Source organism: Falco cherrug, chromosome 5 (assembly GCF_023634085.1).
Source record: "Falco cherrug isolate bFalChe1 chromosome 5, bFalChe1.pri, whole genome shotgun sequence".
Taxonomy (NCBI): domain Eukaryota; kingdom Metazoa; phylum Chordata; class Aves; order Falconiformes; family Falconidae; genus Falco; species Falco cherrug.
In genome coordinates, this window is record NC_073701.1 from 42,339,864 (window position 1) to 42,484,042 (window position 144,179).

Below are 144,179 nucleotides of genomic sequence, written 5' to 3' on the forward strand. Positions count from 1 at the left end.
TAAGCTTCATATTTTTATATTTTTCTTCCATTTTATGCAAAATAATGTTTTGACTTCCAAGAAACTTGTAGAACAAAGGAAGAACAAGAGTATAACAAAATATCAAAGTTCCCATAATTACTATGAAAAAGTATGCGGCCAACTACATGGGGAGAACAAAAAAACTCAAACCTCCTTTGCATAATTCTGCTCCTTCTTCCCAAGTTACAATAAAGTACTGTTATTATTAAGTATCAAGAACCCACAGAAGTCCTCAATCTCAGGGTGCGTTTAGAGAAAAAGCTCTTTAAAAACCTCAGGTTGTTCATCCTTTTCTTTTGCTAACTTTTAACTTTCTAACATATAAAAGGCACTTGTAGGCTAGAAGCTATAGTTGTAACAAACTAGTCCAAACTCTACAGACATAAAATAACACTTATTTGCATCAAATTCACAACACTGTTTTTCTTCCTCCCCTTGACTTGTTCTCCTACAGCTCCTTCACCTGTTAGTACTTGTCTTGTATATCTCAGTCACGCACATACTTTCATTTATTTCTTTCTTCATCTTATTTTAGACTTTTTCTTCTTTTAATTTTCAGGTTTTTTCTCCCTCTTTATTTAACTTACAGTGTGATAAACTCTAGCAGAGCAGCAAGGCTCAAATAGCATTCTAACAAAAGTAGCAGGAACAAAACCTAAATGGGTTATTAAACCCCTGAGTGCAAAGAGGTGATACACACTAGGTAGATGGGAGTGGATTGGAGTTGATAATCACAGAGGTCACCATTAGAATGAGCACCTGCAATGTAGTATGCAATAAGGATGAAGAGAGAAGGATGCTGTCATATTTTACAGACAGAAAGCTAAATGCATAAGGCAATCCATAGTACTAAGAGGAGATACCTGCAGCTTCTGCAATAGGTACAGAAGCTCTGCTGTTTTTCTCACATTTCATGTCTGACTAACCTGATGCATTTTCTCTGTATCTACCTGGCAGCCCAGGTTTCTATACATACTAGAGGACTGTCTAAAGTAGAAGTTGCCAAAGGGTCAAATACTACATAATTTGAGTTATCCAGTGGAGTTTTTCCCCCAAGATGAGTCTTCCTCAACTATTTTGCCTCCAACTTCTGCGATTCATGCTTTGTTTTTCCCTGGCCCACACCTAGCACTATAGTTACCTTGGTTACACTTTGATTAACATGGTTACATGTTTTTTTCCAGTTGTTTTTTTTTCCCCCCCAGAAATCAATCTAAATCTTCATAACTTCTTACTCCTTACAGTTTGCGGGAGGTTACACTGAAACCCCACTTTTTTCTTATCAGCCTAAACAGTACTGTAGGGTACATCAACACCACAGTCCCCGGATCCTGCCTCAGGGAGTGACTCTAAACAGCTGCAGCCTTTTACCTTACCTAGTTTTCTCTTTGTCTAATTTACAGCTCACACTGGAAGGAGAACTCTCCTCTTAAGACCTGGACCAAATCAACCATCCTCCCCAATGCCCCCAGGAATGGTGTAGCTGTTCTACTTTTGTAAGTAAAAATTCTGGGGGCAGCTGAAAGGGGAGAAACTGGGGAGCAGAAAAGCTCACCTAATGAGAACAGAAGTGTCAGCTTACAAGACATAATTTACCCAATTGCTCTCAAACTTCTGCAATTAAATTCCATTCAGCTACAAAAAAAACCCACCAAACTATACAACATAAGCAATGTTTATGCACTCCCCACCCCTGACAGAAGGATGCTGCCAGTTCTCATGCTTCATTAACAAGCTTATCTGCAAAATATTGCTAAGCTATACTGCCTCAGCAATCCTTGGCTCTGCATTTGCCAAGATGCTGTTAATAAATTAATCACTAGAGTGGAATTGGTACAGGAGTCATAAATTTGATCTGATTCCTCCTCATTTTCAATATTGATTTTTCCCTGGGAAACAAAAATAAAAACTAAAAAATTTGATATTTCTGGAGGTCTGGTGGAGTTTTTAGCGTTAGCAGCTCACGACACTGGGCAAGTTGGGTGGGGTTTTTTAGTGGGTTGACCATTAATATTAGGAGATTTTTCAGAGGTAACACTCAGTTATAGCGTATTTATGTCCCTTTGCAAGACCAATATCCAATAGGATGTGTAGTGTCCCTCCTTTAGGAGAAAGAGTTTCTTCTGACACTTGCTCTTAGCCATACTTCCAGGGCATGACTAAGCAAGCAACAATCAGCAGGCTCTCTCCGTGACAATACTCCTCCAGGAAGTAATTGAAAGGTAAATTGGAAATATAACTTGTGTTGCTACTGAGCTATAAATGCATGCAAAGAATCATTCTTACTTCAATGCTTTAGTAGCTGACAAATTTCTTTTATGAGCAAGCACTGGCAAGAAGGATTGAGCAAGGAATCTGACAAAAGACAGCTGCTTAATCTGCCAGAAAAATGAATCTAGTTTAATCCACGTTATTTGTTTTACAAGCAGCAAACTGTTACGCTGCAAAAGCCCAAGAGGCTAAACTGATCTCTCAGCAGTTGCCTACTAGATATAGAAAATCTTCATCCATGAAATCTAGATAATTTGTCAATTTAAATGTTTTCCATGCTGACCACTGTAATATTAAACTTTAAATATTTTTTTGGAAAAAATTATTTTTAAAATGTCCATGTTACAATATATGTTGCATTCCCTGCCCCCGCTGCCCCCCCCCCCCCCCCCGCTCGCAATTTGCTCTTTGAATTTGCCTGTGGGAGACAGTCTGTGTTGTTTGGTTGATGTGCTCAACTCACAGCATAGTTTGCATACAGGTGGTACAAAGGCCAATTAAAAGCACCTAATAAAAAAATAAGAAAAGCCCAAAATATTAAGCATGTCCACAGCAGCTGAGAGGTTAGTTTTTCAGGAAGCTTTCAGGACCCTGAAAAATAGGACATTTAAGGAAAGGCCACAGGCAGTTTTATACGACTGGGATTAGCAAATTAAATGAAGGAAGTTATCTTGTGATTTCTCACTCTATTCCATAGCGCTGACCAGTTATGTATCAGATGATTTTTAGGGTGATACTAAGAAACGATTTCTTCTTATATCATACAGTCTGCAGTAAACCCTAGGCTTCTGAGGCACAATTCTTTGAGAAAATGAAGGACATGTTGCCTTCCCCTTAATATTTGCTTCTCTTGTAACTTGCAGCTGGAGTGTGTAATTGTGAGAGCAAGGAGAGTCACACTGATGGCAAAGAGGACAGGTCTCTGTGAGGAAGACATTACTTCTGTGCCTCTCCCAGATGGCTGCTGGTGCAGTGTGCTTAGAGTCCCAGACCAAATTTCAAGCCCTGCTCCTCTGGGAGAAACCTGATTGCAGTACTACTGCCTGCCTGCTTTGCAGGGCTCAGAAAAAGAAGATAATGATTGACATTAGGAAGAATAAGCTGACCTACTAATGCACCTTACAGGACTCTAAATTACCTGGAACCACAGAGGGGAAAAAAGGACTTGGATACTTTTGTGAACAACTCAATAACAGTCTCTGCTCAATACACAGCATCGATCAAAAGAGCAAACAGAATGTTAGGATGCAAACGGAGCGATGTTGAAAACGATATTGAAAGTGAACACCATCATATAAATCAATGAGAGAGCTTCCTCTGAACCACTGTTCTGCACTGATCACTTCATCAAAAAAGGATGTGGCAGGAGGTTTACAGACAGACAACAAAAATGAAGACAGGCTTGGGAAAACATCGATTATGTGGAGAATGAAGTGATTGGGACAGCTCAGCTTTGAGAGGCACTGTTTAGGGTGCCATGAATAATACATTAACTAAACTGAAATTTGGGAGAGCTGGGACTTTTCTGCCTAGTTCCAGTAGAAAATATGAATTTGTCAAAACAGAAGTATTTTGCAGGGATGTCCAATTTTAAAAAAAAATATTTCAAAGGAATCACAGCCAAGTTTTCTACCTGTCAAGGACTTTTCTCCCATCAGAAATATGCATTATTTCCTCCAAGAAGGCTATCCGGGACCCCAAGCTTTCTGTGTCAGATCTGTCATGAGCCTCCTCAGAAACAGGACAACCAATTATTTAGGTTCAAAACTCCAGGGCAAAGCCACCTGAGGGATAACCAGGAATTTGAACCTCAAATTTCCAGTGCTCTGGGAGCTTTGGATACAATAGCACTGTGCTTGTAGAAAGGCAGGAAATCTTAAATCCTCCCAAGCTGAGTCTCTCAGGTTTGCAGAAGTATGGCTTAAGCACATACCATCCTTTGTTGTTCATTTAGCATACCTCTTTTAATAAAGGAAATTGGTAGGCACACAGAGACTGGAATCCAAGGTGAACCAAAGCACGTAGGCACTGCATCTTTCCCAGGAAGCCTTATAAAATAGCAGTGAATCTACACCAATAGTCCTCCAAAGCCCAAAGAGCAACTTAGTGGTAGACCTCTCAGTTTAGGTCTGCTCCTGTGACTTAGATGCTGGACTGGAAGTGCATGACATTTGTAGACTCCAAATAGTTCAGGCATTCCCAGTGAGAAAAGGCTTGGATGATCTCATTCACGTTTCCCATTAACACTATCCATAAGAACAGATAGTTGGAGAATATTGTTGGAGAACGGCTACAGATACCTTGATGATAGCTTTTTCTGCATTCATTTGCATTTACCTTCCTCAAAATGGTCAGTTGCTGAGTAGCAAGGTTGGATGTTTAATGTTATGCAAAGTGATAGCCACCATCTTGAACTGTCATTTCTGAAATGCTGTTGAGCAATGACAAAGTCATGGTGCTAGTTTTTGGCAGAAGGCCTCCACTTTGCCCCTCCACATTCAAAGGTCTTCCTGCTGGTCATCTCCTGCCTGGAGGACAATGTTGCCCCACAAGCTGGACATTGCCTCACCCTCTAGACACAATCACTGATAAAAAAGGAGGACAGCAACTGCACAGACTTGGGGGATATTAACGCATCTTCCTGATCTGTGAGGGCTGGGAGCAGGCCATCAAGGTGTCTGTCCTCTCAGACGTACGCTGCAGGTGTGTGAGTAAGCCTGTCATTCTCTCACCCTTCCCTGGGCCTTTGCTGTGGCCAGCAGACACTGCAACGTTGTCTGTAAGAAACCTGAAAATGGATGGGCAGGAACAGAATTCACACTTCACTGAGGGTGATGGTTATAGGGCCACTGCTGTGCAATCATCATCTATGTGGGGCAGGTGAAAGGACACAGCAGTATACCCATATGAGGTCCACTGTCCTGATGGCAAAGGTTTGTAGGAAAAAACTTCCTTTGAGAATGCTTGGGAACACACCTTTTCCCCAGAGCACTCTAATATGCACAATTAAAGCTTTCTGCCCCTAATCTGGGGAACTCCGTACTTTATCCTTAAATCCAAGAAATGTTTACAATTTCCCAGTTCTCTGACAACAGCCCGTGGAAAGTTGCCCTTGCAGGATTCGTGGGAACACAGGAATAGTGGCATCATAAAATTCCTAAGAACTGAGATAGAAAACTGCTCTGATTTCAGAAATGACAAGGGGGCAGGGGAGGACATGACTTCCACAAAATGAAATATTGAATTATAACTTTTTTTGATATGACAGAATTTTTAACACATATGTATAAATATAAATAAAAATACCAATTGTCTATCTTCAATGTAGTTACTTGTTATAGAAAAAGGGAACATCATTTACTGTACAGCAAAGTCAAGAAGTTGAAACTTGATATTAAAAAAGAATACATTTAGTAAGTCACAAAAATAGCTGTGGAACTCACTGTTTCAATTATATCAGGCAGGAGGAAAATATGTTTGGAAAGAAAATAAAAAAAACTCACTTCAAGCTGTAAGATTGCTACTAAACAAAGAAACTTTCCAATGCATGTACTGCTCATTATTCCCATGCTTTAGAAATGCCTGCAGTTTCCCTGAAGCACCCTCTCTTAGTCATTCATCGAAATGGGTTCTTGAGATAGCTGGATTGGTAATCTGCCTGAAGAAATCAGAGTTTATTATCCTGTAGAGTTTCAGTCAGCACAGATATCCCATGCATGCAGGGACTACAAATTGCAGGCAACTTGTGGATTCTAAGAAAAAGGAGGGACAGGTTATGAATTTACATTACAAGGACGTTACTAAACCAAGCCATGTAACATGGGAAATAGTAGTTTTAGCAACAGTAAAATAATGTACAGTAAAAAAAAAAAATAAAAAAAATCCAAAAAACTTATTTTCATTACATTAGCTCTTCACTACTGTTTGCCTGGAGTTTACATGGGTATTAAGAGATCCGTTTTCTCTAGAGCAGCTCTGATAAGAGTCATATATCAAATTGTTGAGAGATTAATTATATGATTTTATAACCAAAAATCTATTTCCATTATGTATCCTAATAAAAAGTGGTTGCTAGTCTATTAGAGTAGATCTTACGAACTGTTGTTCCTTGCCTTTTAAGTAAAGTTTGTGTGTTCCATCCTAGGGATTTTAAAATAATGGCTTTTAAAACAGCTTTTTCCAGCAAACCAAATGTTGGATCAGTCACGCTGAAATAAGGGGAGGAGAGTCTGCTGTGAATCTCTGAGGTGTGTCACTTTAAAATAGTGCAGTGCACTCTAGGGCAAATAAAATAATACTAAATCAGGAGAGTTCAACTGTTGTGGCTATTTATTCTCCAGCAACCTCAGTTCAAGCCATGCTGATAGTTTTTCTAATGCCTTAAATCAAACAGCAGGTATCTGTGGCCTCAAGGTAAGAAATGCTAAACGTCTGCTGGTTTCCAGACTTGAAACATTGCAGCTGCCTTAACTGAAGGAAATGTTACCGTTAGTGTACCAGGAATCTCAGTGCTACTGTCATGTGGCATTTTCATTAAGGAATACATGATTGTCACTTCACAAAACATTGAACAACTCCCTCTCCCAAAAATCCAATTTAAAGTAATTTGCAAAATATTTTGCAAATTTATCATATTTTTCCATTCCTTACACTGGCCACAGAAATACAGCCACAAACTATTCACTTTTATTCCTTAACAGCCTCAAGACTTCCCTTGACAGCTGGCAGTGACATGAGAAGTCATATCAGTGTCTACTTCAGCAGTTCATTCATCCAAGCTATCCTGGCACTATTCCTGCTGACATGCGCTTTGGCCTATGAGAAAACCTACAGATGTAAACATAATGGAATAAACCATATAATCCCACAAAACAAATATTTATTTTCTGAATGTTAATGGTTTGGTACTTCAGAGCATAAGCTATTCAAGACTTCTGTCTTCCCTTCACCATCAGGTGCTTCTTACGCCAACACAACAAAAGTTTCAGCTGGCACCGGCCAACTGAAAGAGCTTGAACGAGGCATGTTTTATCTAATTTGCAAGTGATTGTCACATTTCCACAATTTATTGTTCCTCCCACAATTCTGTACTATATTTGTCCAGTTTGCAAATTTCACTTCAAAAGTCTTGCTGTTTGCATCCTCATTCATCTCCAAGAGCAATATCAATTTAGCAGGCTGCAATGCATACTGCAACAAAAAAAACTTGGAAGCCACTTTGCTGTGATCAGTCAAAATACACTGTCAGAAAAAATTTAGAATATGAATAATTGTGTTGAAGTCAATAGAATTACCATGGGTCATGTCAGAGTATGTTGTGCTTGGTGCATACTCCTGTAAGGCAGCATAATCTTCCAAGTCTGCTCTGCAGATTCTCCAGGGGGTGGTGGGGGAGAAGGAGTTGTGAAGGTGTAAGAAGCACATTCTATCCTTATAGTGGAAATTCTTTAATAAGCTTTCATCATGCATGAATGACAACAAGGATACCAACCTTTGAAAACATTGCTTTTGTCCAGAGGGAGCAAAACATGTTATAACGCCCCCAAAAGTGTCTTTTGTATATGTGTTCTCAAACCAAGGGTCTTGGATGTTCACCTCTGCTTCTCAAATGGTTCTGTAAATTTTAATATATAGTTCTGCCTAACTGCCTTTTTCTTAGGAAATGAAAAGAAGAAAGAAGCAGCAGGACTTCCCTTGTATTTTAAGCATAATAGTTGTACTCTCAGGCACCTGAAATAACACACACCACACTAGTATGTTTCTACCATCATTTTCACCTGTAAAAAAACTCAGAATTGAAAAGTAAAGACGTTTGAAGTTATCTAAAAGGTTCTGGAAAGGTTAAAGGAAACTCTCAATTTGGGAACACCTCTTTTCAAAGGCTTTCCCTGGGAAGATATGGTGAGGACTATCCAGATCAGGTGGTAACAGAAAATGCCTTCTGGAAAGCCTGTAGCGTAAGAGAGAAATAACGTTACATCATCACTATGTTTTAAGACAAAGAAATACCTATTCAGCGACTTTTAATATAGGTTGTTGTACCTCTCCCCTGAGCTGGCGGTTAGGAAGCATAACAAGCCTGTTGAGCCCTTTGTTCTTAATTCGAAGCCGCCGCAGAGCACTGCAGAGAGGCTTTGGCTCTGGAGAGCTGGAATCGAGCTCATGCCAATGAAGGTTGGCTCCTGGGCGTCGTTGGAGCCCATTCCTGTGAGTGCACTGACCCCTAGTGCCCGCACAGCGAGCTCCGTTAGCCACACGCTGATTTTAAAAAGATCTGTATACATATACACACACACACATACATATATACTTGAAGTATTGCTATACAAGGGAGATGTTATCAAAAATGTCTTCATTAGGAGGAAACTGTCAAAATCCTTCTTTTTTCCCAAGCAATCTCTACAATTCCCATGGAAGTTTTGTTCAGTATTTATTTTAAAACAACCAATTTTTTTCTCATTTGGGTGTTGACTTGAGATGGAATTTGTTACCTTAATTAATAAAACGGCTTATTTAAAATATAAGTGCTACTAAGATTCTGGGAGTTATTAATTTAAATTTAGCCATATAAATTGGTTCAGTAGGATCTCATGTTGGAAGCTTTGCAAACTTTTAGTAAAATACAAGTGGTACCACTGTTAATTAGTTTACTATCTAATATGATTCAAGTACACTAGATGTCTGATGTGCTTTCAGAAGCACCATCTGGAAAAGCATTAGCATATTTTAACATGTATAAGGTGAAAGCAACACATTATTTCTTTCCCCTGCACCTTTCAATTCAGCAGCAGACTGTGTACACGCATACATAATACCACGGCAAGTTCAACTTTTGATCAGTAGCCCCCTGCCTCTGATCTCTGGCTCATTATCTTAGGACTTATTTGCAAGTACTGTTAGTTTAAACAAGTGTGGGAAATCTGTCATGCACTGAGTATGTGAAAACACAGAAATGCAGTCTTTAGGGCCTCACTGCATGAAATGTTGAATTCAAAATGTTGAATTTCCTTTGATTCCTCTTTGGGGCCCCAGTGACAGAGGCAGCGACAGGAAGAAGGGAACTAAGTAGTGTAATAGGGGATGCATCTGTGATCTGGAAAAGATGCACATATTTTTATTATTTTAGTGGATCTTAGTGCCTTTGAAGCTGTGAAAAGGAAATCTTAAATAAGGATTTGATCACACAGAGCACCAACCCCTTTCCGTTCCTCTGATTTCTGTCAAGCGTAGTCAGAACCTCACAGGAACTATTAATATCTTGTCGAGCCATGGATTTATTGTACAACGATGAGGTATTCCTTAGTATCTGTGACTTGCTGAGTTGAGCAGGTGATGACTAATGGAACAATATTTGTAACTTCTCTACAGGAAACTCCAGTGAAGAGGGAAGAGATAATGTCCTGAGGCTGTGCTTCCCCAGCAATCCAGGATCAGCCAAGTATTGCCGTCCTGGCCATGTTCTTCTCCTGCATTTCTTTGTCTTTCCCTTGAGCTGGGCCTGACACTTTAGCCTGGTCCTCTGCTGGGAGCATTGGCATGTTAAGGTGCTAGAAAATGTTTTTTCTTTTGGCTTTGGCTTGTGGGTTGGCTTTTCAGGGTGGGGAGGTGGATTAAATTGCACCAGGAGGTGCTAGTCCTTTATGACCCCAGCTGGAAAGGTCAGATTCTATAAAGCACCTCATAAGATGCTGTTTTCTTGAGATCACACTAAAAAGAAAAGGAGGATGGTACAGCTAACCGTACAATATGTCAGATGCTGGGAGCCACAGCTTGTACAGGACCAAATGGGCCTCTGACCACAGCCCAGCAGACCCTGCAGATCCCATTCATGGAAAAGTTGCCCCATTTTGGTCATTTGAGCTCTTACAGGATTTTTCCCAAAGCAGCCCACTCTATTCCTCATTTATACTCTCCAGCAAAAAGGGTGTTCACCTGAGAACTTCTTCTTGCTGCAACGTTACATAAAGGCTTGGCCAGGCAGAAGGCAGTATATAACTGGACACAGTATCCCTCTGAATTCAGATTTTAAATTGACTCAGGCAGACCACACATAAAATGTTGCTGCAAGGCATCCCATGCTACAATTTGAAACTCCAATATCTAATTAGAGGGGGGTTGAACATTTTCAATACTTGTAGTCCTTGATTTTGAAAAGATGTTTCTTGTCTGATTTTTTACATTTTAGAACTCTCAGCTACACCAGATACTCTAGGTTCTTCTATTCATCTCTCAGTGAAGGAAAGAGATGCCTGAATGCATATGTGTTTATAATCACTACAACATTTTTAAGTTTAAATTATAAAAACTAAATTTCAAAACAGAATTAAAAATACACCATTACCACCCAAGGTTTATGTAAGAAATTATGAAGGAGGATAGAGAAACGTGTGACAATTTCTCATAGAATGATAAAACCCATTTCAGCTAGAAGGCACCATGGATGGTCTCTCATCTATCCTCATTTTCTAAACAGTCACAGTGAAGGCAATGCTCCCAGGAAGCAAAACACTTTTCTATTCAGTTACGGGTGCCACCATGGTAATTCCTGGATCCCAGTGTTACAGAAAGAAGTTTGAATGGCTGCCCTCCAAAACTGATTCTGTTCTAAGAACAACCAAAGGTCAGGTAAATGCAAAAATGGAAAAACATCTGAGACAAAGACATATATTCATGTATATGTAACAAATTAGTAAGAGGTTTGTTCCTTCAGGAAGCAATATTAAAGTGTCCTTCTCATCAGCCTTCCTCTCAGCCTTTATCCAATCTTTCATACTGTAGTTTCAAATGTGTGTAAAGATATATTTCAGTTAATTCTGAGAGATTCATTATCCAGTTAATTTCGTTCATAACACAGTCCTGCTGCCCTGCTAAAATGGCAAAATCTCAAGATCAAACTCAGACTGAGGCCCCAAACATCTGGCAAACAGCTAAACCATCTAAGAACTGGGCTTTCTCACCAAAACAGCTACTTTCTAGAATGCATTACTATAGCTGTTTACGTTGAAAATCCTTTGAAACTGCTAAGTACAACTAACAGTATTTATTCATATCAGGAATTGTGCCTTAAAACATCTGTCAAATAAAATAGGGGAAGATTCTGCTTAGTGATTTTTTTCCTCTCTATGGACATCTATTACTATCAGTCTTGGGGTGTACAGCCATAGTCTATAACAATCATGTCAACAGCCAAATTTTTGTAACAGATTAAACTTAATGAATATATTGAAGACCTGAATACGTGACCACACAGAGCATACTTTTGGATTTTTTAATTAGTTTTAAAATGGTAGAGTCTACTTCTTACATCTTATATTTCAAATTTGCAATTTTATCATCTTTGGCTCTTCCAACTGATAATTTCCTTGTTTCAATTTAGACTTTTCTTGTAAATTGAAGTACTCAGTTAATCTCTTTTTCTCTAAGCATGGTTCTTCTAGTCACTTCCATGTCTTCTTGATTCTTTTGACAAAAGATATACAAAATATTTTGTGCAAAATTTATTAGAGTAAAACTATATGGTCTTTCAAAAACATTTTATGTAGTAAACTTTCAACATGAGACACGAGTTAGAAGTTCTAATCCCTGCTTTCAAGACAGCTGTAAAATGCATTGATGGTCCTTAGGGTACCTTGTGACTGTTTTGTAGCCTTTATGACCTCAGCTGATCAGCATTCGGCTGGCACAGATGCCTCACCAGCAGTCCAACAGAGACAGATGACAGTCATATAGTCTCTACTGTGCTTTGTCCAGTGCTACAAGTCAAAACCCACCTCTTGTAGCCACTCACTTTAAAGGCAGTGACATATTTTTCTTTCTTATCAGTACTGTTTTAAAAAATGAGAAATCGGGTTATTTAAACAGGCAAAATTTCGTGTCTGCAAACAAACTATTAATGGCTCTTTCAAACTACACAGCATAGCTCAAGTATCTTGCTGGTTTTGGCTGAGGAAGTTTTAAAAGCACTTTTACATTTTCTCAGTGGGGAGAGATGTCACTGTTTCTAAAAAGACTGAACTGTAAAATTTTCTATCAAACAATTACCTGAATGGTTGCTTTAAAGTTACAGAATGTTCTTGAACATGTATTTCTTCTCCTCCAAGTTGCTGCATTATAAGATATGGAAGTATATTTGCTTGTAGGAAAAAATATATCCATTGTTTCTCAATTTCAGATACAATTTAGCACAATTTCCTTTAACCTCTTGGTTTATATTCTTTTCTAGTTTTTGTTAGTGAATTGGACCCTGTCTAGTGGAACTTAAGCACCTGATGCCTAAGTACCTAAAGCCTCAGAGCTCAGCTGAAGAAACACTTTGGGGAAACATCTCTATCCTGTTCTCTGAATGTATCTAATTATAAATAAAGACCTATCTTAAAAGATATATTCATGTATTTGTTACTGCTTTCCTTGTCTATGGTCTAAATATATCTAAAAGCTTGCCAGAAAGGGCTTATCAAAACTATTTTAATACCAACATTTTAAATGTAGAAAGAAGAAGAAAAAAATGTGGCCCAATTCTGTTGAACAATTTAGGCTGGTAGCAGCAATTAGCCAAAAACGCATGGCTTCACATGTTTGTATGATTTGAAATAGAGATAATTTTTCCATTCCCATTCTTTATGAGCACATCATCGTACTTAAATCCGTCTTACATAAAAACATGAAATTTACATAAAATAAACAATAATATTCATTTTTATTACAAGAAGCAGGTCATATTTTTGCCCAGCAATTCTTAATGTCTGATGTACTGATTACTCTGGTGTCTTGTTATACTAAGAAGATAACTCTTACTCCTAAAGTGGAATTATATTGTTACTTACTCAGTAAAAAACTAACACAGATTTATTTCAGTCATGCCACTTGGTCAGGAATGAAAGAGAAACATAATAAAGGAGGTAAATATTTATTACTTTGTATTTATTTGAACTTAATTATGTTGGATAAAGTTCAACATTCAAAACAAAAAAAAATCTTTTTAAACTCTCTTTTCTAGGACGCTTAAGGAGGGGTTACTTATTCTAAAATTAGTTGTAGAAAAGTTTGATGTATGACCACATTTTGTCATCTAGACACCTAAGACAGCCAGTGGAGAGCGTGAAGCAGCTCTGAGAAAGTGACTCATCTCACCTTTCTTTGCCATTATCTTATGATGCAGTAAATAGCCCATAAGAATGTCAGTCTCTCTCCATTTACAACAGAGAGCCTAGATGAGAAATTTAAACTATGTTCCTAAACTTAGGATGGTTACACTTAGACTCCATAAATCTTGATCATGAAGAAGAATTCTATGAAAGACCTAAGTTGTGTATCTCAGGAAAGTACACACAGAGTTAATAGACCATTTTGACCTTTGCCATCTATAACTGATGCAGGCAGTCACCGCAGGTGTGACACTATATATGTATAATTCCGGGGGAAAACAGCAACATATTTTTATGCTCTTTGTAATATGCTATCTTTTATTGTCACTACATTAAAAAAGCAGGGAGGAGGGACAAACTATTTAATAGTTTCTCCCTGTAACAGTAATTTTAAAAGTGGTAAACACTGTGCAAGAAGATGAAAAGTACTCACTTTTCTGCAGGTCTTGCTTGGCAGCTTCCAAGGATTTTAGCTGCTTTTCTTGAGGTGAAGACACAGTTCTTGTTGACTGGTGTTTGTGAGGGCACTGACTCCTGTAATAATCTCCTAAACACACCCCAAGAGGGGAAAAAAACCCCAATGATTAATGGCAGCACTGATGTTTAGGAAAGAATGACTAATCTCGTATTTACCAGATCTATAGCATATTTCCTTTATTGCCCTTTCCTCTTCAATATCTGCAGCAGTCTTAGGCATCCCATCAGAAACATCTGTGGGAAATATTTTTAAATTATTACCAGAAAACTAAACAAAGACTTGCAACAATTCTTAATAATCAAATACTATAATTAGGTTCATATTGGTTCACCATTTGTCTTTTTTTTGACTGCAACCTCTGCTTCCGGACAGAAGGAGGATTCCTTAATATTGTAGTCTTATCCTGAAAGTAGCTTTCTTTGAAAAGCTGGACCTTTAGAACCTTAGCTCTGCTTCTTCTTTGAAACAAAACTCCAACAGTGACATACATGGGAACAAAGGAGGTGGTGCCTTCTCCCTGCTTGTTGAACTGACAAAGGCAGTTGCTAGCCAGTATAGAATGTTACATTTCAATGGTTGCCAACCGTTCCTCCAGCTGGTGACATCAGGTGCTATGTGACCTGTCCAGCTTGAATACCTTTCTTTATCTCCACTGCTTCAGTGTAAAGTATGGAAAATTGGACTGTTTCAAAGTCTCCCACCCTAGCGTTTCTTTAGCATAAAATGGAACAAACCATTTGGCTGGGCATAAATAATACCCATATTCTTGCCATAGAAACTGTGCTATTGGAAAAACATCTTTGATACCACAAAGAGAAATCGTACTCTTTGCCTACTTTCTAATCAAAATCCTTGCGCCCAGTTGTTGCATGCGGGTCCAAGATTGGAGCGAGGTTCTGCTTGTATTCTCGGGAACAGAACTAAGACTCAAAATGGATTCAAGAGCCAAGGATCTTTATTTGCCAGACAACAAGTCTGCAAATGCAAAGGAGAAAGAGTAAGAGATAGAGAGAAAGGAAGGATGGAAGGACGGAAGGATGGCTGGACAGAAAGAAAGAAAGAAAAAAAAAAAAAGAAAGAATGAATGAATACAATAGTTCACAGCAATAGCTACCACCCCAGAGCTGTGGCATCCTGATGGTCCAATTTGTTTCCAAGTCTGGTGGGGGAACGGTCTGTCCGATGTTGGTTGGTTTCATTCTTTTATAGGGTTGTCACAAGCTGTTCTGCTTAACCACACCTTCTACCTGGCGATGGTGTGCGTGCCCAATACTGTCAGGTGGTCCTCAGAGGTCTCCAGGCCCCTCGATCCCCCTGACCCTGGGTCTGGGCACCTGCACAGGGGTTTGGGTAAATTTCTCAGGATTAGCTCCCCCTGTTGCTCCGTGGTGCCAGTCAGTAGGTTTCCTGCCTTAACAACGTTGAGATAAACATTTGCTGTGGTGATGGTGTGAGTATCCTGCCATAGCAATGAGACAAACACCTGCCATGGCGATGGTGGTTCTCACCAATGCAGTCTCTTACACCTTTGTGTTTCTCATGGTACTGCTTTCTTTGGATTGAGACATTTGCCGCTTTCTGTTAGTAAAATGTTAGCTGTTAACTGCTTATACTGTTGATGTTCATAGCTTTTTCTCACTTCCATGCAATCCACTGCCACAGCTAAAGCAGAAAGAAGAGTGTACACTTGTGCCCCAAATTAACACCTCTGTACCCATTCAGGTCCCAGGACACCTCTTATGAAAAAATAGCTAGGGGGGGAAATGAAATTTCAGTCCTGGAAAATGGTAAGATATACTGACATCCCCAGGACATGGGGTCAAATTTACAACACTGAGTAACATCAGTGACTTGGAGATGAACACGTCAGAGACCTGCAACCTCATAAGAGCAGGATGCCATCACTTAAAGAGTAATAAGGTTACAGATGAAGCCAAAGAGAAGGGAGGAAGGTAGAAGGAATAATTCAAGAAAGAGGACTACTGGTCCATTGCACACCAGAAGTGCATGTGACTGGTGGTTCCTTAGGGAAAAAAACCAAAACCAAAAAAAGCGTCACCACCACTGGACTGGATGGAGTAATCACCAGAGTACACTTATACTGTACACTATTAGTCTGCCAGTGTGAAAAGTGACAGATGTGTACATGAAAAGCAGGTGCCATTTACTCCATGGGCACAAATGGTGCAAGGCTGGCTCAGCTGTGGTTACATACAAGCTGGGTAAGAAGTACAAAGAGATTGAAACAACTGGAAGTCTTCTAGTTTCTCTAGGAGTCTCTGAATATGTTTGTAACTCAAATATCAGTGGATGACTCAAATGGATTGCAAGGACTAATTGCAAAGGAAAACAACCCATGCCTGACCACTAGTACCTTGGCACTGGAATAAAGTGATTTCTATAGGAATGACTTCACCTAAGTATACCCTGAAACTGCTCACTGGGATCAAGATGGGGAGTACTGGCAAGAGCTGTGAACTGAAAGGAGAATCCAGGAAAGCAGATGATGACCATAAATAATGAACTGTCTATGGGCAGGAGCAGCCATAGGAAGAAACTGTTAACACTGCCAAGATCTGTCCAAACAGGATCTCTTTATAGTGTTCTGGCTAGTGCATAAATGAGGTACAGGAGAAGGTACCATCAGGAAGAACTTATTTTGCATGAAGAGGAAAGAATGGTAGAGACAACCTGTGATGAACTGATCACAGCCCCCATTCCCTGTCTCCCTGCACCACTGAGGGGGAGGAGATAAGAGGAAAATCAGGAGTGAAGTTGAACCCAGCAAGAAGGGAGGGATGGGGAAAGGTGTTTTAAATGGTTAGGGTTTATTTCCCATCACCCTACCTGGATTTGGCTTGTTATCATTTAAGTTAATTTCCCCGAGTCAGGTCTGTTTTGCCAGTGACATTAATGGGTGAGTGATCTCTCCCTGTCTGTCTCTTGACCCACCAGGCTTTTGTTGCCTTTCTCTCCCCTGCACAGCTGAAGAGGGAAGTGATAAGAGTGTAAATAAGATAAGATAAGGGAAGTGATAAGATAAGAAGTGATAAAAGTGAAAATAGCTTTGGTGGGCACCTGGCGTCCAACCAGGGTGAAGCCACCACCGATTCAAAGCCTGTAGAATGAGGCAGAGAGGCTTGGTAAAAACATGATGCTGCTGTCCTGGACCGTGGGGACAGGATATCCACACCCCAAACTTGGGCGTGTGACACCTCCAAAGCAGAGCAGGCAGCCTGAGGAAAGCCTGCCAGGCCAGGGGAATGGCATTGCCAATGGATAACTTTATTGACAATGTGGATGAGGGGATCGAGTGCACCCCCAGTAAGTTTGCAGATGACACTAAGTTGGTGGGAAGAGCTGATCTGCTTGAGGGTAAGAAGGCTCTGCAGAGGGGTTCGGACAGGCTGGACTGATGGGCTGAGGCCGAGTGTATGAGGTTCGACAAGGAGAAGTGCCAGGTCCCACATGCTGGTCACACCAACCCCACGCAGTGCTACAGGCTTGGGGCAGACTGGCTGGAAAGCTGACTGATGGACAAGGACCTGGGGGTGCTGGCTGACAGCTGGGTGAACGTGAGCCAGCAGTGTGCCCAGGTGGCCAAGAAGGCCAACAGCATCCCGGCTTGTAACAGACACAGTGTGGCCAGCAGGACCAGGGAAGTGATTGTCCCCCCTGTACAGGGCACTGGTGAGGCCACACCTCGAATACTGTGTTCAGGTTTTGGGCCTCTCACTACCAGAAAGACATAGATGTGCTGGAGCGTGTCCAAAGACTGGCCACTAAGCTGGTGGAGGGTCTAGAGCGTAAGTCTGATGAGGAGTGGCTGAGGGAACTGGGGTTGTTTCGCCTGGAGGCTGAGGGGGACCTTCTCACTCTCTACAACTACCTGAAAGGAAGTTGTAGTGAGGTGGGAGAAGGTCTTTTCTTCCAGGTAACAAGGGACAGGACAAGAGGGAATGACTTGTGCCAGGGGACGTTTAGATTGGGTATCAGGAAAAATTTCTTCACTGAAAGGATGGTTAAGCATTGGAGCAGGCTCCCCAGGGAGGTGGTGGAATCACCATCTCTGCAGGTGTTTAAAAACCGCGTAGATGCAGTGCCGAGGGATGCGGTTTAGCAGTGGACTTGGCAGTCCTGGGTTAATGGTTGGACCTGATAATCTCAAAGGGCTTTTCCAACCCAAACGAGTCTATGGTTCCATGATTACGGCTAAGGGCCGCCAACGCGGCCGGGTCACCACGCACTGGCCTCAGCCCGGGGTGAGGCGGCCCTGCCACGGCGGGAGCCACCCCTCTGGAAAGCTGAGCTGCCCCCGGCGCGGCCGGGCTGGGCGTTGGAGCGCGGCAGCACCCCCGCCTCGCTGGCGGCTGATGACGAGATTCTTCGGCCGCGGCGCCCCGGCTCCCCGCCGCCCCCCCTCCCCTCCCTGCCGCCCCCCCTCCCCTCCCTGCCGCCCCCCCCGGCGCACGGGTGCGCCGCAGGCCTCCCGCCAGGCGGGCGGCGATGACTCCATTTCCCGTCGCGCCCCGCGGTGGCCGGGCGGCGCAGGCGCAGTTCCGGCGGGGCGCGGGGCGCTGAGCCGGCGGCGGGAGCGCGGCCGGGGCCATGAGCCGCCGAGGCGCGGTGCAGCGCAAGGTGCCGTGTCTGTTCGTGACCGAAGTGAAGGAGGAGCCGTCGGCCAAGCGGGAACGCCAGGTTGCAGGGCAGCAGGGAGCCGGCGGGAGACAGACGGGGCCGTGGGGCCGGGGCCGGGCTCAGGCCTAGGCCCGGGATAGAGCTGCCGCACAGTGGGACGGAGGGGAGCGAGGGGGACAGGCAGCAGCACCGAACGTATCGTACCTGCCCGGCCCGGCATGGCGGCGGGGCGGGGGACACCCCAGTGGCGAGAGGTTTCGCCTCAGGCCTTGAGTGAAATGCGCAGTAGAGATTTCCGTAGGACTGTCCTCGCCCCGTCTTAAATGCAGGAAAGAAAGGTAGTCTGGGTGCCGTTCCGGTTCTGTCCCGCTCTTTTCCTGCCATCTGCATCCAGGGGTTCACTCAGGTGTTTACTTTTTCTAAGCGTTGGGAAGAGGCCAAGAGGTCATGGCGAGGAGTGAGGCTGGTCCAACATGACCGCACTGGGAACTTGTGTAAAACCATCCAGCTGTCCCCCTCTGTGAGCCTTGTGGGGAAAAAAGAAGCTTCTCTTTTTTTTCTTCTACTTTTTTCTTTCTGTGATCAAAGAAGTGTTAGGCCTATGACAGAAGAATTCATTTGCAGCTGTAAGACCTGGACTACGTAGTAAGGTGAAAGAGAGCTCAATCAAAGTTATTTCTTCTGAAGATATAAAAGGCAGTGTTATGACAGATTGAGGTGGCATTTTCCTGTCTAGCTCTAGACCTCTAGCTAGATGAATTTCTGTTGCCATTGTAATACAGGAAGGCACAACTCCAAATATTGCAGTGTTGGACTGGAATGCATCTAGTTTATATGCTCTTTTTAAAGGGGAAGGCAAAGTAATTCCTAAACGCTAATTAAGAATGGAAAAGAGGGAGGGAATTAGCAAGCAGGTTGCCTTAGTTCTTTTGTTGTAGAGCATTTTCCAAACTGTCATGTATTGAAGAAACAAGGGTGTATTTGGATTGGATTAGAAATCAGCACTATAATGTGTAGTACTTGACAAGAATCCATATGAGAACAAGGCAGTAACATTGCCATGATGAGGGTTTAAAATACCTGTCTTCTTTTCAGCCATTTAAAGTTTTGGCAACTGAAACTCTAACTGGAAAGGCGTTAGAGGCAGATATATACAATGCAATTCCTACTGAAAAGGTGGACGGAACCTGCTGTTATGTAACTACCTATAAAGGTAATAAGGAAGATCCATATGCAGATTTCTCATGCTGCCTAGAAGCCTTGTTTTACTTAGTTTTCACTTTTATTGTATGATCTATTGGATTAAAGCCGTTGTGAATTGAACGGTTACTAAACATCTCTACCACAAAGTGATAGTAACTGTAAACATAGGAGGTGTTTGTAAAGTAGTTAATAGAGTTTACTCTCTGAAATACCTGAAGTATGGTTTAAGTGAACATGCCAGTCAAGGAACTATTCCAGTTTTTAAGATTTTTTTTATTAGTAAATTTTCCTTCTACATTAGAATTTGTATGATAAAAGGTGTCTAATCTCCTGGGGAAGAATTAAAAGAAGTGTGGAGGTTGGGAGGAAGTGGGAAGATTGTGGTTCATTGGATTGCTGGGCTTCTTGCCTTTACCTGAAATTGGAAGGAATCTCTGTATTACACTAGGCGTGAATCTAGATACGGATTTTTAGATTCCTATCTAGTAATTAATGTATGAATTTTATATAGTGTCTTTGGATCTAAAATTTCTCCCGTGGCAAATGGGAACCCATCTCTTGCCTTTTGTGTTGTTGATTTCAGTACTCTGCAGGGTGTGTTTATCTCAGTAAACTTTTTATCCTTCTGGAAACTCTAGGGCAACCATATCTATGGGCGAGGCTGGATCGAAAACCCAACAAACAAGCTGAAAAAAGATTTAAACGATTCTTGTATTCATTGGAAGATTGCAAAGGTTAGTGAAATTTCTTTCCTTTTATTTTTTGGCAACATGTTATCCAGTTGGAAAAACGGCTCTAGTCTAACAGAGGAAATGTCAGTGATCCTGCTCCAGTTTTTTAATGTCACTCTTAATTTTACTGCAAGAGATTTTTTGAACTTAAATTGATGTGGGAAGGGGATACTAAAAGGATTACAGTTGGTAAGACAGGGGTTGGCATGGCATTTCTGGAGGGTGGCAGTACTAATGAGAACATTTACACTGCGCCTGGGAGCACAGGGGGTTCAGGAGTATATTTGAAATGCTTGTACACCAACACATGCAGTATGAGAAGCAAACTGGAACTGGAAGCGTTGGTCAGTTCCCAGAGCTATGATCTCATTGGTGTTAGTGACATTTGGGGAAATGAGTCCAGTGACTGGATGGAAGGCTACAGGCTGTTCAGGAGGGATAGGTGGGGCAGCAAGGTGGAGGTGTCACGCTCTACATAAGGGAGAGGTTTGATTGTACAGCCCTTACAGTTAGCGATGATGTGGTTGAGGATTAGGCAGATGGAAAACAAAGGAGGTGTTGTAGTGGGTGTCTACTACTGATTACCCAGCCAGGATGTAAGCACTGATGAGTTAGTGTATAGGCAATTAGGATAAATTTCTGCATCAGCAGCCATTGTCTTCATGGGAGATTTGAACTTCCCAGGCATCAACTGGGAATATAATATTGCTGTGATGAGCAGGTCTTGAAAATTCAAGTTTGTAGGAGGTAATTTTGTCACAGGTACTCAGTAAGCCAACTAGGAAAGATGCCTTTCTACACTTCCTATTTGTGAATAGAGAAGGGCTTCTGGGGAATGTGATGATAGGTAGCCACATTGGCCACAGAGATTGTGAAATGGTTGAGTTTTAGATTTTTGGTGTAGTAAGAAACAAGGACAGCAGAGCTGCTACCCTGGACTTAAGAGAGTGAACTTTAAACTATTTAGGGAGCTATTTAGCAGAGTACCCTGGGGATCTGCTTTTGAGGGCTTAGGAGTCCATGAGTGCTGGTCAGTCTTTAAGCACCGCCTTTTAGAAGCACAGGAGCAGGCAGTTCCACTGTGTTGTTAAGTCAGGCAAGCAGGGCAGAAGACCAGCTTGGCTGAACTCCTTGTGGAGCTCTAGGAAAAAAGAATTTATTTGTTCTCTGGAAGCGAGGTCAGGCTTTACAGGAAGATTAAAGCGGCATGGTTCATATATGCAGGGAGAAAACATGAAAGGCCAAAGCTCAATTAGACTTGAAAGTGGCCAGTGTTGTTTCAAATCACAAGGGCTTTTTAAAGTCTGTTAATAGCAGGAAGCAGTCTAAAGAAAACATTGGACTGGTACTTGTTGAAGATGATCATTTAATGAAGATGAAGAAAAAGTGGAGGCATGTTTTGCCTCAGTCTTTAATAATGCTGATAGACCTTGGGCTGCCCAGTCCCATGAATTGGAGGCCCATGGGTGTGGGAACAGGGACTTTCCATTTGTGGACATAGAAATTGTAAAGGACCAGCTGTACCAGCTGAATGTTCACACGTCCATGGGGCCTGATGGGATTCATCCTGGAGTACTTAAAGAGCTAGCGGATGTTATGGCAGGACCCCTCTCAATCATCTGCCAAAGGTTTTGGGATTTGGGAGTTCCCTGCAGTCTGGAAGCTAGCCACTGTTACTTCAATCTGCAAAAAGGGCATGAAGGTAGACCCAGGGAACTACAGATCTGCTAGTCTTACCACAGTTCCTGGAAAAATTATGGAGAAGATGATACTGTTTACTATTCAATAGTGTTTGAAGAATAGCGCAGCCATCAGGCACAGTCAATGTGGGTTCACAAAGGGAAAATCCTGTTTAACTAGTTTAGTATCCTACAATAAGGTCACTGGCTGGGTGGATGTAGATTTTCTGGACTTGAGTAAGGCTTTTGATACTGTCCTTCACAGCATACTTCTGCACAAGTGTTCCCGCTGTGAGATGAGCATGTTCACAGTGCACTGGATGAAGAGCTGGCCGAAGGGCAGAGTTCAGAGGATTATAGTGAATGGTGCTACATCTGGCGGGTGGCCGGTCACCAGCAGTGTTCCTCAGGGTTCAATTCTAGGGCCAGTTCTGTTCAACAATCTGGATGCAGAGGAGTTGAATGCATCATCAGCAAGCACCAAACTGGGAGGTGCTGTTGACTGTCTTGAGGGACAAGATGCCCTGCAGAGGGATCTAGATAGATTGGAGCATTGGGCTATGATTGATGGGATGAAATTTAACAAGTCCCAGTGCTGGATTCTGCACCTGGGCAGAGTAATGCCAGGTGCTAATACAAGTTGGGAGAGGAGAGGCTGGAGAGCAGCCCTGCAGAAAGGGTTCTGGGGGTGCTGGTTGACAGCACACTCAGCATGAGCCACCAGCGTGCCCTGGCAGCCCACAGCGCAAACCACATCGTGGGGTGCATCAAACACAGCGTGACCAGCCGGCCAAAAGGGGTGATTGTCCCACTGTGCCCAGCACTGGTGTGACCTCACCTGCAGTACCGTGTGCAGTTCTGGGGCCACAGTTTCAGAGGAAAGTGAAAGTCCTTAAATGTGTTCAGAGGAGGGCAACAAAGCTGGGGAAAGGGCTGGAGCAGCTAATAAGGACTTTGGGCTTGTCTAGCTTGGGGGAAAAGGAGGCAGAGGGGTGACCTCACTGCTCTCTGCAGCTTCCTGAGGAGGGGAGGTGGAGAGGGATTGCTGATCTGTTCGCCTTGGTATCCAGTGATAGGACTTGCGGAAATTATTCAAGTCTATGCCACGGAGGTTCAGACTGGATATTAGGAAGTATTTCTTTACAGAAGGGGTAGTGAAAGGATGGAACAGGCTTCCTAGAGAGATGTTTGATGCCCCAAGCCTGTCAGTGTTTAAGAGACATTTGGACAATGCCCTTAACAACAGGCTTTAACTTGGTCAGCTCTGAACTAGTCAGGCAGTTAGACTAGGTGATCATTGCAGGTCACTACCAGTTGAAATAGTCTAGTCTATTCTACTTCTCTTGCTCTATTTAAATATAATGTTGGCTATTTAGGTAGCTATTTTTTTAAATCTTAGTTTTTGAACTTTTAAACTACTTAAAGGCTACCGTGCTTCTTTAAACCTTCGTAATTGTAGACTGCCTGACTGTGCCAGATATTGGTGCTTGTACAAACTAGGACTGCTGTCTGTAAACCAAGGTTTAGATTAGTGGCGTTTTAATACTTGCATTGAAAGTTGATCAAAATTGGCTAACAGTTTACTAAAACTTAAATGTCATGTTTATATGTCTAGAATTTGTTTGGAATGTTGAAGAGGATTTCAAGCCTGTTCCAGATACTTGGATTCCAGCAAAGGACATAGAGTTCTCTAATGGCAGTCCTTTGCCCGATGAAAATGGACATATGCCAGGTACCTATGATGCAGCACAGGTAAAATGGGGGTGTGTGTGTGAAGTCCATTTTTCAAGTGAATTAGATTTAGTTCCAGAGATGAAAGTAGTAGTTAACATATTCAGAAAACAATTGGGATGTTATTCATTCACTATACAGAAAGGCTTTGTTTTCTGACACATTAAAAATAATTAGTTTACTGTACAGACTCACAGGGCTTCGGTGGAAGGCACAGTTGCCACGTTACATTCCTCTGCCATTTCTCTGAGATATGACACAGTTTTTTCATGTTACTCGTCTTTGTAATTGACTGTGGGGTTTTTTTCTTAATGCATGTACAGTTCTAGTACACATTTGATAATTTCAGATGTTTACTTCAGCAAAATGCTATGTTTTCCCATAGGTTGGGTACCTGTGGAGAAGAATAGTAAGCAGTATTGCTGGCACTCATCTGTTGTAAATTATGATGCTGAAATAGCGCTGGTATTGAAACACCATGCTGACCCAGGCCTTCTGGAAATCAGTCCGGTGCCATTATCAGAAATTGTAGAACAAACATTGGAGCTTATTGGCACTAATATTAATGCAAATCCATATGGTAAGTTTGTATGGTATGTTTTTAAATACTGTTTTATTTAGTGATATTTTTTACTGAAAATTACGCATTTTATTTGTATAAGTTTTTAAAAAAGTTCTAAGGTAGCAATGTAACCTTTTTAGAACAGACAGCAAGGGCTAGCTCAAGGAAAACTCACACAAAAATACCTCAGAAAATTGAGTTGTCATGAGAGTATTTATGTCTATTAAACCTCTTTCCACTTGTGTATTCTTTAGGACTTACTATAAAACCACTTTGCTTTAGTATTTCAAAAAAATATTCTGACCGGAAAAGTTTTCTTAAATATTACTATTAAAATGCTTTTTTAATTGTTGGTGCCTTTTCTGATTTTCTTTGATTGCTCTTCTAATACTGTTTAGTCCATTAAAGGGGAATTTTATTTTTTTTTTTTTAGTCCCTAGAGTTAGTAATGAGTTGCAATTTTTAAATTACGAAATACTAATATTTTTTAAGGAAATGTAATTTAAGCTAAATTTTGGTTGTGAGTTCTCTCTTTAAAAGCCTTATAACAGAACCCAATTAGGTACGAGCACAAGAGAGTTCTAATTTCTGAGGTTTGCTGTTAGGATAACTTGCAAGGATGGATAGGAAAAATACTATGTGGTCTAAGCATTTTCTCAGAATGTAAAGGAACTGCAACAGAAAATTTTAATAGATGTATTCTTAGATGAAGATTTATGTTGAACAGTCAGTGAAGAGGTAATGCATTTGTTAACAGCCTGGTTTAAGTATTCATCTGTATTCATAAGAAAATATGCCAGATTTTCATGAACCAAGATGTTTGTGCCATTGATTGTGATCTGAAGCATGAAGAATGTAGCTAGTAGCTTTATGGTCACTGAAGAGACAAAGGACCACACAAGGACCTTGTCACCACAAGGACAAAGCAGGGAGCTGTACAAATCTCTTATCATACTTATTTTATATAAATAAAAAGTTACATGAGGTGGAGACAGCTACATTTGATACTTAAAAGTATATTTAACTGTTCTCTTAAAAGGGAGGACAATGTTACAGTATCTAAGTTACCTTTACAGAGGGCTTTTAGGATAGGTGTAGTAACAGAAGTGAGGAAAATCTTTATCACATGGAACTAGCAGGAAGATTTTTGTTTCTTTTAATATAGGATTAGGAAGCAAGAAGCAACCTATACATCTTCTTGTACCCCATGGAGCATTTGAAATAAAGAACCCACCTACTTTGAAACAAAATGACATACTGTCTTGGTTTGAAGGCTGCAGCGAGGGTAAAGTTGAAGGAATTGTGTGGCACTGCCATGATGGGTGTTTAATCAAGGTAAATATGTAGATGGACCTGTGGAGAGCACTATAATAATTTATAATATGTGAAGTCTTGTGAGGTATTCACTTTTTGTCTTGTTTGTCAAATTCCTTAGTAGTAAATGTTCTAGCAAATCAGGTGACAGTAGAATTCGTCAAGCCAGTGAGTTGCATCAATGACAACATATTAAAACTTTTTCATTATCTGCATTATGCTAATAACAGAATAATTGAGAACATAATATTTTCTTGCTTCTCTGTATAGGAATCATTCAACATTTTAAAGCCTAATTCTTGTATTTAAAAAAGTAATTTCCTGTAATGTTGACTTACAGAACAAGTATTTTTAGTAAGAATGATTTTTCATGAATTAGCAAGTTCATGTTACTTCTGAAGCTGTGGAGGACACCGTGGTTCTGGTTTGCCTTTTGTGCTTTGTTGTAACTCATATTATTCAGATAACCAATTACTTGTTGTAAGTGCCCTAATGCAGAGGATCCTAGAATTAAAGCACATCCGCCTACGTCCCTCAGGCTGGGAACTGTTGGGCTACTATCTCAAAATCTCTAAACTGATCTTACTTCTTTTTATTTTAGCTCCATCGTCATCATCTTGGTTTACGCTGGCCGCTTGCAGAGACATACCTGAATTCTCAGCCTGTTGTAATTTCTTTTAATACAACTAAGTATGACTCTGACTTTGAACCTAAGAGTTTGTTTCACCATTTCTCAAACTTGGATGGTCAAAGATTTGACAGACTGAAAGATATCAAGTTTGATGCTTGAAATGATTTTTCTCTTTTAATTGTTGTATGTGCTGCATTCCTCTTGTGTCTACCACAGAACTCTTTACAACTAATCTTCTATCTTGGGCAACAGCCTAGGTACTGTACAACTTTACATTTTTCCAATGACTTACTTTACATAACAAGAGATCTGACATCCAGAGTAGAGATCTAGCTTTCCACATGTTTCAGTTATGAAAAATCCGTAACTTTTGAACTCATTTCTGGAAACTGTTATAATTAAGTGTAAGAAGTATGTTGTCTAACACTGGCTGGTCCTTAGCTGATGAATGCAATCAACTGTTAAAGTTCCACAGGTTGCCCTCTATAGTTAATACAACACTGTAATATATATGATTCAGATTTAAGATCTAGTTGGTAACAGTAAAGGACATACTGAAGGTGGGACCAGATTAGTCCTGAACTTTTATGATTTTTAAGTTGTAACAATTTCTTTTTGGGGAAAACTTCACTGTATTATTTGACTGATAAGCTATGGCATTATGCTATTACTTGAAAACCCAATTAAGCTATATCCTGCAGGTACTTCCCCTATTTTGGGACAAAAAGAGTAAATAATAGAAAAGTATACTAGTTCTATTTTGGAGATCCTTCGTAATTAGAGAGAGACATGACTTGGGTTAATAATACCCATTTTCAGACTGCAGCTCAATTAGGAAACTTCATTGGGGCATATTAAGTAAGATGCCATATAAATAATAAAGGTGAGAGTGCATGATTGTTTTGAGTTGGCTTTATTTTATGTGGACTACAAAAGTATACATCCAGCAATACAAAATATACAAAATGAAAAATCACTTATCTACAAAAATACCATTAGTTTGGCTGAAACGCTGTAACTTTATTTTCAATTATTTATTCTTGGATTTTCTAAACGTGAGGTAAGAATAAACAGGCATGTAAGAACAGACATCCAGCATACTGACCCTGAGTCCACAGTTAAGAAGTATGATGGCACAAGGCAGCAAGAACAAATTACATACTCTTATTGATCTGGAACTTAGCACGTTCTAAGAGTTTCTCAGCTTTTACGGTAAGGCCAAGGCTTTAACTCCACCTGACACCTGCGTATTGCCAAAATTACTGTTCTGAATCAAAATGTAATATTGCAAATAAGTTGGGAGAGGTAAAACTCGTATTTTGACTGATGTATATGAATACTGACCATAATCTGTTGACTAATCCAGTGCTGCATTCTTAGGTATGTGCCCAACTATTGTAACTTTAATAGACTTTTGTTTGTCTGTTTTTTATCTTGGAACAATATATCAGTACTATGGAACTGCCCTGGAATTTTATTTTCTGTGTCAATAATGAGGATACTAAACACTAGTCTAATCAACAGAAACTTTGCCTGGACTGTCCACTTGAATGCCAAACTCTTCAGAAAGCTGCTTTAATCTCTCTTCTAAGATAATATTTTTTTTTACTTCTTCATTGTAGTTATATTTCAGGTCCTCTATTTCTTCAAAAAAGGAAGGGTCACAGTTTTCTAGTTCTCTTCTCAGCTTTTTTGTTTCTTCCTATTAAAAAGAATGAAGGAGTACCATCTTTATCCATAATTTAGGAAATACACGTCAATGGCTTTTTTTGCCTTTTTCCTAAGAGAATAAGCTGTACCTACAAACAGCACATTTACTAACAACAAAATTGGCGTCATAAACATCATGTGTAGAAATTGACTTTGTCATTAAATGTTAGTTTAAATATTAAACAGCCTTTTAGCTAGCCATAATTTTGCTCATTATCTTGCCAAGAATGATCCTTGAAACTCACCTTTAGTTGTTGTTTTTCCAGCTCTGAGGCTTTCAGCTGTGTCTGGAGGTCAGCTACTTCTGTCCTTAACTTGCCAATTTTATCCTTCTCTCCAATTTCGTTATGTCCTGCAAAAATAACGATAACTTATTAAAAAAATTGAAGGTAATGAAAATCAATTACATGAATAACCCTGTTACAGTAATTCTGCATCTCCTGAAAGCTGAAACAGTTTAAGTATTGGGATGAACAACCATCAAAAATTCAAGTCATCTGGGCTTTTCTTTAGTTTTTGTACAAATTAGGTGGTGGTGTCTAGTTCCTGTGACAGAATGCAATACTTCACTAGCCAGTCTGTTAGCACACTTCTGAGAAATACACGTACAGTTTCTCGGAATTAAATACAGGCAAATTGGAAATAATGTAGTATTAAGGATCTTGTTAGTTTTATTCATAATTTCAAGAGGGTTAATTCCCCCCGCCCAAGTCATATGGCAGTGTGCTGCTCTGCTTTTCCTATGGGACAGATGCCTGTTAGGTCTTAAATCATTCACAGAGCTGGTATCTGGAAATAGATGCTCATTCTCTGGCAGCTTGGAACCCAAGGCAACAGGGGTAGGCAAGAGGTTCTCAAGGAATGACTGACATCTTACAAGCAGTCTTTTGAGGTTTATAATGCAAATGGTGGCATGAACTACATTATCCTCTCAGAATGGGAAAACTGTTACAAAGATTACACTGTCTTGTTCAAGGTAATTATGGAGATTTTTAGTAACACTTCTCTATGAAAAGCTTGTGTAAGTACTCAAAAATCCAAGACCTGAGTCTGCTCCAGTTTACACTACTCTGGTATTAATACAGTTCAAATAACTAGATTTATTATTGTTTTGCACATACATGTTAAATAAAAATAGGGCCAAAATACAGGAAGGTCTTTATTTTAGGTATTGAAAATGATTACCGGCTGCAGGACTTTCACTTGTATATGTGTGTAGGAGGTGCTTATAATCTTCCACCTGGTGAGCTAGTTCTGCTTTTTCTTTCTCTAACTGACTAGTAGTTAGTCTGTAAAAATAAAAGTTTTAGAACAATTTTTAGAAAATATTAAAAAAATATTAGAAAATAAAATTTCCTGATCATTCTTGTTTCATGTATACTGGCTAAGGTTATTTATTTAGCTATTTAAAAGTACGTTACCTTAAAAGTTGAAGCTCCCTGACGAAGCTTTGCTCCGTCCTTTCACCTTCGGGAAGGTGTTTGAGAAGCTCAATCTTGAAAGAAAAATCAAGAAAGTTTTACTATTGAAAACAGTATCCATGGATAATGCAGTTATGATGGAGTTCTCTCTGATACTGGATTAAAAAGATGAATGAAAATAATATTAAGGATGTAACCAAGTACTAGGTTATCACAGAAAAAAAAAACCCGAAGTGTTCCATCTACTGACAGTTTCCACAGAGCTAATTATCCACAGCCTTTTAAAAGTTAGCATAGATCATTGCTACATATTTTATGAAGGGTGAAGAAAAAACGTATTCAAAAGATTTAGAAAGAAAGTTAAGACACATAGCTACATTAGCATAATTTATACATCTGCTTAAGGACATGATATGCGTAAGTCCTTCAGAGTGCTTTAAAAAAGTACTACTGATGTGTTTATTTGCATATCTAGCTGTCCAGGCTCCTTTTTAAACATAATACAAAAAGCCTGTGATTTTGCAATGAAAACCCAAGTGAGTGTATGTTGACAAGAAAATGACCTGCAGTTGTAAGTTAGAATAGGTCCCTGACCAGAGAGGGAGTTAGCTTCTAGAAGTGCCCTTCAGTAGAAGATGCAGGAGCAAAAAATCAGTGTTTTAAATATGAGGCTATATACAGTTTTTTAATGCAGTGACAATTCATGAATTCTCGTAAGGCTACTCTTGGTGATAGGCTTTATTACTATCTAAAATGCTAGGGATTTGGGGTTTTTTCCACAATCAATCTGTGTTTCTTTGAAACATAGTTAACCTTGACAACGTTTTTTCATCACTATTTGAGACATTAAAGAAACTGGGAACTGTGTCACTCCAGAGTAATATCACATAATGAAAGAATTTTATCTGTGTGTTAATTTTTCTCCTAGTATACATTTTACGTTAATAATGCTGACTTTAGAAAGGGGAAAACAGAAAAAAATAACAAAATAGTCATCTATAGGACTCAATTCCAAGTTTATTTATTGAACATATTTGCTTGCTTACATAATACATATGACTTGCTGTGTTGAAAGTTGTGTATTTGATACCTCACACTGAGAAAAGCTGGTACAAGATGCCTGGGGAAGAAAAGCATGCACTTACTAATAAATGAGAAGATGTAAGATAAGCTAGGTGGATAGTCCCAGGGCTACACCTCTGGAGTACTTAAAGGCCAAAATTTGATACATCTTTTCAGAGGTACCTGAGTTTAAAATTCATCAGCTCCTCCATGTGTGAAATAATTTTGTAAGACTTACTAGGGACTGCATGTAAGAGGACATACTGGAAACAGGCATGAAGATGTCCTTTAGGATGGCAAAGTCAATTGCCCCAAAAGATGTGGAAAGAAGATAGAAGTCCCAGTAGCAAACTCACTCTGGAACAAGCTGGAAAGACTTTAAGACCATTTGAAGCATCTGTACCTACAGGCTTTCATGTGATCAATGAAACTATAATTAAAAAACCCTACAGAAAATACAGTAGAAAAAAATTAATTTTCCCCTAAGACTGCAAGTCAAGAATATATATTGATAATATGTGGCAAACCTCATTAACTGGCCAAAATATGTAAATGTACAGTTATGGTGACTCAGACTGAAAAAAACAACTGTAAAAGCATGTCTTCGAGAAAAAAATGGACTTTCCCAACACAGACATTAGAAATAATATTAAGCAATATATTCTCAGAGTCATCTGGCTATATTTTACTTACCTGTTCTTTTACATCTTCCAAGTTTTTATCAGCATCGTGTTCATGTTCTGTTGCTTCCTGAAGCAGCTGTTTAAGGTCAGGAATGCTTTGGGGTTTCTTACCAATCTCCATTTCCATTTCCTTCACCTTAGTTTCATGCATCCTGGTAGTATTTTTATTCAGAAAAAGATAAGAGCAAAAGCTAATACTTTTGCAGAAAGAGAGATTAAAATATCTTTAGGAGATTAAATGCTATAAAATACACCCTAAAATATGTTTGGGGCATTGGCCTTGAAATAATCACTGGTCTTATTTATAAGTGAACTGAAAGAAGCATAATGAAAAATACATTTTTAATCTTGGAATAAAGGCTTATCCAAATGTTAAAGTTTTGTGGATCTTTGTGCCTACACTTCGTTGAAGGGGGACTGGATTCTTTTTATGTAGTTAGACTAGTAGTTAATCTGTAAAAATAAAAGTTTTAGAACAATTTTTAGGAAATATTAAAAAAAAGTCTGAGGTTTTATTTAAAAATCTAGAAACGGTGATTCCCACACTTCATTTTATATATTGGGAAAGATAATTATGCTGGTCTCCAAGTTTTTCTCCCTTCTTCTACAGAATCAACTGGCTGACTGCAACTAACCTTCAGAACACACATGAAGGATCTTTAGCTACACCTACATGTCCTAAGGAGTATAGAAATCCCAGTGGGTCTTCTAACACAACCTTTGCACATTTACATAGTTAAACGTAGATTCAAATGCATCCAAGCTGGAAAATGCAAGTTGCTGGCTTCCAGTCTTTTTTTTCAGATTGTCATCCATGTGGTAAGATAGTAAAATACTTTCTGTGTTCAGGAAAAATGCCGACATTCTACAGAGCACAAGTCCAATACATTTAAGCAGCAAGGCACACAAAATACTTCCTTTACCAGAATTACCCAGAAGTCTACAGCAGATCTGAAGAAGGGAGATAAGTAACTAGCTACTGTATAGAAGTGGCTAACAAGCCCAGTACTTAGGGACACTAGATCTCTGCTGGATTCATTTCAGAGACCTGTATACTGATTCTACATACTAATACAGAATAAGAAAATACAATATGGATAATATAAAACTATCTTCAAAAGAGGAAAGAAAAATTACAAAAATGAAAGTAAAATTTGATTGCTAATATTTAAAGAGGAATTAACACTTGTGTTTATCTTCCTTACTTTGCTCACAATTCCTACCTTGTTACAACGGATTTCCAGCTTTTGCTATCAGCTCTGCCAAACTGGCTCTCAGCCAAATTTAACCTCTTAATGGTTTCCTCCAGCTGTACAGTTAACTTCTCATTTAATATCTCCAAGTTATTCTTCGCTATTCGTAGCTTCTCTCCACTGTCAGCTTCCTATTGTTCAATAAAAACAAAGGTTTATGGAATACTTAACCTCATGTGCAGCACAGGATTATCCATCATGATGGTGACGGGTCAGCACTGATTTAGAGGAAAATGGTGCATCCAAGATCACTAGCACTACAACTTCCAAGTTCTTTCTTGGGCTGATTCTTGGAGGTCTCTTCTCCACATAAAACTAAAAATTCTATCACAGCAGTATCAGTACTTAGAAAAGTGTCCATTCCACATCAACCATTCAGAAATAAAAACAAACAAGCCAGTAACTAATGGAAATAAAGGGATGCATTACAATAATCATACCTTTTTCAGTTCTTTACGCAGCCTCTCATTTTCAGTAATGACTTTTTCCATTCCTTTGGCTTTAGATTCATAATGCATACTCAGCTCGCCCCTCAAATGAAGCTTCATTTTTTCCATTTCAGACTAAATATCAAACAGTTTGTTAAAACACATGTACATTGCTTAGTTGAAAATTTCAGATTTCCATTTTTAAAGCACAGCCTAGTTACAGCTACCCAGCACAATGAACATAATGTTTCATCACATATTTAAGGATATCCTTAAGGACAGAATACCTTTACATAAATCATGCATTATGTTATACCAAAATGAAGTTTTGCTTTTCTGTTCTACAGGTTTTGTATTTGGTATTTTTAAAACACTGTTGTGCCAATCAATGTTTCCAACAGGCTTGCTGCTCCATTTCCCTACTAACTTGCATATAAACTGCTATCTAAATATAGGTACTGGAGACAAATCAGTACCTTTAGCCTCTCATTTTCCTGTTCAAGATCAAGTAATTTCTCATTAGAAACCACAGCAGGAGCTTTTTTCAAATCTTCATTTTCTCTTTGGACTCTCTCTACAACCTTTTTCATCAAACCAATTGTTTTTTCCAGTTCTGGAACTGTCTTTCCACTTCTACCAGCCTATACAGAGGGAAGAAAAAAAAGCAGAAAGTAGTACACAGTTCATCTTGACACTCTGAGATACTCCAAATCTTACTTTAATGCTCATTTTTCCACTGCAATTTATATTTATAAAAAAAGAAAGCTGCAGTTAGTCTCAAAATCTGCTCTACTTTACGAACTAAACAGAAACATTAAGGAAATAAATCAAACTACAACAACTTCTAAAGCAATTTGGTTAGCCAACAGACTGTAGAATTGCTTGAATGGTAATACTGTCTGAGTGGGAAAAAAAAATAGCTGGGAGCTTGAGGGAGGAAATGAAGGCCCATTTTTAGCAATCATATTTCTACTGGATTGAAGTGACAGTAGAACTGCATCTTAAAGCATGATTAAATCTTCTCCCTTTCCCAAGGCATATATTCTCCTTGCAGATTGATAAATAAATAAACATGGGAAAAAACCCTCATCATTTCTCCATTTTTCTTCTTTCACCATGTTTGTGGTGAGGTAGAGAAGCTGTTAAAGGGTCTTTAAAAGCATTATTTTCTCATATATTTGTAGCGATGGTTTTCCTCATCAATAATAATTTAAAGATGCTGTTTCTAGCTCTGGGCCCACGAAGTACCTCCTTTTCTTTCCACAGAGGTAAGAGGCACAGTACAGTGGAAAATGGGGAAGATTTTACTCCCTGGAGCCCTACATAAACCTATATAGCAACCAAGTTTTGGAAGTTAAAACTGACTTAATTCCTTCTTCTCTAAAGTAACTGGAGGGATTAGGACATTTGTGTTGGTACACAGCAGAGTTAAAGAAAAACCTCTGTCAGATCTTGGTACCTGAGAAGGGAGGGAGATTCTGAATTTGCTGTCGCCTCAGAACACTTGCATGAAACAGTTTTATAAACTGAATTTCCTTATCCAAAACTACCACTACATAATAGATAGGTAGAAACACAAGCAGTCCATGCAAGGTACAAGTAAAAGAGTGGGAAATAGACAATCTTTTCCAGGCACCCAGCCACAGAACTCATTCTCCTTGTATGCTGAAACAGCTATGAAGGCACTGAGGAGATTTTATTATATCAGCTTCCTTTAAAAGGTCACACAAATAGTTTGACAGGTTAGTGTCAAGGGAGATAGTGGGCACTGCTGAAGCCTTTTTTCCCCTGTAACTTCAGATATATTGTTCTATTAAAATAGCTGACAGCAGCTAGGGTAAAATTTAACTGTGATATCTTGCACAGTACAACAAAAAACACTAACACTAACAGAAACTTACACTACCACCTGCATCAAATCAATATTCTATCTTTTAAATCATAAAGCTGTAATTGTATAATGCATTTATGTAAATACATGAATATAATTGTCAACAGTAGGGCTGTAACTCCTATTGTTTTGTACAAATATGTTTCTGAAGATAATTTTAATCCAAATGACAAAAAAAGACCATGACAGCACACATCTTAATAATGTAGCTCTAGTCTTTCTAGTGGTCCTATTAATTGAATCTCACTAATTTATTACAGCACTTTGGCAACACAATAAACAAGTAAGAACAATTCCTGTTTGCCTTTGGTTGACTAAAAATAATTTAGCTTTACTAAAACATTGCTTTTTATTGGTATTGTGTTTTCATGTAGTTATGATGAAAACTGCTGTTAACAATACTCACCCCTCTTACACTGCCCAGCTTTTGTTCAACAGCTTCTTTCTCTTTTTTGAGAAGTTCACACATTTCTTTTAGGTCACCTACTTGGTCCTATAAAAACAAAGTAATTAGCAACTTATTTAAATTTGAAATTGAGGTGAACAGTAACAAAATTACAGTTGGTTTACTTTGAAAAATGTAAACAGAAAGCAATTTTCCATCATTTCTACCAGCCATTCAACCTTCTCATCTTCCATAAAACCATGAAAAACTGACAGTATGTACAGAAAAGATCTCCCATTTCTTTTTAAGCAATCCCCTAACCTGTGTCAGGGTAAAGAAGGCTAAAGGTAAAAAGGTGTTACCTTTAGTCTTGGCAAATCTTTATTGGCCTGCTCTAGCTGGAATCTTAGCTCAATGTTTTCAGATGACAGTCTTAAGTTTTCCTTGAAAACTTCTTGTTCTCTTCGATATTGATCATCTGATCCTATTCCTGATGTCTTAAGAAAATGGAGGGGGAAAAAATTATTATTAAGTCGAAATGCACTGATCATTGTACCAGTGATAAACTGATAAAGAGCAACAGAGAATTAGTATTTTTCACAGATATAAAACAGATGACAGTTATATCAACAGTTTTGATCTAATCTGTTCTGATTTTAATTCCTTCTCCTACACTTTCTAAACTTGCTTAAACTGTAGGGGAAGTTTAAAAATTGGTATAAATCAGTAAAAATTCTGTCAAACCAAAATTAACTTTCAAACTACTGGGTAGAAATAAATTCTAAAGTCTAAAAGACAAAAAAGCTGCTGAGTGTAGTAAGCTGTGACATTCTACCTGGGAACACCATCTAATTGTAATAAATACATTAGAATATATCCTTAAATAGTACATATAGCATAAGGAATTTCACTTAAGGCAAACAGATCACAGAGCAAGTCAGGAAGAGTAGTATATAACTCTAATTCTTAAGTCTGTTAGTTCCTACAATCTTAAGTCTCCATCCGTGGAGGCTATTCATTTCTGCTACATAAAGACTGCTTTGCATGCCTTATATAGCCAGTTTGAATCATAAGTATATGGTAAATTACTGTGCCTGACTAGTAAACAGTAAAACCTTTTGATAATATAATAAGCAGCAGTTTTGACTTAGATAATTATGGAATTAACTGTATGATCCATTAATTAATCACTAATAATGATAGGAATAAAGTATTCGCTTCAATAAAGTGTATTTTTTTCCTACTGTAAGTAATAACACATCATAAGTCTCTTAACTAATGCATGTATCACTGGGATTATTTGTAAACTTTTTGGATCAAAACTTTAGAGTCAATAGCAGCTTACTTCTGAGCTGACATGTATGCCTATCATGAAAGTATAAGGTTTGCTTTATGGACCACTTGGGAACTACTTCAATATCCCTCCAGACCACGCATAGGAAAGCACTACATTATCAAAATCAAACTATTCTATTTCTACATCGTGTATACAGAAGAAACGTTAAAGGACTGCTACAGTATCAAACCTCAGGCATTTCACAAAATTCTGGGGTTGTTTCAACCCCCTCTGTACAACTTCGGTAAGTTTCATATTTATCTTCTGCAGTGGGTTGATTCATTTCATTATTCACATTTATTTTTTCTGTTTCATAGCCATTAGCTTGATTAGAAGGTTGCCCTGAATCAGACTGATTGCAGCTCATTCTGTCAGTGTCATGCTCTTCTACACCTTCTTCTTCATCAACATTTGATTGCTTGAGTATTTCTTGCTTCCTCTCCTCTTCTTCAAACTCCTCATTAAGTTTTCCATTTTCAGTTTGGGTTGTATTTTCTTCTTTTTCACTGCAGTTCTCTTCATCAGCTTCAGCTATACTTTTGTTCTTCAGTCCTTCCCTAGAAATATCTGTATCTTTGCATTTCTCACTATCTTCAGGATGCTGCTCAGGAGACACTTCTGTGCTTGCATCCGCAGTAGCATCATGGCCTTCTTTATGCATGATGGATGTTTGCACGTCTGCTTCCTCATCTATGCCACTGCCATCAGTAATGCTATGATTAGTCTGATGTTTGATTTCATCCCTATTTGAAATAAATTTCTTTTGAAGGGAATTCAAAAATTTTTGTTTACCGATACTGATAGGAACAGACTTGGTCAGTTCAGTTTGGTCACATGTACTCTGATTCAAGTTGAAGACAGAATCAAGCATGAAAGAAAAGCAGAAGACAGTAAAACAGAACAGGAAATAAAGAAACCTGGAATGTACTGTTAAATGTATTTCTTGAATGATCAAGATAACCTAATAATGCAATATAATGAACCTTGTAAAAATCAAAACACAACAAAACCACCTAATGTAACTGAAACGCAGCTCAGTATTTTCCCAAACACTCTGTATCTCAAATTTTGAATCAATAGGGAATACAGAAGTAGTCTCTCAGCTGCAGACTTACATATTTAAAAATACATATCCCTTATTTCTCCACATACGCTTGGATGATGAATATTTCAGCTTCTACCTGTAGAACACAGAAACTACGTTTTGGGTTTGTTGTGTTTTTTAAAAAACAGTAAAAACTGAGCATTTCATATATTTTTATAGAAAACTAAAATTTGAAATAAAACCACTAAATGACACAGAATACCAAATGGCTAATAAATATTTTTGTTCAGTAGGTAGAATTCCTCTAGGTAATAAGGTCACATTATTAACTTACCAATGGTCTAGAATATGTGTGTCTCGAACATTGTTTCTGCAATGCATGAAGCTTTTCCTGGAGGTACTGATTTTTGAAATGTAATTCTTCTACAGCATAATCTCGTGGCATTGCTTGCTGTGTTCTACATCAAAAATTTAATCAAGCCAAAACAAACAAATGGCTATTAATGCAGAAAAACATCCCTTAAGGTAAAAAAATCCATGAACACCTGGATTACTAGACTGGGTTTTCTAGGATTACTGGGCTAGTTATTCTAAATCAGTGTTAGCCATATACACTTCCAACTAATCCCTGTGAATTGAAAGCACTTACTTTGGCAAAAGGAATGTTCTTTTGAGACATGTACAGCTTCTATTTTCAGGTACACTACGCACTGTGTTAGTGGATACACTGATTAAGAATACAATCTCTAACCGCAACTTCGCAGTTCCAGTAACTTTCACCAACTCTAACCTGTAATTATAATTTTACATAATAGAAGCCAGATGTTTTTCATATTATTTAGCTTTTTAGAACCATGAACCAATGCTGAACATTCTCTGAACATACACAATTGCTCCCAAGTAACTAAGTTTTCTCATCACAGACTCAAAGAAGGTTTTTTGAAATTCCCGTTTTTTTCCTTATTGAACCAATTGGTCTGACAGACACCATCTACCTCTTTCCACAATTTTTTTCTCATTTAGATATTTTATTTTTTACAGATTCTTTCAAAATGCCTCTCACCTCATGTAAGCAACTTCATTTTCTAATTCTAGATTCCGTTTTCTTAGTTCTTCCAGTTCCTTTTCAGTCTCTGAGGCTCTTACACCAACAACACGGTCAACAGTGACACCAGTAGTTTTCAGTTTCTTCTGTAGAACAATTTTCTCTTTTTCAGTCCTGCAACATTCAGTAAATTTACATTTAAAGCTTTATTTGCTAACTTGCTTTCTTTAGGAGAAAATATTTCTTGCTGTAAAGAATCTACATTTGCAATTTATTTGCTCACTGAACCACACCCCCTTTTCTGCTTCATAAGGTTACCTTATAGACAGTACAGCTTTACCTAAAAGAACTCAAACCCCAAACCTGGGGGGGGGGGGGGGGGGGGCGGGGGGCGGGGAAGAACAATATCAGTATTATGCATGTCATAAACCACTTGCTGGTCTTGCCTGTGTTTTATGTGAAATTCATGCAAGACTTGCTAAGAATAAATGCCATTCTGAAGCAGTTTCAAACCACAATTTAACAACAGCTACAATCACTGTAATAGTTCCCTCTCTCTTCTGCATCAGTAAAACCCTGCCATTACTGTACTGAAGTCAACATAACACTTGCAGAGGTTTTGCACGTTTTTTTTTAAAAAAGGCTTCCATCTCACAATCCTAGTACCATCAGTACTGCAGTAGCACTATGTATAACAGTAGCACAGTGTCCAATCCTAGCAATCTGATTAAAATAAAGTGGTGAGAAACAGCCTGTCTTCAGAAAACTTTTTTGTTTCACGGGAATAACAGAACGCTGTATCCAACTATTATAATAAAGGACTTAAAATTATTTTTATTCAGAGGCAGTTTCTTGTAATAAAGGTTGTTGGCTTCTATAAGGGAAATGACACTAGAGGAGTAGCCTGTTGCTTGAAAATTAACTAATCCTGTTAAATGTCAATAGCAATGTAAAATTCTAGGTATCAGTCTTATAAACATAACAAACTTATAACTATTATGTGGCAAACATATTTGGATTTCCCTTATGTCATTATTTTGTAGCTAAATCTATTAAAACCAACTCACTTGGTATAAATTTCCTTCAGTGTGTTCAACTGTTTGGCTAAAGCATCTGCTTCTTTTTCCTTTTCCCTTAGTTTGTTCCGCAATCCTTCCATTCTGATTTGCCATTTTTTACCTTCTTCCCATCTAATTATTTCCTCTTTGGAGGTCTGTGAAACAGATAAAACAAATTATGTGTTTATTTTGAATTTTTTTCTTAAGCAAAATAAGAAAACACATTAGAAAACCAAGAATGACATATTCTTCATTTATCAATTTAAAACATGAAGCCATAGCTGGCATATATTATTTACCATACGGTAAACAGCTGGCCCAGCTGGATAGGTTAAGTACGCTGTACTGACTGGTGTATAAAACTGATGCAGTTTAATGCTATTACCAAATTCTTCCTTAGCATTTAATATCCATTTTACAAAAAAGGAGGGAAACATTTTATGAAAATAGAGGTGCTAGTACATTGTATCCTTTTACTGTGAATTACACATTAGTAAAGAACAGAGATTAAAGAAAAAAAAGTTTTTCTATGCCAATTTAAAGCAGATCTTTCTTCTGCAGCTCACCAGGTGTTTATTAGCCCCTGCTGCACAGATGCACAATCGGTCATTTTAGTTTATTTTTTCCTATGATAAACAGAAGTTACAATTCAGTAACTGTAAATTATACAGCAGTTAAAACCATACCTATATGACCACAAATGGTTACTGAAAAATCACAGTCAATAATTCCTGTAAGCAATTTTGTTGTTTTTTTTTTTTTTAAAAAGAACTTTTTCCTTCTCCAGTTAGCCCCTGTACTTTCTTTTCTGTCTTCATTCTAAACAGTTACTGCAATTAAGGGACAGACACAAAGCAAGATCTTGGAAAAAACAAGTCAAGTTTGAGAAAAAGGTCTAGACACTATGCAACAGGCATTTAAAAAGTCTCAAATTAATTGGAAGTATAAATGCAGTCCTAGAATAATATTTAGAATCACAAATAACTTGAATGACATTTTACAAGCATGATATAATATTCCAGTATACCTTATGATTACCGTGACAAACCACTGATTAGTTACTGAAGTAGTAAAGTAACAAGCAAAAACCCAAATGAAACAACTGGTGAAATGAACACACTTCCAATTACTCAGAATGTCTTGCATGTGAAGAACAATCATTTGCACAGACATCATGCTTTTTATAATTCACACTTCTGCTCCCAAGTACTTCGTGGTTTTATCATTGCATTGATTTTGCAAATGCACATTTGACAGTCCTTATGTAATCAATTTCACTGCTACCTATAACATCTTAGTTTTCTAAGATTTGTAATGAACCTTTAACTCTACAAAAGGGGCAGGAAAACATTACTGTACCAGTACTAAGCAACACAAGCAGTAACAAAGAGCATGGGAAATATCAAGAAGTTACAGTCATGAAAGTGCTTTTCTTCTGATCAAGTTTGGTTGGTTGGTGGGGTGTTTTTTTCAGAAGCAATAGGGAGCATTAAACTGCCTAGACCTAGACTGATGATGTCTTTCAAAGCTATGATCTATATATCACATACCTTGTCTTCTCTTACACTTTTTTTTTCTGTTTCTTCACACTTCTCAAGTTCATTTTCCAACTTTTTATTTTTTTTCTGAAGTGCATCTATCAGATTCTCTTCATCAGCTTTGCTCTGAAAAATTACAAACTTTTACAAATTTAAAGTTCACCATTACCTGAATATTTTTCTCCACTCAAAATATAAGGACTCTAATTCCAGTTGCTAGAATTAGTTTACAACCTAAGTGATCTTTTAAAAATTATCTTTCAATTATTAAAAGTTTTGGAATGTAACTTTGCATTCTAAACTGAATAATCAGCAGGTAGCCGAATTAAAAAAAAAATATTAACCAATTCACTGTAAATCCTCTAATTTTCTTCTTAAAGGGGAAATGAGGACAGCCAGGAAGATCACAAAATTCCATTTTTCAAAGAAGCCTTGAAAATGGTAATTCAACTCCTCATATTCTTTCAAACATATTTCAAGGAGTAAGTTACTCTCAGTTTCTTCCTTTTATTTGAAGCATGCTTCCAACGGTAAAATTTCATAGCTCTGATGTAACGCACCTGATGAGCAAACCCAAATTTTTTAAACAAGTTTAAGTCCCGATACCTGCCAAAAGTACTTAATCTTTCCCCCAAAACCAGCACATCTATGCAGAAACTTGACCAAGACTGAACATTTTGAAAAATCACTTTTACCTGAATGATACTGCTTAGCTTCCTAATCCGTTTCTTCAGTTCTTCATTTTCTTTTTCCGTTTCATTTTTTTCTCTCAACATTTTAGCGAAAGCTTTTTTTTTCCCCTGAAGTTCTTGGTTCAACTCATCTCTTTCATGAGACAAAGAACTTTCCCTGGTTTTACTTATTTTAAGGTTATCTGTAAGTTTTGTAATCTGATTATTTAATTCCTCTATCTGTGTCTAAAAGAAAACAAACAAAACAGCAAACCTCATCAGGATTATCAACAATACAACACTGCAGTACAATGATATTACCTAGTACTCACTGTAAGCTCCTTGGTTTGTCTGTCAACAATCTCCTGGACATTCATATCTGCTTCTCTTTGTGATGCAGCAGAAATAATTTGCTGTTCAGCATGAGCAGTCATTTCTGCTCGGAGTTCCAGAAGTGCTTTACTCAAAGCCTAAAAATAATAAATTCAAGTTATTTTAAGTGAAGAAGCTGCAAACAGGAACATTACAAACCAAGAAAAAAGCAACTGTACTATATTATATTATGCAATTATATTCTACCTCCTGCTGTACTATACATAGAATTCTTAAGCATTAAGCAACATTAAACATTTATGTGACACAGGGATTAATTTTTGTTGACTAACTTTCTGCTGCTTCTCTTTTATGGCTAATTGGCTCTTCAGCTGTTCCAACAGGTTTTTCATTGTTGCTGTGGGTGCTCTACTATTTGCTTCTTTTTGGACTTCTAGTTCAGCTTCTACATTTGCTAATGCCTTTTCCTTCCGAGATAACATGTTCCTTAACTCGTTTACTTCATCTTTTAGTTGATCCACATCAACTGTGTGCTTTTCCTGAAGCCTAATGAAAAAATAAGCATTAATAGGGTGTACTGAAATAATTAAGTTAGCAAACTCCAAATAAATAACAAAGGGCATGGTGTTGTATTTTTTATTATGGTTAAAGCAAATGACACACGGATTTGGAAACGGCAAAAGACTGACTCAACAAAGGCAGCCTCCATTTAGTAAGAAAATTCCTCAAAATCATCAGCAAAATGAGGTTAGAGCATTGTTCATTCTAATTCCTGGCCTTTAAAGAAAACATCATACTTTTTCTCCTTTTAAACAGGGGTTAAATTTTCATGAGTTTAAACTTGTTAGGCAGAAAGTCCAAAGAGATGTACTGGGGGGAAAAAAAATCCAAACACAAACCAGCACATATTACAGTAGCTTAAAGATAACTCTCATACCAAGACTCCCTGAATACTTTCTTTTTCACTGAATGGCACAAAGCTAACAACTGAAAGGTGTCTTTCCAATCCACAGTTTTTTCAATATTATCCCTGATGAAGAGCTACAAATTAAAAATAATTTACAATTACCAACCATAGTAACTTTGAGTTAGTTTTTTTCAGCCAAATCTTAAATTCAGTAAAAACATGTTCAATTTGATAGACTAGTCCTGTAGCAACAATACACCATCGACTTGATCCAATCCAAGTGTCTTATGTGCGACTTATGTTAACAGTCTAAAAACTTACTGGGCTCTGATAGTCTCAAACTCCTTGATTTTCATTAAAGTAATTTGTTTTTGTTTCTCCAAATCAGATGACGTTTTCTTTAATTTTCCAACAAGTGAAGCAAGAGAATTATCCTGTTCTGCTACAGTTTGCTCCATTTCAGCTAAGCAGAGAAAACGTTTGCTGTCTGAAACTGATAAAGAAGTCTTTTTCCCTAACTCCTGTAAAACAGAAAAAAAAGCATGTGATAAAACATTTTAAGCTTTAAATCAAAGGTAAACATTACCGATGCGTTTTAAACTCAGTCCTGAATATAACCAAACATTAATATCCAACACGTTTATTTACTGAGATATGATCTTAGTCCACAGAGAAAGAGATCACCCTGGTTTGAAAAGAGCTTTGTGCATCTAATGATTCACAGAATAATCAGTTACATACAGGTTCCACCTTATCATAAAGTATCAAGAGAAAATTTGTACTGAAATGGGTTAGTTTAACGTAACCACAGACTGAATGGAAAGAACAGAAAACAAAATATATTTCTCTCTCCTAAAAGTCTCCATAAATTAGGATGATGATCTGAAAAATACTTATATATACTGAAGTGGTGACTTTGGTTTTTTACGCTTAACTTTTAAACCATCTCTTGCAAATTCTCTCAATAGTAATACAACAATAACTGTATCAACTAGCCATTTATTTTTCCTGTCATCATTTATCACATACTTTTGACTGCAAAACTGTTCTTTTGAGCAACAATTTTTATAATTTGGGAACAACTTCACTAACCCCACAAATACACATAACTCACCAAAGCAGTCTGTCTGAATTTATTAAGGGAATTGTCCGTATGCACATTTAACTTCTGGTGTAGAACTCTAAGGTCTTCCTCGTGCTTCTTTGCTGTTTCCTCCTGTTCCTGTTAGTTCAAAATAAAAATATAACTCTACTGATGCACACTATTCCAGAAAGTCATGAAACTACAGTACCTTCATGTTGATTGCTCACTCACTGCCTAAGTATTGCTCCACAAACTTTCTTCTAATTCTGGCAGTTTGTAAAATTATTTTCTTCTTGCAATGATCAGTGATTATTTTTTTCCATTTTAACACCACAGGGAAAAAAATCTACTATTGCAGTTTTAAGTTATGTAGGAAGTAGTACAGTGCAACAGGACAAGAGCTGGAAAGCATAACAGTTGTGTTGGTCCCCACCACCTATGACTATCAATACAACAGCGATATCCGTGCTATGTACTTTTCACATCTCTTTACTTCAGACTACAGTGTGATCCTGTGGACTGAATGTCTACTAACAGACAGAGCACAGTACGCTCATTTTTAGACTGCATCTTCTGGTTTAGTTCAAACCAAAAAGACTTAAGATTTCTCCCAGAAGAAATAGCTACACCTATTAACCAAAGCACACCGAGTGAAGACGACAGGAAGTCTCCTTTGGAAATGTGCTCCTGATCCAAACACACTAAAACTGATGCATCTTTAGTCTTGAGTACCTCTTAGACACAAGGCTTAAAACATGCTTTAAGAGCATAAAGAATAAAGGATATAAATTATGCTTAAATAATATAAAGTACGCTTACATACACTGTTTATGCTTTAAAATATGCTTTAAGCAGCATATTTTCCATAAATGCATGCCCTTATTGTACCTTCCAAATTCATTGCAAGATGTAGTCCAGAGTTCATTGTTGCAAGTACTGGAAAATCTTATATAAAACACACTGAGACCACTTCGCACAGCAAAATTTTAACTTTCTTCCTGTCACAATATTTTAATTCCTAGACAGACATGATGTACGTTAACTTGACTGAGTGAGCCTCAGATTTTAAGAAGTTAAAAAATTCTACATTAATTTCTACATAAAAAATTACTAATTATCTCTGTTCCCTTAGGTAAGAAACTTTTTAATATTTAACTAGCAATAAGATAAGGAATCAACTAATACAACTTAAAAATGGAAGAATTTTTGTGCAAAAAGTTTAACTACCTCTCTTGCTTTAGCAAGCAAATGTTGGTACTTTTTTAACACTTCCTCCTTTTGATTTAATCTTGCTTGCATATTTGCAATGGTTTGATGAGCAATTTTTATGGCATGATGGTACTCTGGATCATCTTCTTGTTTGCCTATTTTAGCCATTATCTTCTCTGTTTCTGATGCTGTAGGTAATCGAAGTCTTAGTTCATTTATAACTTTTTCTCTTGATAAAACGTTTTGTTCAGCTTTCCACACAGCAGTTTCCTTTTCTTTTAATTTCTACAACAAAAGGCAAATGTTGCATTTCCAGAAAGATTTGTCTAAATGGACTTACAAACACAAAACATTTTGCACTCAGTTCTGGCTGTATGGGATTACTATTAGATTTAAAAAGTCCCAGAATATTATTACTGAGTCTTTATGTATTATTTGCTTGGAACAAGACACTTGAGGAATTCATTTTGTGCTACCGAATTAGGAAGCTGGCAATTTTCAAATTTCTTAAGAACCAGAAAGTATTTTCTGTAACAGCATTTCCATTTAGCAAACCAAAATAAAAGGATTTTGCTAGGCTAATTGTTAAATTCAATGTAAAACTTGCTGAATTTAACTAGCTATAGTCAATTTAATTTTATATAGCAAGGGCATCTTACCCTACTAAATGAACAATCTAAAATACTCAAAAATCTTCCCCAATAATTTGTTCCAATGGAAAAAACCAGTTCATTTTAGTCATGCTGTGATTATATTATTTACATTTTCTCCATGTTAAATACTTCTAAGGGTTTAGACACATCTGAGTGACATTTATTAAAAGGCATTTATTCTATTGAAAAAACACTAAAGGGCTAAAAATTAAAATTTTGCCCCTTTATATGATAATTTATTCATTTAATTACCTCTTCCAGTGATTTGCAGGTTGCCCTAGTTTCCAGGATTGTTCGAATATGCTCCTGAATCTTTCTCAAAGCCAACTCAAGTTGTTGTGGTAGTGGCAAAGTAGGATCTGGAACTGACCCTGTAGCCTCTTCTAACTGCACAGAAAGATTCGTATTCATGTAATCTGACAGCTCTGAAAAACAGGGTTATGAGTCTATTTTTAATTAACGCAGTGCATGTACCTTTACAGCTGTACCAAGTATTTCATTTTGTTGATGGTCATACAGGTCTAATTGGCGCTGCAGTTCTACTTCCCTCTGATCCCAAGCCATCTGCCTTTCTTCATGAAACTGTAACAAAGGTTTGATAAAGATTTATTGAAGGCAATGGGAATTTTATAACCAACTTAAACAGAAAAAAAAAAAGAGATACCAAACTGTAAAATACTCAAATGTGCTATAAAAAAGAATTATGTAACCAAGATACAAACACCTATATTAAAAATTTTCTAGGAAGAATATTCTTTTTTAAAAATCACTTAATGACATAAGGAATAGGCTGTTTTTCTAATAGCACACAGAAGTACATACCTTGTTTTGCTGTACAATTTCTTCTTCTAGATTACTGATTGTATGTTCATATTCAGAAATTACATTACGCAAATACTTCACCTCTTCCTTATGTTTGACTAACTCTCGATTAAGTTTAAGTTCCTGCAGACGGAGTTCCTCCATCTTCATATGCCTTTCAATTACCTAATAATGAGTGACACACAGTATTACAATTTATGAAGCCCACAGGCCGCCTACATGCAGCTACACTCTGAGGCAGTGTGGCACTTAAACCAACAGGAAGAAAGACATTCCACCTTTTTAAGCTTCTTCAGTTCTCTTGAGTGAGGAGGCATGGCGAGAGTATGAAACTGCAAGAGGAATGACTGAGAAGTGCAGCAGACAACTGGAGAGGCTCCCCCTACACTGACTGAAGTGCACTGCAAACCATTTTCAAGTGCCCTACCTAAGCTATACCCTATATATCTGTCCAGACAAACAAAAAAAGCATGCATGAAGTGTTCATATTTTTAAAACAGCCTAAGATTTTCTAAACCATTAAAAATTTATGTCTTCAAAAATGCATATGTAGTAAGAATAACAGAAATATTTATGACAAAATGCTCTAAAAAAAAATTGAAAATTGGTTTAAAACAAAAACATGCCCAGAGCGCTACAACCATTGCTTACAGGCAGACATCTTTAGTTATGACAGATATAACCATATTAGATAATAAACAGTAATCTGGAAGAGAAGTGAGAAAGCCATATTCAAATTTCAAGGGAACATTGTTTACAATAGCAAAATATGACTGAGTAGAGTTACATGAGTATAATAACATTTCTGACCATGCTACCTAAATTATTGCCCCTGCATTTACTTAAAAAAGACACGGATTTGTAGTGAAGATTTCAATGCAAGCTCATGGAGCTTCAGAATGCTACTCTCTTTGTTTAGTTTAATTTCATTCATAATAAATTCATAATTTATTTCAATTTAATATAACTGAATTCATAGTTAACCTCTTCTTCCTATGCCACTTAATTGGGCACAAAAGCAAATTAGAAAATCTGACTAAGCTGATTTACAGTGCAAATAGCTAATGATGTATTACTTTTCTTAAACAGAAACCCACAAAATGACAGCTGTCTGTTGTGGTTTAACCCCAGCCAGCAACCAAGTACCACGCAGCTGTTTGCTCACTCCCCTGGTGGTATGGGAGGGAGAATCAGAAAAAGTTAAACCCCGTGGACTGAAGTAAGAACAGCTCAATAATTGAAATAATAACAACATAAATGACAATAACAACAATAATTGTAATGAAGAGAACAGTTTGAGAGATGAGTAAAACCCAAGGGAAAAAAAAACCCCAAGTGATGCACAATACAGTTGCTCACCACTGGCTGACTGATGCCCATCCAGTCCCCAGGCAGCAATCAGCAGCACCCAGCCAACTCCCCCCCAGTATATGTACACAGCATGACATTCCATGGTATGGAATATCCCTTTGGCTAGTTTGGGTCAGCTGTCCTGGCTATGCTCCCTCACAGCTTCTTGTAGGAAGCAGCCTGGGAGAGCATGTGAAACTTGAAAAGTCCTTGACTTAGCACTACTTAGCAACAGCTAAAACGTCAGCGTGTTATCAACATTATTCTCCTACTAAATCCAAAGCACAGCACTGCACCAGCTACTAAGGAAGAAATTAACTCTATCCCAGCTGAAACCAGGACACTATCATATTCAAACAAAGTGTATTTTGAAATCAGTAAGTTCTACATTAAAACAGACATTTAGGGAACAGGCTGAACTGAAATGTAATTTAAATGTGTATCAGATGAACAAAGTTATTCAAAGTTGTGAAACAGCAAACCTTTTGAGCTCCTCTTGTATCCTTCAATGCATGCAATAATTCTTCTAAACTTTTCAGTTTTAACTCCACCTCTAATGCTCTGTTTTCTGCATTTCGACGCTCCTGCTGGGCATGCTGAACTTCTTCCAGAATCTTCAGTTTGTCGTTCTGTAGCTGAATCATTGTTTTAGAGAATTTTTCTTGCTGTGCTAAAGGCAGAGCACCGCTAAACTGTCGCCGCAAAGACTGAACTGTCTGTTGCAGATGTTTGGCTCGATTTCTTCCTTCCAGTCGGGCAAAATATAAGGCTTGCTCTCTGTCATCAAGTTTCTGGTCTAAACGTAGATTATGGATCTCCACCTTCTGTAGTTTCAATTTAAGCGTTTCCAATTTGCCTAAAGCAACAGATTCGCTACCTTGAAGGGCTATGATCTGTTGATGCAGTTTTGCAATAACTACTTTTTCATCTGACTGTGCCTAAGAACAAAATTTAGAGAACAAATTTATTTTTCATCTTGAATATGTTAATGGAGTGTATATGTAAATATGAACATTTTATTTTATTCCATAGATAAGAGCAACAATTAGCCTCTAAGAGCTTTTAATTTTTCCACTATTATTTCTATAGCCACATTTTAGAATTACACTTTTTCAGATACGGATCTTAAAAATTGTATCTTACTAAAATACCAAGAAATGAAGAAATGTACACCTAAACTTAGAAAATATGGTAACATAAAACCCGACAGAAGTGTTGTATTTAGGGTCTCAAACTACTCAACAACATGAAAAAAAATCCAAATAAATTATTTCAGCTAATAACAAAGAAATATATTAAACCTACCAAAAATCTTCAAGATTACAAATTATCGCTTGTCTTGTAAAAAACGACCAAACTTTCCTGATAATATATTTAAATATTGACCGTGAGCTATTAATCATTTAGGAATAAATATTACCTAAGTATCAGGACCTGTAATAGCTGTACAGCTAGAAATGGAAAAAAATTAAGAAGGGAATAATGGAATACAGAACTCCTGAAAGAATATGTATGTTACATAGACCAGCTTGTTAAGAACCTTCTGAAATGCTTTTCCAGTTTCCTAATTCACTGTAAAATTACTTCATTTCCTTTCACTTCAAGGAAAAAAAAAATCCAAATTGCAGTGTTAATAAAGGTTTAATTTTACCTGATAGTCTAAAATTTGCATTCTAAGAAATTCTACTTCTTGATCTCTATATTGCTGGCGTGCCTCCAGAGCTTCAACTTGCATCTTTGCCACGTCAGACAGTTCTCTTAACCTTGCGGAGAAAACAAAAACAGTATTGTGTCACTTGAAACCACTGAATAAGCTATTAAGTTTTTCTACACAGAAGATGCTAAGAAAAGATGCTTAGTATGTTTCTCCATATCAAAACATTTGAAGACTTTGTTCTTTACAGCATACTCTTCAGAGTCCTTGATATAAAAATTCTTCTGTACTGCCTCTCAGCTTTTTCACAGGACATTTTCCTGTAAATCATACACAAGTTTGTTAGCAGTAACCTACTCCAGGAAAACAATGCCATGGTTTTTACCTCAACTGCACACCTTTGCCCTCTATTTTTCTGCCACTTCAGGACAGAAAAAGTTTCATTTTCAATTCCCATCTCTGCATCCCCAAGCCTAATCACCAATTTTCAGTATCAAAAATCCCTGCAAATATGCCCACAGAATTAATACTTCATGATACATTACTAGTGTATTACATAAGCCTATATAGCCTAAATTTTTGCATGCTTCTGAACATACTGCATTCAAAATTTGTTACTTCACTACTTACTTTGATACTTCAGTCTTGAGCTCCATCTCACGCTTCTCTAGGTCCATGATTTGTCGTCTATCTGCATCACTTACTGCCTTACTTACACTCTTTGACAGTTCATCTCTTAATTCCTGTTCCACTTTCTGTGCCTCAAGGTTGATTTTGGTGAGCTTAAAAAAAAAGCAAACCCAGAAACAAACAAAATGGTATCCTAAGCACACAACTGCTCCCAACCCTGCAAATAAAAAGAAGTGCCAAAAGTATCTTTTCTTTTCTAGTCATTAAAAAACCACTACTCAGCTGTGTTCAGAAAACATTTTTTTTCCTCTCTGCTTAAACATCTTTTTGTTTGCAGCATTGCATACACAAAGGAACAGATACGAAGGTCAGCACATAACACAATTCTTAATTATACGTGATTTTTAAGTGAATTTTCTTAAAACCATTACTGCAATAAATTGTTCAAACCAAGAAAATAAAAAAAGAGTAAGATTGTAAACTCTTCAGGAAATAAACAGTCTTACTGATATATTTATATACTGGATAGTATCGCAGGATTGGTAACACAAATAGAGGTTATAAGCGTCAAGACTCAGGACAGCATAGTTCTTTAAGTGATACCATTTCAAGCAGCCTGATCTTTCAAGTTGATTATTAAATACCATGTAGCCAATGTTTCAATTCAAACCAAAGAGCATCAAAAAAAGATCGATATCTGGAAAACATTAGGCAACACAGAGAAGACTCAGGAATTAATTTAGTAAATACAGTTGTGGCAAATTAATCTGATAGCACTCCTAATAAAACAACTGACTTCCTAAAGAAAAAAAAAAAGCATGGTGTATGTTGTTATCTGCACTTCACGTATTTGAGACAGTACTATCTGGAAAACTAAGTCATGTTGAAGTAGATTTGTAAGTTTAGAAGATGTCTAGTAGACTTCTTCTAGTTACTAGTTCTTAAACAGGTATCACTTACAACTTTCATTAATTACCTTAGCAAGGCAACAAATGTGTACAACTGCCTATAAATAGATTTGGGCTGCAATTTATAATAAAGTCTCCTACTATTAAATCATTAATTTATATAAAAAACTACAAATATGAATACTGGGGTCAAAAAATCTAAAAAGATTAAGACTGATATGACAGGAATACTAAGCATAATCAGCTTCAATAGCACGTGACTTCTATCCCTTCATTATAGATAACGTTTGGCATGTATGAATAGCCAGCCAGTAACAGTCATGACACAATTGTTTGCAAAAGGGATGCAAAGGTCTAACATTTGTTGAATCATTGGTAAATTAAGGAAAAATTACCATAAAAGGGATCATATGAATTAGATACATGACATAACAGGTCAAGAACAGACTTTTTTCTAGCAGTCTGCTGAAAAAACAGCAAACTATTTGTCAAGATGCTCATCGTGTATTTTACAGAGATTAACTAATGTTTGAAATGAACTACTGACAAATTACATTTTTTACAAATGTCCTGTGCATGCAAAATTGCAGCTCTTAAAGAACAGTATTTTGTATAGAAGCTTATTTGCCAGTTGTGATACAAAATAATTAATACTTTTTGAAAAGCTCAAAAATATGCTTTTAAGATGTATCAAATTATGTTAAATCTCAACAGACTTACCTCAGCAAATTTTGTTTCTAATTCAAAATTACGTTCTTCTATTTGCTTTACGGTATTCCTTAAATGTTCATACATTCGTTGCAAATGTTCTGCTCTCTGTCTTTCATTTAGTTCCTTCATTTCCAACATTGTTATTTTCTTAGAAATGGACAAAATCTCATTGTTGGTTATTGCTTTTGTGGCCTTGTCCATGGCATTATCATCCTCTACATTAAAAAATATTTGGATTAGGGAATACACAACCTGATTCAACTACGAAAATTATTTGCACCATGAAAGAGAACACAAATTTTGCTTTATCTCTGTTCAGGTAAATTTATCAAAACACCTGTATTACTTTTTTAAACTGGAGGCATGGTTATCTTGCCTTATTACATGTTTGAAAAGTATCTGATTTTGATAAAATATTATCATCAGTTCTGAATGGGTATATCTGCAACCATGATTATTGAGACTGATACTATTTTCAATGTAGTCTTTCACTTTATCCTTAATTTAGATGGTAAATAAATTTTCAGGAAATTTAATTTAAAATCTGTAAAAGAAACAGATGTGGATGTGTTCTTCTTGAATAACAGGAATGTAAACTGTACACGAAACCCCAACTTCAAGAAAAAATACTTTTGTTACAGAGCATGAAACCAGGAAAAAAAAATAATTTTCCTGACAACCTAAGTAGTACTTTGACTGACTGACACTCGAGTTAGAACATACTGTATCTTATTAAAAATAAATAAATAAATAAATAAATAAATAAAATAATAATAAGGTAATGTTCCTTTAGAAGTTCCAGCTTTTAAACCCTTGACCCAGTAACCCAAGAAAAGTCAATGTGGCACAGTTTCCAGAGGGAATGACCAAACTTTGTTTTGGTCAAGCAGATAAGTAAAATGAAACAAACAAAAAAAACACTCAAAAAACCCCAACCCAACCAAAAAACACCAAACAAAAAACCACCCCACTCCAAACCAAAACCCCTCAAAAAATTAAGATCACTTACGAAAAATACAAAATAGTTTTGACCTTTTTTGTTGCTGTTTTAAGATACATCAATTTTAAAATGTTTTAAAATATTACTTTTACACAGGACATACCATTTGATTTTTAATGTTGCAATATAACTTTCATACTTGCCTAGTTTAGTCATCTGTTCCCAAGCCTGTTCTACAGTGTGAAGTTTCTCTTTTGTGATCTCCAGTTCCTTGTTCAATAAATTTATCTGTGCTTTCAAGGATTCATTCTCATGCTGTATGACAAAAAAGTTGCAACATAACAGCAAAATATTTATCTGTAGCAGTTGTTTAATATATATAAAATATTTTAAATTAACAGATTTTACCTATGCACAATCCATAATCTACATATATGGTAACAGAAGAGCATTAAAGTTCTCACCCAGGTGTAAAAATGCTAGGTCTTTGCTCTCTATGTTGTATCTTACTGTCAGCTAGTATTACTGTGACTATTTATTACCATTGACTGTCATTCCTAAAGTGTGTAGAATTAGATGAAGAAGTTTATGTTTGTCATATTAAACACTTTATTAACAGTAGGAAAGAAAGAAGTACTCTTGGAGGATATTTCATCCCGTACAGGATACTTCATCTTGCACATAAATATACATGCTGCTTCTAGTTCTTTCAGGCATCTAATATGATGCCTAAACATTTTATAAATCTTCCTTCACTCCTCCAAATAGAAACACAAATTTCCACATTAATCAGTAAAATAAATTGAATACTTAATATTAATTTTCAATTTCTAGTTTTGTAAACACACTTTTAGTTTGCTATTGATAAATGATTCTCTAGCTCTATGAAATTGCTGAAATAGGCAATGCAAGTTTTCATACACACATTTCACAAACAGAGAAGGAATCATTCATTCTTCAGCTAACACAAATGCACCTACCTGTTCCATGCAGACAAATTTAATACTTAGTAAGTTTACCCACCACATGTATTTAATCCTTCTCAACCACAGAAACCCAAGAGATAAGAACATGACATAAACTTTGACTACTCATTAAACTACTACTTTCTTGGACTGTTATTTCTGACATGAATGAGAAGTGGGAGGTAGTAACATATATTTGAAGCCAGCTTCACAGTTCTTGAAAAGAAACTCATTTCTACTTGAGAATAAAGTATTCAAAAATTTCTACTTGAGAATAAAGTATTCAAAGGAATAGTTACATATTTGCAGTCCCTATGACGTTTTGCAAACACACGGTGAACTATCTTTGGCTATGTACTTTTTTATGGAAGTACAATGTCAAAGGTTTACTGCCTTTTGGAACTGAATATCTAGTTCTTGTAAATCTGGAATTAGTAAGAGCACTTACACTGAGAGAAAGCTTTGAAAGTGTTTACACTCATTCTACTTTCCTTATGACCTCCAAAACTGAAGATGATAGTAAATATTCCTTCTGCCAGCCATGTTTTGGAAATCAAAGAATTAAAAGTACTTTGTGCGGGAACCAATGAAAAAAATTAACAACCCAAACCACCAAAACAATTAAACAAAATGCTTTTAGGTATGCCCATTGAAATAGCATCAGTAAGACTGGCTCCAGCATCTCATACCCACTATGGAAACTGTTATAAACAGCAGTTCTAGTGCTGGGACTTCTGTTCTATTAAGTGAGAACAACCCCCAATCTAGACAAATGTATAATGAGGGTTTTTTTTGCTTTAGGGTTCAAACATAATGCAAACATTACCTCCATGTGTTCCATGTTTGTTGTCCGTTGGACGAGCAAGTTATCTTTTTGTAACACATCTCTGTATTTAGCAGTTAATGCATTATACTGTTTATTAGCCAGTTCTAGTTCAGACAATGGCACACTACTATCCAACACTTTTTGCAGAGCTGCAATCTTAAAGCTTGCTGTTTCCTATGAAAATAATCAACACAATGGGTTACTAAGATCTGCTACATCTTTAAGTAGAAAAATTAAAATTACTCCATGGAAAACCAATACCACTTAATATAATGCTTTAGAACGCGATACTGGTTTATTTTAGTAAATTACTGTCCATCTTTACAAAATGCTTGCAATAAAATTTCAATTTCTCTGGTATTTCAACTCTCTGGGTAATTTTATAAATAGCTACCGCTTAATCGTAAGATGCTGTCAAAAAAATATTTTATAAGGATGAGTTAATACAGGCCCTAGCAACCTGCATGGCCAAAAAGTAAGATTTGGTTTCATATAATATTGTCAACAAAGAAAAAACTTGCTGAAGCAACTTCAGAAGGGGAAAACTGACTGGTTTCATATTATGATGCTTATTTAAATACAAAGAATGTTTTTGACAAAATTTGTAACAGCATTTAACAAGCATTGGGATAATACATTCAAGAAACCAGTACTGCTTCCATTTAAGAAAAGTATACTCACTGCCAAATTGTAAAAATAAAAATGCGTACTATTACTACTATAAACTTTACCTTGAATCGTTGCAAGTTTCCAATCTTCCCTACAACTGCAGTCTCCATATGTGTTATTTCATCCTTTAATTTCTCATTTTCTTTCCTAAGATGCCGTTCCATTTCAAGTAAAGTGGTATACTGCCTTGTTAGTGACCTTTCATTAACACGTAAAACAGTTATTTTCCTACTGTTTTCTGCAAGTACTTTTTTTGTTTCATCAGGATCCAGCTGAAGTGCACTGAGTAAATTCTGTAAAATAATTTAACAAGAACCTTGTACAGAAATAAGGTAAAATTCAACTACACAGACAAGTTTTCTTGTACATTTTTTAATCTAGGTGTAAAAATTCCATTAAACTGTCCAAAATATTTTTTTGTAATAAAAAATACACACACACTCAACATATGCATAAGAATACAATATTCTATTATAAGAAAAGAACAAAGTTAAATCTTCAAAATCATTAGTTTCTGAGGAATAGAAGCTAAATACAGCTGACTGACGTTTTCAAAATTTAGAACAAAAATAATTCTTTGCATTCACCGGCACCAGTCTTCCTCCCTTTTACTAGAATCAAAACAAATGTATTGGAACAATTTTCAAAACCAAACAGAATCCCTCTGGTTCCTAACAAACACTAATGATGTCCTACTTTGAGGACCAAAACAGTATTTGTGAAGTAACCATAGGACCCCTCCTACAGAAACATGTGATTGTGTATATGTGTGCACACACACGTCTGCATGGCATGTGTAAAACTGAGAAGGGGCAGGGTAGGGAGAGGTGGGGAGGGAAATACAGCAACTCAGGTCACAGAAAGCATGTGAGCTTTAACTTCGCTGTTGCACACACCAGCCTGCCAAAGAGAAAGAGAGTAGAAATTGGAGCTGTAAATCCCCACGTTCCCATGAACATAATGAAGAAAAGTGAGCAGGTAGCTATCAAAATATCCAGAGTCCTGGAGACCTGAAGCCATGAAAAAGATCTGCTTCTGTGGCAACTAGCAAAGATTTGGTTTTTCTGATTGACAAGTCTATTTTTCTTAAGGTTTTAAGAGCAAGCAACACGTTTTAATTGAAAATCCACAGTGAATTAATTTCAGAGAAAAGTTTAATCTAAAACTGTTCACTTAATTCTTACTGAAATTACATACTAACAAAAAATAATATTAAATAACAGTACATATTTCTTATTTTTGGATAGGATATGTTTCTGGAAACAAAAGCTATTGGTAAACAGTAATTTCTTACAAGATCTCAACAATACTTTGATAGCACCACTAATATCATATAACCCTTATCATATTTTAAATATATTTAAAAAACAAATCCCAGAAATATCTTAATCCTGCTACATACACCTAGTGCCCTGGCATGTACAGGACAACCAGATGATCAGGCCCAGTCAGCATGGGTTTATGAAAAGCAGGTCCTGCTTGACTAACCTGATCTTCTATGACAAGGTGATCCACTTAGTGGATGAGTGAAAGCCTATGGATATTGTCTACCTAGACAATAAAAATAAATAAATAAGAATAAATAAATTAAGCCTTTGACACAGTTTCCCACAGATTTCTCCTGGAGAAACTGGCAGCTCCTGGCTTGGACAGAGGTACTGAATAAAAAGCTGGCTGGATGGCCAAGCTCAAAGAGTTGTGGTGAATGGAGTTAAATCCAGTTGACAGTCGGTCACAAGTGGTGTTCCCCGGGGTTCAGTATTGAGGCCACTTCTGCTTTACGTCTTTATCAATGATCTGGATGAGGGGATTGAGTGCATCCTCAGTAAGTCTGCAGAAGCCACCATGCTGGGCAGGAGTGCTGATCTACTTGAGGGCAGGAAGGCTCTGCAGAGGGATGTGGATGAGCTGGACTGATGGGCGAGGTCAACTGTATGCAGTTTACCAGGGAGAAGTGCTGGGTCCTGCATTTGGGTCACACCAACGCCACACAATGCTACATGCTTGGGGCAGACTGGCTGGAAAGCTGCCTGGGGGAAAGGACCTGGGGGTGCTGGCTGACAGCTGGGTGAACGTGAGCCAGCAGTGTGCCCAGGTGGCCAAGAAGGCCAACAGCATCCCGGCTTGTATCAGACACAGTGTGGCCAGCAGGACCAGGGAAGTGATTGCCTGCCTGTGCCTGAGCACACTGGTGAGGCCACATCTCCAGTACTGCGTTTGGTTTTGTGTCCCTCACTAAAAGAAAGACATAGATGTGCTGGAGCGTGTCCAAAGACTGGCCACTAAGCTGGTGGAGGGTCTAGAGCACAAGTCTCATCACGAGTAGCTGAAGGAACTGGCATTGTTTAGCCTGGAGAAAAGAAGGTTTAGGGGAGACCATGCCGCCCTCAACAACTACCTGAAAGAATGTAGTGAGGTGAGTATTGGTCTCCTCCCAAGTAACAAGTGACCAGACAAGAGAAAATGGCCTCAAGTTGTGCCGGGGGAGGTTTAGATTGGAGATTAGGAAAAATTTCTTCACTGAAAGGGTTGTCAAGCATTGGAACAGGCCGGCCAGAGACATGGTTGAGTCACCATTCCTAGAGATATTTAAAAGACATGTAGACATGGCATTTAGGGACATGGTTTAGTAGTGGACTTGGCAGTGCTAGATTAACGGTTGGACTAGATAATCTTAAGGGTCTTTTCCAACCTAAATGATTCCATGCTACAATCTACTCCTGTGACTTGAAATGAAGAATAAGACACTGAACAAATTAAGTAAGATATCTCTCTCTCTCATACAGTAGAAACACCTGAAAAACAATTTCAGTTTCACTTTTCTGGAAATATATCTAGACTTAATTGCCTCAGGATACAATTATTTTGCAAATCAATCACAGTTATGAATAAGATTATAAGCAGGACTACGTACCACTACAGTTACCCCTCAGCAGAAGTAAAGGGTTATAAGTCAACTGTCTAAACTTAGGCATGCAGTGTCATTTTCAGCACCTTGTGATATCCTTACCCTGTGTCTGCTTCTCTAAAATGACACATGTCCCATAAACCTTCTGTCATATTTGGCAGCTTTTGGTACCAGCCCAAAGACACCTGAAGCCATCTGAAATCGCGCTATGTCTGTGATCAGACACCTGCATCAATTCCAGGAACTTTTAAGTATCACCTTCTTAAGAAGTTATTTTTCACTTTTCTTAATAGAATATTGAATTCAAGTCTTGGTGGAAGTAAATCAAAATAGAAAGATGAATTCTGTTTCCTGTTTTTGCGAAACACTGATACATATACATGAACAGGTATATATAAATAAGATGTCATTCCAAGTAATAACCTTAATTTTTAGTATAAATTAATGTGTTTTCCATGGGTGTGCCTGCATAGCTCCTCCTCCCAAACAGCCTGAATAACAACTGCTGTTGAGAGCATATGAGTGTAAATAGTGGGTGTAAACAGAATACCTGTGACTGATTGAGAGGGCATTTGCTCAAAACTGATAATCTTGAAGAGGAAGATGACCATCACACAGATTGAATAGTAACCATAAAATTAGAGACTTAAAGAAGTACTCAGCTTGAAAATTAGTATAAAGGAAGCATGAAAACATCCAGCAGCAGGGGCAGAGAGAGTTACAATGTAGCACTTTTAATCTAGTTCAGGTTCAGACGTTTCCCCACTGTCTGTGCACATGTGAGCGTTTCCTCCCTGCTGGACACCTCGAGCCTGCGCGCTCCAGGTAAGGGACTGGCAGTACCAAGTGCAACAAGTAGGGACCCACAAGCTGGGTGTGTGTATGTGACCTCCTGGGGTGGTTTCTCACCAGTGCATGGATTAGCAGACTGCAGGGAGGCACACAGGTATGCGTAACACCAGAGCAGCCCCACATCTACACAGCACCCTGAAGCACGCTCAAGAGGGTGTGCTGTTAACCTGAAGGGGCCAGGGAATAAATATAACCGTGTGAATGTGGATGTGTGGAATGAGAAAATTCCTGAATACTGTTTAGAGATTTTTAGGTCTATAGTAACATTTTGTGTGTGCCTTAATATTGTGATTTACCTTTTTTGTTGTTGATACTGATTCTGAATGTATAGTTCACTGATTGCTAGTTATTTACATTCCATTAATAAATCAATAAACTACTTCCCTTCTGCTTTGATTTCTTTGAGCATTCTTCCCAGCAACACTTTCCCCATCTAAGACATTACAGTATTGTATTAAAAACTCTGTCCTATGTACTAAAACCTTTTTTGAAAAATGAGAGAAACAAAATTACTTACAGAATATGCCTTTACTTTTGTAGCATCCTGTTCTTTTTGCTCTTCTAGCTTTTTCATTTCCTCTTTCATATCTTCTGATTCTTTCTGCCATCTTTCCTTTTGACTAAAATGGTAATTAAATACTTTCATTAAGAACCATGAAAGATGATGATTTTTAAAACTGTAACTGAAACAGCAACCCTGAAATACTACAAACCAAGATACTTCTGTTTCGCAGTAACGTAATCTGAAAAATACATTAGAATTTGTAGGTGGATTACTGAAAAACTATCCCCTGTTCAGGCTACAGCTGGTTTAATGATTAAAGTAATTCCTACATTAAAGTGTCATATCTCTTCTTCACATGTGTACTGAAGTGCAGAGATACTCCCCAAAAATATACACAAATGGGATTTAATCTGGTTTAAACTAAACACCTGTATTTCAAATTAATTAATTACTTGCACATGTCTTTGTAAAAATCTGCGAAACTTAAAACTTTGCAAATAAAAATGTTTCGACTTTTAAGTACCTCTCTGGAAGCTCCAGTTCTCCCTTTTATAGGGAGACAAAAATCATACTACTGGCATTTACCATGCTATGAGCCTGGAAATGGGCCTTTTCATTTTGAAGCACACTCAGCCCAGCAGATTTCAGCAGGTATTCACAATTGTGCCCAGTAATTTGGCTGGTAACATTTACAGCTAGATAAAATGGTTTGGCAAATAATCAATGACTCCTCCTATAACTGTTTCCTTTGCATGAAGTACATGCACATTCATTAGCTAAGAAAGACAACCTGCAAGAGGAACAAGGTTTCTACAGTTCCTGACAGAATATAAATCAATATTGATGTATTTTTAATGAATCATACAGAACGGCACAGTATCATAAGGAAAATATTACTCGCTCATCCTCTGCGAATTCCCCACAGCACAGTAGCTGGCTTTTAGTTTAAAAGATGCCGGTTCAAATTTCCCTCAGAAAGTGGACAGAATTAAACTTAGGTTTCCCATATCCAAATTCTGCCTTAGAGGTCAAATTTCTAAACAAAAGTGCAGTCAACAGCTGTAATATGAATTCAATTTTTTCAATGGTTTTGGAACTCCTTTTCTTCTATTACATTCATTACATTTTATTTCAGATGTGTAAAGGACACTATTTCCCACCCTAGTTTTTCTATAACAGAACAATAAAAACATTTAAAAACCCCCACCAAACAAAAACATCAAAAGATTCTGCTTTGTTTTGGCTCAAACTACCCTCTTCTAACCACTTTTATTTACTTATTTGAAAACAAAAAAGCCCTATGAACTGTTTATACATGCCTAATAAGGAACTTCCTATAGACTGTACAGGATATTTTAGGCTAATTTTAAACAATCAAGGGGTTTTCAGAAGTATTTTCTCTTGAAAGTGGATATCTTAATTTCTTCCATAATGGAAGAACAGGGAGGAAAAGGAAAGAAAATACTTTGAAAGTGAGTCTTTATGGGATGCCAAGTCAAAGAATCTCCTTCCCCAACTTCAATCTGTAACAGGTTTGGAGAAGAAGCCTTGAATCACCTCATCATTGGAGATAACTAATCTGGTAGTAAATGAGGCAGTACATTACAGCCTTTAGTATTTTCAAAAAGCTAACCTTTAATGCCTGATACAGAGATAATGTTATCTGGGAAGCCTTAACAGATTCTAAGAACAAACAGAAAGTCATAAAAGATAAAAAACCCTTACTCTGCAACCAATCCAGTGACTGTTCATTCCAATTCAAAGACAGAGAGGATACAACTAAGAATCTGTTAATTGAAGAACCCAAATCACCATATTCATCTCTATGCTCCTAACAGATGAAAATCCTTTTTTGAGCATAATAATAATTTTATAGAAATTAGATTCAATCAAGCACATAAAGGAACTAAGATTCTGAAAGAAAACCAACTACAAAGTCCCGCCAATCTGAAATTTTGAAACAGAGATCTCTGACTGTATTTGGGTAACAGTTTTCTTTTATTTCCCCTCAGAAGAACTGTTGGGACCCATACCTGAAAGCAAAAGAAAATGAGACTGAAAAGTCCATAATACCAGATTCTAATAAAATACCAGATATCAAATGCAGAAAGCACAATGCAATCCTCAATATAAAGTCTGCAATATGAAGAGTCCAGCAGAAAAATTTTTTGCAAGTTTTCTGAATTTTTACAGGACTAAAGAAAATATATGGAGTCCATATCCAAGAGCAGTGGCATTTAAGATGCTTGACCAAAAAACTACTTCAACACAGCAGCAAATCTTGTATTTGAAAACTGTTAACCATTTAGATAGCTGAACTTTCATAAATCAGAAAACAGAACAGTACCTCTGATATTCTTTATACAGCAAGCCTTGTTGATGACGAACTACTGCAAATTTTCGTTTGTAGTCCTCTACTGCATCTTCTAATTGTTTAAGCAATTGTTCTTTATTTTCCAGTTCCTAATGATTATTTTCCAAACAAAAATATTGAAGTGATTAATACAGGTTTTAAACATGAAAGGATTAATCAAAATCCCAGTTCTCCCTTGTGTTTTTCATGATGGATGCTTCTGTCATGAACTGTGTGAACTGCAGATATGAAATGTGTATTTTCTTTAGAAGCATCAGATAAAAATAGGTCAAATAATCTTTGGCATTCATACAAATAGGTGTGAAATAGTGCATAATTACACTGTGGATTACAGCCCTCAAAGTTCAAAAACACCACAACACACTGCTAATCCACAAAGAATACTAATTGACTGTCTAACTGGAAAGCGGTATTTCTTTTCATGTTCCCAAATACTCACTACTTTATAATCATATACAGTTGAAAAATATTCTTTAATCAACAGAAGTGATCAAAGACAAAGACAGAATAAAGTAATTTAGTAATAATAAAAAGCTAAGTTCTTTTTACTCCAGTTCTCAAACAGTCAGCTATTCTTTACTGTGTGCTTGTCTGCTATGCTTCTTATAGGAGCCACTGGCTTTGTTTTCAATGTATTTATGTCTCTTTTTACAAATGGTGATGTATTTTTGACAAATAATGGAAATCAAATTCATACGGTAAATAGAGACCTTTGCTGTATAGAGAAAAAAACGTTCAGAATAGGATCTGCACATGCAGACTCAGGTGTGGAATCCAGACAGGACTGAGAGAGAATTTCTCATAAAAAGAGTGCAAATGCAGAAGTAGAAGGAAGAGTGGGCAAATATTTAGATGAAAATTCAAATTTAAAACAAAAAAACCTGAATTGTTGTCAAAAAATATTAATTAAGTATTACCTTCCAGGTTTACAACACAGCAAAATACTTACAGCTTTAAAAAGCCAGAATAGCCCAAAGAGTTTACTGAATGTCAGAACTTCAAAGTAATTTTGTTGAGTTTGCCTATGTCCATACATGGCATGGTAAAACATTTTGGAGGAATTAGCTACATGTTACAAATATTCTTGATATCAAGGAGTAAATAAGCTACCTGTATAAGATGTATTAAATATTCATTCAGAGAATTAATCACATTAACACTTGAAGGAACCATTCCTTCTGGAAGATTCACTGCTTGGAAGACAATATTGGCACCTTCTGACTGACGTAATAAGCAAATTTCATTTTTCAGCTGTGCAATCTGAAGACACAAAAGCATAAATAAGTAGCTCTTGCTGTTTAATTAAAAAAATGATAGTAAATATGTTGTTTTCCTCTATGACATCAGTTATTAACAACCTAATTCATTTCCGTTTATATTCTAAAGCATTCAAACACTCTTTAAAGTAATCTTTTTAAAGTACTGTGATTCCATAAATCATCAAATACATAACAGCAATATGAGATATATAAATATATCTCAAATGACTCCAGCAGTCAGAGCATATTCACTTATCTGAAAATTCACCAGTTTTATTCCAAGTTGTTTAGAACACAGAGCATTTCTGTTCCTTTTTAAAAGATGAAGTTTTGGAAAGAATTATTGCAGTTGTTATTTGATGGGTTTATTCTAAACGAATCTTTGCCTTTTCATTTAACTTCTTAAAAGCTCTATGGTTCTCAACTCTAACAGTACATAAAACATTATTCTAGAACATTAGTTACTCGCAAGTCTTTTTGCATCACCAAAACTGTTCTAAAAGGCAAATTTAAATGTGGCTTCTTGTAAGACAAAATTCCATTCCTCATTCCACAGAATCAATTGTACAAGTCAGAACAAGATACAGGATTTTAGAGAACAATTAATCATTCTAGATCACTTCATCTCTGTTACTTATTTATAAATAACAAATGCAAGACTACTGGCTTTTTGAAGAAATGTGAGCTTTTTTGGGCACAGCTGTCCTGAAAAGACGGGCACAACTGGTGTTTAACATTACAGGATACTCCAATGATAAAGTACCATTAAGAGGAGTAAGATTTGAACTTAATGTGGATCAATTGATAGATCTGATACATAAATTTAATTAAGATTTGTATAATTACACTGTTCACATAAGCTAAATCAAATATCTTATAGATTGTGTGGTTTTGTTCTAAATTATCAGAGCAGACACTTCTCAAGTACAAAATAAATTATATAAAATAAACTGTATACCTTTTCATTTGCATTTGTCAGCTGATTAGAGAAATCTGTTGCCTCCTTCTGAGTCTGTTTAAGTACCTGTCTTAATTCTTCATTTCGTCCTGTAAGCTGGTCAACCTGAGCTTTCAAGTGCACACTAGCATCAAAGGTTCCCTCTGAATTCTTTAACTCCATTGCCTATTGCAGTAAACGTTTAATTAGCAAAACAGGGACAAGGTACAGAAAAGCTTTTTTTTTTTTTTCATAATAAACTGAAGCACTCAAGTTTAGACTACATGAAATTAGCAAAAAGCATGAAATTATAATGTTGTAAAATCTACTTATCAGTTTCCTGATGGTGTATTTGACATAGACTGTGATTTAAATGGTTAAATTTTCCTCTAAACCCACTAATTTTTTTGTAAGATGTTTGAATAATGAATTTTTCTTAAACATTTTACGCAGGTTTCATAGAGATAAAAGACACGCAAACAAACTTTTACCTTAAGCTTTATGACTGGGACAATAAACTTGCCAAAGACAGTTTTATACTATCCAGCTGAAGGTTGTGGTTTGGTTTTGTTGAATTTTTATTGGAATTCTCCTAATGCTGTATAGTTTTAGTTTGCATTTTTAAACAAGTATCACACTAGGTACTCCTATTGTAACTAAGGAAGTATATGTATAAGGAAGCTACTATTTAACTATACAAACCCAACGACTGAGGAGGGGAAAAAAAGGCTGTAAATCCTAGAATGCTAAATAATAGTTCAGAAAGCAAGCTTACATTAACTAAACGATCCAGGCTAGGGATTATTAAGGCTGTTTCTCCTGCCTTCACATTAGGATCCTTCTGCATTTCCTTGACAGCTTGCAGTATTTCTTTCATTCCTTGTTCAAGTTGTTTATTTTCTTCTGATAATTCTTTTACTGTAATAAAATTTTTAAATGTGTCTAAAAGCATTGAAAAAAACTAGTTACAGTTTCCTAGGAAATTTCATAATAATACTTGTTGATTTGATATATAAAAAGAATGTTCATGTTATAGATAGACATAACAAATTAGGAAGGTAAAAGTAGAGCTGCTAGTAACATCTGCAGTGTATTTCACTGGAGAAATACCAACAAAAAAAAAATGAAATACTTCATGGGAATACATCTGACTTTTTTGAACCTTCCAAGCTCAAATGTTTCCTGCCACTTTTTTCACTTCTTTAGTAGCCTGACTGGCTTTCACAAATCCAGAAACATGGCTATCTTGGAAATGTTTGGGTAGAACAATGAAGTATATGGGAATTGCCTGGAACTCCTGCTGCAGACTGGGAAAAAAGAGCACATTTAAATTATGTAGCTGTAATTAAGACTCCCAAAACACCCAATTTTCCTGCCACCAATAGCTTCTTAGTGGAATGCCAGAGTTTCCAGCACAGAACAAGTCTGGAAACTTACAAAACCCAAAACAACAAACCTGTAAGGATGTTCTCTGCACCTTACAATCTGGCTAACTGTCCTGAACGCTCAAGACTGAAACAAAATTTGAAGCAGTTTGAGCAGTTTCAACAAATATATCTTAAAAACTCAAAAAAAAAATGTTTAGAACTCACATTCTCTGGGAAAAAAAGATGCTTCTCTAGAGAAATTATATTATTTTTATTTCAGCTAACATACATATATATGTAAGCAGCAAATGGGTTTAATTCCACAGTACCTCCTTGGAAGCAGAAAAATACTACAATTACACAAGTAGATTGTATAATTGTTATAACTGGGATTGCTCACAGACTTCAAGCCCTTATTAGGTCTGATTCAGGAAGGAAAAATATGAGAGATCCTAGTTTAATGTACTTAGAATTAATAAATTCTGTTTCATGTACTATCCCTAATTTAAGTTTAAAATTAGCAACATAATATATGTATTAATACATACATACGCAAAGATACACATAATAAAAACACAAAGTAAAAAAATAAAAGTCATTAGCGAGAATTCAAAGAAATTCCAATTCAATAAATGCCATTTACATTCATTGTTTTGTAATCATTGTGTTAACACCTGGACCAATTCACAACCATAATTTCCGCAGTTTGGAAGTATATTAGAATGACTGTATAACAACCTTCTACGTACACAGAAAATTCAATTATTGTGAAAGATAACAAAGTAAACTGCCTTTAAAACAGAAACTGTCAGGTGTTTGTGGTCACAATCACAGAAACAGAATAACTAAATAAGCTATCTGCAGGTACCTGATAATATTCCCTGGTTTTAAAACAGGTTGCAACTTACATTTAGATTGAAATTTGGCTATTACAGTCCTGTTGTTCTCCAGATCTCTCTCTCTCACACTTAATTCATTTTCAAGATACTCATTCTAAAAAAAAGAACAAAGACAACTGAAAAATTGTAATTAGGAATTTTAGTATTAGAATTTTTATTACGTCTCTGTGTTTAAGTTGAGGATCAACGCTTGAAAAGATTGCTAATCCATATATATTCAACAGTGAAATCACACAGTATGTAAACCACAATGAGGTGTTATATAGAAGGCAACAATCAAAGAAATAGCTTCATCTTCACAGCAATAAAATTATCAGGAAAATATTATTTAAATCATGAATAAACTTTATATAAATACTTATCCTGTTTTGTTTTTTAAAAAACCTTGTATTACCTGCACAGCCTGGCTTCTGCATTTTTTAGGATTTAATTCTGTATAACTATTTAGCATACTCTTGATCAGCAATTATCTGCTCATTCTCAAAAAAACCCCAACAGTAAGTAATTAGTATAGGATTTTATCTCCATTTTTATATATAAAAAATATTTCAAAGACTTATGTTCCAAAATATAAAAACTCCCACTTCTTTTCTACCAAAAATGCAATTAGTAAGCATTATTAATTCCACAGCTTGGCTAACACAGTATTTTAAGAGAAATCACAACAGCAAAGCATACTCCTGTAGAATGGAAAAACTGCTGTATGATTGAAAAAAGCCTCATGTGTATAAATTTATACTTTCCATTGATCACTGACATAGCTCAAAAGGCTCGACAGAAATGCCGTGAGTTCCAAAACTTTTCAGTTAAAGAGAGGAAAGATCTATTTGTTTATCTATATAGTTTTGTAACCATGGTGTTTCCTTATCACATTCTTAGATGTTTCTCCCAGACAAAAAATACAGATCTGAATTTTAGTAATCTAATGTTCTAGTCCCAGCCTTTTTTCAAATTTGTAGTATGTCTTCATGAAAATTTCCTCGTCCACCTATGAATCTCGTGCCTGAAATGCAGCAGCAACAGAGACGGATTCACTACAAGAATTACACAAGGTGTATCCCATATAATACTGTCTAGGGAAACGTATTCTTGGGCCATGCAGCAGTTGTAACAACACTCTGGTAAAGACCAAAGGTCTGCAAGACTTTGAAGGACTGGTTTGATCCATGCCCTAAATGCCCTCTGCTATACAGAAAACTAACATAGCATTTTGGGGTCCAAATTTAGGAGGCTACCAGTGAATAGTTTTTTATATGATTTATCATGTGAATAAAAGAAACCACAGCAAGTATTCTGAAATCAACCTGTTCTTTCACTGATTATAAGTTCTCAAAAACCCTCTGGAGAACCTAAAAATTTTATCATTAGAGATAATTTTTAATAAATAATAGATTTTTTCACCAGAAATATTTTTTCTGTAAACAGATACAGATTATCTTTGTTAGTTGGCAGGGAAACGGATAAAAGGATAGAAGAACCAACTCAGGAACTTTTTAGATGTTTCCCAGAAGGAAAGGCTTTTCTCACTCCAAAAGTCTAACTTTATACCATCTGATCTCTCCAGAGGTAGGAAACATCCTCTAGTCAAATAACATCTGCATCTTTTAACAGAAATGTCATCTTCTATCATTCATACCAACGGATTGTTTCAGTCCCTACTTCATTCAACTAACACTTGGAAATCATCACCTGTATTTCTCTGTATTTATTTAAAATAACTTAAAAAAATAAACCTCGAACTATGTCATTTAAAATACAGTTGCAACAATTTGTATGAGATGCAAGGCAGTTGCACTAATAAGAAAAGTGCTAAGAACTTTGTTTACACAGACATATCTAAGGTCTTAGAATAAACTGTTCTCTCTTTGTACCTATCCATGTGTGTGTGGAAAAGCATTGTGCAAACTTCTTCCACCGACAGAATGAAAATATATGCCTAGATTTTTCAATACTGTGTCAACAAATAAACTGAAAATTAATGACCTGGCACTTTTTTATTAGAAGAAAAAATGCCCAATTCTATTAGAACTATCCTATAGCTTTAATTAATAAACATGAAAGTAAACTAACAGATTTTTATTGTTTGAATTTATTTTCTAAACAACTGCAATAGATGTAAACACACACATACCATAAAAGTGTATCACTTGTGACCTAAGAAGGTCTAATTCTCTCCTCAACTGCTCTATGCAATTTTCAACAGGATCTACCTGACCTGAGTGTTCTAGTTGTTCCTTTCAAGTCCACTTTTCAAAGGTTTTACTTGCAACAATTCTGTTAGGCATTTCTTCCCTTCTCTGTTTTCTTGAAAGGTAGTTAAATCAGAAAACTCTACTTGCAAATACTCCTGTTATCCTTCAATGTCATTATTTGCATTTTGTGTGTTACTGGCTTTCAAAAAGCAGATGCGCAAGGAATCTGAGAGTTTTTGCTAAGAGAGAGTCCTGGGCAAAAATTTTCCTGACCTGTCTGGTCTGAATTAAAAGTTATGGACACTTGATTCTGAAAAGATGGTTTGTTTCTATACTTTTGATTATTTGCCTCTGAGGTCTGACACACTGATAAGGAGAAAACAAACCTGTATAGTCTGATTTTAAGTCTTTTGACATCTCTCTATTGTCAGTATAATCTGTTATCCTTGATGTCTGTGTAAATTAGAACTCTGGTGACATAAAAATCTCTTTTATACTAAGAGTTTCAGAATTACAGTTGTCATTAACTAGTTGCCACTTTGTCACAGGTTTTGAACCTAAATGAACCCAAGTATTTCTATTTGTTTCCAAGTGATCTAAATTCTTAAGTATGCCAGAAGTTATTCTAGGTAGATTTCCCACAGCTATATCTTTCTCTGACTTTGAAGTCTAATGGGTGTTTCTCTATCTGCAAGTGTGTTTCTCCCTTCCGCATTACATAAGTTGCTACCCTATATTCACAAAAAATACATAAAATTCAACTAATCTTCTAAAAAAAGACATTTTTTTACTTTTAAAAGCAGTTAATAAAATCACCTAGAAAAATATTTGTACAGATACTTGCAAAGTAACTTTATCTTTATTTTGAAAGAGAAATACAAGAAACGTTTATGAACTTGCTTTATGAACCGACCTTTGCTTTTACTTCAGCAATATCATGTCTGTTCAAGAAACTCAACTTCCTCTTATTCATTCCCTTCTCTTCAGTAAAGCCATCAGTTATCTGCACATCACCAGCATCCAAACCTAATTACAAGTAAGCGTACAAGTAATATATTATGTTTTTTTTAAAAGGTCACCAAGCAAGGTTACATATTCCTTCTAGTATATCCAAGTTCTAGTTTTCTACCTGCAAAGTAAGAAGTAAACCTTCCCATCTGAGCACATTATGCTTCCCTGGGTGGCACAGAATTGAAATTTTAAAATTTTTGAAACACATACATCGTATAGATTTACTGGAAATCTTGGTGAGATTGTCCTGCATCTAAGAACTGCAAGCCAATGACACAACTCTTAGTGATACAAGCCATAACAGTTAAAAAGCTACTGGAGTGTGAGACTACAGAAACGTAAACCCACTCACCTGCTCCTATTGATTCAGAGAAATGTATGTAGCCTTATGACTTAAACAATTGAGTAAATATAACACAGCTTTATTTGTAAGTATAGACAGCATGTTTTTGAAAGGACAGTTTGTAAAAAAAATAATCCTACCTATCATTGCAACTCTTCTTCCTTTCTCCTGAGCCAACTTACGGACCTGTTTTTTCAGTTCAAGTCTTTCCTCTTCCAGTCTTTCAATCTGCATATTATTATTCACTGATCAGTATTTTGTTTTGTTGAAATACATTTTTATTATGTGGATCTTATACAAAAATGGAATGTATCACTTGCCTCTTGCAAAAGAATCTGGTTTTCAACTCTGTATTGCTGCTGCTTCAGTGCTTTGCTGTTTCTGAATTCATTTAAATCAATCATTGTCTTTGGCTCAAGACCTAAAACACAGTATATGCTGTATAAATATTCAATACAGAGGAACATTAACATTATTTATCATTAGGATGCAATTAATTTAAATAAAAAAGTAACTAATCAGGCAGAATTAAAAAATGTTGATAGTTGAATATATATTTCTCTATATACGTACAAATATCTTATACTGCATATAATAAGACTAGAAGAAAGCATAATTTTACTTCAGTAAAATCAAAACCCAAAATGCAATAAAATGCCACCTAAAAACTTAACTACATTTATGTTTAGATTCTTCTATCTAAAAAAAGCCTGCCCAAAGTTTTCTTTGTTTTTCAAGGTAGCAATACAACTTCAGTATGTTGTGGTTTCCAAATACCATATTATTAAATTAATTAAGCAGTGTACAGTCAAAAAGGAATAAAAACCAAAAAAAGCACTACAAAGCCTATTCTAATTTCTTCAGTCAAAGCAACCTGTAACCCAAGTTCAGTCATGTACATTCAAGTACATATGTACAAGCATGTACATACATGCAGTCTGTCCTAACTAACTAAAACTACTTACTAATACTAGAATATACAAAATTATTTCCAAGTAGTTCCTTGGTATAGTAAAAGATTTCCCTGATACGTTATTTCAATTCTTACACAATAAATAAATAAAAACATAACTGATATAGCGTACCTAAGCGCTCTCTGAGTTCTTCATTTTCATCAAGAAAATCACTTATTTTAAGTTCAAGTTTATTGACTTCCTGAATTAATGTTTCAATCTCATGATCTCTTATTTTGATTTGCTTTTTTAAATCTTTTATTTCAGCAACAGCCTCTTCTAAACCATATATTCCCTGTAAATACCCAAATGGAAAGTAAAAACAAAAGAACCAACACAAGATGTAAGAAAGTAAATTGTAATTCTATCTTTCATCATTACACAGACATGAAAAAATGTTTTTCAACCTGTATCACTCTTCTCTACTATGCTTAATGGTAAAAGTTATTGAATAAAAAGCAGATCCCACAAGTCTGTCTTTTGACTGCAGAGGAGTCAATATTTCAAAATTCACTCCTTTTACTACATGCTCCACACCCTGAGTGTTCAATTACGTTTCAATGGACTTCAGAAGCGTCTATGAATATGTTAAAACTGTTTTAACAACTTTTAAAAATTGTCAAATATGGCTAACAAATAGCATGCAGTCAGTGACCACTGTATGTTATTCTGAAAGATCACAGAGCAAAAAAACCCACCCCTAGCACCAGAAGTTATCAATTTAATTTCTAATTAGAACACAGTCAAAAAAAATTGAAGGACAAAATGATCTTCTAAAAACATCATGAGATACCCTGCCAACTCTGACAAATTGTTTACCAGTTCATAGTCTCTCATTCGTTTCAGAGTCTCAACAAGCTCTTTGTCCTTTTCTCTAGCATCTGCTTCTGCTAATTCTGCAGATTTCTCAGCTTCCTTAGTTCTCTCTTCTAGCATTTTTAACTTTTCTTGCATATCCCCAATATGATTCTGCTGAGCAAGAGATGAGTGACCTGGAAAGAAATATCTTGATCTATTTACAATTCAGTTAGGAACTCTTGCTATCAGCCATTAAGCAAGAAAAAAAACACTCCAGGTGATGTTATAAAGGAGATCTTAATTTTCTGTGCTTTTTCATTAAGTAATTACCGAAGTCTACATATAAGAGCTTTTTTTTTCACCCCCAATTGCTCATTCAAACAACATTTAGAATAAACGCACGTAAGAGACATAAGAATTTCTTTTGAATTGCATGCTACTACTCATTTGCAATTCTTGATAGAGCTGAGACCATAACGCTCTAACCTTTACAGACCAGATAGTTTTAACAGGCATTGTATTACCCATAAAACCCACTGACATACTGTGAATAAATTTAAACTCTTCACAAATGTTTAAAAAATGGAAATGAACAAAAAAATTAGAGACTAATATTACTCAAATACTGCGATCTTTTTTTACTAGAGAATAAAGAATGCACAGTAAATTTGTGGTTTCTTATTTTCCGTTCCATAGACATTAAAATAAAATGGTCATTACCTTTATCTTTTTGGAGATCATTTTTTAATTCCTCAATAACAAATGCATTTTGTTCCATTTCTTTGGTATACTGTTCGACTTGCTCAGTAAGCAATTTTATCTGAGCATCTCGCTCTTGCACACCCTGCATGCAAACAAAAAGAAACTCCATTAAAGAATTCTTTATTCACATGCAAAGTACCAATATAGAACACCATACAGTAAATGAAGAAATTGAAGGTAGCTAATACAAAACAGTCTATAGAACATTAAATATATTGTACTTACAACATAGAGTTCAGATATTATCTAGAAGTTGGGTAAATAAATGCAAAGCAAGAAAAATAAAAGAAAGAGTAAAAATACAGCATTAAAGCACAAACAAGCACTATTGTAGTACATCAGTTTTAAATGGAACAGTTCTCTAAGAGTCAGCCAATGTATGATGAGAAGTCTTAGATGATCGCAGTTTCTTATGTCTGTCTCATAAACAATTGCCAGTGGGAACTGAGAGATACAATTTCAAGATTGGGAGGACTAACAATCCTTCATACGTGACAGCTGTGCTATGGACCACCTTTCATCAAGTCATCCAACTTTTAAAAATTCATATCACACCTTGTTTTGCATGCATATGCATCTAGCAGTACACACAGACTGTGAAAGTGACTTCTCTTTCTATTATAATATTTCTGCACTTATACATGAACTCTAGAAATATTACAGAGCGCTTAATGTTATTTTTTCTGTGATAAACGAACACAGAGGAAAAAGATAAAAAAGAGACTTGGGGAAAAGTTTCAGAAAGTAATTATAATGTAAAAATCTCAAGAGTTGCTGACCTTACTTTACACCAATGTTATGAAAAACCATAGCTCAGGCTTTCTTACAGGACAAATATAACCACATTTCAAATCTAAAGGTAAAAAGCTTGGCAAGTTGAAAGGAACTAAACAAAACCCTTTAGAATGTAAACATACACTGAAATATAACAAGCTCTGCATTTTGCCTTAAAACACAGTGCAATAGCTTGATTTAAGTGCCTGCTGTAAAAATATGTTCATTTCCACAAAACTGTTTAAGATGTTATGCTAATGACAGTCATCCAAAAAAGCAACCTCTACAGCCATTTAGTCAGCTACAACCTTTACAACAGCTTATCAAACTTACTTTCAGCTGCCACTGCCTTCTGCTCATCAGAGGCTGATTTGTACTTAGGTTTATTTTTCTGTGAGAAGCTTTTTGTTCCTAAGTTTTGGAAGACTGCATAAACAGATCTCATACTGCTCAATCTACAAGGGCTCAACATGTAACAAATGTCATGGCACATTTGTTTAAAAAACTTGAAGCAAGGCAAGAAAACATTCTAGTATCATACAATGTGCTTTCCATAATATATATTTCAGGGTTCCTAATGGGCCACATTCTTGAAAAATATAAAAAGAATAAATAAATAAAGTCTGGGATTTCAAAATCATAAAGAACTACGTAATTTTGCATTAACATGAGCAATACTTAAATTCAGCTAGCTCTATCATGGGCTGTACCACAGACTTAATACTATGGCACCAGGTAAGGCAAAGTAACACAGAAAATTAAACACTAGGTAAGGCTCTTCCTCGACTAACAAATCTAGAGGACAGAAACTAAGCTATATTTTTAAAACATTAAATTATGGATGCCTAGCTGGTAAAGCAACCACTCTACTAATAGTTAGAAAAGATAAATATGAAAGTAACAGAACCAACCACCAAGAGCGCTGATCATACACAAAGCAAGAGATGTTTCCTTTGTGCATTGTCTATTAAGCTAGCTTTGTAGGGGAATAAATCAACCTTTCTCATAATTCTCAAACTGAAGTAATACATATTCTGTCACTAGCACGTTCAGTGAATGGTAATTTATACATGTGTGATTTCTCACATAGACTGTACCTGCTGAAGGGCCAGTATACTGTTTCTGTCTACATCAAGTTGAGCCATTTTCATTTTCTCTTTCAAGTTAAACAATGTTTGCTGATACTCCAGGAGTTCATCATCTTTTGAAGCTAAGATTTTCTGAGAAGAAGATAAAATACCGTCAGAACACATGAAATAATCCCTAAAAATAATTAAAAAGTATTAAAAAGTACCTTCCATTCTTCAACTTTTGCATTTACAGCTGCCATGAGTGGATCGTCCTCCTCATTCTTTGCTTTCAGTTGGTCTGAAAGCTCCTGAATCTAGAAATGCCATTTAGATGAACATCATATCACAGAAATGTTTTGCTTAACCAATGTATATGTACAAACACACCACATAAAGCACATGCAACCTAACAGATTAGCATTACAGCAGCAAGGGAAGATCATGACTCTTAAGAACAGAGTATGACTAACTTTTTGTACAAAAAAAATTATGATCTGCAGTCAGATTTTAAAATTTGCAGCAGCTATAAAGATCACACTACTTTTAGAGTGTGCTGTTTCAGCAGAGCATGTGTTTTTAACTGGGTGTGTTGAATGTTTTTTGATTTAAGCTAAAATATATAATACACTATAAATAAAAAAAAATATTTCCAAGAATATGAATCAGTTCTTACTTGAAATTTGTACTGTTCTTTCTCTTTTCTTAACTGATCCATAACAATATCAGATTGCTGCACTATTAGTTTCATTTTGTTATATTCATCAGTCATCTTCTCCATTTCTTGCACTGATTCCTCAAGATTCTTCCTCATTTCTTGGTTTTGAATGTCTAACTCCTCATTAGCTTCAGTCAAATTCTGCAAAATAGAAGAAAAAGCTGCTTTTAAAAAGTGCACATCTTAACACCTGAATAAGCACTAATTGATAGTTACCTTAAATTTAAGACTTGAAAAGTCCTACATGAAATTAGCACAGAAGAGAGTATTTTGTGTCTAATCATCAATTTCAACAAAACCTAACAGCAAATAAAAGACACATCTCTCATTGCCAGTAACTTCATTACCTTTGCCAGATTCACAAACGTGAAGTATATGTATCACGGAACCCAACTGCATTATGAATTCCCTGACTCCACATGACTCAATCTGTAAATTGACATAGGTTTTTGAAAAACAGTATTGTTAATAACAGTCTAATAAATGCCAATAGCATACATAGATTTTACCTGAATTTCATCCAAATACTGGACAAGCTCAAAGTTCTTTTTGGACAACTGTGATCTGTAATCAGAATCCTCTTCTCTTCGTAATAGAATTGTTTCTTTTTGAGAATCTATTTGTTTCTGATAGTCAACTAGATCCTGACGCAATTGTTCATTCTGCACAGAAAGCAATCCAAACTTAAGTCTGTTTTGAAGAGTTGAAGACAAAGTTGTTGCTCTTCTAGCAAGCTAACACAAAGAGCTAAGACAGTCAAAACCCATCCAAACTCCTATAGTCTGCTTTTAAAAAAACTTAGAAGCCTCACCTTTTTCTTTATGCTTTTTTTCTTCAGATTAAAAAGGAGAGAACAAAGCATGAAAAGTATTAGAAATTATCTTTGCTTCAGGAAGACTAAATAGGAATCAACATAGAGAGGAAATAAACCAGTTTTCTTTATACCTGTGCATGCACATACATACATACACATACACAAAAAGGCATTTTGAGGAATGATTCTCGAGGTTTCCCCCCCAGGACACGTATTTAACTTTTGCTGTCTATTTTATTCTCTTCAGACGCCAAGAATACAGATATTAAATGCCCCAAAACATGCATTTTCTTCCAAAAACAGTTAGAAAAAAGTGTTTCAAGAGAATGATTAAAAAAGTCTAGCAATAAAGAATGTTAACTCTACCTCTGCAGTTATTGTTACATTAACTTTTGACTTTTTATAATTTTAATCGATCGGGCAACCTTTGCAAAAGCAGCAAGCATAATCTGAATCCCATCTAATATCCACCAGATCTTTTGTCAATAGTATTTAAGAAAAAAACCAAAAAATTCAAACACAAAATCCAGATAAAATTAATGCACTGTAGGACTATGTAAATTTAAAAGTAGACATCTCCTGATGTCAATTAACTAAGTTTCATTGGAGCAGATGTACTATATATTTGCTAAATGTGATTAAAATTCCATATTCTTTTTGTAGTAGTAACCAGGAAATGTTCCAAAATAGAATTAAATGTTATGCCACACCAAATATAAACACAGAAAGCTAATAATATATTTATAAATAAAGTAAATAATGCAGGAAAACAGCAATAATTCTTTACTAACCTCTCTCCTTAATTTGATGTTTTCATTTTCGGCATCTTCATTTCGAAGAGCAAGCTAAAACAACATGGAAAACCTTTATATGTATCCTAACATCACATACTATGAAAACAAAGAACTCCAGAAACAAAACAGAAAATGAATGCACAGCAGTCCTATTTCAATTGTGTGTTTTTTAACTGCAGAGGATCTTTTCAGAACGTCAGCTTCTCAAAAGATGTGCCAGAACAGCTTTTAGAGATGCCAAGCTGAAGTTCTTCTTACCTGTTCATTCACTTTCTTCTCTTTTTCTAATTCTTTTTCTGTATCTGTTAACTGTCTCTCTTTTTGTTCTAATTGTTTTTCCAGTTGGCGGATCTCATCACGCAAAAAACGAGTGTCACGACCACCAGCAGATCTTTGTGCCATCTTAAAAATGTTAAAATAACATAAATATAGTACAGTTCTTCAAAACAGAAAGAACTAAAAAAGCAAAGCAGATGCTAAGACTAATGTTTCTAACATTCAGGAAAAGCAATAGGAAAGGCTCACTAGCTTCTTTCAACATAACCCAGATACGTCTAAAAATAAATGGGATTTATTCAAGTATAAAAAAAAAATCATTGTATATACAGCTTTTTTGCAAACCTGAGGCTGATGAATATTCAAAAGCAAAAAAAAATATTAGCTAAAATGTAGGGCTGTTACATCTCTTTACTAGCTTAAAACACTAGTCTAAAAAAAAATTAAAACCCCACCACCAAATAGCACTCTATAAACTAGCAAAATTTTAAAACATACCTCCAATTCATTCTGAAGTTTCATCACCTTTGTTTTAAATTGATTTTCTGTTAAAATAGAACTGATATAGTGAATTACCCAATAACATAAAAAGTACATAAAACAACAGTGGTTAACCTTAGTCTTTAAATATTTGCCTTCATTGAAGCAACTGACTTCACAACAGTTGGTATTTTGTTCAGTTTCTTAAACTTCAAAAAACCAATTAAAAACACATTTAACAAATAATTTAGGAACAGCATAGAAAGGCTTGCCTACCACATTTGGCTTGCTCTTCCCCTGCTTTTTCAACTTCTTCTAGTGCCAGCTCTACCTCCTGAGCTTTCATCTGGGAAAAAAAGTATAGTAAACAAAGAAAAAATATTTACTACTAATGTAAATTAAGAGAATGTTCCATAGACCTCATGTTTAAAATGACAAAAATAATTTAGAAAAGAACATCAATCTTCTTTCTTTAAACAAATGAAACTACTCCCATTTTTCCTCATGCTGACAGTTAAGTTCAGATTGTTGAAATATCTTTTTTATTAATTTGTTCTCCAAGGCTACCTTAACATTCAAAAGCATACTGCTGAAAATTAAAAACAGTAAAAAAGCCTCTCTAAAACCAATGTGCTAACCTATGCTGCTGTTATTTCTCACTTTCAGTACAGTTATGAGTACATACAAGAAAGTGTGACAGATTGATCAGATTAATTTTAGGACAGTGGTGTTTCTTCATTCATGGTGACATTTTAATTTACTCTAAAACATCAGCCTACCACAAAAACTTCTATTAAAGTTAAAATAATTACCAGGAACTTACAATATCTAACCAATGCTTGAAATACTTGTTCACATTTTCTATCTATAAAATTAAGGTTCCTCAACTATGTAACTATGTTAGTCCTATTCACTTGACTTCCCGCTGCTACATGGCATAATCCCAACAGCTACAGATAATTAGGTGCAAGCACACACTTGGCATAGAAATGCTTCTACAAGTAACCACTGTGCAGGAAAAGAGGAAAAAAAAAGACTAATGATACTTTCATTTAAACAAAAAAACCCCAAACAAATGGATCTGCAGAATTGTAGAAAGTGAGGATTAATACAAACCTTCAATAGCGACTGAGTAATTTTAAAAAGGTGTATCAGGTGTTCCAAAGTTTCAGTTTTTAAGTCTTTCCCATCAACCTAAGGAAAAAGACAACAGTGGGTTTATACAAGTATCAATGAAATCCACAAAATAATTCATTTTGTATGTGAAGGACCAGAGACAGTTTAGGGAAGAAGGTGTAACAAAACCCTTATCTTCTGTTTTCTCCCTGAGCACCTTGGACACAGTCTCCAGCAATCTATCTGCTCGTTCCTCTTGATGAGGCAAAGCATCTGGATCAACTTTCATAAGCTTCTTCCAATCTAAAATGGGTGCCATACTGATTTTATTTTCCCCTGGAAAGAAAATTAAAATAACAATTATCAGACATTATCACTGCCAATCAATTTTACATCAAATGATTTAAGGGAGACTGGCTACTGAACCACACAAGATAATTCTAATAACTATCAATTTTCTAACACTGATTAACACTGTGTTCATATTTTACTCTACTGCAAACAAGGAGACTACAGTAAAACCATTTTTTCTTCAAGTTAAAAATTACATCATACATACTCCACGAATATGGGACACTAACAGTGAAGATCAGGACGCATGTAAAACATCTATTTTAACTTTTAATAGCCTTTTTTTTCCTCCCTACCTCTCAATGCAGTATTTTTATGTTAATGAACAAACAAACCAGGTGCTCTCTGGACCAGCCCTTGCAGGATAAACATCTCCTTGTAGTCAGAAAATCATTTCTAGTATTTAAAATACAATCAACATCTGCATTAGTTTCATACTATGAACATCCATTTCTTGACATTAATTTCTAAAATAAACTCTTGTATTAAATAACCTTTCCTTTTGTTTACAATACTTGAACTGATAAAGGATAGTAAACAACCTCAAAACTGACAAAAAACTGATCAGAAAGCCGTGCAAAGTTTTGTTCTACTGCTTACCTGTAAGCAATAGGTTGCTGTGGACCACGGTGGCTTCTCATATACCTGGAAGTCAATGCAGTACCTGAAAAAAACAGAAGGGACTGGAAGTCTTGGATCATTCTGTTCTCTGGAGCTGTCTCTAGCCTTTATTATCATTATTTCAGAAATTAGATTCTACCAAGTTTAAAATATAACATTTTTAATCTACTTATTGACCTAAATTATAAATATGGCATAAATAGTTAAGAAAATTAAGAAAGAAAGAAAACTAACTAGAATATTAAAATCATCGTTATTCAAAAAACTAATGACACAGCTGGGATATGTATTTTATAGAAAAAAAATCAAGCTCAGTCAATAACTGTAACAATGCTCTATGTGGAAAATGATATTTTGAGATCTGTTCCATTGTCCACCTTGCTTATCATTCAGCTATTTAAAGACTCAACAACTGAAACTTCCTTTCTTAATGAAAGGCTGAACTGGTATTACAAAAAATACACCTATCAGTCTGAGAGAAGAGCTGTAAAACTCTGAAATCCTTCTGTAGCTTAAGGGAGGATAAAAATCAACATTTACTCATCTTTTCTGAACATGTAACCTGTTTGAGAGCTCCCCTGTATTTACCATTCCTTCAGTGTTGGCTAAATATTTTAGCAAACATGCGTTCCATATAAGCCATGACTTTGTAAAGTTGACATCACATATACATTTTTGCTTTTCTGCGCTTTGTTGTAGATGGCAAAGGAAAATATGAGAAAATCACATACAGGTGCATACTGATCTTGGCAGTTCTTCAGTTAATTGAATACTACTTGGTTTCATTAACATATTTAAGGATTGTTTTTTAAAAAACACTATTATTTCTTACAGTAATTATTTCTTAAACAACGCGACGTAGAAATTATGGGTATGAAATGCTCAACAATGAAAAATATTCTGAAAGCAAATGCACAACCTTACTACTGTCAATCTTTTCCTACCTTCCATCTTCCAAATCCTTCTCTTAACTTATAATGTCTTAAGAAAGTATTAATCCTAAATTTTTATCCAAAATTAGAGATATTTGTACATAGAATAATCCAACTTGTTGGGAGACCAGCTATAGTAAGGTGTAAGGGGGACAACCTAAGCATACAGTATGTTCCACAGTATGTGCATACTTGAGGACAATAAGAACTTATTTAATCGAAGAGTTTTCCATCATAAAATTAGCTGATCCCTTGCCCTCAGCTAGAATCTGTGCTTTTGGTTGACTGATGATCTGTGTGCTGAAATAGATGGGCATTTGATGATAGTTATCACAAGATTTTCTTGACTTAGTCAAAGGAGCAAACATACATAAAATGGCCAGATCTTACAAAGATCGACGAGGGCGGACAGAAAAGGTGGTCCGGTGGGCATGGTCAAGCACTATCAGAACAATAACATCCTTTGCTGTCGACAGGGAACCATGTAACGAGGCAGCTATGCTACAACGATACCTTACCACCACAGCGAAATTCAGCACCAGTAGGAATAGCTGTTCTTTTCCCATAAAGGTGTGTATAACGTGTAGCACAGAATCACATATATTTAAACAAGGCTTAGTCATGCGGGAGATGTGATTTGCTAACTCCACATTAGTTTACCAGGACTAACCCAGTTTAAGCTACTTCTGATTTTAAACTGACGTGACCCAGGCCAGCTTTCATCTACTGGCTCGACAGAGCACTAGAGCTTAACTACAAAGCCCCAGTCAAAGCGGCATCTTTCGCAGGGGCCCTATTTCCTTCCCTTTGCATATTCCAGCCCCGGGAAGGACGTAGTGACACTCCGCAGCCCCTCCGGGGTGCTGCCGAGAGACAATTTTGCCTCTGTTTCGCCTGACTCCGCTGAATTCACAAACCAGAATGTTTTGCGTCCGCCTCGCAGCGGGGCACCGCTGAGGCAGCACTCCAGAGCGGGCACCGCTGCAACGGCCTCCACCGGACGCTTCTGCCCGGGGCCCGCCGGCCCGACTGCCCGCTCTCCACGGCGCTCCCCGGGGAACGCGGGCCGCCCCTCCTCCGACAGCCGTCGCAGTCTCCTTCCCCAGCGCACCGCCCGCCCCTCGACCTCACCGCTCCCCGAGGGCGGCGGCAGCGGCCGCTGCTGGGCAACGCCACCAAACTCTCCCGCCGGCTCCGCTCCAGGACCCGGGTACTTGCCCCGCGCGGGGAAAGTCAACGCTCCCGGGCACGACCACCCCCGCGGCGCCAGCCGGGCGCTGCCCACCTCAAGGCACTGCCCGGCCACGCAGGGCAGGGACGGGCGGGGCGCAGCGTGACCCCACGACCGGAACAGCCCCGGGCCGCAGCCCCGCGCCGCTGCGGGCGGACTGCGTGTCCCAGCGTGCCACGCGGCTCCTCCGGGACCATAGCTCCCGGCATGCCTCGGGGCCCGATGACCCGGCGGGACGGTTCCCGACAGCCTTTGCTGGCCGCGGGGCGGGGGTGCGGGGCGCTGTGCGCATGCGCCGTGCCTGGCGGCGGCCCGAACGGTGGGCGATAGCGGCGAAGCTGCTTCTTCCGCAGTCTCAGGTAGGGCGAGCAGTGGCGGGTTGGGGGCTCGTCCGTCACAGACGGGATCTGGGGGACTGGGAGGCTTGGGTCTGGCGTAGCCCGCTTAGTTTTCCTCTGCGGCGGGTGGTTCTTTCTGCCGTGGCTGGGCCTGCCGGGCCTCACCCGCGGGCCCTCCGCGCCTGCTGAGCGCCGGGTCGCGCTGCGGCCTCGGTCCCTGGCCGTGCTTCCGCGCCGCTGGAGCGGTTACGGACCCGCACGCCGGCTCGCCCCGCTCCCATCCTTGGGCTTCCTGATGGCTGCCGCTTCCCTGGCCCCCTCCGCCCCCACCCTGGCTTGGCCTTTCCTGGCTCCCCCGGCGGTGGGCAGCGTGCTCTTCCCCCTCTGACCGGCCGACGGGAGGATTGCGACACTGCTCAGATAGGCGTGTGCTTTATAGGTAAATGTGTAATAGTCGAGGCCCAGGAGGTAGCATGCAGAGCAGTATAGGAAAAGATCACATCTATAAGTTACTGGGATCTCTTGAGTACTGGTGGCCAGCGAGTAAGTCTGGGCGTTTGTAGTGGTTTGATGGCCCCAAAAGTTTAGGATCTTACGTTTTAGCTAAATGGATGTGAACACATCACTTTAAATAAAAAAGGAAAACCAGCAACCGTTCAAGGCATGTCTTTGAATACATTCAGTAGCTCTGGAGAGCTGAAAAAGATTTGTTTTTTTCTTTCATAATGGAAAGGCAATGGTGATTATATTGTTATCTTTGGACTTTTGCCTTTTCCTGGATTATTCATTGTTTTGTGGTTGTTTTTTTTTTATCTTTTGATTAGTGTTGATATTTAATGAAGGCTGACAAGATGCAAGCTTGGCAGTCCTTACAGTTATGCAACTTGTTCCAGTCTTGACATAACTCTTCATTCTTGAACTGAAAGTAAAGACTTTTGTACCTTCAGCCAGAGACTGGTTAATTGCAGCTCTATCAGGTAAGAAAAGCGAACTGTGTAGTTAGGGAAGGGAAAGAGACTGGCTTATATTTAATGAATGGGAAATGTTGCTAAAAACAAAAAACGCTAAGGTTAAGTGTAAAACAGTGTTTCTTAGCAGGAGGCACTTTTATAGGTGGAATGGGTGATCCATAGAGAGTAATGCTGCCCTGCTGCAAGATTTCAGGAAATGGGTACACCTTTGAAATGGAAAATAAAACAATCCATTGATTTTAGGATGTTTTTGAATAGGAACTTTTTTAAAAAAAAATCTTCTTCCATCAGGTCAACAAACTGTTAAGGCCAGTATAGCTATTTAATGTGCTTCAGCATTTTTTTGACTGTTCTGTTACAGAATCAACAGAAAAGACACCATTGTATATACTGGTAGTGAAGCCAAATGTAGGTTATAATTGTGTCGAGCAGCTTGTAAAGAAGATTGATGCAGAACTAAAAGTGATTTTGAGGTGGGCATGAAAATTTCCAAAGTGAAAAGAAGTATTAACACTACACAAAATTAGAAAAGGTTTAAAATACAGAATGCCTTTGAGTAAGTGAACTAGTTTTTCCTTTATTCTGCATCACATCTAATGGCATGACAAACTGTTTAAGTGGATTTTCTTTTAGCAGGAATACATGCTTGTAGTTCTTTGGCCTCAGAACATTGTAGCTCCGTAGTACATAGCTTGACCTACCCTGTTAGACATCCACGTTAAATGGCAGCTTTGATAACTGTGCCAGAAGTATGCCATTTCAAAGACCTAATATGAAAACTGCAATAGGAAAGACTTAATGGAATGTTATTAAAAATACCACAAGAAGTCGCATACAAACAAAGCATACTAATAAGGACATGCATAGCAGAGTCTAAAGGCTGCCTTTTCAGCTTATGCCACCCATGTAGCTTTTGGTCATTTATTCTTTGGAGTTAACAAACACGCAGTTTTTGCTGTTGTATTTCTAGGTTGATCAGCATTATTTTAGACACTATTTTTGCATCAGTGTCCTATGCAGACACTAATCATGTTTTATGTAGTTATTCTAAAGATAAAAGGTATTATTTGTTACTGTTTGAATGTAGCAAAAAAAAAAAAAAAGCCCAAAACCCAACAAAAAAAAACCCTAAAGGTTTGGCTTTGAAGTGTGACATCCTGTTAATCATTTTAAGCTATAAAATACAAACCATACCTATGTGGCTTGTTTTTCAACTGACTGTTGCACCAGTTGTATTGAACAAATTGAAGCTAAACGATCAGCTAAACCAGTATTTTCTCTTGCCCATTTGTAAATTGGTTTATGTTTTGGTCCTTCTTTGTACCAGAGTACTCTAAAATGTCCGGAGTGTTAGTTCAGCTGCTTGGTTGCCAGCAAGCTCATCACAGTCTTGCCCCTGGGTAATCTTTCCTCTGGCCTGCAACGAGTGCTCTTGACTCTATGTCAGAGCTGCCATTCCTCATCTAGTTGATCTTTCAGAACTGTATGAAGAGAAAGCTGGTAGCCATTTCTTTGCTGGGGAATGAAGAGTACTTCAGTTTAATCCCATTCCTCTTTATCCTGTAGTATTTGCCGGGGACGATTGCCACAATAAAATTTTCTTGTTACATTCTGCTCTAGGATCTTGGCAAGATGAAAGGAGAATCCAGGCATGTTTCGCATTCTTCCTCCTCTCATTTTCCTAAATAGTGCTTGCCTTCTCCTATATGAGATTCAAGCCAAATCATTTAAATCTCAGCTGTGCATCTAAGTGGTTTCATACTGGAGTTGTGCTTTGGAGTGACATTTTTAAGAGACGATTAAATTTAAAGTCTGTGTTGGAGAGGGACAACAAACAAAATTATGATCTCTTTCTGTCATTAAACACTCATATCAAGTCAGGAGAAAGTGTGTTCCATTTAGCCAAAAATAAAAATACTCTTTCTAAGGGTAGAAAGTAGGTAAGACAAATTAGGATATTAGCAGAGCTTCAGAAGCTGTATTAAAATGCCATTTTTAAGTGACTACTACTGGGTTTGGTAACACGTGGTGTGTATCTCTGCTGATATTCATAAACTCAGCCACCAGCTCTTGGATGAACTTGTTGCTCACCTCTGTAAAAATAAAAATAAATCTAGGAGGGTTTTAACAGTTCTTTGTTTTATTCCACCTTGGATAATGTGAAGGTTTTCTGTGTGAACTATAAATACATTTTAAACAGTTAAGGACCTTCAGTGGTTATCAAAGTACATGTCTCCAGAGTAAATGAGATGCACGACTATTTTTTGGCAGCTCCTTTGTGTGTGTCTGTCTCTTCACTGGCTTTAGAACTCCAAACAGGAGAGTGGGAAGCCCACATTTTATGATTAGGTATGAGCATAAATGCTCATTAGTTGGTTTTCAAAGCTTTTCAAGGAGCTGCCTGATCCATATGCAAATTGCCTGTGTTTTCTTACCAGCAGCCTAATTAATCTAACACAAAATTGAGTGAGTTCCTTGAGATTTACATAATGATTTTGCTTCACATTGCACAGGCAAAGTGCTGTTTATTAAAGTGACGCTGTGGAGTTACAGACTGTTGCCTCACTGATTCTTGTTACATCGTAATCTCTAGAGAGCAATTGCAGTTAGATTATGGTTGAAAATGCTAGTATCTTGGTATGACTGAAAAGTGTCAGGTGTATTTTTAATATCTATGAATATTTAATGAAGTGTGAATGAAAATATATTAAAAATATGAGATTAAAAAATTAATCTTTAGATCGTCGTAACTAATGTTCTGTTATGGACAGTGAATAAGGTGAATATTTTAAAAGGTTTTCTGACAGCTTGAACTGACTTTTAAAATACTGACTTGTATCAAAAGCTGTAAGTATCAATAATATGTCAGTTAGGCTGGATATTTTTGGGAGTAGTAAGAGCTTTCATACAAAAGCTGGAACAGGTTGAAACATTGCAATTGTGACATCTGTTTGAGACTAATTTTAATGATCGCATTTGTTCCTGTCAGTTTCTTGCAATCCTGAGCAGGATTAGGTGGATTGTGCAAGCTTTTTCCCATACAAAAGTGCCATGGTTCTCAAATTCTCTATTACTACTACTACTCCTCCTCATGTCTTTTTTCTAAAGAAGAAAGAAATGACTTGCATAGAACATTTTCTTTGAAGTGGGGCTGATTGGAACAGAAGTTGTTATTAATGCCTTTCAGAGTGTAAAAATGCCATTACCCAGTAGAAGAAAAAAATTAAATGTCTGTTTATGTTTCTAAAATTAGATAGTAAGATGTTCTAATCAACCCAAGAATATGTTCTCCTGCAGTGGTCTGTTGTTGATGTAAGGTGGTAGATAGCATGCTTTTTTTAGTTGATAGCTAATTATGAAGTGCTAAATAGCTGTTGCATGTTTAGGGGTTGCAGCTGTATTCTTACCTATATATATACCCTAATTTTTCATAAATTCATATAGTAAGAAAATGTCTTCCACGCTCCCAAATATCCCAGATGAGGATACTCTTAGAACATCATTATGTAATTTTTGTGTGGAATTTTTTTGTGCAGACTACTGTATTTTGCAATATGTGGTGCTAAACCTTCTCTAGTGTCATGGATATGGTAATGATTGTAGAGAAATAGTTTTCTGGGTTTGGGTGTTGGGGGTTTTTTTTGTAATTTTTTTTGTTGTTATATCTTATATATAATTCTTGAAGGAGAAGACTGGATGAACTGGTAGAGGGTTCTCGATAATTTTGAAGAGGAAAACTACATGCCTTACAAGCCAAGCCTACTTGAGAGCTGTGGTTCTTGTCTGTCGTTTCCACTTAATGTCTCTGTATACGTACAAAAACAGTACAGTGCAAAACGCAGATTTATGTGCCAAACAGCTTGAGAAAATTAGACTAACAATTGGGTGTTTTGCAGAGCTTGGGCATTCCGTTTTTCCACAATCGGCTCTCAAGGTTGTGCAGTTTCTGTCTCACAGGGCTTATCTTGTTGTTTATTGTTTTCAGCTACATATTCTTCACAACATGGTCAGATATTGTTGTAAATTAAAACATCCAACAGAAATCTTGGTAATGAAGTACGTGTCTCTCCTGATTTTATCCAGTCAAATAGGGGCTCTGTGGCTGTTCCATAGACCACAGACTGGCAGTCATACAACCTGAGGGATGGTTAAATTATTTGATGAGCAGTCTTACAAGCTGTGAAAGTAGAAGGTAGATGAGATAAAAAAAATGACTTGAGGGACAGTCAATCTGTTTACATGTGTTAGAGCAACCAGTGATGTGGTTCTTCATCACAGCAAGCCTGTGTTCACAAACAAGTTGTTCAGCAGTGTTTTACAGGTATTTATCAATACATCCATCGCTAGGAGTGGTGAAGTACTGGCACTTGCAAGACCGTACTTGGCATTAATAGCAAATTTCAACATGTCTATTGGGCAAGAAGGGGAGGGAGTATGAACACTCGCTTGAGGTGCCCTGTCATACCAATGCTTCAGCAGCCTCTTGGGCATCTTTGATCTGTGAGATTCTCAGTCTTGCGTAGTCTTCCTTACTTTCCCACATGGAACTGACAACAGATTAGTTGGCATGAAAAGTGAGTTGGCTGCCAAATAGTAATTGCTGTATTCCACTGAGGTTAATGGCAGACATACTTTTTACTGGCTTACCAACTACAGATGAACTTTTTATAAGCCTCCCTCTGTTTTAGTCTTGCATTCTCAACGTGCTGATCAATCATTCAAGGTTTGAAGCCTGGAGTTTGGTGGTGGACCCAGCTATAGTGGCAGATAGGAAGTAGTAGTTGTGATGGTGAGCCTTCCTCAAAATCTGCCTTGTTATGCTAACATAAAGGACTGTAAAATCATCTTTTCCATATTTATGCTTCAATTCAGCAAGAACGTTAAACTACCCTGTAATCAGGCCAGGTGAAAGAAGTAATTTTCCTAACTTTATGTATCTTTACAGTATATTTAAGGAAAGTAAGACTTTAGAATGGCAGTATGCAAGTCCGAAGTAATAAAGTATCTGTGATACAGTTTTGTGCGATCTACAGATTGTGCATGGCCTTGCATTTCCAGTTTTTCTCTTTGTGTTTGCCTTGGAAGCAGTTTGCTGGAAAATGAGGGCTGTTCCAGATTTCCATTGTGCCTGTCTGTTGCCTGTCTGTTGCCAAGACCTCCTAGTACTTCTGCACAACACAATAATTTGAGAGGGATGTGGTCTGATGCACTTGAGATTACCAAGCTTGGCATGGTTCAAGCAGTGTGTTGTGTGACTTGCTGCTACAACCAGAACAATGCATTTTGTTGCATGTGTTCATTCCTTATAGTAAATTTAGGAAGCTCTTCAGAATTGCCTAGTGTGTCTGTGGCTCAAATACTTGTCCTGAAAGACCAAATTACAGCCATGTATTTGCCAAGATTTGCAGTCCTATCTGTGATTGAAATGTGCGTGTAAAGGAGTGATGTGATGGTAAAGGTGAATTTCTTCTGGTGTTCCGAACAGATTTCTCTGATGGTGGGCTAGCCACTTGACTTAGGATGTAGCTAAAATCTTGATTTCTTTATGCCTAACAGTTTTCTCATTCAAATGAAAACAGTGCTTTGCCTACAGTGGTATGTAGGGAAAAGTAGTTCTGTCAAGGAACAGCATGGTCAGCAGTGGTGTAAAATTAGACTTCTGGGTAGAAGAAATACTAGTAATTCAGAAAGGAAAAAAAAGGCTTGTGAAAGCATCGAGATTGCTTAGGATAAAGGGATAAGTAACTGTCTTGACATATATTCTGTGTAAAGTAAAAACCTACAAAAAGTAGTTGAGGAGCTAGCAATTAAAGTTAGGAATTCCCTTTTGATAGGAGGCTAAGCTTAGGAATCTCTTTTTTTTCCCCTAGTTGCGTAGCAGCAATGTTTCTGAAATAGAGGTGTTAAAGAATTACCTCAGTGTTACTCTTTGATACCTAAAGCAGTATCTGCAAGGGCTTGTAGCTTCAACCAATACAGTAAATTCGTTGAAAACCTACTCACCCTGTGATGCTTTTTCTTACGGTTGGTTCTGTCTGGCAATATTGTCTTGCCCTATTAGCTTTTGGAACACAGTATTTAGAAAGTGTAGGCTTCTATTTTGGAAAAACATTACATGTTTATCATATGTCCTTTTTGGATACCACTGCTTTTCAGTAGAACTGGTGAACTTCAAGAAGTAGGAAGCACACTGTTCAGAAGCTGTTGCAAACAAGGAATTTCAAACTGTTTCTAGCAGGGTGAGAAACAGCAGTTTCTTCTCTTCCACATTCTTGGTGGAGCCTGGGGGAACTAAAAAACTTCGGTGAGCTGAAGTTCAAAAGTCTGCTGTCTTTTCATGTATTCCTGCAGTACACTTTGTTTTCTTAATAAGATTTTGTTGGCTGCCAAGAAGACCATAAATATGTTCAGACTTAATCTTGGCTTAATCTTAGTTTTAAAGTACTCTGATTCTGATTTAGCTTGGCAAAAAGATGTAGCAGCATCATTTAACATTTACCTTTGTGGGTTTTTCTCCTTTTCTTTGTAGTTGCAAAGGTGGTGACAGCTCTGAAAAAGTTCCCAAGTACTATTAAGAGAAAAAGAAAAAGCCCTTTGCTACCGTTATGTGAGTAACACTGAATGGATTGGTTTGATTCCTTTTAAATGATCTTTGTCCTGGTTTTTGGTTTTAACTGTACCTGCATCTTGTTACAGTGGTATTTCTTCCTGTACTACTGCTCCTTTACCACTAGTTGTGATAGGTGATTGTTACACTCTCAGGCCCAGGCTACAAACCACAACTCAGGTTACCTATCTGGATGAAGTATCTCTATGGCCGATTTGTAAAGGGTAGTATACTTAAATCTGAACACAGTTTAAAAAAACCCAACAAACTGAAGCAAAAAAAAAATAAAATCACCAGCCTTTCAGTGTTTAGGGCAATAAACCAGACTATAGCTTCCAAATAACTCATCAGCTTTGATATGTGAATCCTGATAGACATAAGGCTGGTGTTTTTACATATTTATGGATCCACATTATCTGGCTATTATTAGTTGTTCTGTGTCCCTATAGATGTTACCCCTCTTTAGTTTTGGGGAAAATATTATATATTTTTGTTCAATCATCTCTCCTTCTTACAACTAAGTCAGTGTTCAGCTGGCTGTAGTTTTTCAGTATCTTTGGCCCCAACAACTGGCAGTAATCCATGCTGTGACAATCAGTGGTCAAAAAGAATGGCTTTGACCTGTAATTACCTTCTTATCTTCCAAGGTGTAACAGGGTTTTCGAACAACCCAATATATAGTAATTGCACCTTTTGATCAGGTCACCTATATAGTATTTTTAAATAATCATAAAACTTCTGTGTAATAATTTGTAGGGCTTAGGCAGTTTTTGCAAGGTGAGAGAAAATAAGATAGAGTTCATTTGTAGGGTCTTTTTTGCATGCTACTTTTCTTTAGACGGGACTCTCATGAACATTTAGTGACAGAGCAGTTGGCAGAATTGAAAAAAAAGAAGACCTTTTAATGAACTTCTGTGAAGAGTGCAAATGAGCAAAGTGTGAGCTTCGATGGTAAGTTTAACTCTTTATTGTTACTAATGTCCTTCTTTACCTGTTCTTGAACACCTCTATTTATGAAGTTCTTAAAGTTTCCTGCTTTTTCTTCAAAATGTTTGAAATTTGGGTTTTTAATTGTTTTTGAAATTTGTTGAGAAACACCTTTAAAATTAAAAATAATGAATAATTAACACATGGCCTGCCATTTTGATAACTTAGTGTTCTGTGTCAGTATGTTAAATTACTCTGGGTTCTAGAGAACTTAATTTTCATGGTTTTCCAGTTTTTGCAGCATTCACTTGAACCACATAGCTGTCTGCTAAAAACTATATCACAATTTATCATCTGGGTTTTTTAGTAAAACATGCAATGTAGCAGTGTATCCAGCTTGTGTGAAGGCTTTTCAGGAGTGAGACTTTTTAATAGGAGTATTTCTTTTAAACACAAAGTTGTGTAAGATGGATAAGACCTGAGGAAAGTTTCCCATCTTACTGATTTTTAGATATGTGGCGTCATTAGCTTCTAAAATATTAGATGTCTTAAATTGACTTTATTTATCAAGTTTAATCATTAAAACTACTCAAGTTTCTGTCCATATTTCAGCTTTTGTCCATGAAAACTCCTCGAGAAGATGGCTGATGTAAGCCTGAAAGAAGCAGCACTAATAGTTGGTGTGGTGTCAGCCTGCTACTGGAACAGTCTCTTTTGTGGCTTTGTTTTTGATGATGTTTCAGCAATTTTGGATAATAAAGATTTGCATCCTTCTACTCCATTAAGAAATCTGTTTCAAAATGACTTCTGGGGCACTCCAATGTCTGAGGTAAACTGCTTGCAAAACACTTTGAGGCATTTCGGAACTCAGGGGGTTTTAACACTTCTTTTCCCTAATGTGGTTTTAACAGGATAGTTTGTTTCTGATGGAATTTGGTGTTAGTGTTTTGTACTGTAAGCTCAGGAACAGATGTCATTTATATTCTTTCCCTTTGTTCAATAGAAAAACTTGTAAGAAAATGAAGTCATCTATCACGCTGCAAGATGTGTTAACTAATTCCAATATTGAAATTGTACAACTCTGTCCATTTTCCCTTCTCCTGTAAAAGCTAGACAATGACATACAAGGGTATTTATTTCTAATTGCATTCTGGAAGGAAGGATAACAGTCTTAGACAGCTAAGGTAGGAGCTAAAGAATCAGTATTGAGCCCAATAAATTTGAGTAGGTTGGCTTCTGTGAATTCAGAGTTTTTGGTTTGTAGCCCATGTAGGGTGATTGTTTTTATCTGGAAAGCTCTATTGGCATTAAAGACATTGATAAACATCATTAAATGGCAACGGCTTAAGGATTTACATATAGTTCAGAAAGTTACACGTGGTGCCATTGCTGAACAAATAAATAAAAATTCTCTAACAGTCACAGGGTTTTTGCCTATCAAGGCATTCGACCTTGCACTCGTCTTCTGTCTGTAATATACAGAGTTAATTCCTTGTGAGATACTAATTGCTAGCTCTACAAATAGACTTCGATACATAATTTTTTGTATAACCCTGTAATGAAAGCTTCCAGAAGTTTTTTTCAGATGTCATAGAGTCCTGTAGTTACTGAGAGTAAGTGGGTTCCTAAATTCCTCCCAGTAAAATTTCAACAGAAATGCTCTAACCATTTGGAGTGGGAGAAGGCAATCTCATTCAGTGTGGATTTTGCATTTAAAACCAGCTGAATGTCAGGTTAATTTTAACTAAATTAAGTCGGATTAATTTGATTGTTCATGCCTTTTAAAATATTTTTTTTCCTATATTGTGCTGTTGTTTGTCTGTATGTGCAGTTTGGTTCCCTGTGTCGTCCCCCCCCTCTCCTGCCTCCCATTTTTTTCTCTTAATTTTCTTCCTCTGTTTTATGGATGTATTCAGCAAAATATCAACAGACTGTGGGTTGCCAAATGCATTTTGGAACAGGAAGATGGGTTTAAGTGTATTTTTTAAAAGGGTTTGTGGATGGAGTAACTGGCAACATAGATATATTGACTGGTAGACATACTGAAAATATGTAGATAATACATTTCGCTGAGTTCACTGGATTTTTATTTTATAAAATACTGAGCTAAAACATGAAATGGCAGAGTAATCAAAATACTTGAACAACACATTAAAACAATGTGGAAGTAGGAAAAGTAGTCATAATTAACTTCTCTGTTTAATATTTTATTTTTAAGTCAAGTTTTCTTTTAATTCGCTAGATTAGGGTTTTTTAGTAGTGATTTTCAGTTTATTTGAAAGGTAGATGCCTCAAAGTAGAGTGGGGAATCTTGTGTACATAGATTTTTAGAAAGATATTTTGAAGTAAAAGTCCCTTTGTAAGTTGGTAATGACTGATTGATTTATTTATTTTCTTTTAGGAGAGGAGTCATAAATCTTATCGTCCCCTTACAGTTCTTACGTTTCGCTTAAACTACTTGTTCAGCGAGTTAAATGCTGTTTCTTACCATTTCCTAAATCTGGTCTTTCATGTGGTGGTTTGTGTAGTCTTCCTCAAGGTCTGTAAGCTTTTTCTGGACAACAGGAGCAGCGTAGTTGCATCCTTGCTCTTTGCAGTGCACCCTATACATACTGAAGCGGTAGGTATAGTTGTGATGTGCTTAATTTGATCAAGCTGTATTAACCTTGTTTCGTGGGTTTTGTACATGTTGATATATCGTAACTCCAAAAAGTGTGTGATTTTACTTGTACTTACTCTGCCCTTTGCAATGATAGGTGGAGATGGCAAGTTTCAGTGCTTGGGAGGTTTGGTATTCCATGCAGCTATTGAAAAATAATCAAAGAAACATTAATTTAGTTATTTAGTAACTTAGGTCTCTGCTATGAACATGGGCTTTTATGGTGGTAGCTACGTTAGCTTATATAGATATTTGTGTTCTGTGATGATCATATTTTGCAAATACTATAAATGCCTCTTAAAATTAATTTTCAGAATCGCTAAGCACAGCCCTTTAGCTAATCACCAGGTCTGTTCTGTCCACTATGTCAACATAGCTACCTCAGCAGGACTTCTTCTAGGATTGTTGCTATGCTACATCCAGCTTAGGGCCGTTCTGTTTCATCCTTCCCTTTTTGAACATATCCAATGTCAGAAAAAGGAAGTGCATTTCTCCCCTCTCATATTCACCTTCCCTTTGATTCTGAAGTTTTTCGCTTCTATGAAAAGCATTCTTTCTGCAAGCTGCCTGTCTGATTATATACTTTTAATGGTCAACCAGGCTTGCAGTGTTGTGGAGTAAATGGAGTCTTGTGATCGCTATTAATTAAATTTGTTTCCATCAGAAACACTGATAAAGCAGATCTGTGGAATTCTCTGCTGTTACTTCTATGCCACTTAGATTGGCTTTTGTAGATTGTAGTTCACAGGTGTTAAAAAGCCCATTTTCAGTCTCTCTTTTGTTTTTTTTCTTAGTGTTAGCCGATTTTCAGAAAACTGAAAATATTTAAACATTCTGCTGCTTTGGAGGTGTCCCATTTCTTTTTTTTTATTTTTAAATGTGTTTTTTTGGGGAGGGAATATCCCATTTTATTATTTTTTTAAAACAATATGTTTTTGGGGGGAGGGAGGCGGGGATGTCTTCTGATTCTAAGAAAATGAGACGGATTTGCTCTTATTTTTTGCCATACTTTTGCGGGGGGCTGATTTGTTTGTGTAGAGAGTTCACATCTCTCTCTCCTCTAAAGACACAAATCCCTGTCAGTAGCAATCCACTCGCCTGCATCTGTGTACTTCGAGCAAATCTTTGTAGGAATTAAGTTCATGGGGTTTATAATTGGCTGCTATTTGAGCTACTAATAAGTCCTTGCTAGAAGAAGTTAGTGGCACTTTTAAAAATACAGAAGCTAAACCCCTAAGAATGTTTGCTTGCTGTTCTGCTTGAAAGCACAAACCTCCATAGGATCTTGGGTAAAATATGGGTTAAAAAATATAATGTCTTAATTTAACCTGGTTTTCAGTTTCTTTGAAAAACACATGTTTTAAATTTCAAAGTCTGGCTTTTTCCTCTTGTAGTAAACGTGGTAGTATCTTTACAGGAGCATTAGCAAGTTGCTCGTGACTTATTAGTGGTTCGTGGCTTAGATCATACTTTGTAATTTTATCACTTTCATTCCAAATATGATGATTCTTTATCATGCTTGAACTGTTAGATTCCATATCAGATAACAGTAACACAGTTTCTTTAGTACTATGCAACACAGTTAGCAAAAATTATCACACAAATTCTACAAAACAAAAGCATATTGTGTAAGGCATTGTATTACAAATTTACCAAGTACAGTTATGAAGCAATTTGGTAGTAAGTGCGTAATTCTTGATATTAGCCACATGAGGGCACTTTAAGACTACTCCAGTGATGGAACTCGGTGCTGTATTTAAAACACTTGGAGACTCTGAGATTTAAATGCAATTGTAATTGCATACCCCTGCTGTTGTACTTAGGTGCTCAGTGAAGAATCGGTTAAGGGGTTTTCTTCCTCATTGCCCCACCTTTTCAATTTAATCTTTCCGCTTTTGAGAACTAGTGCATTTTATCCTTGCAAGTTTGCATTGAGAATTCTGCCTAACATGCAACCAAGAAAGAATTGTTATGAGTTGGCAGTTGACACTTATGCACATGTATAAAAGGCAAAATAACTGAAAGTTTCTGTACATGGAAAAGAGGAGGTAAGAATGAGCTATATTTTAGACCTGGGTACTTGGGTGCCGGCTAAAACTCCAAAACAGATCTCATTCCCAGCTTTTATATGATTTGATGGTACCTTTTGTGTCTTTAATGAAGTTTATCTAATATGCATTCCTCCTAAATAGTCTCCTACTTATTACTCCACTACACAAGAGTTTGGAAGAGCAGATGCAATACATAAACATTTCAAACCGTACCTGTCTTTTTCTGAGAAATGGATTTTTCCTAGAAAACGTAGCAGAGCAGGATAAATAGAAAATAATTTTCTGCCTGACTTCAGAGAGAAGCTGGGCTCTTGCAGTGGTAATACATCATTTTCCGAGGAAGAATTTTGGAGGAAATGGGTTGAATAATGTCATCATAGTTTCATTTGTCCTTGTCTTTAGAATTACAGTTCAGTCTTTGTACCTACTTTGCTACTGTTCTGGCCAGAGGCATGCTGACCATCTTTACAGTTACAGGATATCACCTAACCTGGTGAATGCTGGGATTTTCTCTCATAAGTCACCTTTGTATCCAGAAATAGTATCTTTATTTTGGTGGCAGGGGACTGTGGAGGCATATCAGCACACTTGCTTTGCTAATGATCTCTTTCAGTTGATCTACAAAGTTATCTTTAATTTCTGCCTTAATGCTGGACAATTTTGAGATCCACACCAGGAATCCTTGAAACATCTTAAGACATTTTTGAAACAAACATCTGTATACTGTCCAAAATGTTAACACAAACTCTGATGTCCTATCAGTTGTGAAACATGCTTTGTCTGCGCATTCTTCAGGGAGTGCTTCAGTAAAGGTATGCTACTCCCAACGGAAGCACCAGAGCACGAAATCAAATTCAGATTTGAATACTTTCCTTTCCTTTACACTGTGACCTTGGATATTGAGTTACTTTCTCTTTTTGTGCTGTGCTGGATCAATTATGCTTGACCAGGAATGTACCTAGCAATAAAAACTTCTTGCTGGCTCCAGATGACTGAAAAGACAGTTTTCAGCATCTTCATAATCAAATGGTGAGCTATGAGGTTTCCTTAGCTAAATATGACTGTCTGCCTTGGTATAGCATGCCATTTTTCAGCCAGCTTACTTGCAAAAATTTGGATACAATCAGGTGTTACAGAGGAGGACAAATGAGGAAGAAAGGCAGTCCTAAATGGTACTGTGGTCAGCACAGTGGCTACTATAGTAACCGTTAACTTTTGTTACGTTTGTTACATAGTAACAATTATTTAGGTTGGAAAAGACTTTCAAAATCATGTAGTCCAACCGTTAACCTAGCACTGCCAAGTCCACCACTAAACCATGTCCCTAAGTGCCACGTCTATACATCTTTTAAATACCTCCAGAGACAGTGACTCAACCACTTCCCTGGGCAGCCTGTGCCAATGCTTGAGAACACTTTCAATGAAGATTTTTTTCCTAATATCCAATCTAAACCTCCCCTGGTGCAACTTGAGGACATTTTCTCTTGTTCTTTCGCTTGTTACTTAGAAGAAGAGACCAATGCCACCAATGCCCACCTGGCTGCAAGCTTCTTTCAGGAAATACCTATTTACATCAGCATATTAACCAGTGGCATATACAGAGTTAATTTTTTTGGGGGTGCATTTTCCTGTGAATTATACCAGGGTGAGGATTTATTCTCTTTATATATATATATATATACACACACACATATAATTCTCTTTGCCATAGGCTCTGTAACTTCTGTAGCACAGTAAATATAATGACTTATTCTGCAACTGGTTTACACAGGTGTTTCTGGTAGTGGTCAGTGTCTTACAAAAAACCTAGTGATATGTCTTCCATTTCTGGTTATTTGTTGTAATTCAGTGTTTTTTGAAAACAGCTCCTGAAGTGGAAATTAATCTGTATGTCATTGGGGATTCCAAAACAGCCTTCTACCCTGTGGATTTTAGCACTTCTCCAAATTTTCATAAAATCCATTCCGCTCTGTCTTGTTACCAGAGAGGGTGCTACCTGCGATTTTACTATTGCCAGCCAAATTGTCATTCAGAAAATTGGTAGTCCTATAGTAAAGCCAGAGTCATTCTTTAACTCCACTACACAGAGTCTGCCATTCAATTTATTTGTAACTGTTGACTGTTCACCTAAGAGCTCCCACAGCACCAGTCAAGGGAATGCTTCTTTCAGATTCAGATCTGTTCAGTCCGTCAGAAAACTTACGAACAAAAATAACAATCACAGTTTTTGTATGCCACTGTGTGCAGGATGTATATGTGCAAAAGTCCTTGTCAGGCTTCACTTAGAGCCCCTATTGATGAAAGCTGTTTTCTTCCAAGTATGATGAAGAAAGCAGCTATCGTGCCCAAATTCTGCCTCAAATGCTGTTTGTGCCTATTGTTACTAAAGATAAAAGAACGTACTGCATTTCTCAGTTGTCTCATTAATGGTGATACTTAGGGGCACATCAGCCACAGCTGTCCACCAGCCACCTGTATTATTCCATTCTTGAATTCAGTACTGATTGAACTGAAAGCAGCCTTATTCTTAGCCTTTTTTGCTCAGTTTACAGGTCTTGTTTATGCATATCCTGACAGTATATCAGTCAAGCTATTCTAGTACTGGAATAGTCACTAGAAGAATAATCTAGATTTCCCTTCTTTTTCAGGTAACTGGAGTTGTGGGCAGAGCAGAGCTTTTATCATCTATCTTTTTCCTAGCTGCTTTTTTGTCATATACAAAATCTAAAGGGCCAGATAATACCATAGGTAAATATTTGACAAATATATACATAATAATTTCTGTATTGCTGATAAAAGAGCTCTTAAAATGGTAATATGGGTGTGTACAAAAAACCCCTTCAGCTGCAAGATACCCATGTAATAGTACTTTCCATTGTAAATAGTTTTTTTTATTTTTCCTTCTTTAAGACATAAGGACTTTCAGTTGTTTTGAAACACCTAGAGCATGGTACTCTTGCACTGACTTATATTAATGCATGTATATGGAAGTATGCTGAGATGCCTCAGATGGTTACAAGTAAGCTTTAATGTTTCAGCAGAGGCTTGCCTCTTTTCCAAAGTCAAATTGACTTTGTGAAAATTCATGGCTCCCCATAAAATATTCCATTCGAAGAAGTGTTCTGGTGAATTAGGAAAGATTGGGGTTTTTGTTTCCCTATCATAGATTAGGTTTTTGCCTTTCATTTAGTTCTTTCAATTTAAGGGAGGCAATTTTAGAACTGATACATGTAATTATTTTCTGTGGAGTAAAACTGGTAGTCTTGCCTTTAATAATGAGTGGCATACTGACTAAGTTTATAAAAGATAGCATGCTCAAATGTGAAGAGCCAAAGTATTCACTTTGTAGGCTAATTTATTTTATTAAATGCTTGGGTTTTTTGTGAGATAGAACATTTCAATAATGTCTTCTTTATTTGCAGTGTGGACTCCAATTGCAGTGACTGTGTTTCTAGTAGCTGTTGCAACACTGTGTAAAGAACAAGGAATAACAGTGGTGGGGATATGCTGTGTGTATGAAGTATTTATTGCTCAAGGGGTAAGCTGTTGAAAAATAAATTGGATTTCTTCTCAGGAATTCTGTAATGAGACATTAACTACTTTGAAGCATCATATTTCAGTACTGCTTTTTGTCAGTTCAAGTTAATGTAGTTCTGTTAGATTTTTTTGGATTTTTTTCTTTTTTTTTCTGATTCAACTAACGCTTAACGTATGTGGTTCATGGTGAGGGATTCCAATGTCCTTTACATGCCATGCAGAGATACTACCAAATATACTCGATAAAGAATTGACATGTCTTAATGCAAACCTAAGGTTTTAGTTGACTGATTTCTGAAGACTGGCATGTAACAGCCTTTATTAAAGTCAGAAGTGCATAAACATGGGGGATTATGTGTTTTTGAATTCGTGTAGTAAAAATAGAGAATGTTGTATACAAATGCATTTCATTACATTCTACTGAATAACCGGACATTTTGGAGTAGTCTTATTTGAATCAGTAATAGCTTTATGACTTTTTTTGTACTAAGAATACCTTTAAATTTAATTTCAGATCTGATAGATTTTGCCTTAAGCATTGATTATTCTTTAAGTTAATAGTAACTTTTGTTCAGAGAAACAAGATGTTCCTGCAATGAAATAATTTTTGGCTTTTAAGCAGTCAAACTATATGCCATTTAAAAATTTATGCCTAAGCAAATTTTCTAGTTCACTATTCCTTAATTACTTGAATGAATGTTTTGCAAAAACTGTACCAGTAAAAGCCAAAGGACTGTCTGTCTGGGGGATACATATTCAAGGCCAAAATACCAAAATCACATTTTTCTTTTGCTTATAGAAATATGTGTTTGTAATGATTTCCTTTGCAAGTGTAGTGAATAAACATATAATTTTCAAACTGGATTTCTAAGGAAATCACCAGCATGTGACTGTGCTTTTCAGTCCACTCTTCCTTTTTTTTTAGTAACTCTTGATCTTATCCTCAATTTCATGAAACTTTAATACGTTTGTGTTAGTCAACTGAGTAGAAAACATAAAATCCAAACTTAGACTTCTTCTGAGGGCACAAGTGTAGCATGAGTTAGGAGTGTGACCAGTTCTCAAAAGCCAATCGGTATCTGTAGTTTAGCCAACCATATATGTGAAGCAATAAATAATCTCCAGCACAAGATACAGGCAAAGAGGTACATGGGGAAGAAATCAGGGTTTGTAATGGGGACTTGTGCAAGATCGTCATGTTCGTGAGGCAGGGAGAGATGGATTACTGCAGTAGAGGCATAAAATAGAAAACCAGTGTTAATCAGAAAGTGAACAGTATTTCTGCTGTTTGTAAGGAATTTTGTTTATTGAACAGGTTTTCAGAGGCGCTGATAATTCTAAAAGTAGTGATTTCCCATCTTCAAATTGTATTTTGTGGCATACTTGATTTGTGGAAGTCTCTGAAGATGATACAGATTTTTTTAATCTGTCAGTGCAAAATACAGAATTACAGGCATACAAGTTCAGCTATGATAGTGTTAGCAAGAATACTTGAGTAGAGTTATTTTTGTTAGAATTATGGGGTTTTTTGGGGGGGATTGTCATGAAAGCCCTGAGAAGCTAAGTAGCTATTGGGAGCAGGCATTTAGAGTAAACCAAGGGAAAAAATAAAAAAGGGTAACTAATATTTATCTAAGGGATTAATAAGTACACTGTCTGATTATAAACACTTCTTTCCTTTGCAGTACACCTTGCCAGTGTTGTTGGACACAGCTCTACAGATTCTTCAAGGGAAGGGCAGTATTCCTTTCTCTATGCTGCAAACACTGTTGAAGCTCATAGTCCTAATGTTCAGTACACTGCTGCTTGTAGTTGTTAGAGTCCAGGTTATCCAGTCTCAACTTCCAGTGTTTACAAGGTAATAATAAAGTGTCTTTTATTAACAGACACTGATAAATAAGATGTGACTTAATATCTGAGGTCTGAATGAAATGGCCAAAAATACATACTATGTTTATGACCTTATTTTCATATTGGTAAGCAAAGACTGTACAATATTGCATTTTTTGTGAAATTGATAAATGGTGTGTTTCGGTACCCATTGACAAGAATGTCCTAAATATTGAAGCATCTGGGCAGGTACTCAGCTTTACAAACTTCCAGTTGTTAGTTCATCTTACTAGTTCAGAAATTGAATGTCTTATTACCAAAATATTTTTTATTTGCTGTGTGTTTGAACCTTGCCTGAATACTCCAAACCTCTTAGTAAATTCTTCCTCTTTTACATACAAAATATTTTTTTGGTTTTATGTATGTACCATGCAGAAAGCATGGTTGTCTTCAGATACAGCAGTTGAAGATAAGTGTATATGATTAATATTACACCTCAAAAATTACAAATTATCATAAAAATGTGTGAGCAATATAGAAATACAAGAATCTAATATTTCCCCTGAAAAATGAGTCAAACTATTAAAAACATGACCAAGGACCACTGAACCCAACTTTTAAGTGTAAATCGTTCTGTTTCTTCAAACTTCTGTTGATTATATCCCAAACCAGTTTCTTAAACTTGGAGGAGGCTCCATCCTGCGCTGAGATGAAGCATCATACGTGGTTCCCAAGTTAGATGCCTGACAAATGCAGGGGGATTAGGATATTGAACATGTCTGTAACAGCTAGGTCTAGCTCTGGTTGCTGAGCACAAAGTGGATCAAGACCATATCTTTTTCCATTAAAAGCTCTTTTTTCTCCTTTCTTTTGCTTTAGGTTTGATAACCCAGCTGCTGTTAGTCCATCTCCAGCAAGACAGCTGACTTTCAACTATCTCCTTCCTGTAAATGCTTGGCTTCTTCTCAACCCCTCAGAATTATGCTGTGACTGGACAATGGGAACTATTCCTCTTGTGGAGTCTTTGTTAGATGTTAGAAATGTTGCCACCCTTACATTCTTCTGCTTTCTGGGATCTTTGATTGTCTTCAGTCTCAGATATCCTGGGGATTCCTCCAAGACTGTATTGATGGTATGAATGATGCATTGGTTTTGGCCTTGTTTTTTTAAGAGTGTGTGTGGCTCAGGTTGGTCACATGTCCAATCTGCTGTGACCTGGAGATACTACATGCATCTCCTTTTGGGCTAGAAAGAGCACATAAGAAAGAGGAAAGTTGTAGCAACAAAACAGTGAAATTGCAATTAAGCATATGATTCTGTCAAGGTTGAGATGGAGAAGAATAGACAAGAGATGAGAATAAATATGCCCCTTGTTCCGTATTTGCAAACTGTATTGCAGCCTTTCTCGGGTATTCAGAACTGAACTAGCAATAGGGAGTTTTCAGTACAACTTAAATGTATTTTAAGGATCAGAATGCATTTCTGTCCTGCAAACTCTCTGCCTTTATTAAATGTCAGTAGTCATGCTGCGTATTTAGCAAGTGACTAGATTTTCTTTCTCATAGGTATAAAAGAAAAGGCCACATTTTGGCATTAAGGAGTGTAAGTTTTCCTCTGTTGTTTTAGTAAAGGCACTTTTCTCTAAGGTCTATCTGTAAAGAATATTTTGGAGGAAATGAAAAGGAGCAAATGAGCTAGTATTTTTCATCCAAACCCAGTCATATTTTTGATTGCTTCCATTGCCAATTTTCACAAGATGAATCATTAGCTGAGACCATGATTTTTGTTAAGTCAGTGGTGCAATTATGTGTACAACAAACCTGCATGCATAGATCTTCGTCTGCTTCAGAAATAATGTACTTTTTTAATATGTAACTCAGCCAACAAAAGTTTCAGATGGGTGGGAATACTTACACACAACTTAATATTAAGGACTTCTTTGCTAATCAGCTGACAAACTTCGATTCACTTCAAAGAGACCAAACATCATAGTTCTGACATGTTTTTTCTTGATGTGTCACTGGAGCGAGGCAATTTGTTTCACTAGAAAATCTGCGAAAATTATCTTTAGTATTGCTGACAAAGCCTCTTGTCCTGAATTTGGAAATTGTGTATGAAGAAATTCAGGTAGCTTATTGGTGTAATAAATGTGCAAGGTGACATACCTAGAAAAAAATGTTATATTTTTACAGCACTTTAAAAATGTGAAGGAGTAGTTTAATTTTCCTTCTTACATAAGCTGAAACAATTTTTCTCCAATGTACTGATAGCAGTAGAGGTGTGTGTGGGGAGTGGTTCACTTTTTTCCATAGGACAGCTCTTGAACTTTAAGGCTCTTCATTTCCCTACATTTCTGTTTACTCCTTACCCAGTAAAGCTCAGAAGAGGAGAGAATTAATGGGATTGTCAACATACATTGTTATAAGTCAGTGTTTGAGGGTGGTATTTTTATGTTTGTTTTTATTATTGCAAGTGGTTTTTTGTAGAAAGGGTCTTCTGAGATAGTTTACTCAAGTGTGTGAGCCTCAGTGTCACTTAACACAGTATAATCCTTGTTCAATGAAAGTTGTTTCCTTTAATATATACCCATGTTGTGTGTATAACCTTCAGTACGATGCTGATTTTTTTTTATAGGCATAATATCTTAAGTGCCTGGAAGCTAATTTCTTAGGAAATGAGAATGCAATATTTTATATTAAAAATTGTGAAGTACTATAACATGCAATAATACTGTAGGCCAAAGCCTATTTCTGCCTTCCAGTAAGCCATTAATGTCCTGTGTAGACTGGATAGTCTGCTGAGGGGGTGAGAATAATTTCTTTCTTACAGTTTCTCAGTCTGACTTACTAGAGAAATCACAGCACGGTCTTTAAAGTGAAAAAACTTTTTTCCACACTTGGTTCTAGTTCTGCCAATAAAAGCCTAAATTTATGCTAGTCAAAATAAACTACTACCCTGGCTGGTATGAATTCTGTGTCCTATCCATATTGCTGGTACATGGTGTTAGTACAATGGTGGCTGCATCACAGGTGTTACCATGATTTTCTGCACTGTTTGATGTTTCACACTCTAATGAATGTCACTCTAAAGATGTCAAAAAAGGCTTTGGAAGGAGCTTCTGCCATTAGAAATCTCTAGCATGTTTTGGCTTTTCCTCTAGCTCAAGGAGATCCTGAGATGTCATGCTGAAGCCTGATCTAGGGGCAAAGTCTCAAGTTATGAGATCAGAAAAGGTACAACTTTAGACCTGCTGCAGAATTAAAGATGTTTATTTGGACTTTGCAAAAAAAATGCAGAAGAGGGGTTTCCAAAATGCAAAAGGGAAGGGAGGTTGCAAGTATGTCTGAATATGTCTATCTGTATTTGCTGATGTGGATATCGATTTGGTGCTGTCTGCTTGAGGGACAAGACAGAGGGGAGGGGATTCCTTCTCCCACTTCTTCAAGGGCCATTGAACATTCCACAGTTCTCCCCAAGTACAGTCTCGCAGGATTAACTCATTACTGGGGATGCAAGAGTTGAAGGACTCATTTTCAGTCAGTTTTCATCTGTTTGATGCCAGTCATCTCCAGGAAAAATAGCTCGGTAAGTGGGTACATTGTGTTTCATTTTGTCTTATTTAATTTTTGCCATAGGTTCTAAAATTGTCTTTTCAAAATAACAGAACTAGGAAAGGACAAAAGAGATAATTGTTCTTTTTTATCAACTGACAAATAACAAAAAACGGGATTGTATATTGTGAATCATGCTTTGGCAAGTTGATGTCATGTTGCTGCTTGAAGTAATTCAATTATTCTTAGATTAGTAAAGGACATGCCCTGGAAATAACGTATGAGCAGTTAAATTCTCTTCTATTTTCTGTTTACTTTATCCCTGTGAACGGTCAGATAACTTGACTGTCAAAGTAAGTGACCTTTATAAATAGGTTACACTATTCATATTAAAAACGTTGAGTACTAAGAATAGTACTGATCTGGAATTACTTTGGTGGGTTTTCAGTAGGTTTCAGAATCAAGCTGTGGTCATGGCCTTTGTTTGCTCACGGAATTCCTTGGGTATAGACATTCCTTTTTTGGTTGGTAAAATTTAGCAAAAGCTTCTTAGTATCTTGGTATTTGCTAAAGTGTCCCAAACAAGGGTGCTTTACGCCCCTTTTGATAAGACAGCACTTGGTGCTGCTCAGCTGCAAACTTTGCTGGCTTGTTACTGTGCAAATGTCAGGAACAGACAGGTGTTCTTAGGCTTCTCTGACAAGTTTTTAACTCTTGAGTGTTGTGCCAAGACATCAATACTTCTAAATTTAACATTTCTCTACTCTCTATGCTTACACCTCACTCAGGCTTAGAAGTGTTTCCTTGTGAACTTTTGACTGCTAACTTAGCAGTTCATGTACTCTTCATAGTTTATAGTTGTATTTAGTTTTATTGTATGCTTTTTTCTTTGTGTGCACTTTAATGATTTTTGTCTTTTGTTCTTTTTCAGTTGCCATGACCAGGATGTTTTTTGAATACAGCCTTGTTTTTTGAATGCAGCCTCTGCATCTTCTGAAAGACTATGATAAAAGAAAAAATAAACAAACAGAAGAAAATTCTTTTTTATCTGTACTAGGACTTCAACTTTATTGCCCAAGAAATGGTATCTGAAGGACAGTACTAAGGGGAGACAAAAGGATCTAAAGAGAAGTTCTGCAAAACGTTGTGTAAACATTTGTCATGAGGAGTTGCACAGACCAGAATGTGCAAAAACATTTTTATTAAATGTCTAGATCATAAGCACTTAATGGAGACCAAACACTTGCTGTATCAGCTGCAAATCCTTTCCACTCAAACCTACTGGAAGGAATTGGCTTTCGCTATACATACGTTTACCACATGGGGCTGTGGGACCGATGTCCTTACTGTATTAAAAAAACCCAAACAAAACTAAACCAGAAAAACCCTGAATTTTTTTAACAATAATATAACCCAGATTTTTTTAAAATCTTAAGAGATAACTTCTTCAAATCAGTTTATTAAAAGATTTCATAAGTTAATTCATTTAAGCCTATGTCCAAGCCTTATATACATTATAAAGCTAAATACACTTTATTCACATTGCAATAAAACCATTTGCAAAATAGCACCTTGTTTGCTAAAGCACACTTTGAATGTGCTTATGTACATTTGCTTTTGTACTCTCAAATGCATTTGGCTACTCGAACCAGAATGAAATACAGAATGATACCCTCACTTCTGATAATCCACCCCTGAAAGTGGAAGGAAAGGGAAGGCATTTGCTATAACTAAATTAAAAACTGGCTTGGGGATAGCATGAGGAATCCTGCACTTCAAAGTAGATTCCAGAAATTTATTGAGAGATCTATGTTGAGACTTTTGCAGATTGATAGGTGCTCTAGAAGGAGCATATACTATAAAAATGTGAAGGAGGAAGTGCTTGTGCTTTCTTCAAGGCTCAATTATGTATTTGTTTTTGTATAGCTTAATGAATTGTCGTGAGTCAGCTGAGCCGTGTTAATATTCTTGGCCCCTTGAAATATGAGCCAACTCCTTACTTGAATTTTTAAATCATTGTTATATTTACATATATATATGAAATCCTAGATTGACTTTCAAACTGGCTAATTAACTATTTTAGCTTGGGAAAGGCAGTTAAAGTTATGCTTAAATCTAGACAGAATGTGAAAGCCAGTTATATTGACAATTTCTAGAAAATTCCTCTTTTTTTATTCAAAAGAAACAATCCATTTCTGTAGGGGTTTTGTTTTATGTAAGTTGGAGGCCAGATATCTTGAAGTCATTTAAGTCTTTTCTGGTACTAGAGATTGTAAAGCTGCTATTTAACATTCACCCAGGAGTTAAAGGAAATGGTTATGTCCGTTTCCTTTGCAGCGGATAGATTTCTGTCTTAATAAAAACACACATTTGTTTAAGATGTCTTGTCACCAACCTACGAGCTGCAATTATGCAGTTCTTAAGTTCTTTGTCATTTAAAATATTTCAGGGTACCCTTAGTGCACTGTCTAAAAGACTGATGTTTATTCGGTGGCTGATTCTGTTTTTTATGTTTGTTGTTCACGTTTTCTACAGAAACTAAAAATGGACTTTATTGTATTGTAAAAATAACTTTTATACATCATATAAGCTGGTATAATTTTTTAATTGTTACAAAATATAATACCCAAGGTTCTTAGACTGTCATAGTTTTGTATGTGGAACTTTATTAAAATATTGTTTTGAATTTGATTCTTCAATCCTAGTGTTTCGTCATACAGCTGCTCTTTTCTGTAGTATAGAAAAGCAAATACATTTGTAGGCTCTTATGGAACAGTGTCATTTGCAGGTTAAAACTTGTCGTGTTTGGAGTGGTCTCAATGTAAAACAACTTAATTTTTAAAAGAAAAAAACCAAAACCCCAAAGATCTACTATGTATGTCTCTCTTCGATATTTTGTAATTGCTTCATAATGTATTTCTTGGGTACGGTTTGTCACTGCCTAATCTTGATTACTGAATCATTTGCGTTTCTTTTCTAGGCACTCTGCTTAATAGTGCTACCATTCATTCCTGCATCAAACCTCTTTTTTCCTGTTGGATTCGTAGTAGCAGAACGAGTGTTGTACGTTCCTAGCATGGGATTCTGCATTTTAGTAGCACACGGATGGAAGAAATTATCGAATAAAAGGTAAGGTGGTGTTACCTACAACTGGTTTAACTCATATCTCATGATTTCATAAAAGATAACTATATAACTGCAAGCTTTTCCAGTAGAGCTTTTACTAGTATGAATTTATTGCTTAATAGCCCTTGATCTGTTTCAAGTTCTTAATGAGCACAGAGTAATGACCAAGAAACCATTTGGTAGTCATGTGAACAAATGACAAGAAGGAGGTTCTTAGGATACCAGTGGATTATTCTGAGAGTTTTATAACATTTATTTTATATATATATATACATACAGGTATACAGATATATTTTAGGTATATTTTATTTTAGACATATGTATATAAGCATATATATATAAAGTCAGACTGCACCAAACCTTTTTAGAATGTGGTATAATTTACATTATACATAGCTACAAAATAGACTTTACCTGTGCGCCTAGTAGTATAACCCATCTTTTTTCTGTAAAGAAACACAAATATTTTCTGTATTAATTTTAGACATTTTCAAGGATTAGGCAAAAAAATTTCTTGGCCAGATTTGATTTGTAATTTATTCAAAGGTGATTACTGACTGAAATTTACATAATGTGTGTATATCAGTCTGCAGCATATTAAAATCTTTTACTAATTAAATTTTTAGGTGCCACGCTAGGAGTGGACGTCAGAGCCATTCAGTATTTGTTAAACTAAATAATTTTTTGGTTAATAGTTTCTCCATAGGAAATTCTGCTCTAAAAGCATGTTTTGCACCCACCTTTGTTTTTTCTGTTATTTTCTACATTGATCTGCACATACGTCCCTCTGACCTGGATGCATTTGGTCTGCAACTTCATCCAGAAGTGATGTGAAAGAAAGCTAGGAACCAGGAGAGGATGGCTGGGGAGAAAAATCAGGCAGCAGAATCATTTACTACAAAAATATTGGGAATCCATACTCTAAAAAGTCTTATGAGAGAGAGAGGGCTTCTTGCTTTAGAAGTATGTGGAAAGAAAAAATTCTCATAGGGCTGGAGGGAATGTAATTACTGTATATGCCAGTTCTCTCTGACTGCTTTGCTAATATTTTAGAATTTCTGTCTTATTCTGCTGTTCTACTTTTTATTTTTTAATATTTTTTTTTTAAACTAAACATGGTAGTCTTAAGTCTGTGCAGCATTTTGTATATCTTAAAAATGGAGGCAGGGGGAACAGGAATTTTCAGGTTTTATCAAACCCCTGTGAAGTACATAGTGGTGTGAACAGCTGTTGCATAAGTCAGGTATAAGAAATAGCTGGCAATGGTGAACAGCTGTATGCTCAAGGACAAGATTTAAAAAAAATATATATTCAGTCTTGTAGGAAGGCTACTGGTTGTTTAACATGTTTTTTCATAATTAGATTTCAGAGACCAAATGACCAGTGTGTTAGAGAGTAAGGGATTTTTTTTGTATCTGTGGTGGTTAAAGTCAGTCATGTTTAAACTTGAGAAAAATAAACTGCACAAAATCTAGAAGATTGTTCCTGACAATATTGCAGAGAGTGACTTCTGCCCCAACTAGCAGCTTTAAAAATAAAATTGCTACAAAGACAGTAAACACTTCTCCTATGTAGATATTACAGTAGCACTAAGATTTTATTTGCTTATGGAAGATTGGGTAGTCTCCACAGCAGACTTGTGTTAAGATGTGTTCTGCAGTGTGGGAAAGATTTGTGGTCTGTGTAGTAAAGAATTTGTGTGGAATTGTCTGATATGAGATGAAAGAACGGGATGATACTTTAGTTACCTTTTCCATTTTTCTAACATTCTGTACAGTGTTTTGAAGAACCTCACTGTTTGTGAGGTTCATAATCATGTTCATTGCCTTAAATTACAGATAAGCTGTAACAGAAGTATAATTTTTGTACGTTTTTTGTTTATATTATGTGGATTGCATTTGTTTTTAAGTGAATTATATAATGATAATAGAAAAACAGGTAAGTAACAAAATTAACTTGAAATTGAACATTATTTCCTTCCAGATGTAGGAGTGCACCATTCACAAATACGGTCCTCAGTTTATTTTCCTCCTAGCATATAAGATATTCTAGTATAAATTGAAATTGTTTGTATGCTTGTAGTAAATCTTTGTTTGTTTTATTTTGTAGTGTGCTAAGGAAAATTTCTTGGGTTTGTTTGGCTGTGGTACTATTCACTCATGCCTTAAAAACACTGCACAGAAACTGGGATTGGGAGTCAGAGTACACATTGTTTATGTCAGCTTTAAAGGTAACTGTATTCTATTTAAAAAGAATAATGAAAAATTTGTGCTGATGTTCTCAAAAAGCTGCAGTAGAGCATGATAAAAATGGAGAGAAACAATGCTTTTTTGCCACTTATTTCTACATTGACAGTTTTAACATCTAATTAGTTGCTTTTGGGAATGCTTTAAAAGCAATGTGATGCATGCATGGGAATTCATCTGCAAGGAATAGTAATTTTTTATTGCATTAAAGCTTTTGAATGTATTGTCTTATATGGATGAAAGCATGATGTGCTTCAGTACAAAAATCTACAAAAAGTTTGATGCATAGAATAATTTCTTCAATGTGCATATGACATGATAGAATAGTTTGTACAACATCCCATAACAATTATAATGAATTTTAAAATATTTGGTATTTCTAGGAGCAAATAACCGAAATAAATGCATGTTGAGCAACAAGTTCAGTGTACTAATTCTGTATACATATAGCAGCTTGATGAAATCTGACACTTGCTGTGCATTTTTACATCTTTAAGACAGTTAAAAGGAAATCAGTTGTTAGGTAATTTCAACTTAATACCTTATGCATTGGTATCTTTCCGGTTTTAGGTAAATAAGAATAATGCAAAACTATGGAACAATGTGGGACATGCGTTAGAAAATGAAAAGAATTTTGAAAGAGCTCTGCAGTTCTTCATACAAGCCACACAAGTGCAACCAGGTAAAAGCTTTGACTAGCTGCCATTAAGTGGTGTCACTGCACTCCTGGTATTGCAGTACGCTTAGCTTACTTAAAAAAAATTTATCAATGACCTGTTTTTCTGCAACTGAACATCAAACAGTGTCATACACTAAATTAATTGATCCATAGTTTTTGGAAATAAACTCAAAAAAAGTCCTCCAGAAAAGTTTCTGTCTATTAAAAGATGCAAAGGCTTTCAATTTAAAACTATTGTTTGGAACACATTCTTTCTGAACTAACTTGAACTGTAATTTTTTATGAAACATAATTATTACTTAGTTTTCTTATTTAAAAACTAAGGAGGTGATTTTAAAAAATAAAAGAATCTAGATAGTATCAAAGTGCACATTTACTCCTGTTGTACATTATGTGGCAAAATAAGTTCTACATTGTGCTGGACAATCCTTCCTTTTTCCTTTTAGAAGCCTAATAAATAATCTTCAATTTATGTGCCTCTACTATAGTAAGAGGTTAAAGATAGATACACAGAAATGACCTCCAGTTTTTTACCATTTCCCAAGTAACTTTATAATCCGTCTTTGATTCGTGGTTAAATTATTAGCTTCATAATTAAGATGAAAATTAATATAGAATTGGGTTTTGTTGTTGTTGGTCTTTATGCAGTACCTGTACTTCAGGCTAATCTGAAGGCATAGGTATTTATCTTCATGATACTCAGTGCATTGAAGTACTTGAAATTTCATTGTTTTCTTTATTAAGATGACATTGGTGCCCACATGAATGTAGGAAGAACTTACAAAAACTTAAACAAAACTAAAGAAGCCGAAGAATCATATATGATTGCGAAATCATTGATGCCACAGGTAATTAGTAACTTTATTTTATCTACCACAGGAGGGAACTCTTTCCTGTTGCTGTATACTTTAAAGATTTTAGAGTTTTTTTAAAACATACCTATTAGAAGAGTAGGTCGTATACAGTCGTGGCTGTTGAAAATATGCTAACTGGGAAGTTCTTCGATTTAAATTACTTCTTATCCTGCTGTGTGATTATTATTAATTTTTTTGCCTGTTTACGTTGAGTTTTTTTCTGAAATTGAGGATATAAAAGAAAGATGACTGAGTTTCTGATCCCTCAAGAGAAAGATTAAATACAGCATTGGAGGTGGGATAAGGTAGCTGCAGCAGCAACAAAAATGTCTTTGCCTGAACATACTTGTAGAAACATTTGCCTTGTTACCTTCACCATTTGTTAAGTTACATTTGTACCTAACAAATACTACTTATTCTAGCTCTTTAGGAGAAAAAGAGTGAAATATTAGAGGTATTATGAAGGACATATGAAGGTAACAAAAGCCATGGGTAAAATGAGACTGACAACAAAAATCAACACCCCTGTGAGCAGGAATACCATATTAAAAAGTTTGTGTTGTGAAACAGTTTGAAGATTCTAGTTGGATAAAGTACAAACAGTACAGTGGTTGCAGTGTCATAGTATTTTTGTCATTCATGACTACTTTTCATCTGCTGTATCAGTGGCTGGTAAAATCTTTTTTTAGGCTGGAGGGTTAAAAGCAGGAATGAAAATGTCAGAATGTCAGTTAGGCTTTAGGAAGTACTCTTAGTCTGAATGGGGAAAGTTTTGCAAGGTCTGTTTTGGTTTCTAATGGCTATCAGCATGAGCCCTGTAACATAGTAGCAGAGCTTAATTAACTGATATCTTAAAGGTGGTATCAAAGTCATCTATGCGGTCATAGAATTAAAAACATTCTGTGTATATTTTGGTATAATTTTCTGTGAAAGAAGAATTGCTATTTGTAACCATTAAGAGCCTGCACACTAATGTCAAATGATACCCTAGAACAAATGTGGCAGAGTGAAGAGGAGATCTATGCTGTTTTTCATATTTTCATTCATCTGTGTTTGGTACATATATTCATTTTGACAGATTATTCCAGGTAAAAAGTATGCAGCAAGAGTTGCTCCTAACCATCTGAATGTTTATATCAATCTTGCAAATTTAATTCGAGCAAATGAATCTCGCCTTGAAGAAGCAGATCAATTATATCGACAAGCAATTAGTATGAGGCCGGATTTCAAGCAGGCTTACATCAGCAGGTATCTTTTCTAATTTTAGAGATACATAATTTTGAATAAACATTCATGTGTTTGCAGCGCTATGAACAGTATTTAGTTCATACAGTTGAATTAGCTGCTGGAATTGATTCATTTCCAAATGAGAACATGAAGATTTGGGGCAATAATCACTTATTCATTACATGCACTGTTGTTTTAAATTCCTACTTCAAATGATGTTTCCACATAGCCTGTCTATTCAAACACGGTGTATCAAAACACTTTCATTAGATTTCTCTATGAATCTCAAACTCAAATTTCTAAGCTCCTACTTCAATTCTGAACTAAAAAGCTTTTGGTTAGTCTGAATCATGGCACTGTCTTTATCCTTCTTTGTTAAAAGGTGGTCCAGAAAATGTAGGACTTAACTAAAAAGCACATAATAAAGCTAAATAGATTGAGAGTAATGTGGCTGTGGGCACTGAGGCTTCTATTCAGTATTTTGTTAGTTGTGATTCCAGGGAGGTGCAAAGATGCCTAAACTGAGACAGTATCAGGAACCCTGTATCACTTCTGTTTTATCTTTTGTCCTGCATATGCATTTGTATACAGACGTTTTGAGAGCAGAAAGCTTTGGGAGTGGTATGTAAAGAAGGTCCTATATTGTTTTGTGTTTAAAATAAACAAGAAAAAATGCTGTTATTTTACATCTACTACTACAAGAAGGCAAACTTCTAAAAAAGCAGTCAATTACTTTCATATTAGTATGAATAAAAGTTGACTGTTAAATCTGATTCTTCAACAGGGGAGAATTACTTTTAAAAATGAACAAACCTCTGAAAGCTAAGGAAGCTTATCTTAGAGCTCTAGAACTAGACAGAACCAATGCAGACCTGTGGTACAACTTGGCGATTGTTTACATTGAACTGAAAGATCCAACAGAAGCCCTGAAGAATTTCAACCGAGCACTAGAACTCAACCCAATGCATAAACTGGCATTATTCAACTCAGCGTTGCTAATGCAGGAATCTGGTATGTTAGTCATCCCTTAAAAATGTTGAGTATTCGTATTTATAGGATGCATACTATTTACATTTTTTTAATGAACTGTTCTAGTTTTGGAAAGCAGAAGTTCATAGCATCATCAAAGAAAAAACTATTTATTGTAATTTATTAGTGGTGTATGGAATTTGTGTAAAGCATACATATACCTTAGCTGATCAGCATCTTTAATACAAGTGCTATTTTACAATATAACATCTTAGACATATAAAGGATAGTGTTACACAAACATCTTCAAACTTGTGCCTATATAATTTAAAAATGTTTCGTATTTAGTAAAATGTGTGTAGTATCTATGTTTTGCTTTTATATTGATACATTTCATTCTTGTCTAAAAAAATATAGCTGACTTCTGTGGGCCTTAAATGCAGTCCGAGGAAATGCTAATGTTTTCATAGGTTCTTCTGTAATACTGCTAATTAGGGTGAATGAAGTTGGATTTTCATCATGAGTTTATTTTTTCCTGTGTGTAGCTTCTAGCTGTATGGGTAAGTGTGAGCCTTGTTTGAATTCAGGCTGTTGCAGAGAATTTGGCAAGTGACTAAGGAAGGTTTGTTTCCTTTTTGTTGGGATAGTAAACTACCCTTAAGAAAGTGATAGTATGAAGTGTGATTTGAGCTTATGCAAATGGATTGTTCTCCATCTCTTCTCACATTATAAGTTAGGTAGTACAAGAAATGCCTTGTTTCTTGTCTGTAGAAGCGCAAAGGGCTTCAAACAAGCAGAAGCATTAGCTATCTAGTATTCAGTTAATCATACTGGAAGGTGCAGCACTGTTTCAGGCGGTGAAAGCAGATGCTAAAATTAGCTCCCTGCTTCCCTATCCCTTAGTAAGTCTGTGCTTGGAATTCCTTACTAAAATATGTTTGCTGGAGTATTCAGAAAAATAACACAGACTACCAGCTAGTCTAGCTAATCCTGGTATTATCAGGTAAGATTTTACTACATCTTTTTCAAACTTTGATGCAAATTAAATATGGGAGTTACATATTTTATTGTTTTGGTGTTAAAAGGTATTTTAGTCTGGCTACATCTGAAGTTACCCTATGTGATCTGTCTTTTAAACTGTCTAACAAAATGAGATTTTCCACTCCTAAGTTTGCCTCTGTGAGAGCTGGTTTGTCAGAACTGACATCTTTTCTGCATTCCATTTGCTCAACCATGCATGAAAATAATTTCTCTTAAACTTGTAGAGACACCTTTTGCATCTGTTATACTAAAGCTAAATATAATTCAACAGATTAATAGAATAATGATGCTGAATTTGGCTACAAGTCAACTGTAAGTGGTTTCATTCTGTAAAAAAGGTAATGTCATTTACTTTTCCTGTTACACAGCAATGAAAAAATGTAGCATTTTAAACTCTTCACTTTTACAGTTGCGTAAAAGATGTTACATTTCAATTTGTATAAAAATTAGCCTTTTACAGGCCTGGTCTAAAAATTATTCAGAGTAAATCTAGAATCAAATGTGTTTTCTGTCATTTAGGTGATGCTCGGCTTAGACCTGAAGCTAAGCAACGACTGTTACATTATGTGAAAGAAGAACCACAGGATGCAAATGGCTACTTCAACTTGGGTATGCTGGCAATGGATGACAAAAAAGATATGGAAGCAGAGGCATGGATGAAAAAAGCCATAAGGTTGCAGCCAAACTTCCGAAGTGCTTTGTTCAATTTGGCGCTGCTTTATTCTCAGACAGCAAAAGAATTAATGGCTTTGCCTGTCCTGGAAGAGCTACTGAGATACTACCCTGATCATACCAAAGGTCTGATTTTGAAAGGAGATATCCTTATGAACCAAAAGAAGGATATCACTGGAGCAAAAACATGTTTTGAAAAAATTTTGGAACTGGATCCCAACAATGTACAAGGAAAACATAATCTTTGTGTTGTTTACTTTGAAGAACGAGACTTAATAAAAGCAGAAAAATGTTTGGTTGAAACTCTAGCACTGGCACCTCATGAAGAGTATATTCAGCGTCATCTAAACATAGTTAGAAGTAAAATTGCATCACTCAGTGCTACGGAACAGTCATCACTTCCACCAGATGTGACTGCAACAGCAGGTGCAGAAGAAAAACAAAAATCATTTCAGAATTTGAAAGAAGAAAAAAATGGGCAGAAAACCACCCAAACAACAGTAGATAACAATAAAGGGCACTCAAAAAATAAGAAACGAACAGAGAAAACCAATATGGACAAAGAAACTCCCAAAAAATCTACAAAAGAAATCAAAGACATTGAGAAAAAGAGAGTTGCTGCCTTGAAGAGACTAGAAGAGATTGAACGTATATTAAATGGTGAATAGTCTTTATCATGTCACAATAGAAAAAGGGGAGAATACTATTTTTAATTATTGTTTAATATGTGATCCAATTGGAAGCTGTTCTCAGTACTTTGAAAACAGAAATAATGTTGACTGCATATCACTTAGCAAGCAGCAAAAGGCATTACAATGCTTTATGTGAGAAAACTGCAATTTTGAAATGTGGGGGATGGGTGGGAATCAAAGGGTAAAGGGTTGAGAATAATCTTAAATGCAGAATCCCGATTGTTAGAAAGCAGCACTCATAAAAATCATTGATAGTCAGGGATATTCAGTAATGCTACTTGCGAAGAATCAGTGTAAGAACTGAATGGAGAATTAATGGAATAAGCCAGACACTACTGCTTTCACCCGTATAAATCTGTTTGTAATAACATACTCTACATTTCAGTTGACACATTGTCAGTTTAAATCTTTATAGAGCTCATAATATGAAAAAGAATATTTCTTTCCATTATTTGTTTCTGGAACGTAACAGAAAGTCATCAAAATGCCACTGGTTGTAGTATAGCAGGATGCAACAACACACTAAAATTTTCAGTTGCATTCTCAATATGGAATGATACAACTACTTTTTAGCTGTTCTTTACTTACAATACTAATGGTTTGTACTGTTTTACCTGATAGAAATTTCATGGTGCTCTTAAGATCTTTAGACTATGCTTTTACTTTTGAAGGAAATGTGTGTTTTTAATTCAACTGTCGATCATCTGGTTGTTTTTAAAAATTATATAAAAAAGGGTGGTTTTCTGACTTTTTCCCCAGTTCATTGGATGCTGATAAATGCACTTTTGGTACAGTAACCAGTATGCTATGCAGTAGTCCTTGTTGACTTTGTATCAATGGCTGTGGATTGACTCCTTGGTGTAGTAAATTCTTATTTGTTTATAGCAAACTGGCTTTACTGTTTCTGTCTTTGGAACAGTATTTCTGTTCTCATGACTTCTTACAACACTAATATAAGTAATGATTGCTGAAGGCAGTGTGATAATAAGTAAACCACTGAAATCAGCAGTGTTTAACACAAGGAAGTGTAGATAGTATCCTTCCAAATACTAAGTTCTATTGTTTTGATCCTTTGTCATGGGTGTGTGGTTTTTATTAAATATTTATTTTAACAACTAAAATATTTCCATTTACACTTTTCCGCTAATGCATTGTTGTTTTAATTTCTTACATTAAATGAAAAATCCTTGCAATTTCCGTGTTGCTTTTGTCCTTGTGCAATGCATATATTTTTGTTTAAATACGCTATGGATTACCTAAACCCAGTGTTTTCCTTAATTGTGAGAAAGAAAAGAAGTGTAAGAGCTGGGTTCAGTCATTAATTAATTAATCATTAAATCTAACTCTTAGTCTTCATGTTTTGTCTTATTTTGTGATGTAGAAGTATTCCTTAGCAACTCTACTGTTTAAACTTAATCCTTTCCATAACTGCCCAACTTTCTGCCTCAGGCAGTAATCCAGCTGCAGGATGTAATTTATCCCTGTGGGAGGGATTTTACAGGGCTGAAGGCCTTGCATGGACCTTTTCTTTGTTATCTATCAGTTGTAATGTTACCACATTTGCTTGCATGGTAGTAACTGGGGAGGGGAAAGGGAAGTGGGTTTTTAGAAACATGATTTAAAGCTGCAGACAGGAACAGGTACGTGGTGTGCAGCTGCTCTTTGGGCAAAAGTTTTAAGTGCTGCTTGTAATGAAAGTGCTCCCGGGAATCTGTTGACCACACCTTGAAAAACACTGTTTTATCTTGTCTGTGAATAACTGGGATACTTGTAGCTAAAATAGCTGGTATGTTGTAGAAGCTTTAACTTGCATGTTAAATCTTCCCTCCAAACCTTTGTTTTGTGAAAGAGTTAGTCTTTGTTCTGGGCAATACAAAGGAACGTTCATTTGAAAGTGAAAGGAACTAAGTAGTAAGAAAAATTACTTTCTGATGGAGCAGGCCAGAATTCTCCTCTCTTTTATATCAAGAGCTCCCAGAAACTCATTGCCACAGCACTTTCATTCAGTCTGTAAATTGAAGAGGGGAGGAAAGGCACATTCTCTGCAGTTGAGCCTCTGTCATGCTGCTCTCATCTTGACGATCCAAGTATTTTTCCTTATGGACTAGGAAAAATTGTTAACATTAATTGATGCTGAGGGGGAGGATGCCATCACGCTTAATTAACTGAAATCATCAGACTGGTGTAAACTGAAGGATTCTGGAGGTAACTCAGTTATTAGGCATTATGCCCCTTTTGTCTCCTTTAAAGAAATTTTAGTGAAAACAAGTATTTTGACTAATGTCAGTGTGCTGTGTTTGGTCTGTTAAGATGTGTCAACCGTTTTAGAATCATACTCATGGGAAAAATGGTTCAGTATGTTGAAGTGGCATAACTTCTGAAAAGTTATCAGAATAGTATTTGCTCATAGGAAGGCTGTCAGAGGAAATAATTTTAACTCTTTTCTATCTGCAAACAGACAAAGCCATTGGCAGGTGGTTTTCCCCTTTCAATTCAGCCCGTCTTTTCTCCTCTCCCTGCCATCCTCATGTGCAAGAATACCATATATGCCGTCCCTCTTCAGAACTCCCGATTTCACTGATGTGCACGAACTGGGAATTTCTAAGGATGGGACCAGCATACTGAAATAATTTGTAGCCCTATTCTCATACAATGCAATTGCTGAAAAAAACCTGAAGAGATGTCTTGTATCATCTTTGCATACATACACAAACTGTTCAAATTTACATATACAGCTGTAATAAGCATTTTGAAGCATTATACACATTTGTGCATATAATTCTAGTGCAGACTCATGCATTTTTCATTAATTTTTGGATCTTTTGCAGGTGAATATGGTCATAAAAGAGAGGTAAATGTGTAAATAAAGATTAGTTGGGTATGTATGCGTGTAGTTGGAACAACTGCATGCTTATGGGTAGTGCAGTTGCAGAAGGACAATGTGTGCGATTGTAGATTAGAGGATGGAATTTTTTTGGTTTTACACATGAAACATAAGACTTGGTTTTCTAAGTATTGCAAGTATTCTGTATTTTCTGAGTATTCTTTGCATTGCAACCATACATGCAGGATATATGTCTCTCTTGCCGATGGCCAGAAGAAACTATATACCCATCAACAAACAAAAAGCAATGATGACAAAACAGAAACAAAACAAAATGCAAAAAACCCCCAAACCAAACCAAAAACAAAAAAAATCACAGAACTTTCTGCATAATTACCCTGAAATGGGAACAACATAATAAGCTATACAACTTCCTTGGGCTAGGAAGCAGTTCCAGAAAAACATCTATAGTCTTCCCTGGCACAGTGTCGTACTTTCAAAGATTGCTATAAGGAAAATTCAACATTTTAGATACCATGTACTCTGAACTAAGGAATTCTTTTTAAAATAATATAATGTTACTATTCCAGCATAATGCAAACTGCTAGCTGCTACATCTTCACCAGTGTAAGAAATATCATATAAGAAAAAAAAAAGTGAGTAAAAAGTCCTGTTCAGCTGGTGTCTTCCCAGTGCTTATAGAACTGAGAACTCTTGATAAATGTCCATACAGAAGCACTAATTTTCATTACAGTGAGTTTAGAGGTTACATGCTTAGTTGGGTGAGTTCAGCCTTTTTCAGATTGGACAGAAACAGAGAAAGAAATTAAATGTTTGTGAGGCTTTGCATGCCAGACGACAGCCTGGTATTGTGGAAAAATGTATACATACTTGCCAAAATTGTAGTTACTCTTAAGTCAACGTAGCAGACATAGGTGTATTTGATATAGTTTTGTAGGGTGTTACAGCTTACAAGATCTATATGAGGTAATGAATTCTCTGTCTTTTCTACGCTGTAACTGTAACAAATATGAAACCTTGAAGGATTCCAAGTAGAAGTGAGCATTAAAATAAAGCATGTCGTTCAGATTCCCTACACCTATTCAGCATATATGTTTGTTCCTTACATTTAATTATCAGGGTATTGTCTTTTAAAATACGCATAGCAAGGTATTTTTAATTATGTGTGTATTCATCTACGCACAATGAGAGTAGGTGGAGGAGGAAAATACAACAATTACAGGATGTCTTGCAAACAGTAGAAGTCATAAATCTTGATTTTTAAAATACCATCTTGAACATACGCTCACATTTATTTCATCTGCAATTGTTAACCCAGTCCTGCACTTGTGTTGTATGTGCTCAGCAATGCTGTAGCGCTGACTGCCCAGTACAGGGGGCTCAAATGAGACTTGACAACTGGTACTTAAAGAATGGGGGATTAGTTCCTCTCTCTCCTCAGGCTCAAGCTGAATAATTGAGGCTGGCTTGCTTGTTTGTGCGCGCTGCTCATTTCATCTACAGGGATTTCAGACACTAGGGATGACTATCTCAGTTTGCAAGATACAGTAATTTCTCTGTCTAATGTGTGCTTTCTCATTAACAGAAAAAGATAGCATGATGGTATTGGGCATACCTGAAAGCTGTAGAGGAATTATAGGAAATGTTAAGTGTTAGTGAAATCTAGTAAGATAGGTATGTAATAACTGCTGTGGTCTGAAGTTATGCAAAAATATGGTAAGTCTTATTCAGTTAAAAAAAACAAAGAGAGCAAATGATAAAAGAAGTTTAAAAGGAGCTTGCAAAACAGCCTTTCTACCCTTTTGAACAAGTTTCAGACAGGTCTGGAATGCTGGGTTTTCTTCAGCCTCTATATGTAAACATTTATCACCAGTATAAATAGCTACAAACAAATAAATAGAGACAAAGGTATGTGAAAGCTGAAAATTCATCAAATTCAAATACTGTGCAGGAACATAAAAGATGATGAATGGGTAGTATTGCTTTAGATGTATTTATATGAGAGGGTTTGCATGAAGTTAAAAGTATGAGCTGTAATGAGTGTTTGTTATTTGGAAGTCATACAACATTTCTGCCTCTTACTTCAGCAAATATAGTCAAGGTCTTAGTGCAAATATTTAGGTTTAAATTTACCTTTCCAGGCATATTCCTTCAGCTGTTTTTATAGATACTGCAGAAGAACTAATTTGCTAGAATGTTAATGAAAAGCAAAAATAAGGAGCACAAATAAATTTTGAGAATAATTTCCTTCTGATCAATGTACATGAAAAAGTATATATTTGAACAAAAATATGTCTTGCACAAGGATAAAAGCTACACTGAAATGGCAAAGATTAAGAAATTAAAATGATGCATAAGAATTTTCCAAGGATTTTCCAAATATTTGCACTGGTTTATCTTGTGATAAAAATAACAAATGGAACCCTCTTTCCATTGACTTTACCTTTTGATTATCTTGCTGTCTGTAAGAATGAAAAAACCATAAACCAGAAAGCAACTGAAATGCAAGAAGACAACTAGGTTTTTTTGTTTTAAAGGTAAATACCAAACACTGTATCTTAGGCTTTCTAGTGTCCGGGTGTCCTAAGAGACTTCTGACTAATGAGGAAATACAGCAAACTTAACTCATCAATTATTGACCCTCTTGACTTCAGAGTTTAAACACCATTTCATAAGGTTGTTTTTACTAGTATAGTGTTCCTTCTTCATCTCTAGACAAAATGTTATAAAGGGATTGAAGGTGAGACTGAATTTCAGTAGCACAGTTTCTGCATTTCTTAAATACATTTAGGTTTTCTTTCTTTTATTCTCTTGTGTTGGATTTTTTTGTTTCTGTGGCAGTGGTACTTTCTCACACTGGCAGTGTTCCAGGACAAAAGGCTTTAAAGAGGAAAAAGGAGAGAAGCTAACTGAAGGGATTTAGGTCTTTGTATATACATTACTAATACGCCTCTTCAGTGTTCTGTTTTTTACTTTTGACTTAAATATATATTTATAAAATATGTATGTATTTAAATTGCATAAGCAAGTCTTTGCTAAAGAACTGGAACACAATTATTTCAAAATTCACTAGGAAAAGTGTTCATTTCGCTTTATTATTGAAAACTATTATTAGTGCTACTTGGAACGACTATGCAGAAAAATACCTACCACCAGGCAGTAATGACCCGAGTTACTGCTTCAGATTATTACCTGGTATGAAGCAATTGCATAAATCACACAAATGATCAGCTAAGTGCAGAGGCCTACATAAATAAATCTATAGAGTTGTATAATATGTAGAACATAATGCCACATAACTGAATTTTGCTGTTTTATCTTTAAATGATTGGGTTTATTTATTGCTCAAGATCTGGCAGGGTTTTGAGAACGTAGTAGTTTCTGCTTCCAGGGGCAGCAACTCTGCAGACTGTTGTTCATCTGCTGTCCATTAGCACTTCAGAGGTGAAGGCTGTTATCTTTGTACTTGACCTCTTGGTAAATGTCTTGTTAAAAGGAGGAGCAGAGGGTGGAGTCAACAAGCTAAACTGGAACAAGATTTCAAGATCCTTTGATTTTGATTGTATCAAAACCAGCTGATCTGTGGGTAAGGATGAAGTTAGCTATCATTGTTCTATATTTCTGTCTTACATTGAGCAATTTAGAGTCAGTCTTCCTTGTAGTCCCAGTAGCAACTTTGGTACAGTTAGGGCTAGTAAAAACAGAAATCTTAAGCAGCAATCCAGCCCAAGTTCTCCATATGACAGGATAAATTACGGTGCTGTGAATAACACTGCTGGAAGATGTGGCCTCTGACCTCAAAATCTTATCATCATAGAAGTATGTGATGATCTAAACTAGGAAATAAATTAAAATGACGTTTCCATTATATATTGGGGACTAATAATGAAGTATCTAAGGTCTTAGAAAGCTTTTGAATTCTACTGAAATATGATGATCTTTATAATAACATCCCTCCAGGACTGCAGTTTTCTTCTTAAGAATTTACTGCTTTTCTGCGACTGCATAGTTGGAGGAAAAATGGCAATTTGCTTTTAAATGTTAATGACAAATCCCATACTCACAAATTTTTAATTTTAATTCAGGGTAATTATATGCATACATCCTGAAGAACCAGTATGTAGAATTGCAACGAATACCGAAAGCCCTGCCAAGGCAACATTTGGAATATTGCAGGTACAACATGACTGGGAAAGGTTAAGGTGGGGGGGAATCATCCAAGATTTTTGAACACAAAGATACAACCAGTTTACTGGGTGCTTGAGTACATGCTAGAGAAATATCACCTCCAACTTGGTTTTCACTTGTCTTTTTCTAAGCATCCTCTTTCAGAGACTGGAAGTGGGTTACAGAGTCTAATTCGGTGCAGCTGCTCTTAGAAGGAATTCCACTGTGTGCCGAAGGTGATTGAGGCTGTAGCATATGATGTGTGAAGAGAGGCTGAAGAATTTGATTTTGTTTTGCCTGAAGAGGCATATAGGGACTTCTTACTGGAGTCTTCAACCCTGTAGGTATTTGCACAGCTGGAGCCAGATTCTCCTTGGTGATGCATGGCAAAAGGTGGTGGACACGAGCTCCAGCAGGGGAAATGATAATTCAATGCAAAAAAATAATTCTTCTCAGCATTCCCATTTGCAGATGATCACACTATTCAGAGGTACGTCACCCCTTTGGCATATTGCCTGCTTCAGGCTTTTCAGCAGTCATGTCCCGTGAGAACAGGACGTTACTGCCCAACCACTTTGGTTGAAGCAAGTCATTTTACTGTGGCAGATACCGTTTGGGCTAACTCCAGGCATACGCAGTAGAATTCGAAAAGGTACAGAGAAGTAGAAGAGCAACTGAATTATTGCAAAGGTATTGCAAAGGTCATGCATTACTTATGCAAGGGTTTTACAGGGTAGAAGAGATCCAGTAAAGAATCATGCAATTTACAGTAAAGGTGAACAGGAAGTGACTTTTCTTTATTTCTTTTAATACCAGGATGGGGGACTTAAGTGAATGAAGACTTTGTTGGTAAAAAGGATGTCTTCACAAATTGTGTCTTGCAATAAACAATCACATTTAATTACGTTGTGGTTGCTGAGGTATAAAAGATCCCAATAACCAAACAGTTACACTGATGAAATTGAAGATGTATGAAATATCATTAAACACAGATAAATAGATGCAACTTCTGGTTTAGAAAGATCCTTGTGTGCAAACTCCCAAAACCTGGTATGATATACAGAGAGAAAAAACCACCATGTACCTGCACGATTCCTAAACTTTATCCTAAGCTCTTCCCCTAAACATTTGGCAGTAGACCCAGTCAGAGACTCCGTAGCAAGCTAAATGAACTTTGTCATAAGAAATATTATTCTTAACTTCAAAATCATTAGAGGAAAAAGTAGAAAAGTTTTGATTGGAGTAACATAGAATGAACAATTATGTATTGTAACCCCAGGTTTGGATATATAAATATAGATGAAGATCTTATCTGTAATGTTTTTGAACAGATAAATGTTATGGGTTCTTCAGCTTTGCAGATACAGGTAGGGAACAAATGCTAAGAATATGGTAAGGCATGGATATTTGTATGTACGCTGGCCAGCAAACTGTTAGTTGGATAGGCTGTGAACCTGAAAAAGGTGACATTAATTGAAATGAGTTTTGATAAATTGTGGAGTATTTGAGAGGATCTGGGAGTAAAAAAAAAAAACCACAAAACAAAAAAAACAGTTTTGAGGAAAAAAGCTTCAGAGTGATTTATCTTAAATTAAATGGAAAAAATAAGTAAGCCTGTTATTCAAGTCTGGTTTTGCAAAGGGCAGATTTTTATACACAAATGTGCTAAGATAATTAAAAGGACAAATTAAATATAGAGAAAGGTAGAAGTAAAATACGATAAAGTTCTCTATGTAGATTGAGGTGCTATTTTATAGTTGAATTTACAGGTGAAGATAGCATTTGGTACCATCTTTCTGAAATTCAGCTCTGGAGAAACTAATTTCAACTACAAATTACAAGAATTAATGGAGTTATTGGAGGGTGGATAAAAGCTATCCAAAAGGGAAAGAGCAACAGGCAGCCCTGCAGTATCTGGTAGCACAGTAGTTACTAGTGATGTTCCTAAAAGAACTTGGCACTGAACTTTAATATGGTCAATAATGGCCCTGGTAGAAATACAGTAAAAATGGTGATTGTATCTGTTGACAATATAAATCTGTAAACACTGTAAATGCAGGGTAGGGTATTGAATAAAAATCATTTGTTAGGACTGGATTAGTAGAAATGGGATGAAATTCAGTAATATAAGATGATGCACCCTGGCACGGATATCAAACTTCTGTAGAGAGCTAGAAGTTTGCAAAGAACTAAGGTGGAAATGCAGTTGGCTGTTCTGCATAACAACAAGGTTATAAATTGCTGAAGTCATTTAGCCAAAAAACGAGCTGACTGTTGAAAAGATAACTCCAGTAGAAATAGAGGTATTCTTACTACAAGACACTGGTGATGCTCATCTGGAATACTTACTTTGTTTTTATTACACATGTCCAAGATCAGTAAAATAAAAATCAAACAATTTACACAAAATCTCTCTGGATGGGTAGGAAAAGCAGGGGGTTTATCTTCTGCAAAGAGCTAGAGCTTGTTATCTGAGGCTAAACAAATGTGGTTATCAAAATATTCAGTAGGAGGATAAAAACTGGAAGAAAAATTGCAATTTAGTCTAAAAGCAATGTTTGTATGAGAACAAAAAGGGAGAAAACAATTATCAATAAACTTGGGCTGGAAATGAGGCAAAAGGTCCAGTCTCTACTAGAACAACATGTTTAGGGACTATCTTTAAAGGAGAAGCTGGGGGGTGGGGGTGGCGGGGAGGCAGGGAAAAAATGTTATTTTAAGCTAAGGCTGTGAAACAGTTTTCAAAAAACCTGTAATAATAAAGAGCTACATTTTGTGACCCAGGATGTTCATTCTAATTTTGTGCTTCCTGAAAACACTCTGAGGTAAGAAATGGTAGGAATTTCCATCCCATTTTCTGTTTATTTTAGAGTGTATGTTTAAATTGGAGATACTCTTGTGAAAGTAACAATGCCTATAGAAGACTGATGGTTTTTGCATATGAAATCTTTCTGCACAGAACAATGCAACATTAGGTTATATGTTTTCAGTGGTTATAATTTTACTGAGATCTTGATGCAGCAGTGAAAATAAGTTGTCTAAACCTGCATGTTTTATTTTCTTCCTGAATTATTTTGCCATCTTACTCCTTTGAATTAAGAAGCTCCCACTGCAGGTTAAACAAAGGAACTTTTAAAGAGCCAGCTGAATGATGTTGAGACAAATCCCTTGATGTATCGTCATGTGTGGTGAATTACTAGTGTAGTACATGGGGGAGGGAGTACACGAAGTGACTGAAAGTTTGCAGTAGAATTCAGTTTTTCTGAAGATGCAAATAGTGCCTTTTTATACATGTATTGGAGATGGTAGTGAAAGCCTTACAAAACATTGGAGTGAATCAGTATTGTGGGTAACATGAAGTTAGGGAAGAATAAGCTATGCAGATCTCTCCCTTTCTTTTCTTGTTTCTATGCCCTCTAGCTTGTAGGCCAGGATAACGCGATTTGCTACATGTCGATAATAACAGTCAAAATTAAAAACTGTTTATAAATAAAAAAGAATGGAAAATGCATTATTTTGTACTATCTATTGTATTATATTATATATGTACCAATTTGTATTACATTCCTGTTTTTTAATGTGATATATAGTTCTGACTTTCAATCTATATGAAAAGTAAATCATAGGCACAGGATTGTCTTCTAAAGGCATTTTAACTGGTTAAGGTAATAAAAAAATACAGAACAAAGGTAGGAACTACTTTATTCGGTTATTCAGGAAATATGGAAAAAGTGGTTGATGAAAAAATTTGTTAAATTTAAAGAAATAGAAAAAATATTTCAGATGCATCTTTTACATGTAAAAAAAAACAAACCAAAACAAAAGCAAAACCAAAACCAAAGCAATGAATCAATTATAAGATCACAATGAAGCAATGACAATACCAAAGAACACAGAGAATGTATGCTTAAAAATAAGATTAGGTCCTTGAGTTTCCAGGGTTTCTTTTTTATAATTATTGAAGAGATTTTTTGGAAAATTTAGTCTGATCCTCATCCAAACTTCTTGTGTGTCTTCCTTTTGTTTCTGAGAGCATGACAATCTAAGGGATATAATTGCATTATGCTAAAATGAATAATAATTGTGTAATTCAGAAAAAAGCCAAATGTAAACCTAATTATCATAATTTGTCATTTTATTTCCCATTGGTTAACAGGTTCTTCCAGCAGAAGTCATATATTTGAAATGCCAGGTGAGGGTCTATCTTGACATTTTCTAAGAGGCATAAACGCATTTTTATATTTATACTGAATCAATGTTATATAGTCTTTATTAAAATTTTAGCCGTGTCAATTTTTATTTAAAAGTGTTTCCTGCTTGTATTGCAGTAAAGGTTTGACGCTGTAATGCTAAAAGCTTTGCTCACCAATGTGCCTTGGCACATGCATGAGAAGATAGGTGCAGGCAGCCCTGACCACCTGCTCTGCTGCTGCTCTGGGGTGGCTGATCTCAAAGCAGGGTAAATCTCTGCAGGGTTGCGCCTAATTTAAGACATTTATTCTGAGCAGCAGAGGTTTAATCCAAAACCTAGGAGCATGTCCTAATCCTCATTCATCAGTGCTTTTTCAATGTTGAAACACTTTTTTTCAGAGTTTACTTCTCGCCCCATGTCTCTATCCACTGTGCTGGTAGCCCAACTAGCATGCTTCTGTCTTCGAAAGAAAGGATACAGACAGTTTATCATCCATCCCTGTTCAAACAACTATGAAAAGTAGATGTAGTGCTTTCTCAGATTTACCTTAAACAAAACCAGTTTACCAGACAGTTAATTTAAAAATCAAAGCAAAACCAAGGCTTTTTCTATTTTCTATGCTGTTATAGCTTTTCCCACATATTTCCTTCCCTTCCCCACTTAAAGGGCATGAGATTTGTTCTTCTCCCACCTGCAGTCTTTCCAGAAAGACTTGACTGACTTCAAAACTTTCACTTCCAAGAAGATACATGCTTTCACCTATTTCTGAGCAGCATGTGAGGTCCTTAAATGCCTGGCTGCTGCGTGAAGGGTTCAAGGTTGAAATGCAGCTCCTCAGTAACCCTACCACTCTGTCCTCTCATGCTGAGGTTTTCCTCATGTGCACAAGACTCACTTCCACAGCAACCAAAGCTTCTGCTTGTCGAGGTCTCCTGTGGCATAGGTTTCTGTTACTACACACATGCACAGCCCCAAGTCATTAAGGCACTGAAGCGCTCAGTCGTCAGCCTTCAGGCCATGGGCACACTTGAGCTTGTGTTCCTAAGGAGACTTGCTCCCTTTCCCATTTTTAAAATGTATCGGGAATATCCAGCCTTGCACAAAACATAGATCATGAAAAAGAGGTTTAACCTTTTTTTGGTATTTTGCTGTTTTTTGGTATTTACTGTACTGTACAATCTTAGCTCATGCACTTTCAGCACTGAGATCAGTTTTCATCAGCAAGCTATGAGCAGTAGCAAAACAACTGAAAGGAAGAAAGAAGCTGCGATACAATACCAAAATCAACCTTTAGTTTAATGGAGCATCTGGAACATACTGACTTTGTTGATTCTTACTTATTGGTGATACAGAATTCAACTAAGTGCTGTTAAAGGCATATAAATTTTACGTTTTCTATGGATAATTTTTAAACAAGACTACAGTTAGCTTTTAATGCTACAAGCTTTTTAATTGTAGCATTTAGGCAAGACGTGCTATAGTTATGGAGAAGTAAACTTTGGTCATCTCTTTTTTGCAGGAGGTTGGATTAATTCTTTTTCTGACATTATGAAACTAGTCTGTTGGAAGATGTCTGTGAATGGCACATTCATAAAATGTCATAGAAGTAATAACTAAGACTTCAGGGCTGGTTTTGTGTGTGTTCAAATTTATTTGGATATATTTAGACTTTTTCCTTTTCTTAAATAGTAAAGTAGATGTTCTTAAGAGGTGCGTGTAGCTTACTTGTCTTTGTGTTGCATCCCTTAAAGTTGTGTAGGTGAGGAGTGACCGCTCCTGCCCTACTCTCAGTAGTCCCAACTCCCAAACCAGTTTCAGGGAATATTTTTAGCAGACCAGCTGGCACTGATCTTGTTGGCATGGTTTGCCTTTTCCCCCCTCTTTTTTTCTTTAGGCTATGTATTTGTACTCATTTGTGGGACAAAATTACCTGGTGCTTACCATCAAAATGCTTCTTTCTGTGCCACTGTCTGACAACTAATAGTAGACCCTGAGAGCAGGGTGTAGCCAAACCTAGTGCATATAAATGACATTTGTAACAGAGAACCTGGCTCATACTGCACTTTTACAGGAAACACTCGTTGCATGACAGGATTTCTTTTGATTCAGCTCCCAACAGATGTGAAATTCCAAGTTTTGCTGGTGAGGCTCTTTTTTGATAAATATTTATCTTCTGCATCGCTACGGACCGTGTATGTCTACCCTCTTTGAGTAGAAATTCAGAAATGATAGAACATTAGTTTCATTCTTCAAAAGGTTTTGCTATATGAATTTGAAAAATATCTATTTTTTTGGCCTGTTCTCATCCTCTTTCAACTTTTGGATAGAGCAACCTTTTATTTCAACTAACTTTATTACATTTTTTTGTAAGTGGATCCAAATCTTACTTGAGCAAATATAGGACTTTGTTTTCAGATCTTGCTTTTTCTACAGATTCTGTATGTGGTATCCTTCATTTAATTTTGCCTTTGTCTTAAATGCTCTGGTCTGATTTTTCTTCTAGAAGTACTTTTCAAAATTGTTGAACTCTTATTTATTATAATGTATTTTGTTGTTGGGTACTGAAAAAATTAAGTATATCAAACATCAAAAGCCATCCAGCTGGATTTTTGCTCTCTTCTCTGCATTCTGCAGATTTTGCATCAGGTGTAAAGCCATTGAGAGTTGTTGACTCAAGCTAATGATTTCCACTTAAAATAGACAATGAATTTGGTAGACTTGTGAGATAATGTGAAATGCCTGTACAGGCCATTTAATCAAATAATGTACTTAATATTAATGTTACACAGAATCAGAACTTAGTATTTACATTTTTTATAAAGCATTTTCTAATGTTCTGCTAACAGAATCTGTGCATTGACTGAAATACTGATCAGAAGTTTTAACTGAAAAGCAACACTGAAATTAATACCAGTAGCAGTAAATATGCATTTCATCTGCTCATTTTTTGTGGTATGTGCATATGTCAGGTCTGTCTTACTCATCTAAAAAGTGCAGATAGAGTTTAGGCAACTTTTTCAATACCATCCACTGTACATGTAGTCTTGCCTGATTTTTCCTGGCATTCTTCTGTGGTGCTTTTAAGCATGACAAGTATTCTACACAGGGTTATTTTTTTTAGGGAAACAAAATACATTCTTTATAAAATCTTAATTAATGGCAAGGGGCAAGCAGGCATAATTTTCTGATATCAGAAGATTATGTTCAAAACAAAAAAAACGTTGAAACACGTTGATGAATTTGGTGTTCCCCATTCATCTGGTGTGAGGCATACAAACACAAATCCTCAGTCTGGTATGAAATGATGTTAACTATTGCTCAGATACTAGTTTGAGACACTAGCTTTGAGGTCATGTTCCAAGGATAGTGTCTGTCTGCAAGGTATAAAGGGGAGCAGACCTCTAATTTTCCCCAGTCTCAGCTGGGTGCAGAGCTAGGCTCTTCTTATTACTTGCTCTGCTCTAGTGCCATGGCCCACGTGTGGACATCCTCACTCAAGGTATTCTTTAACCTGTCATGGCCTTTTCCCCTTTCACCAACAAACTTACATTTCAGCCCTGCAAGGTTTAAAACGTTAGGACCTGTAAACAGAGGGAATGGAAGGGATAGGAAAAAAATGTCTACCTCTTTTACCAGCATTGTTCTACTTGTCTGGTAAGAAAGTATTAGTTGAATCATGGTGAATTGGTTGGTTAGTACATTCACTTAACACGAAGTAGACCATTGTTTGCTTCCAAGGAATGCTTCAGTATTTCATATTAAGCAATCATTGCATCAGAGATCACAAATCACATTTTGCTCATGCCTCTCGATGAGTAATTCATTGATGCAGTGCATTAATCAGATTGTGTTAACATTGTTAGGATAAATTACTTTCTAAGAAATTTCAAGGGAAAATGGTATTAAAACCACTAACCAGTTTCTCTAAACTTTATATTCTAAAGGATGCAGGAATTTTTCTGGTTTGTAGAAGGGTCACTGGGGAGCGTACATTTTAGTGAATGATGAATTAGGCCCACAATAAACACAAAACCAGTAATCTGCAAATAGTTCTCATGAAAGCTACTTCTTGTAGGCCACAATTTAAAAAGATATGTAGGAACCCTCATGAACTAAGCATGTAAATAGTTATATTAACCTCAGGAAGTTTACAGATATTTTCAATACAGGGAACATACTGAGCTTGGAACATCCGAAAAATACGATGCAGAATTACAGGCAGGCTGAAAATAAAAGTTTTAAGTTCTTGTTTCTAAGATTCCAATTTTCTTTCTATGTTTTTATTGAAATTTTAAAGTGAAACTTTCTGAAATTCCAAAACCTTTACTGAAACTGAAGAAGGAGGTTTCAAATGCCAATCACTTCAGTTTGATAATTTGAATTAAATTTATTTTGGTTTTTGTCAAAAGCTTTTTGATTGTCTCAAAATAATTTCTAGTACTCTGCAAGCATAATCTATAGTTTGCCAACAAAAGAATGTCGGTTCCAATTACATCACTACATCAGTGCTACCTTTTATTTTTTCTGAGCACAGTTGATCATCTCTATAAATTTAATGATTAAAATCACTGAAAAATAAATGTCCACACATATTTTCACATATTTGATTATGTCTTTTTGCATATCTTAGGTATATCTATTTTACAATATGTATGGTATTTAAAAAGAAAACACAAACCACAACAAAAAAATTTGGTTGGAACTCTATTCAGTGTGACTTCTCAAATGAGCAGGGTTTTTCCAGGAATACTTGAATAGCCACAGTTGAAGCTATTAAGGATATGTGAGTTACACAGAGTCATAGAAAGTAATCTCTAAGGACTCCTGAAACAGTAACTACTGTAGTCTTTTTTCCTAAGGCAGAATCAATAATGTATAAGCTGTTGGTAGCAATTTTTCTAGCCTGTGCTTAAACATGCACAATGGGCACATTATACAACCTCCTTTGGTTATTTGTTGTGGTGCTTAATTGCCTTTACAGACAGGTCAATCGTAATAAAAGCTGTCTGTTGTTCTTGGAGCAGTTTAACTTACTGCTCAACTTCAGGGTAGTCTGGAGTGGACATAAAGAGCAGTTTGCTCTTCTCCACTTCCTTGGTGTCTGAAGGAAAGGAGGAAGGTGCCTCCAGATGGGAAGGGGATGGCTGTCACCAGCACACCTGTGGGAGGCTGGAGGTGACGAACTCCGCACAGCCGAGCGCTGATCCCAGAGGTGTTTGAAAGGGGAGCCAGCGCTGTCTGTGCGGGTGGGCCTCGGCCTCTGGGGATACAGCCATAACTACAGGGTGAGTCATCTAGGCCAGCGGCTGGGGCTGTGTAATGATACCTCAGAATAATAAATTCATTTACTAAGAAAACGTGAGGACTTCACTACTTCCAGTATGTTGAGCCTCTAAATTCTCACAGGAGGCTGTGTTGTGCTTTGCACATAATGACGTTCCAGAGATGAGCAGCCTGACAACAGAGCTGAGACTGTTTTGCATTACATATTAATTATGGGGTAGGTGGGGGTTTCTTTTTATTTTTAGAGAGTGAAAGATAAATTTGGCTTTTCCAAGTTTTGAAATAAAAGTGGTTTTTAAATTATTGGTCTTAAACACTGTACTTTATTAAATACAGTTACAAATATTCTTATTTTGGGGTGTTGGGATTTTATTTTTCCTTTTATTTTCTATGTATTTCACCGTCTTCTCACCTGCTGCTTCTCTCTGTAAATTCTGGTGATTGAATGTATTGGGAAAAGGAGTAATCACATGAAATATGAGGGATTTAATCAGAAATCTGTCTGATGATTTTGTTAAAAAAAATCCTATGCTGTAAATTAATAATAATTTTTAAAAGCTGAGAATATGTGTTTTTCTGAACAGTATTTTAATCTGATTTAAAACACTAGAATTTCTTATTTCATGGAATCCATTCTCTTGGACATATAAAAGATATATGGTGTTTATCAGAAGAGCTACGCTCTGACATAACTTTTAGTTAGCAAAATGACAAAAAAGAAATCATAGATACCAGCACAGATGAGAGGAAGAAAAAGACTTTAAATCATCTTTTCACATTCAAATGATGGCTTACCAAATATTACAAGAACAGAATAAAAGAAAGTGGGATGGAAATATGAAGGAAGAGATATGAGGGAAACTTATTTTCAGGATTTTGACTAATTATTACCAAAACCATATGTCTTAAAAATCATTAAAACAACCAAAAGCACTTTACTTATTATTGGTTCATTTTGTAAGAAAGGACATCAGTTATTATTCTTGACATTGCTAAATTCTTTATCTCCTGCACTCAGTGATCTTTATTAAGCTTTTTAGCAAAACATGACTATTTTTACAATAATAAATGTTTCCGAATGAAGAAACATTACAGTTCTTTTGGTTGGATGGTTGGTTGTTCTCCAGGAAAGAAAAATTTAATTAAGATTTTTTCCTTAAAATAAGTACTTAAGGATTTGTGAAGACCAAAAGCAATATGATTATAGGAAACAAAGAATTTATAAGCTTAAAGACTATTCTTTGTTTTTTAATTTAGTTGTTACTGTAAGATATTATACAGAGGAACAGATGGATGAAGTCACCTAGCCAAAGCTCTGTCAAAGGCAGGTTGCAAAGCCATGTTTCTGTGCTGATATATACTTTATCTTTTCTCCTCCAAAAATATTTCATTTCTTAATGACCATTACCTAAGTGTTAAAATTGAGCCTCTTCTTACAAAACTTTAATTAAATTGAGTTAATATTTAATTAAATACTGAACAATTTAATATTTTTTATTAACCTGTAGTTAGTTGCTATACTGCTTTATAATTTCATTATTGGGCCTGGCTGTAAATGAAATAAAGCTCTGTTTCACTCAGAAAAAATTAAAAAACTTAACAGCACAGGAATTTTTTTAGAATAATGGTAGTAGTAGTAAGTAGTAATACTATTATTTCAAATATAATAGTAATTTTCTCTCAGGAAGTTGTCTAGAAGTTGTGTTAGCATGGTCCCATTACTGTCAATGTGAGAGAACGGATATTTTTAGAGAATGGAGAATAAAGTAATTGCAGAAATTGAAGAATGTCTAATGATTTCCCCTTTAAAGCAAAAAATTCTTTATATGGGACAACTGAAATGGAAATATAGATTTAATGTGAAAATTAATCCAAATCATTTAGATGGCATGACTTATATTTTGAAAATAAATACAGTCATGCCACAGCTACATTGCTTATTCACAAGCAGTTACGTAGACAAGTGTATGTATGTACGTGAATGTATTTATTAGGTGTAATAATATGGCAACTGGCAAATCAAAAATGGCTAAATGAAATTCAGGTTTCATTATTTGCAGAAGTTAATTAAAATCTTGGCAAGATTTTTTTCTTTGATGTTCTATACCTAATTGTTTTAAGAATGAATACTTTTGATAAACTTCCTAGAATTGTATTTGATATTTTTAAAGACGCAGTTAGTTTAGTTTGTACCTAGTTCTCTGTTCCGAAAGCTAACATTGCCTTTGTTGTTTAAACACAAAGCATGCCCCTGTTGTCACTTCCAATTTGAATTTGAGCTGGTCTTAAAATTAAAACATTTTGAATTCTAGGACAAATAGGGCTTTCATGACTCCATCAGAGCATCATCTTTACTTTGTATTTTATCCACCTATATGCACCTCTGTTCATATATCGTTATTAGATTGCACAAGGATGCTCTTAAAATTTAGGAACTATCAGAAATAAACTTGCCTCTGCAATATTATGTCAACCCCCTTGTGTACTTTTCAAGTTTTAATTATATTTTTAACCTTTAATCCAAAGTTGTGCTTACAATCAACTTTACAAATATTTCTTTTCACTTTCCATAATCATTCACTCAGACATAAAAAGATGGAGCTGAAACAGAAAGCATAATAGAAGGTGTAACTGGCTGAGTTAAGAATTTGTCTAAGATGTTCAAGTTAACTCACACACTTATTTCATACTTTAACCATGTACTTTAGCTATTCCTCTGGAACATTTTTCCACTTATGGAGATCTTGACACTAAACAAGGACTAATTCAAGAAGGAAAACCTTAGCATATATATTTCTCTTGAGTAAAAACTTTTCTTCTAGTGAAACATAATCCAGTTATATATAAATGTATATGTGTGCATATTCATGTGTGTGTTATGAGTTTGTGAACTGCAAATATAGATATAGAAACATTTTTTAAGAACAAAGAAGGGAGTAGTTTATATGAATCATGGCACTAAGACTTAAACATTGGCACTGATTTTATTGGAAGTTGTAAGAGATGGCTAACAGGTCATGGCTGGCCAATTGAAAGGGAAGAGGCAGCTTTATTTTTGACTGTCATGTATCTTGGAACACTGACAGGGTTCAAAGTTTTAGTTAACTCGGGCAGAAGGGACTAGTGTGTTTGAATATGATAATTTGTCAAACACAAGAAGTACTGACCAAGGCCTTTGGAAGACAAAATTATGACTTGGATCTGACCAAGTACAGATATTTTCAAGGTAGAACTATCATGCACTAGCTGAAGTCTGAAGTGACTGTCTAGACAGGTAAGTGGTGGATTGTGGCCAAATGTATTTGGTTTCTGTGGCAAGGTATTGGCAGTGGTGGTGGGACTGCAGGGGTGGCATCTGTGAGAAGACACCAGAAGCTGCTCCCATATGGGACAGAGCCAGCTCCAAGACAGACCCACTGCTGGCCAAAGCTGAGCCAGTTGGTGATGTTGTTAACACCTCTGTGATAACGTATTTAAGAAACATTAAAAGCACTGCATAACAGCAGCAGAGAGAAAGGAGTGAGAATACGTGACAGCAGCAACTCTGCAGACACTGAGGTCACTGCAGAAGGAGTGGGAGCAGGTGCTCCAGGTGCCAAAGCAGAGATTCCCCTATAGCCCATGGTGAAGATCATGGTGAGGCAGGCTGTGCCTCTGCAGCCCATGGAGGTCCATGGTGGAGTAGATATCAACCCACCACACCTTTATTTATACAATCTCTGAGAGGTTTACTTTCCCCCAGTCTTGTTATTCGCAACACCTGACATTGTAGACAATTACAGCAGGATGGATTACTGAAGATTTGGAATTAATCCCTAAAATAAAAACCCCAAATCAGATGTTTTCAGACCATGGAAATCATAATGAATGAAGGAATACAGGAGAGGCAACAATCTTATCTACTGATAGACTAAAGAATTAAAACAATAGAAGCTGTAGGGTGCACATCCCTCCTAAAGGAACATATGAAATATGTACATTGGTGAATAACAAATTTAAAGTGATGTATCGTAATGCAAAGTAAAAGAGCTGCTGTTACTGGACTGGCTATGCACCAAGGTTTGTGCTTGCTATTGTCAGGAGGATATCCTCATCAAGGGTTCAGAGGTCCAAAACAATTAAGTAGTTTAAAAATGTCTCCTTGAGAACAAAGAAACTCTTACCAGAGAACAAAAGGTAGCTGGAAGAGATTAACTCGGGATGTGTATATGTAGATCACAGCTCAGCTGATATCACCACAAAGGTGTCTGCCCTAACTGGCAAGGAGAGTGTACATTGGAATGACAGATTATGCCTGGAAATTTTTATTCAGTTTTATTGCTTAACCCAGCATTTTGTGAATGCTCTTGAGGAGTGCTTCCCCATGCACATGCAATGCAGATAAAGACACTGAGAAAACGAAAACTTACACAAGTTCAAATTCTCAGTCCAGCTGAAGTACAAAATGTAGTTCTCCGCAGGTACTTCTAGGGAGGCGTGCAATTCCATTCCAAAGACCAAATTTAGAGATTTAGGTATTTTGATCACTAACGAAAATTGGAAGTATACTTCATCCCAATATATTTATTACTGTACTTTGAAACCTTCACTGAAAATGGCTATATATATGTTGGACAACCTGGCCTTTGAGAAAATGGAAGAGAGCAGGCCTGATTTATCTTCCTTACTTTTTGCTTGTTAGGATTTGGTCATATTACTCCTACTCTGTTTCAGTACCTCTAAATACATAAAGTTACATATAATGGGTTTGAATAGATGCATAGAAGAAAGTTTCATGTCTTTAACTAAGACTGGTTGAAACTCATTATAAACCACGTGCTGATGTTGTTTAAAAAGGATAGAAAATGAAAGTAGGTTGGAGACATGATTTTTAAGAAATTTGCAAAAAGTGCAAATAAGCAAACTACAAAGTTATTTTTTACAGTGGCATGTTTTAACCTAAACCAAACAGAGAATATAACTGGTATCAGATGAAAAAGGACGTGAACTGTCCAATCTACTGGTCAGTTGAATATACTCTGACGAATGATTGAAACTATCAGAACAGGTTGAATAGGATAACATGCTTCCAGCCCTTAGCACCAAATAATGACAGAATGGTTGATGTTGGAAGGGACATCTGAAGATCATCTAGTTAAGTCCCCTCCTCAAGAAGGGTCAGCTAGAGCAGGTTACCCAGGGCTGTGTCCAGTCTTTTGTATCTTTGAACTAGATATACTTTGAGTATCTCCAAGGATAGAGACTCCACAACATGCCTGGGCAACTTGGTCCAGTGTTCAACCACCCTCACAGTGCAAAAAATTCTCCATCTGTTGAAGTGGAAATTCCAGTATCTCACTTTGTGGCCTTTAGCTGATTATAATGAATAAAAGTACAATTTCATTGTCTTCCCCCTCCCACCCCGCCAATATTTGTACACATTGGTTAAGACTTGCCCGAGCCTTCTCTTCCCCATGCTGAACAGTCCCAGCTCTTTCAGACTCTCTTTGTATGTCATATCCTCCTTTAATTATTTTCATGGCCCTGCATGGGACTCACTCCAACTAGTCCACATCTCTCGTACTGGGAAACCTAGAACTGGGAGTTGCACTCTAAGTATGGCCTCACTAGTGCTGAGCAGAGGGGAAGTATCACCTCCTTGCTGGCAGCACTTGCTGGCAATACTTTGCCTAATGCAGCTCAGGAGGCTTTTGGCCTTCTTTCCTACAAGGGTGCATTGCTGCCTCATGTCTAATTTCTTGTCCATCAGGACCCCCACAGCTTTCTCTGCAAAGCTGCTTTCTAGCTAGTTGTCCCCCAGCTTGTACTGGTGTCTAGGTTTATTCCTCCCCAGGTGCAGGATTTAACATTTGCTTTTGTTGAATTTCATGAGGTTTCTGTTGGCCCGTTTGTCCAGCTTGCCCGGGTCCCCCTGGATCGCAGCACAACATTTCTGGTGCATCAGCCACGGCTCCCAGTTTTGCATCATCAGCAAACTTGCTGAGGGTATGTATACTCTGCCCTGTTGTCCAGGTCATTAATGAAGATGTTAAACAGAATTTGTCCAAGTATTGGCTCCTGGGGTGCACCACTAGTGACTTTCCTCCAATGTACTTCATGCTGCTGATCCCAAACCTTTGAGCCTAGCAGTTCAGCTAGTTTTCAGTCCATCTGCCTAGGCCATAGTTCATCAGTTTGTCATTAATGGTACTATAGAAGAGTGTCAAAAGCCTTAATGTAGTCAAGAGAAACAACATCCACTGAGCTACCAAGTCAGTCATCTCATTGTAGAAGGCTACCAGGTAGGTAAGGCATCATTACCCCTTCATAAATATGTACTGGATACTCTCCATCCTCTTCTTGTCCTTCATGTGCCTGGAAATGGTTTCCAGGAGGATTTACTCTGCCATGCTCCCAGACAAGGACTGAGGTGAGGCTGACAAGCCTACAGTTCCCTGAGTCCCCTTTTTTTGCCCTTCCTTAAGTAGCATTTGCTTTCTTCCAGTCTTCAGGAAGCCATGACCCTTCAAAGATAATGGAGAGTGGTCTCACAGTGATATCTGCCAGCTCCCACAGGACTCATGGGTTCATCCCATCAGGCCACATGGACTTAAGTAGGTGCAGTTTGTTTAAGTGCTCCCTAAACTGTTGTTCCTCCACCAACGGTAAGTTGTCTTTGACCCTGATTTTCTCACCTGCCTCAGGGAGCTGAGATTACTGAAAATTGTCTAACTAGTAAAGACCAAGCCAAAGATGACATTGCATATCTCAGCCTTTTCTATGTCCTTTGTCACTGAGTGTGCCACCCCTTTCAGCTGTGGGAATGTTTTCCCTTGTCTTAATTTTGCTGCTTACCTATCTGTAGAAACCTTTCATGTTGCCTTTCATGCCCCTTATTAGATTTAACTCCTTCTGGGCATTTCCTAATGCCATCCCTACACAACTGGACAGTGTCTTTTTATTCCTTCCATGTGACCTGACCCTAATTCCACTTCTTGTATGTTTCCTTTTTAAGTCTGGACTTTTTAAGCAACTCCTTGCTTACCTACGAAGGCTTCCTGCCACCCTTGCTTGACTTCTTACTCATCAGGATGGACCATTAGTTTTGTAGGAGGTGATCCCTGAAAATCACCTAGCTCTTCTGGAACCCTCTTCTCTGCAGGACTATATACCATAGGAGTCTTCCAAGAAGATCCCTGTGCAGGCCAGAAGAATACAGAAGTTCTCTGGAATAGTTTGCTTGACAGCCTCCAGATACCAATTCCCAAATTATCTGAAAAAGCTGCACTTCTCTGTACCGCAGTTAATACCATACAGCACTGAGGATTCTTTGTTGGTGTTGGAGAGATGTCGCAAGCTTGTACCGTCTCTCTGCATGCCATGTTCCTATTCTGATCCCCCCCACCCCACACGATACTAGTTTCATCTGTAAAAACAGCAATGTTGAGGAAACTTTGTACTTTATATATACACTAAACTGTGAGTAAATAAAGAAAATATGTATAAACAGGAATTATTAATTTACATTATATTATTTTCCCTCTACTACATGAAGAGTAGATGTGTATTAGTTCTGGGTTTTTTCAGCCATGGTATATTCACAGGGGTCTATTTGTTGAGAGATGTGGGCATGATTCAGGCAGTTTACAGTGAAATACGGATTTTGATATGTAACTGCTATTCCTTATAACCCAGTGACATAGGCTGGTGGAAAAAAATAACCAGACTAATAAATGCATACTGAAGAAGAATGCAGTCAGACACCGATCCGTATTTAGCATGGTTGCTATGGAATAGCACAGATTAACATGCTATGAACTGCTGACATGTTATTCAAGGACTGGGAATCTGAGAAAATAGAAGTGAACAGATAAGACTTCAAAAAAGCCTGTCCAGGTATTGTATTTCAGAAGAAGGGTGCAGGGGATACATATGGTAGGAGTCAATGATTGCTCGACATTGTGAAACATTAAGGGAGTTGTTACACATCAACTCTAGTTGGACACATAGTGGCAAAGACTCATTGACATGTTTTATACGTTCAGTTGGTGAGGATAAGGAACATTTATTCTGCACTTTTTCCTGGGAAGAAACATCAATTTAAGACATGTAAGTCCCAGGACATGGTACTGTTAGAACAAATGAACTTGTCATTTCTCAGCAGTACTCATAACCAAAGAAGATTTTCAAGTCCAAATGGAAGAATACGGTATCTTAAAGGATAACTGGACAATTTCAGAAGTACTTAAACCTCTGTATTATTAAACCAACTGCTCTTCGTTGTTGGTGCTACGCTAGCCTGGCAAGCGAAGATACACTATTGGAAACTATCTTCAAAGCAGCTTAGCTTTGGAGACAGGATGCCTTGGACAGGGTTGCAGACATTGGCATTTTGTTAAAAAGTTTCATTTACCTCCTCTCTGAAAATTACAACAACTTTGTCAAATTTAACTAATCCCAACAGTTCCCTTCTTCCAATGTGATACATCTTGGGTTTGGTTGGCCAGCCCTGTCATTCAAAGAACAGTCACTAATTCAAGCACTGTGAGACCTTCACAGCAATATGTTTTTGTGGATAAATATGCACATCCATATTGTCTGTGTTAAAATCAATTCCTGGTATAAAAAATTAATGGTGTATGTTGTATTATTCATTAGGAAAAAGATTTCCCTGGCAATCGTTTCTCTTTAAGTAGGTGATCTATGATGTAAAAAAAAAATATCAGAAGAATATAGTGACTGCACGATCTAAGCATACATTGGTCTCTTAGTCACATGTTACTTTTTGGTCATATATTCCCGATAAGCTGCAAAATTCAAATAAGCTGTATTTCACATGATTACTTGGAGGGAAAAGGCCAACTTTTATATTGTTAGATCTTGATATATTCTTTTCTCCTTTGGCTTAAATTGTGTATGTACATCTATCATGCATAAACCAGAAACATTTAAACTCCTTGGACATTTCAGACACATCACTAGATCTTACATAGTAGAAATATCATGTCCCCTCCAGAAACTGCTTACATTGTCACCTGAATTTGTGTCTTATTATTTTGTAGAAAAAAAATGGGGAAAAGACTCTAATTACGTAATTTTGCAAAGGAGAGCAAAGAGAAATACTTTCATGAATGTTCATTGCAAACGTTTTTGTATGATGCTGCTTCTCTTATCTTTTCACTTATACAAGCAGCAAGAGATTTCTGGTGCCTTCACATCAGGAAACAATGGGTAGAGGAAGTATTAAGTAACAGAGGTTTATTTTAGGTCAGAAAAGTCAGCCATAACAGTAACATATGCATGTATATGACACTCAATAACATATCTACTGACAATTATTTTTCTTTCAATGTATGTTACTTTTTAGGCAGAACTAATTATTTTTATTTCCCATAATAACATTTTCTGTCCATATGAGCTCTTCTGCTGTGTGAAAGATCATATGGATAAGTTGTAGGCTGGGAATCTGAAATGCCAAAAAGACCGAGTAGCTACTTTGAAGCAATCTACGCTTAAATTTAGTTAGCGAGACTTGTAACAAACATTTTAAAGTAATTAATATAAAAAATATTCCAAAGACAGAGCACATATTAATGTGATAGTTGAAATACTATTGCATTGCTTCTATCTTAAATTTATGCATGCGGTATTCCCCTTGAATTTGTGTTTCTTTGAAATATTTGTGATTCTTGTTGGATAAACACTCCTGTTGACAGAGTATGTAAGTGTAAGTGTTATACTAGCAACACAGTTTTCAGTCTATCTAGACTGTCTGAGCTGTACCTAGGCAACCTCTTGTCAAATTTGGCATCTCACAGTGGTTTCAAAGGACTTTAATAGCATGAGGTTTAGAAAATATTAGCAGTAACATGCTTTTCCATATTAATTCTAGTTTATGAAAGGAATTTCTGCACACACACGCTCCCTCACCCCCACCCCATCCCCCAAGTTGATTTGGAACTAAACTAATAAATCTGAAAGTTATAACCATTTATTTCTGGCAGGAAAACAAGTGAGTGTTAAATAAGTGCTACTAGGTTTTTATTTAGCTTGAAAGTTTGTGGACTAGCTAGTCCTTTAGCTAGAAATTCTAGTACTTCTCAATAAATTAGGGGAACCCCATGGCAGAAAGGGTAGATTATTATATTTGAAAGATTCCTGGCAAATTGCAAAAGGGAAAAGTAAATGCACTATAGACATTATATAAGTATGCATGTATTATGTGTGTGTATATATAGTATTCCCTCCCATACATATATATGCAATGCCCATAACACATTGACTATATATTGACTGTATACATGCATACAAATGTATATATGTGTGTGTATATACACATATAACAAAATAAAATTGATTATTTTGAAATAAATAAATAAATCCAAAGCGTGAGCTGCAAGCTTACTTTAATTGAATTTGTTGATTTCTGCTTTTGGCTGATAATGAAAATGTAATTCAAAACAATTGGATGTGCAGAGCCATAGCGACTCAGTAAGTTGTAGTCCACTTCAGAGGTGTAGAGGATAAGGGAAATGAAAGCAATGGGGTGCTTCCCCAGTACAGCAGTTCGACTAGCAATGCCAGGTTATGGACTTCCTTCCTCTCTCTGTCTTTGGCTATTTATTTCTGTTCCTGCAGCGAAGATCAATTCTTCCACCTCCTAAGCCTCTAAGCTGCTTTGTACTTAACTAAGAGAAAGACATTATCCACGAAATGAGGTAAATCAAGAATATCAATGTGCCACTCATACCTAGCTGCCTTTTCATGTGTGTACTGCCTCTAGGAATCCCAGGGTTTTCCTGGCCATATAGGCAAGAATAAAGACTAATGAAAACACAGCTATTGTCCATCATTCAGTCTCCTGGAAAAGTCCAGATATTCATGGTAATATCACTTGTAGTCTGCAGTTCAATACCTTGCATTTCAGCATATCTCTCTGAGTGTAAATGATAGGAGCTGGGTGCCTTAGGCAGCCTGTGTCAGTGCGTTTGGTTCTGTACTGTGTCTGCACTTCACCTAACAGCATACTCTGCTTGGTTTTTCTGTAAATCTTTTATGTCCTGTCCATATTCTGTGATGTTGTCTTTGGAAAGGAGTAACTGAGGCATGTCTGACCATCCCAACATACTGAGTGCTTCTTTAGTCTAGAGAGTGCACATAATAGAAAGTCAAAAGACCATATTTAAAGGGATACCAGATTAGCTAATAGACCGGACTGAAAAGTAGAGAAAACAGATTGCCAAACTGTTCTAACTGCTAGGGTTTACAAACACGGTAAGTGAGCTGTGGACATTTACACCTTGCCTAATAGAAATGGAAGAGTCACAGATCACATTTGCAACAACAGCTATATGTGCCTGAGAGCTGCTTTAGTTCATTACATATTATTATAGCAAAGCTGTTCTGCTCTGGGACCAAGAATCAAAAGAATGTAATATTTATATGCCATGGATACTTTAAGCTAGGAAATATACATTGAACAATTTGCATAGAAAAAGAACAAGAAAAGAGAAAGGGGAAAAGACAGAAGCCATAAAATGTGGTTTCATTTCCTTCAGATTTTTTGCACCATTACTTCTCAACCCAAGGGGTCAGGATATATTTTGAGTTTACTAGTTCCAAGGAAAGGAACATCTCACACCTGTCTACACATACTCAACTTGCATTTCTCAGTTGTATTTGTTCTTTGGCTTATGATCATCTTGTTTTGTTTGGTTTGGTTTTTTTATGTTTGACCCATACATCCAGTTTGCTGTCCTCCTCTGCTATCTCCCATGATAAACCCCAAAATTTTCTTCACCTCCTAAATCAG

General features: G+C 36.6%; 3 protein-coding genes across 19 annotated transcripts; 2 read left to right on the forward strand and 1 right to left on the reverse strand.

Moving 5' to 3' along the window:
- Nucleotides 1-18,460: 18,460 nt before the first annotated feature.
- RLIG1 (RNA 5'-phosphate and 3'-OH ligase 1) lies at nt 18,461-27,301 on the forward strand. 2 transcript variants are annotated; one of them, XM_014285884.3, is made up of 7 exons: nt 18,461-18,612; nt 19,648-19,765; nt 20,394-20,489; nt 23,781-23,897; nt 24,282-24,476; nt 25,624-25,793; nt 26,374-27,301. In XM_014285884.3, the coding sequence occupies exons 1-7, from the start codon at nt 18,523-18,525 to the stop codon at nt 26,560-26,562; spliced, it is 975 nt and encodes a 324-aa protein (XP_014141359.2). In that variant the 5' UTR covers nt 18,461-18,522; the 3' UTR covers nt 26,563-27,301. The 2 variants fall into 2 exon arrangements, with proteins under 2 accessions (XP_014141359.2, XP_055567776.1); XM_055711801.1 differs by having other exon boundaries at nt 18,471-18,552.
- On the reverse strand, nt 27,301-82,101 carry CEP290 (centrosomal protein 290). Of its 13 annotated transcripts, none has more exons than XM_055711787.1 (55): nt 81,979-82,101; nt 79,741-79,785; nt 79,007-79,125; nt 78,790-78,867; nt 77,950-78,019; nt 77,692-77,738; nt 77,176-77,319; nt 76,915-76,968; nt 75,819-75,971; nt 75,268-75,450; nt 74,819-74,908; nt 74,622-74,744; nt 72,709-72,832; nt 72,010-72,182; nt 71,323-71,485; nt 70,558-70,658; nt 70,378-70,465; nt 69,797-69,909; nt 66,701-66,785; nt 65,201-65,343; nt 64,447-64,611; nt 63,340-63,489; nt 62,203-62,318; nt 59,868-59,970; nt 55,653-55,883; nt 54,922-55,095; nt 53,334-53,445; nt 52,200-52,405; nt 50,572-50,723; nt 49,939-50,050; nt 48,770-49,225; nt 46,938-47,102; nt 46,590-46,697; nt 46,368-46,502; nt 45,481-45,747; nt 44,284-44,391; nt 43,491-43,690; nt 42,595-42,808; nt 42,262-42,399; nt 41,954-42,175; nt 41,271-41,384; nt 39,730-39,875; nt 38,681-38,836; nt 37,952-38,075; nt 36,763-37,413; nt 35,599-35,733; nt 35,258-35,344; nt 33,437-33,601; nt 32,973-33,095; nt 32,503-32,663; nt 31,290-31,431; nt 29,535-29,608; nt 29,299-29,402; nt 28,359-28,465; nt 27,301-28,105 (listed from the first exon to the last, which is right to left on the reverse strand). In XM_055711787.1, exons 3-55 carry the CDS (start codon nt 79,106-79,108, stop codon nt 27,917-27,919), a joined length of 8,046 nt encoding a protein of 2,681 aa, XP_055567762.1. In that variant the 5' UTR covers nt 79,109-79,125; nt 79,741-79,785; nt 81,979-82,101; the 3' UTR covers nt 27,301-27,916. The 13 variants fall into 13 exon arrangements, 12 of the variants coding, with proteins under 12 accessions (XP_055567762.1, XP_055567761.1, XP_055567763.1 ...); XM_055711786.1 differs by having other exon boundaries at nt 79,741-79,804; nt 81,979-82,092; XM_055711788.1 differs by lacking the exon at nt 81,979-82,101 and adding an exon at nt 81,611-81,952 and having other exon boundaries at nt 79,741-79,804.
- A 64-nt stretch (nt 82,102-82,165) lies between these two features.
- Nucleotides 82,166-117,257, forward strand: TMTC3 (transmembrane O-mannosyltransferase targeting cadherins 3). Of its 4 annotated transcripts, XM_055711798.1 has the most exons (17): nt 82,166-82,283; nt 83,087-83,239; nt 89,763-89,840; nt 90,679-90,791; nt 91,380-91,596; nt 93,169-93,387; nt 98,126-98,225; nt 98,900-99,015; nt 100,700-100,872; nt 101,724-101,976; nt 107,376-107,524; nt 109,631-109,751; nt 110,338-110,449; nt 111,191-111,294; nt 112,379-112,548; nt 113,312-113,538; nt 115,057-117,257. In XM_055711798.1, exons 5-17 carry the CDS (start codon nt 91,408-91,410, stop codon nt 115,875-115,877), a joined length of 2,754 nt encoding a protein of 917 aa, XP_055567773.1. In that variant the 5' UTR covers nt 82,166-82,283; nt 83,087-83,239; nt 89,763-89,840; nt 90,679-90,791; nt 91,380-91,407; the 3' UTR covers nt 115,878-117,257. The 4 variants fall into 4 exon arrangements, with proteins under 4 accessions (XP_055567773.1, XP_055567774.1, XP_055567772.1 ...); XM_055711799.1 differs by lacking the exon at nt 93,169-93,387; XM_055711797.1 differs by lacking the exon at nt 83,087-83,239.
- Nucleotides 117,258-144,179: the final 26,922 nt, after the last annotated feature.

Bases quoted from the DNA above. Each gene is read 5' to 3' on its own strand.
- TMTC3 (XM_055711798.1), top strand. From the start codon at position 91,408: ATGGCTGATGTAAGCCTGAAAGAAGCAGCACTAATAGTTGGTGTGGTG. The intron at 100,873-101,723 runs GTAATAATAAAG...CTTTTGCTTTAG, and splicing joins CAACTTCCAGTGTTTACAAG to GTTTGATAACCCAGCTGCTG. The intron at 110,450-111,190 runs GTAAAAGCTTTG...TTCTTTATTAAG, and splicing joins AGCCACACAAGTGCAACCAG to ATGACATTGGTGCCCACATG.
- CEP290 (XM_055711787.1), bottom strand. From the start codon at position 79,108: ATGGCACCCATTTTAGATTGGAAGAAGCTTATGAAAGTTGATCCAGAT. The intron at 74,909-75,267 runs GTAAGAACTGAT...TGGCATTTCTAG, and splicing joins AAGAACAGTACAAATTTCAA to ATTCAGGAGCTTTCAGACCA. The intron at 29,609-31,289 runs GTAAGTAAAATA...TTTTCTTTCAAG, and splicing joins TGGAAGATGTAAAAGAACAG to ATTGAGCTTCTCAAACACCT.
- RLIG1 (XM_014285884.3), top strand. From the start codon at position 18,523: ATGAGCCGCCGAGGCGCGGTGCAGCGCAAGGTGCCGTGTCTGTTCGTG. The intron at 18,613-19,647 runs GTTGCAGGGCAG...TCTTCTTTTCAG, and splicing joins CGGCCAAGCGGGAACGCCAG to CCATTTAAAGTTTTGGCAAC. The intron at 23,898-24,281 runs GTACCTATGATG...GTTTTCCCATAG, and splicing joins TGAAAATGGACATATGCCAG to GTTGGGTACCTGTGGAGAAG.